This window comes from Amblyomma maculatum, chromosome 1, assembly GCF_055883805.1.
Source record: "Amblyomma maculatum isolate TAMU_Amacu chromosome 1, ASM5588380v1, whole genome shotgun sequence".
Taxonomy (NCBI): domain Eukaryota; kingdom Metazoa; phylum Arthropoda; class Arachnida; order Ixodida; family Ixodidae; genus Amblyomma; species Amblyomma maculatum.
Window position 1 is genome coordinate 69,122,062 of NC_139344.1, and position 144,179 is coordinate 69,266,240.

The following is a 144,179-nucleotide window of genomic DNA, read 5'->3' on the forward strand; positions in this document are numbered from 1 at the left end:
ATGGCGATGGCGATGGCGATATGGTCGTACCCTTTTGAACGGGCGATCACCCAGTGGGATCTGACCAGAAAAAAAAAAGACACACACACACACACCAAAAAAAAGGAAAAAGGAGAGTACAGATGTTAGTTCACTCTACGTCTTTACGCCGCTCTGGCTGCACTGCTCCTCGTGTCCACCAGAACTCCAGGCGTCTCTTCGTACATTCCACGACTGCACCAAGTGATAACACTCCGCTCCCCTCTTCATGTGACGCCGCGGCCCCGTCGGTGCTTCCCTCTGCCGTGTCAGCCGTGTTGCCTGCGAAGCCAAGGGCGACCGGCAGCGACGCCGTGCGAGGGGCGGGAGAAATCGCAACACATCCAAGTATCACGTGCTCCACAGTTTCCTCCTCCGCTCCGCAGAGGGCGCAGTCGGATACGCACTTGCTAGTGAACCTAGATCGCCACTGCCGCGTCTCGCCATGAATAATGCCAGTGTTGCCTGGATTTTTGCTGGACAGTCGCCCTGAATCCCTAGCAATCCCTAGGTCGGATTGTCCCTAGTTGGGGGCACGGCGTGCCGACGGGCTACCGCTCATCGCCCGCCACCCACCCTGCTTGGGGATGCCGCCGGTGCCGCGGCGGCGGTTTGGTGCCGTGGCTTTTGTTGTAGTAAACGAGACTGTGCCTGTTCCACGGACGGGTGCGATCGAACTGACTGGTGCGCGCGCCGTGAACAACCCTGGCACATCTGCTGCGGCTTCGGTACAGAAAGGTTAGTGCCCGTTCTGTGAAAAGATTTGTTTAGAGTTGGACAAAGCATGCCAATGAAGGTGCCGCCATGTTCAAATTTTAGCTGCCCCTTTTGCGTGCAATGTTCGTGGTTATATGCTGTCCGCTTACCGTTCTTATTTGTCACATACTGCAGGGATTTGTGCCAAGGTATGCACTTACAGCACGCGCCAATTTAGCACGGTTGAAGGCGAGCACTGCACTGTCTTATGATGCTGCTGACTGGCGCTTGATGCTTTGTCTTTTATCAACCAGATACTCACGGCACTCGTCAGTGATTAGCTGCTTAGGGCGACGAAGCTCATTTTATGCTTTTTTCGTTCTTGGCCCCGATTCTCCATACGCTGTTCGTTTTGATCACATCCGGGTGAAGTACTTGCCTATGATATCGCTCGAGCATCACTACGAGCACCCTCATTTCCCCTTAATTGATCTGCTTGTAGCTTGAAACTAGTGATACATATTGAGCACCAAAAGCTCGAAACTAGCACTGAACCTTTTACAGCCAAAAGCGGCAGCTATATGGATGATATTCTGCGTACCCTTGATGAAATTTTACCTAGTTTGCGTCGGGTACGACAAAAGGATAAGCTCTGTTGAGACAACAGAAATGATAACGTAAATACCGTTTAGACAACTCCATTGTAGCACGGAGACCACGTAGCGGTGCTTCGAAGTAATGAACTCGCTACTGAACTCCCCTTATGTGTGTGTGATTTTTCTTTCCTGTATGTACCTTTAGTTTCTTACACTCCTTACTAGAGCCCTGCACGGGTTGGATTTTCCAGCCCCTTCCCTGGCCCACGTTTGAAGACCATCCCGGGCCCATGGTACCAAGCCGATCGGCAATGATTACATGGCCGTGGACCCGGCCTGCGCTTCCACGACAGGGCCCGTGCCAAACCTGCAAAGTAAGTCTGAGCAGACGCCTTAAAAATGTATTGCTTAACTAGCACATAACAATAAATCAAGATGAGAGACAAACCTTGCAAAATATTCTTGGTAGAGAAGGGCACAGTTAAAGCACCGACAGAAGCAAAGGCTTGGTGAAGAATATTTTGAGAAGACATTTTATGTAAAGCTATCTAGCACAATGTACATTTAAAAGGTATGGATTACGGGCATTTTAACTATGACCCCTTATAAGCAATTGGCTCTTGGTGCAAGTTCTTTGCTTAATCACCTACAAAAAGACTGCCCCTGGCAACTTTGCCCCAGGAACATGAGTGGGCTAGGGCAGAAAAAACCAAAATTTACATATTCATTGAAGAAATCACAGCCACATTGCCACATCTCTGTGGAGACGAAAAGCGGTAGTGTCTGTTCATTGTGCATGTATATGTTATTGGATATGTAAAGATTCCTAAAGCAATAAGCTCTTATCCTACAGCATTTATTGTAGCGTAGAGACATTTTTTGGAGGGGGGGGGGGAGGGGGGGGGGGGCAAAGCAGACAGTCAGAATTTTTATAAACAGATGGCTGCCTGCCGAGCAGTCAGTTGAAGGTCCTTGTCCATGGGCTGTTATGAGGCTTCAAATGTCCAGCCGTTAGCAGTAACACAAAGGTTAGAAGCTACCCTCTTGATCACTGATTGCTGAGAAATCCTAAGCTGATGGCGTTGAGTACTTCAGTAGGCACGTGCTTATGCAAACGGGCTGTGTCATGCATGACAGGTTACAGCACTTCATAACACCTCCATTGTAGTACAGTTCGCTATCGAGTTTTGAGCCTTTCCTTTTTAACTTTTTTCACTTGTGTCATTGAATGTAGCCCGGCATGTTCGTACTAAATTACTTGGACAAAGTACCGAGTGGCACTGATTAAACTCTGTTTACAAATGAGCTTTCTCTCATTCTCTGTCAACATATGTACTAGTAGTGGTTCATTCATAAACCACTGGAATGATTTTAGTGCTCGAATTCCATCTCCAAAAGAAGCCATACACAGCTTTACCCAGCCTGGCCTGGTTCCGCCACTGCAAGCTGCAAGCCCAGGCCTGTATGTCAAGCCCGAGCCAGGTCCAGACCAATAAAAATGGCAATTTTCCAGCCCGGCCCAGGTTTTCGGGCTGCCCGAATTCATGCTCTGCTCCATACACTGTTGAAATTATTTGCCGAGAATAAGTTCTCAGCAGGCAGTACTTTGGTAATCTTTGTTAGGGAGAAATTACATGCCATAATTTTTTTGCCCTAGAAACTTGGGCGATATCTGGCTTACACGACTACCTCAAAAATATCACCCAGATGTGTCCCTTGCCTGCAGTCGCTTGCTGTACAAACAGCATTGCAATTTATTTGCTGACACTATGGCGCATGTAGTGCGAAACAAAAGCAGGTCATTATTTGCTAAGTGATGATTGTGAAAGCATGAAAAATTTTAGTCACTGCTTTTTTCATGGGAAAATGTCGCATGGCCTTGTATAGCCAATTAGGGCCAATTGATGAGAACTTTTTGCTCAAGATTTCTGCCAGCAGAGTAGGCACTGCTGTCATTTCTAATAGCTATTTCGTTCATTCATTTGCAGCGGCAGCAACATGTTCTGTTGTCTGTGTTTTGTGCACCCATATTCTGTTCGTTGCTTTAAAACATTTCTGGGTAAGTGCAGTCGAGACCGCGAGCATAGTGTTGGGCGAATTCACCAGGCGGCATGACAAAAGGAGGCAGTGTGGTGTAGAGGAATCCACTTGTGCCAGACAGACTGCAACCATGCCAGACAGGTTGCCAAGACATCGAACGAGAAGCCAGACTAGCCTATTGCCAAGAAGCTTACCAAATGCGGAATCAAGCCAAGACTGAAGCGGCAGCTACAAATGCGGCACCGGCCGATGGCTAATGCTCTTGACTTGGTTCAAAGAGAGCTGAACCTCTACAATTTTTAATATTTCATAACAAAGGCTTCAAGGATTTGCCTCAAGTGATTCCAGGTAGCCCTGCATGCACAAACCTTTTTCACGGATACACCTGCAAGAAACAAATAGTGGCGCGTAATTGCTCCAAGCGATGTTCTCTTTGTTTTCCTTTTTAACTTGATACCACAAAAAGCACCCTGTGTGGCAGCACCTGCTGACTTGGTCATGTCATGTGGCCTTGTGATGTCACGCAACCTGACGGACAGTCATTGCAGTGCTGCGTCACCTTCCTGCCACTTGCCAGATACATGCCCTAATTTTTCATGCATGCCAGATTTTCTGCAGTATGGGACCCATCACAATATTTTTTGTTGCTAGAATCTAATAGTGCAGTGTTTCGTGACTTTTTTGTCGCTTGTCCTGCAGCAAGACACATTTATTGCTGAGATATTTCGATTTGAAGTTGAAGAGGTCTGCTTTCCTTCCAAGGGATTTAGACTTGCGAAAATGACGCAAACGATGGTGTAAACATAGACTCCGTGATTCTTGATGCATAGCGAGCAGTGCAATCTAGCAGCAGCTGAAATTAAAGCTACAGTTCGCCAAAGCCGTCTATTTGTTTGCACCAGGCATAGATCCTGAGCTTGACTGCAAAGTTCTCGCAGTGAATCTTGACCTTGGCACCCACAGAGCATGCGGTGCTTTTTAGAGTTGCGGTCACTTGACTAACAGGATAGAATGTACGAGCGCTGACGTGGCGGCAAAGTTTGTAGCTAGCGAAGCTATGGATGCGGCCACTGACATTGCCGAGCTACCATCACGAGTGACGAGTAAAGACTGCTACAGATGGTCTTTTTTGAATAGCAGCAAGGGGTGAACAATGCATTGTGGCAGAAAGTTAAAATAAAAAAGGGGTACACAGGGCCTGTTTTGTTCAATTTATTTCGTTTCCTTCACTATTGTATTTCTTAATATGAACCAACTGAGCTCCCTTTCGTTCAATGCTTCCTTGGGTGTCTACACCTTATGTGGTGTACTCTAGCGTCGCTGCCCTGCAGATGGCAAACTGATGTGCCAGTAAGGTCTGTGCATGCACGCTGGGACAGCAGACAATAGAGAAATAGAGATATTTTGGCAAAATCCTATGCTTATCATAGATATGAGACATCGGTGACACTATTAACAGCCAGCAAAAGCATTCAGCACACTTGGGATGCAATTGTTTAGGGGTGAGTGAAAAATATGTAAAAAATGCAAGTGCACTACACAAGTAATGTAATGCGAGAGGTCTCAGCTGTTCGTGTGGCGCAATGGCTAAGACATTCAGTTAAAGCTCCAAAGGACTTAGGATTAAATCCCTTTCGAGGTGTTTTTTATAAGCATCCATACCATTTTAAATCTTACTTTTTCCAGCCTTTCTTTTCTTTCCCAGCTCCACTCGGGTCTGTGGGGGTTTATTCTGCCCAGTAAGTTATAACTTAATCCTGTGTGCATTTCATACCAGATTTTTCAATAGAGAAGCGCTTACTGAGGCATGAACTTCATCAGAGGAAAACTCTGCTGCTCCGCACTTGTAAACCAAAGCATGTATATCAAAAATGAAACCATGTGGTGATGCCAAATGCATAGCTGTGACTTCAAAGAACCAAAACATACCAAAACGAAACTGACTGCCTGTGGCACTGCCAAGCGCAAATTTATTTTTGGCTTCCAATATTTAGCCTGTCTTTTTGCCATTTTTGGAACAAAAGTTAACAATTCAAACATGCAACCATAATACATGTTAGGCAGCCTCCGGGATCCCTTGCATGTCATTGTGCATGCATTTGCGATTTCTGTATTTCTGCAATGCCTGCATTTCTGTTCTCTTTTTTCTACCTTATAAGAGTTTTGTTTTCAGTGAAAGTGGTGTTTTTGTGATTAGGAGCCAGTATACCATCGCTGCAAGCCTACTTTTTCTTTCAGTGTTCCTTTAGCACTACTTGCAGGTCTACTGCAGGTCTTTCATATTGCACTCTGAACAACTTTTTACCCATGCTTTTCATTAAGGTTTTCGAAGCATGATGGGTTGCAGCGAATAGATTTGATTGCACCTGAAAACTTCAAACACAAATTGAGAGCCTGTAATTTCTTTTTTTTTTTTTTTGCTCACTGCGTGTTCTTTGTGAATGATGAATTTGACCACTTACTTCACGAGGGAAGGCTCGAGGTTGTTGAAGCTACTTCGATTGCCCGTCACTAGGCACAGTTATAGCAGTCTCGTAGCTCACTGGTGCATGAGGTATTTGACGTTACTACTCCTTATCGCCATAGACACCAGCAGGCTCAGCATATGTATCTAGGCATGCGGCTTCTTGTTGGTTGACCCCTTATCATTTATACTGCGCAGTTTGTTGAATAATGGAAGCGTACAAGTTGACGCAGGAAATGAAACGCCATGCAGTCCTCGTCGCACTGGCCGCGCGCCATAGCGACTTGGAAATTGCCAACTTTCTGAATGTAGCGAGGTCTTTTGTTAACAAGGGGCGAACAGAACTGATGTGCTGTGACGGTGACGTGGCATCTGTGGCGAAAAGGAAAAAACACAATCAGCGGTCAGACGTCGTCAGAACACCTGATTTTCTTCAGAGGCTGCAAGTCATCGTGAGTGACAACCCAGAGAAGTCAATGCGGGCCATTGCAAAGGAGCTCGATGTCGCAGAGTCAGCTGTCAGGCTTGCTGTGCACGAGGACGTGCGGTACCATTTCTGTGTCATGAGGAGGGCGCAATTCTTTTGTGGTAAAGCTCGGGAGAATTGTCTGCTCTGGTCCAAGCGCTTGCTAGGCAAGCTGAAGAGCCTGGAATGCTCTTTTTTTTTTTCTTTCAGATGAAAAGAACTTCGATCAAGACCAAAAAGCTAATTGCCATAATGAAAGATGGCTTTACGGAAGCGCTAATGAGGTGCCGACAGCATTGCACACAAAATTTGTGTGTGATGGTGTCAGCAGCCGTCAGCAACAAGGGCGATGTCATGCTGCCACACTGTTTTGCAGAAGGACTCCGCATTAATACTGCCGAGTACGCAGAGGTGCTTGCCACCGTTGTGAAGCTCTGGACCGATACTGTTTCGAAAGAAAGGAAAACCTTGTGTCTTTTAGCAACATACGGCTCTCGCCCACACCGCCCGCGTCACCCACGAGTGGCTGGCCAACAACTTCCAATAACCACATCACTCCCAACTTGTGGCCTCCTAGTTGTCCAGATTTGAATCCACTCAGCGTCGTTGAGAGAGAAGCCGACAAAAGACCACATAATACAAAAAACTCTCCGCCTTGACTGGTGGGGTAAACCTTCTTTTCCTTCCTCATTTCTTTTTTCTGGACTTTTGACCAATGCACAGCAGTTGGTATAGTTTTTGTTCTTTTTCTACTCCTTTATTTATTGGCCTAATGAAGAACTCTGTGATCCCTCGCTACAAAGGGGAGTGGCCGCATCAGCATCATGCAGACAAGGAGAATTTTGATGTGTGTTTTAACTCATCCTCACGATAGACAAGGCAGTGGTTACGGCGCTCGACTACTGTTCCCAAGAATGCGGGATCGTAACCGGGCTTCGGCGGCCGCTTTTCGATGGAGACGAAAGCAAGGCCGCCTGTGTTCTATGCGATGCGAAAGAACCCCAGGTGGTCAAAATTTCCGGAGTCCTCCACTACGGCATCTATCATAGCCTGAGTCGGTTTGGGATGTTAAATCCCGCAAACCAAACCAAACCACTGTAGACAAGATTTATGTGCAGTTCACGATCCCGGGCGTGGCGCAGTTGGTTAAAGCTTAGGCTGGCGATGCGAGGGATGCAGGATTTTTATTTTTCCGATGACATTAGTTTCGGTTTCAGGTGATGTAATTTGATTGAAAGCTATATTGTGACCGAACGAACGCCGACAGTATGAGCCATTAAAGCGCAGCTGCCTCACTTTTCGAGAATTCTGCGACATTCAGGAATTTGACTCTCCATAAGCTGTCGGTAATGCTTTGTGTTTGTGTGCTATCTTTAAAACTGATGAAGTAATCAACGATTACAATTCGAGCTTCTCCTCACAGCACTGAAGGACTGCGTAGAAGCTCTATGATGACATCAAGGACGGTAATATTTTTTTCTTTTCGGTACCTTCGCCCACATCATGCGGTCCTTTTTTTGATGCCATCAAACAATGTTTCTGGGCCTTCAATTTTGGTAGCCTTGTTTTTACTTCTTTCAACCAAGCCATTCTACACGGGAAACATACCGGTGCCGTCAATGATGTCATTATGTTCCCCCCACACGTCGCTGTGTGGTGAGGAGAAGCTCGATAGCTGAAGCGGTTTAAATCGCTATTTGCGCCATTGTTTGAAACGCTAGCGCGAAGATATCTTGCATGTTTAACCTGGAAGCTGTAATCATTTGATTCCTTGAAACTCATCAAAATCTACAACCAGTGCAGTTTCCCTTTAAAGGCTTTCGCCTTAATACAGCGCTCGATGTCATGCTGATGCCACATGTAACGGAAAAGGACAGCCTCAGTGTCACTGCCTACCTTCAGCGTGCAGAAGTAGCCCGACGACTCGCCCAGCTGCGCATAAAAAGCCAGCAAGGCACCAATGCCTAACGTAACCTACAATGACAATGAAGATTACAAGCCAGCAGACCGACTCTAGGTTTGGATGCTGAATCACCATCGTGGATTTAATGAAAGCCATAAATTTTATGCTGCTGTTTCCGCAAATCAAGTTCACTCATCTAGATGAAATGGGCTATGGAATTGTCCCCAAATGCTGCTGACAGCACCCCAGGGATGATACATGTCCAGAAATTGTATGTTGTGTGCCTATAGCCCTATTATAACTGATAGACACTGTTTATATTTTGCTTGATGTTTATTTTTGCCTACCTTTCTATTCAATGTAGAGCATTGGGCCATTGCTTCTTTGAGAGGGAAGTCATACTGCAAAGCTTTTTTTTTTTTTTTTTTATTCACGCTTTACGCTACCTGGACGCAGCTTTTACTCTTTTTGTTGTACAATGATGATGCACAGAGATTTACCTCGAATAATTGCCACAACACATCACTGCTTCTGCATTGTTCTTGATCATTGTACTTGGCAGGTTTACCTCTGTTTCCTTGCTGCCTTTAAACTGAGCACTGGGCATTCTGTTGTTCGATGACCAGTGCCTTTGTCGTGATTGGCACCTTGTTGCAACGAAATAAAAGTGAATCCAGTGTGCAGATAATGCTGTCAAACAGAGTACTGAGTTCTTTTTGGCTGATAGTAAATGATGGAATAAGAACACAAGGTTGCAAAGAGCATATGTAGGCTCTTGTAGCTTGTTAATCGGTGTGATGAACCACTAGTTTAAGAAACACTATCACCAACCAAATTATTTATTAGAACCCAACATTTCGCGACCAACTCGGTCCCTTCCTCAGGGACGACTAAAGTTCGAGGCCCGCAGTAGCAGGCAGCGGCCTATGCTTGGCCGATCTGAAGAAGAATGGCTATACACGCGCCTTTATTCCAATGTGCTTCCCGTCGTCGAGCTAGCAGGACAAGAGGGTCGGTCAGCACGGAAACGACGAAGCGCCCTCGCATTGTCCTCCCATACGTGGCGGGCACCAGTGATGCGCTTGCACGCATCCTGCGGAAACACGTCTGTGTGTCGCACAAACCTACCTCAACAGTCTGCCGTTTTCTGCCGCTACCAAAAGACCGTATTCCCAAAGAAAAATAACCAGGCGTTATTTATAAAATCTCGTGCTCCGAGTGCTCTGCCTCGTATATCGGCGAAACAAAAAATCTGTCGGCGCATATTGCAGCACAAAAATGACGCTCGGCAATGGACCCCTTGCAAAAATCGTTAAGTAGGCTTTCCCACGCTGCTTCTTTCCCCAAACATGGCGTCACTGGCTGCCAGAAAAACGGCGATATAAGACCTGAAATCGCGTATTGCTTCTACACAGATGCATTTAGTGGTAATAGGGCAGTTATGCGAATATGTTCTGATGCATAAATCATATGAATTATGGCCATAATACAATGTTTCAATACATTGCAGTTCTGCCATTAGTGGGGAATGCAGCATAGAGGTGAAGCCGACTTAACATTTATGAAAGGGGTCTATTGAACTCGAAAAGCAACCCCCCTCGCCGAGCACTGCGAATGTGCCGACCACAAAATCACCTTTGACGAGGTGAACATACTTGATGTGGAGACGAATTCTTTCAAAAGACGTCACGTCTTTTTTCGGTTCATCCGGCTGACAGCTGCAGCAGTGAACAGGAATCCGGGGACGCTACCCTGGCTCTGCTACACAATTGGACTTCGCCACGTGTGCCTGCTACTGCGGGCCTCAAACTTCAGTCGCCCCTGAGGAAGGGACCAAGTTGGTCCCGAAATGTCGGGTTCTAATAAAAAATTTGGTTGGTGATGGTGTTTCTTAAACTTTTGTTTCAAGTACCCAACCAGGCGGAGTTACACCGAAGATGTTCAAGTCAATGAACCAATAGGAAAAGCTTTAGGCCTTTCCAGTGACAGGCTTTGTAAAGAACCAATGAGTGCGGAGGACAAGTCTATTTGCCATGTTTGAGCCTAGTCAGAGCCTCTATGAAGGCACACAAAGGACAACAAAGGAAAAGTTATCTAGCTCATTTTGGATATGTTGACATTCATCCAGCAGTAGTTATGGCTGACTGCATGGCAGTGTAGCCTAGCCTCTGAAATCTGCTTCCAAAAATTGATGTCAACATACGCAGTTTACTTGTGCAATCCGCTGGTGTTGGCAATACCTGTACTTTTTTTTTTGTATTTTGTATTTTCCAGTCTACAAGAGTTCTGTTTCTAGCTGTCTTTTTTTGAGACTCACTTTTGACAACTTGGAAAATCTTTCTTTTTGCAGAGTTCAAAACCTGGAAGGACCATATGGAAATCTGTGAAGTGGCTCATTTTGTTAGTGGCAGGAATGGCTCATCTGCATACCATGCAGGTTTTTGCAAATGCACATCTGTTTGTTAGCCGACTCTGAAAAATATGAGGGCTAAGGAACCTGTTCCACGTCATGTTCAAAATAGGCTGTGCTTATATGCCTAAGCTGCTTCTGACATTGCTTCTGACATTGCCATGGTGCTTTTGATTTTGTATACAAATGCTGTCTGAATAAAAGGTGCCTACATATTTTGTATGTTTAATGAACTCAAGCATGTGATGGCTCACATGCATGACATTGTTAATGATGGTCCCCAAGATACACAGCATTTAATTGATGCAATATATGGAGTTAGCTGCACGTTAACCCTGTAACTGCCAAATTAACTCCCGAAAAACATACTAACATCGCCAGGTTTAGTTGTAATGTTTTTCATACCATTCTAATTCTAAAAAGTTTCCTTCATTAGTAAAGCATGCTGTCACTTCGCCATCTTTGTTTTGTTTTTACCAGTGTATGCACATCGCAAACGGGGTCAGAGTAACTGTCAGGTACAAATTCTAGATTGTCAGCGAAGCTGCTGTCTGAACTACTTTACGAAAGAGCTCTTTTTTTTTTTTTTTTTAGGCATCACCGCCACCGGCACTTTTTGTGTGTGGCACTATCATAAAATGACTTTTGTCATGCCAAAAATATGTGCTAGACTGAAATGTGCATTTTTTTTCCATGGATAACTATGGCTCTGTAGAGTTGAAAATGCAATCAATGTATTTACCAGATCTATTCCTTTTTCATTGGCAGTGCAAGCAATGTAAGAGCAGGTTGGACAAGTGCCACTTGTCACTGGCAATACTGGCACAATTGCCAATGACAAATGAAGCTCTGAGATAAAGGACTAAGCCAGCATATGGTTTTGTGGATGCGGAAAGTTATGTGTAGTTAGTCAAGTTTGTACACAGTCGTCTGAAAGATTCTCAACATTTTTACAATGATTATTGCAGACCTGCAATGAGACACTAGAATATTCACTTTTACATAGAAAAGTGATGCTGCTTCAATAGAGGCAATATGCGAAGATGCCCGTATGATATGCAGCAGTATTAGTAGTGCACAATAAAGGTTCCCAAGAGGCTAAAATTGTGGCCCTCCTACAGCCTGGAAATAAAACCCCATATACTTTGCTGATATGCACAGAAATACTGCCTGTTGATAACTAGACATACGCTGCACCTACCTCCACCATCTGTGCTTGCCTTGGATTGCAATGCCTTATGTAACGTGCACAAAGGGATTGTACTTTATTTTGCAATTAATTTCGCATGTATATTTTGGTGAACTGTCTGCAGCCACAGGGCCTGCTTTTGAGCTGCATAGATTGTTTTCTCCTCATGGAAGTTTACAGTTGACAAGTGTTCTGTTCGGTTTATGGGGTTTAATGTCTATTGGCTATGAGGGATGCTGTAGTGGACAGCTCTAGAAAATTCTGACCACCTGGGTTTTTTATGTGCACTGACATCGCAAAGTACAAAGCCGCCTTGCATTTCGCCTCCATCAGCTGCCACCGCAGCTGAGAGTAAACCTGTATCCTTGGGATCAGCAATCAAGCTCTCTTATCACTGAGCCACCGCAGCAGGGTACAAGTGAACATGGCTGAAAACAGATCCATGGCATGAAAAGTTTTCCCAGCTGGTGTACCTGTAGGCATAGGTTCAGGTGCAGAAACATTTTCTGCAAGATTTTGCCTTGCAAACAAGCAACATTTGTGCACAACCTGCGCTGTGTGCAAGGAGGCTGCAGTGACAAAGCTAAGGTAAAGCTTGGCCACAAAGCTGCACATGCAGAAAATGAAATGATGCATTTTGAAAAGCCCAATGCTCAGCTTCATTCAAAGATGTGTACAAAGCCAAAATTTCTTTCGCCAAACATGAAATCCATGTTTCCTGTACAGCTGTTGTGCATAAGATGCCCATCTGAAAACCGATAATCAAAAGTTTCGCACCTTGCTTAACTGTGAGGAATCCATTTTTATTGCATGCTTCAAGCTTACTCAAGCTGTTGGGCTGTTCCTAATTTGTTAGCATTGTGCAAATTTGCCAGCTGGCTAATGCACTCTAGCCCGCAACCAAGCTTGAACAAAACTAGCCAGGGTTCTTCAATAAATTTGCATTTCGGAAACACCCTGGAGCCTGAAAGTTGCAAGGAATGGCGATTGCTAAATGGCTTTTTTCAGCTGCACAGTGCCTTCAATAAGCTCAAGCTTATGACACTATTTGGCAGTAAAGTCTTCTACTGGCCTGATTGGTGCACTATCCAGAAAAAGCATTGGCACTCGTGCTGAGCAGGTCTAGAATAGGAGATGTTAAATGGTTCACAGGGCAGAGCACAAGCTGCTTTATTCTAGGTGTAGGAAATTACCAACATTACAAAATAGAGAGAGGGTACGTACACAGGACAGGAAAGGAAATGGCTGACTAAATATTCTCAGCCTGTGGAGTCATCTGTCTGACTGTTGGGTCAAATGCTATGCAACCACTACATAATTCCATTCTTAAAAGCTTGGGCTCGCCTCATGACAATGGCATTAATATTTTTCTATTTTGCTGCATTAAATAGCCGTATTGCTGACACAAGCTGCAAGTCTGCGAAGTGTTCACTAGACAAACTGCTTTCAAGCAATGTAAACCGTGAACGCCACTACTACTACCGTTCCACTAGCACAAGCAGCAAGCATCGGTGCCGGAGAGCTTCTAGCAAAGAACACTCAGAAGCATAAAAGTCGCACAAAAAAGTGCCTCGGTAGTAGTTAAACCGCTTGCGTTTTTCATTCCATAAGGTAAATGAACATGCGGTGCCGTTTCGAATGTCATCAACAGAGCGAGGGGTGCAGACAAGAGTAGTAGCCAAAGGAGAAATCTTCCCTACCGTGGTGGCATTCTATGCCATCAAGAGCAGTTCCCTCTAATACCGCGCGATGGGCCCTACGTAGCCGCAGTGCTCATCAATGTGCTGGGCGAGGAAAAAAGGTTAATAAATTATATTAAAAGCGATGGAATTCGGGCAAAAACAGCGGTAAGCAGATCAGAATAGAGTTTGGACAGCCAGAGAAAAGCCTACATTTTTTGTCCTGATTCAACCTCCTTAGTCCCGGCGTCACCCATTTCTTGGCACTTAGGTGCACACTTCTGAACCTAAGCACAAAGATATAACTTTCATAAAGCACAAAACAACCGGCGCAACAAAACGCAACATCTCGTATAGCGGGAACAATCGCGCCGTCGCGAGGTCGTGCGGCGGCCCTTTGACGTCTTATGTCCTTACCTGCAAGAAAAAGCAGCACCTTGGATGCGGGACGTGTTATTTATTAGCGAGGACCGTGAAACTTTGTTATGGGTAAACATTCAGGACAAGATATCTTCAAAAAAGACGGTCACTTATGCGTCTCAGCGCAAAACATGGAGGCAGCCATCTTGAATGTTTTGGTCTTTTTCTCTTTTTGGTGTACATACACAACAGATGGCGCGAGACGCTACAAAAACGATAATGATGATAATGGCCGCGAATTTTGAAATTTTAATTTGCGCAGAAGGATGGCGTTTTTCGCTTAAATTAGGCGCAAATTCGACGAGTTTATAGGCAGACGCCAGGCATGAAAGGGAGATTCAGTTTGGCTACGAAAAAAAATTTACGCCTTACATAGCATAAAAACAAATCCCACTAATAGTCATTTTCGATTTCAATTACACTCGGAGACAACTTATGGCAGTGTGGCCAAGGCTAGGCAGAAAAGGCAAGATAGGCCAATGTTCCCTAGCCTTGGAAAAGGAGCCAACTCACCCCTAGTGACCTTACACTTTCTCTTCAATTTATCCCTTTCACCCGTCCCCTCGCCTTCCACAAGGCAAGAGTACCATGGCCTGTCCTCTTTCCTTTCCTGTCTGGCCTTGGCCACAGTGAGAGAGAAAAAAAAAAGGGGGGGGGGGGGGGGGGGGGTATCCCTTAGTATATACATAAAATATACTGACAATGAAACATGAACTGATCGGGCAGCGCCTAGCTTGTCTGTGCGACCCTCCATAGCAGTTGCAGATCCTGTATGGCCCGAGAACTTGTGTTCCGTCCAAAAAGCAAGGAAAGGCACAAGCTTTCTAAACTGGTTTATTTTATTTCATACATACTGCTAGCCTCCTTTTGGAGGCTGTTGCAGGTTTGGGGCATAATATAGAAACAGCAAATGACAGGAATACTGGCAATCCACACTTGTCTAATTTTTATATAATTCTATATGGCAGTGTGGAACAAGAAATGGAAAAGAAGGATATGGTACAATACAATCACACTGAAGACACATGTTTCACTATATTTGTACAGAGGTCAGGCTACACATATATAGGGTACTCAAGGAACAATTGCCAGCCGTGAACTGAACCCATCTAGTGATGAGCAATTAACCACTTCATCGGCTAAACCATTCCATTCGCGGACCGCCAGGGGAAAGAAGGAGAACATGAACATATCACAGTGTGCTCGATACTCGACTAAATGCTTGGAATGACGCATTCTTTCGTTTCTCTGTGGTGACAGTTTAATAAATTTGGAAGCTGTATGCAATCAAGAACATCCACACCGTGCGTGCTGCATAGCAAACAGCCTTCGGATACTTGCCGTTGAATCAAACTATAATTGGAGTCTCTATAAAAGTCCTGACCATGAACTACAGTACTTTATGTTGCTTTTCACCTCATCTTGGTTTGCAACTTCAGGTTTAGGTTCATTGCACAGGCAAGTTCTGAGTGTAACTATAGGCAGGGGTGTTGAAAGAGGAGGAAAGGCAGGGAGGTTAACCGAAGAAGAAACCGATTTGCTACTCTGCACTGGGGGAAGGGGGTAAGTGGATATAAAAGTGATGTGTAAAAGAAAGTTACAGAAATATGAAGTCAGTACTGTCACATCACAGCCATATCACGTCGCATCGCAGCCAAATCACAGTCTACCGATCAGGCCCGTGGTTTTCATGAAGCAGAGCAGTGCCTGGGAGGTCTTTACCGCAGACGATCGCCGCAGCCAATGGCATATAATCTTGATTTCTGTCAGCGGGTGTCCATATAGACACTCTAGTGCAGGGCAGAGAAACTGTTTTTCCGCATTGTATGTGGTCCACTCGCAAAGAATGTGGCCTATAGTCTCGTCAGACCCACAGGTTGCACATGCAGGGCTATTAGCCATATCTATCACAAACGAATGAGAATTTGTGAATGCTACACCAACCCACAGGCAGCACAGCAAAGTTGCTTCACGTCGGGGTAGGCCGTGTAGAATCCGGAGCTCCAGGTCAGGAGCAGGGGTGCCGAGAGGACTGTTCTGCTTATGATATAATGACAGCACCACATTTAAGCTGCAGTGAATATGTTTTGTTAAGAATGTTGCAATAAGCGGGCACCGCACGGTTGCTGATTTATCTATACATAGGAGAGTGTCCCCCTTATATGATACAGGGAAAGAAATAACCACATAGCGATCAAAAGGATGGAGGAAGGAGAGACTGATGACAGCATGCTTTCTTGCCACTGAAAAACTGTGGAATAATAGAAATCAGGCTAGTGCCAAGAGACGGTTGGTTGGTAACTGGTTTATGGGGTTTAATGCCCCAAGCATCTCGAGTCGTATGACATCAAGAGAAGTGGTTATGGAAAAACCAAGCACATATAACAGTAGGACAAAAAAAAAAGACATAACAGAACTTGCCCAGACATAACAGGTGCCTTACAACATATTTACAAATTTGCTTCCATGTGAATGCAGGAACTTGTTATAGCCTTTTCAAGATCATGGAATCAAGCATGTTGCATGCAAGGGCAAAAGTGGCTGTAAGCGTGGGAAGGTAACACAAGCCGCTGACAAGGTCTCCTTGAAACAGTTCACAAGAATAGGGAATGTAAGGCACAATGAGCAGGTACAGGTCTGGACAGTATCAAGGAAGTGACAGTGGCTGCGCACGATTACGTCGCATGAATGTGAAATGTGTAGCCTCTCAAATGACGTCAATGTATCCATATGCATTTGCATTTTAGCGTGCTGTTGCTGTTTGTTTTGTTTTCTTTTTTTTTAGCGAAGTGGGGGCTTGACTATGGCAGGCCTGAACTGTTTGAGATCAAGTTAAATATTTATCTAAAGCATTCCCGAGGCCTAAAACTCCATTTGTGTTGTATCTGTGGAAATACGATTTCCCATCACCATTCTGTTGTTCTGCATACTGATGTCCATTTAAAGCAAGAATAACATCAGGAGAATGTGGCTGCTAATATTTAATTTCGCAACAGATGCTTAAGCTAGGGCAGCGCAAAATGCTGAAGCCAGTCTAGTGCTCAATAATACTGGGTGAGGTTAGAGCATTGAAGGATACTGGTTTATATCTACGGCACTCACACGCCATGCACGACTATCCTACGAGGGTGTGAAGGAGTAAGCAGTCGGAGGTTGTAAGCCCAAGCCATGGATGACAACAAGGACAAGTGAGCGGATGTCTATACCATGAGGTAATGCTAATTTAAGCATCTAGATCGTCATCATCATCCTCAGCCTGACTACACCCACTGTAGGGCGAAAACCTATCCCATATTCCTCCAATTAACCAGGTCCTGTGCGAGCTGCATCCACTTGACCCCTGTAAACTTCTTAATCTCATCCACCCACCTAATTTTCTGCCGCCCCCTGCTACGCTTTCCTCCCCTTGGAATCCAGTTTGTTGCCCTAAGTGACCATCACTTATCCTTTCCTCGCGCTACATGTCCTGCCCATGACCATATCTTCTTCTTGATTTCCATTAGAATGTCAGTGACTTGAGTTATTTCTCTGACCCACTCTGCACGCTTCCTATCTCTTAACGTTATCCCTACCATTTTTCTTTCCATAGCCCTCTGCGTTGTCAACTTTAGTAGAACCCTCTTTGTTAGCTTCCACGTTTCAGTCCCATAGGTAAGTACAGGTAAGATGTAACTGTTGTATGCTTTCCTCTTGAGCGATACCGATAAACTGCTAGTCATAATCTGGGAGTACTTGCCAAATGTGCTCCATCCCAGTCTTATTCTCCTTGTTATTTCCCTTCCATGGTCCGGATCTGCTGTTACTACCTGTTCTAGATAGATATATTCGCCTACTACTTCCAGTGCTTCGCTACCTAATGTAAACTGTTTTTCCTTCCCTAGGCTACTAAACATTACCTTAGTCTTCTGCATATTGATTTTCAAGCCTACTTTTTTACTTTTTCTGTCCAGGTCATCATTCTTTGCAATTCATCCCCTGAGTTACTTAGCAAGGCAATGTCATCAGCAAATCGCAGATTACTGAGGTATTCTCCATCTACTCTTATCCCTAACTGCTCCCATTCTAAATGTCTTCTTTCTTAGATTCTAGCATCTAGATGTCACTGGATAAATTGTTCATGGTGTTTTGTGCACCTATTTCTGCTTACAGCTTTTTCTTTGCCTGTAATGTAAATTATTTGTGTTTATGTGATGAATCCCCCCCTATGTAATGCCCGCAAAGGCCCTTAGGGTATTTGAAATAAATAAATAAATAAATAAAAATATATGGGTGTGTAATGCTAACAGTAAGCGCTGGAGTAGCTCGGTGCAGTAAGCAGCCAACAAGTGTGGCAGTTACGAGACGTAGTGTTGGGTTGAGTGCTGGGGTATTATAGCGTATAAGTGTGTATTGCAACCCAGATTCAATTTCAGTTTGGTGGAATGACTATATTCATTGGGTATAGGGTGTGGCATGTCCAGACGATACCAACGACAATGGCAACAATGTGGCCTCACAGATTGACACTCATATGTTTTAATTGTTGCTATAAATGTTTTTCAGTCACTTAACAAATTGCTATCCATAGCAGAAACGATACTCATGCACTGAAAAATAAAATGAAAATACTGAATATAATGCACATATATATACCTTGGTACATGTACTGTACATGTAGGGAGCCAAGGATGCAAAAGTTGTCCAAAATAAACGAGCGGCTGCGTCTCCAAGACTGCTGAAAGTAAAAACAAAAAATGGCATAGACACATGTAAACATTGAAATGAAGTGAGTGCTCTACCAAGCAGCATTGCATATGAGATATCAGCCCAAGTTTATAGTCTACTAACACGTATACAGTAACAAGGCTGCTGCAAGTGACCTGAAGGAAGTTAAGCAAGCTACCTTCCTGGCCGCATTTTGGCAGCTCGCTGCATTCGTTACTCTGGGCCTCAAGCGAACTACTGTATATTGTCTCATAGTGTATATATATTGTGATATATTTTTATATTTTATATACAATATATTTTTTATTTTTACCTACCCTGTCCTTTCTCCCTATCGTTCACCTCTTTGATTTCATCTACCCCTTCCTCGCTATCCCTTTAATTCCACCGCCCTTGTTCAGGTGCTCCAGATATCAGATACCGGGGCTGGCAAACATCTTTTCTTTCCTTTTGTATATGTAATAAAATAACCACTAAAACAATTCAAATGCTGCTAATGCTAATCATCTTAAATTAGAATCAGATAAGCAGCAAGCTGACACAGTATAGTGCCTACGTTGTCGTGTTGCGCTGTCGCAAGCTCCTGATAGAAAAAAAAAAATGTATTTGCGCAAAGCTTTGTTGGAAACAATTTCATTCCTTCCAAAGTCATTTTTGCTATACTGCTTATATATCGATACATGTTCTGATAAAACACACGAGTTTTGCACCGTCTTCAGATTGCTTTCCGAAGCTAGAAGGTGGCATCCATGCCACAGAGATATAAGTAATTGACAAATTGCACGCTAATTTCGATCTGTCATATCTGCAAGCTCAAAAACAATTAAGTACCAGGTTGCTGTTTACCTTAATTCACTACTGAATGACACCTCTCGCATTGATTTCGCGGACAAAAATGGACACGACACCCACCTACCGCTGCACTCAGCGCACTATGTCAAAAAACAACAGCAATGGCAATGGCTTACGTGAGAAGCGACGGCCGATGTCAGATCGTTGACGCAGACATCGCAAATTTGCTCGGTACCCATGAATCGAACGTCCGACTTTTGCTGTTGAATGGTTTAATGTTAAGGGTGCGTTGCACTACCTCCGCTGCAGCAAAACCAAAGACGGCGTCGTCCAGAGCTCGTCAATCCAAAAGCTCTGGACGCCGTCGGCGACAACGAGGAAAGAGCCGAAAAGCCCGCCAGCCCGCCACGAATCTGGGGACAAATTCAGACTCAACTAGGCACATAATAGTCAGCATTTAGGTACTTTGTAAAAACATGGCGTTCAATGCGTTTGGGGAAATCTAGGGACAAAGTTTTAGCCGAAAAAACCCTATTCATGGCGGGTTTTAGTCTCGCCCCACCTCATACCATACCATAGCCTCCTTTATATACCAACTTCGATTTGGCTACATATGGCTACCATGTTGTTGCTAGATCTCGGATCCGTCCGGCAAGGTCAATGTACAACTGGTCGCGCAACTTGGAAGAAAGCGCGTGCAGCTGCCTACTGCCAGCGGCATCAACTCGATGATGAGGGCTCCTGCGAACTGTGAGGCAAATTACTAGCGCACAGAAAATAAGATCTGCCAGAACTCCAAAGAACTAGAAAGTAAACTTAATATTCTCGCTCAGGAATGAATGCAGTTTTTGTTTCTTGCGTAAGAAAAAAACGTGTCACATTTTTAATAATATTTTAACTTGTTTCTAACGGCCTCTCTCGGCCACTTATTATCCGCTGCGTAGTTGCCCAAAGCTCAGAAATGGCTCAGACCAAAGCTTTTTTTATGCGCGGGATGGGTGCGTCATCGGCCCCGGTTCAACGTTCATCGTTGCGCGCTGCGTACAGAGTGGGTTATCTGTAACAAACAGTCAGTATTTTATTATGCTAGTTGTGGTAGAGCTTTACAGCAAGGCTAAGACTGTCTGTGCTCGATGAGAAACTGATTGCCGCTGCATGTGCGCATTTCCGGACGATGGGACAATGCTGCGTCACAGCTCGGCGGCTCAGCTCTGCCTCCCAGGCACGTCGCAAAAGTGGTGGCTTGTTTTACGGATACACGTCTGCATGAGCGGCGTATCGCTGCATGTTTTAATTGAGCGGTGAAGGTGAGATTTTATTGCCCCCAAGACGCGTGTCGCATTGCTCAAAACCTTCCGTTCCGCTCCCTTTGCTGCGTGTTTTGCTTGTTGCGTCCTATTACCGCACCAACGTTCGCTGAACGTGCTTTAGCTGTTATTACAGTGATGTTCCTATTGTCAATGGGATCTTTCTCATGAACATGTTAAATGCTTAAGTTGTAAATTTGTAACCTCACATTGACTCCTCTCAGTGGCAAATGAAGCGCGAGTAAAATAATGGAATCATGAACAGGGCGAGATTTATTGGAGCAAAGCTATATCGTAGATATTTTGACTTCTCAGACGCATTAGCTTCTAAATACTAGTAATCCCAATTTGAATTGCTTACCTAAGCTCTTACAGGTTGGCGTTCTAGCGCTAGCGTTAGTTATTCCGTTCGTTTGTTTTTTTTTTTTTTGTTCTTTGACACTGATATGTACTTTGTTTGTTAGCAAGATTTTTTGCCCTTTTATAATCGCACCGCGTCTCGTTAGGAGACCTACGCTGAGGATATTTTGTTATCACGAGGATTTCATGAAGAACGTGAATGAGCGGTGGTCGCTTTCCCACACTTAAAGATTTCATTGTCGTGAAGCGTCTATGTAAGTAATCGTGAATTAATAAAGCCTGGCTTTCTATGCAGCACAGCTTCACTCATTTATGCCCTTAGTGAAATGCCTCAAGCCATGTGATTCTATCCATGTGCTTGCCGAATTCACTTGAAGGCCCTTGTTCACAAATGTGCCCGAAGAAATAAGCCCCAGAATGCGTTTACATGACGCGCGACGAAAGACTAGGCTAACGACGACGGAGGCAGAACGATGCTATGATAAGGTGGTTAAAGATGCCGTAACATTTCAGTTAACGTAAAACTTGACTGTAGAAATCCATGTCAAGTCAAGTTGGCTGAACAGTTACGGTGTCCATTTTTCTGCCTTATCCGAGCATCGTTCTGCCTCCGTCGTTGTTGGCATGTTTTTCGTTCAAAAGTAAAAAGACGATCAAATTCCCCGCCAAAAGCACGTCCCTGTGACGTCACAAGCAACGTCACGTGATTGTTGTGCCTCACAGTTCGCAGGGGGCGCTGGGAGACTAAAGCCTCGCTCAGAGTCGACACGCAGGCTTCTATGGGAGTTACGCTACCATTTGTTCTTCTACCATGCGTCCGGCTTTCCCGACGGATCCCAACTCAAAATGCGTTGGGTCCGTCGGAAGAACCCTACCGATCGGGTCCGTCCGCCGTACCTCTGAAAAATATTTCCCGGATCCGTCCGTCGTATCCCGAAGAAAAACGCACCGGGTCCGTCGGACGTACCTTTAAGACGATCGATCGGGCCCGTCCGACGTACCTTTAGCCACAGCCTATTTAATATTGCGTTTATCTCACTTGCATGGCGGTTACATGAAATTTCTGATGTTAAATTCTTAATATACGCTGATGACATCACGGTGTGGAGGACACACAACGACCTACTCAATCATCGGCCCTGCAATCAGCTTTAGATATTACGTGCACATATGCATCTTCCATTGGCCTTGAACTTTCCGCCAGTAAAACTACGTTCATATCAGTCGCCAACCGCTGGGGCCGCCGTAAACTATCGGCAACTCCTATTCGTCTACGTCTATCCGGAACCCCACTTCAGGAAAGTCCAACAGTAAAAATATTGGGCTTAACAATTCATGAGTCAGGAACTGGAACTATATGGCTGTCTGGCGCTAAAAAACAGGCGTTACAGACACTGGGTTTAATTAGACGCATTGCTCCGAAAATGGGCGGCGCTCGCTCAGATGTTGCGAGACAGTTGGTGAGGGCAGTTGTGCAACCGCGCCTTGTTTATCAAGCCCAATTTCAGCATATTTGACAAGGCACAATGTCATCGACTTGAGGCTATAAATCGAGAGGCAATGAGGGTCATCACCTGCCTCCCTCGCATTACACCAGTCGTGGCGCTCCATGAAAACGCACAACTAAACAATAGATGAACTGGTGCAGCAACGACGTGATGCACGCAAGCTTAAGGCCACACTCTCTCACGCAACGTGCGCTCTGAAGGCTTCTTCGAAACATTCAATAATGGCTGTGGCTAAAGGTACGTCGGACGGACCCGATCAATGGTCTTAAAGGTACGTCCGACGGACCCGGTGCGTTTTTCTTCGGGATCCGTCCGACGGATCCGGGAAATATTTTTCAGAGGTACGGCGGACGGACTCGATCGGTAGGGTTCTTCCGACGGACCCAACGCATTTTTCTCCGATATGGGCCTTGGGATCCGTCGGGAAAGCCGGACGGATCCGAGACATGTCCGAGATCCCCAGATGTGGTTGTAGCAACAACATGGTAGCCATATGTAGCCAAATCGAAGTTGGTATGAGGTGTACGTGCGAGGTGCAAGAAGTGTGTACTACATACTGCATGCGTGAAATGTGAAATTACAAAGAATAGTACAGTGGCAAGAATAGTGCCTAGAATGGGTGATATACTACGTGATGGCATGATGATAGGTTTACGTGAGTTGGACCGCGGCATGTTGACGGCCAGCCCGCGGCCCGCACGCCCGCTCATTTGGTCCTCGTTATTATGTGGATTAACGTCTACGACGGTCGTTATGTAATTATGTAGTTTTGATTCTTCAAAGTTTCCTCACTTCCATCTGTGATGAGATGCGTCACGTAACGCATCGCTTTCTGCTCGCATTGAGGTTTGGTGCTGCAAGTTCTACGTAGTACAAGCGGCGCTGAAAAAGCTGGGCACCGCCGGCGTGTCTCTAGCCCAAGCATCGCGTCATTCGTGTTTGTTGTACAACTGGAGGTGTGGTTTGTGCTTACCGTGAGATGCTGCGATTACGGATTACGTCCTACTAGAGTGCTGTGTGAGACTACGAAGAGTGCTGTGATGAGTGCGCCGATGTCCGGACGGACATCAGTGTGTCCGTTTATGATCGGCGATGTTGCACGTGCATGTCAGTGTTTATTAGGTGCAGTGGTAATTTATTTACACGCGCTGTGCAACAATCAGACGAGAATAAGTCATCGACAATTTGTTAGCCTGTACTACAGAGCTCAAAACTCGGAAAATGGGAATGCACATGATGCAGTTTTTGCATGTTGGAGTGGACCGAAAAATAAGTGCCCAGCCCACACCGCCGGGATGCGCATTACTACAGGTGAAATGGTTCAGGTTTCTGTAAAATAGCTGCCTGGCACAGCACCTTTCTAAATGTTCAGACTTTGTACTATTGTTGAAGGCCACTTTATCATTAATAAAGGAACGAATATGCTTTATGTGTTAATGACTAGTGCTTTTTCAACATATTATGTTCATTTTTTTTTCGTTTTTCCTTAGTTTCCTTTGTTTTTCATGCTAGACAAAACACAAATAGTACACTTTTAAACTTGTCAGTCCAAAGCAGAACATGAATATCTGCCATGCATGTGACAGCTTTAATGCTAGAAAGGTTGACATGTATAGCATGTACGTACACACTGCGACATCTTAGTGGCACGTTAGGCTACTTGCCCCAAGGTCGTGATGTTTACTACCAGTGATGCCGGTCGCACTTTGGTCCAGGTGAAATGCAAATGCTTCTGTTTTCTGCAAGATGTCAATGCAAAGTACAAAGCCCGGGCAGTCAAATTAGTCTGGAGCTCTCCACTACGGTATTCTTCATAGCTACATATGTCAATTTAGGATGTGAAACCCTACATGCCACAGGTAGGCTGCATTGTTTTTTAGATTTTGTAACCTCTCATCTATGTTTTGCAACATTTGGCTAATTTTAGTTCCCAAACAGTTGCTAAAGATGAAACCGAAGCAGTTCTTGGCATGGTTTGCTGCTTAGATTAATTTGCTAATTGCAGTTCTTTGAAACTTGCATCAATGCTGGACAGTTCAAATAGCAAGCAGTTGAATTACAGAAATGATGTGGATCATGCATTCAGTTCTGACAAGTGGAAAGTAACGGTCCCCTCCTTGCATGCATAGGTGCCTTTAGACAAATACATACTCGGGTGTGTGATTGTGACTCATATCAAGGGTCAACAGAAGGCCATGTGGAGCCAGTGTGATATTCTTCATGAAGGCTAAAGTAAAATTGTACAACAGCTGCTGTACCATGCAGAAAAAAATTGATCATTTAGTGTATGATTAACTGACCATGAATAGCATCTTACTCAGAGTGTTATGTGATATATATCTGGTTTAGCATCCCAAAATAACTACGGCTATGAGGAACACAATAGTTGAGGGCTCCGGTATAATTTCGACCATCTGGGGTTCTTTTACATGCACTGACACCGCACGGTGCATGACTGCCTATTGTTTCGCCTCTATTGAAATGCCCCTGCTGTGGCTGGAACCAAATCTGCATCTTTGGGTTCAGCAGCCAAGCACTCTAACTACTGAGCCAGCACAACGGAGCCAAGTATCAAAATGCATGCCATTACATTTCTTTCTAGCCTGTGGTTTTCTTCACAGAACTAATGTATACAAGGAAAAGTAAACAGCAAGAAAACACTAGTTTTATTGCACATTATATTCACATTTCAGCGAACATTCTCTAGGAAAAAATTTCTCATAATGTTTTCATGGAAACCATGAACAAAACAAAACAATGCACTTACTCCACTCGAATTATTAATGGGCAAGGTTGCATCTATGCTACTACACTGCACTTATCACAAAACCACAAGCCCCATCTGCTTTGGCCAATCACATGATGAAACTAACGGAGACAGATGTCGCACACCACAGACTGGTCGTCTCGCAACATATCTCTGCATATGTTGCATTTCAATTTCATGCCTTTCCACTTAGTTTCAACTGTTGCCAGCATTACTAGTCACCCATCTTTTCTGAAATTCCTTTTTACACTGTTGGGATCAGCATCCTTGTTAACGATGGTCTCTGGCATTTTGGATGCTATCATTTTCACATCTTCCTCATCTGGAAGAACGAAGGAAATGACAAGCTTTGAGCAGACAAAAAATTAGGGAGACTCCTAATCTCCACCTGTAAGGGTATGGTGTGCCAGCGTTAATGGTTCTTGTCTGCAGATCCCACTGTGGATTCTCGTTAATTTACATGCCCTTTGCTATAAACATTATTACTAATTCCTTAATTCATGTCTCTGTTATCTCAGATATACTCATTAGCATACGGTCGTAGGCTGCCCTGTTAGGTGATAGACAACCTGGCATAGACCTCTGTAAGCCTCAACCTTTCTTAATTGGAGCTGAAACGTTGAAGCTGAAATATTTCAAATATAACTTTGTAAGCTTGGCTTAACAGCTCCTGCCATGTAGTGTGGCCTCGTGACAATTGGCTCGTGGCACTTTCGGCTTGTGCACAGGGGTCATCTGTTAAATACTGGTTAACATGCATGAAAAATACATTTTCACACAAACTGGTGGCAAATGGTCAAGTGGTGCACTTCAGATTCTGAAATGTATACCTATATTCATGCAAGGATCGCATCATCACATAACATGATCAAGAGTTCTATCAGTACCTGTAGTTACATAGCATTTCAATGCCCATTAAAGGACCACCTCAGACAATGGTTGTTGTTATCTCAAGACCTGTTCTAACAGCATACTGACGCCATTCCACTGAGCGATGGACATGTATATGCATACCCTAGATAGCTCATGATTGTGGATCTCATTTATTTCTATGACTTCGAAGAAGTTCCTGTCGTCAGAAACTTCATGACATCGGGACAGTAGTCTTGAAAGGTGATGAAAAGAAATAACCAGATTACCTTGACGCAATGCTAAATTACAGAGGGTGAATATGCTGCATGAAGATACCAAGAAGCTTGTACAAAGAAAAGTGAGCGTGAAATGGCAGGATTTTTGAAACATTGAAATAAACTACAAACTATACTTGTCAAACCTGTCATTAAGGAATGGAAATCATGCAGTAATCAAAAACACAACATGGAGGACATTTTAGGTCATTTTCACAAAACACATACCCAAACCTCACACACAGCTTCATACTTATGAAAGAGGACAAACCAATATGCAAGGAGTGTGGAGATGAACTAACAATAAGCCATATCTTACACGTGCGCCAGAGTCGAGAAAAGAGGAAACATTTTGTACAATTTGCAACAGATCCCTTTCCATCCCAGCATGATCCTAGGAGAGACGTGCAAATTTCCTGCATTTTTGGTTTCCTAAAATGTTCCTAAACAAGCTACATCCTAAAGAACATTTTAGTCATTACACACAAAATAAATACATTAAACCTTGTTCTTGGTGCATGGCAGCATTAGTCGCTTAGGCACCATAAAAATCAACACAATGCTGTAAGGTATACCTCGGTTAGCTATGTTATATGAGACAAGCTTTCGGCCTGGTGTGGTCCTTATTCACGTGACAGCGCTGTCATGAGGGTCTATGTCCCAGCGATCGGAAAGTGACCTATTCCAATAATTTTACAAACTGAAGGCGATTCTTACAGATTTCTAAAGACTGGAGTGCTCAAATGTTTTATCAATGTCCGCCTGCTTTGACAGCCTGGAGTGAAACTGTTGAAGAGAATACATTTTTGAACATTTAACGCGTTTCTGAAGGCGTTGCTTTCAATTACGGGGCCAACAAAAAGCAGGTGAATGTCAAACGCCGCCTAGATAGGCTTTCTAGCAAGACAGCGGTGTAGCGTGGAAAATCGCTCCGCCGATCCATCGCTGGCGCCGCTGACTTGAAAGGCGAACTGTTCAAACTTATATAGCTGCTGACCACACCTGAAACACTGAATTGCGCATGATCAAGGCAGAATTTCTCTAACACTGAGCACTGGTAGCTATCGATTTCGCGCCCAATATTGTGAAAATCTGTCCTCTCTTCGATCATTGATACGTCCACGGTTGAACATTTATGCGCCTCGGGGTAGGCCAGCCGTGGGAACATGGATGCGTGGTTGTAGCAAAGATCACTTGCATGGCACACTCTGCAAAATTCTAAGAGTCAGCTTCTTCAACGAAATGTGCAGCGCACATTTTCTACCGCGTACCTAAGTCCGGCGATGCATGCATATCGATCCCGATCGTTTCAAAGCTGCGCGGCCGTTCAGTCGGGTCACGCTAACCTCGAGCATGCGGGGGTTTAAACTACATGTACGCAAACTTCAACGACAAGAAAAAGATGCAGCCTAAGCACTTTAGTCTAGTCTTCCCCTATATACCAAAGAACATTGCTGTTCACAGGGAATTCGGATCATTCACGCTTCCGGCTTTCCGGTTGTGCACTCTTGCGGTTCGGTGCAGTAGGTCTTCGCCTCGACGAGTCGATGTGCAGGCCTCTAGTAGATTTAGCATGTCTTCTGCCACGGCTCTGAGGTAGAATTTAAACGAAGAATTTAGCTAAAAACATCCTGTTTCCTCGGTCTGCATGTGAGGAACGAGCATAATGCCATTTCACATACATACTTTGGACTGCCGAATGTTCAGCTGCACGGCGAGGTGTGTGTGTGTTGTGCCGGCGCTAGATCTTCGGAGGTCGATGCAGGACCTTAGACAGCGTAAATGCTAGGAATAGCTCGCTCGCATTACGGGCAGATCGAGGTGATAGTTTAGTGCGAAGCGAAAGCTGCTCGTGAATGTGCGTATCTCGATGCCAGCTGGTGGAGCTGGTGCAGTACGTAGCATATCGCCTGCAGCTATGTGCTTGACAGCGATGTTTGCCGTACACAACCCTAAGTGAAGACCGTGATCTATGTTAGAACGGATGCACTTTTCGTAGCACCTCATCGAGAGTCGCGGCTAGCTGATATCATAGAGGATGAGATCCATTCACGCGTAGCAAGCGGAATGTGGCTATGGTGGCTAGCCACCCTTCTAGCCACCATAATGTGGCCGCGTTCGACGTGCATATAGCCATGAGCCTGTATATCGACGTCCGCCGTATCTTTACGAGAATCGAATGGATACGTCGGACGTACCTTTAGACACTTCGTTCAATAATACCACCGCCACTGCCAGTTCTTCCTCCTTGGCGTTTTGTACAGCTGAGCGATAACAAGCCAACTGATTTACGCCGACCAAGAACACAGGAAACGGCGTCGTCACTTCGCGACCGAATTATGGAACAAGACGCCCGCTTGCCACATATGGTTCCATTATAATTTACGTCGACGCAAGCATCAAAGCCTGTGAAGTGATAACAGCAGTTTACTGTCCTAGCAAATCTTCATTGAACAAGACGTCAACATTTCAATTACCGGAACCTCCATCTTCTTTTTATGCGGAACTGCTTGCAGTGCAAGAGGCGCTTCGCTCTGTGACCGCCATTCCCATGCTTCCCACGGCCCATATTATCATACGTACAGATGCTCTCCAGGTGACAAAGCTATTAGACGAGTTAGTAGTAGCCCGGAAATCTGCCAGAACATTCTAGCGGCTCGCATACCAAATCCAATTCGTATTGAATGGACCCCGCGTGACCTTTTAAGTGCTCAAAGCCAAGTAGATTCTGCGACCCGCCTTTCAAACTCAACATCGACATCGCCAAACCTCATAAAATTGGACAATGCCACCCTGCTTTTAACAAGAAAGGAGCACCTCCGGCGCCGTACACGTGCTCTTATACCTCCGTGTACGGTAAGCCTCCCCCGCGGTCTAACCCGTGCAGAGGAGGTGGCGCTTCGGAGGATTAGAGTTGGGGTTGCCCTAACACCAGCAGTGATCCGAAAGTGGCCACAATTTCGGTATTTATATCCACACCCTGGGTGCCCCATCTGCAAGTCTAGAAACATAGAAGCTGACATCCATCACCGACTGTGGGATTGTCCAGCGTTGAAGCCAACGCGGATCCTCTCCCCCCATAATCCGCAGTCATATGCTGTTTGGACACTGGGACCGCATCATCGTTCACTCCTCGATTTCATTGCATCAGCCAACCTTTTTTCATTTATTTGACCACACCCTTCATCCATCATAACATTCCTTTTATGCCCTGAGGCAATAAACTTCGCAAAAAAAGAAAAAAAAAATGTCGAAAGACGAGAAAAGATGAGTTTAACGATCGGTACGCGCGGGTAGCAAGCAGTCGCTAGCGACTGCAACTCCAAAATGCTAATTTAAACAACCATGCCAAAAATTAGGAAATAATATAATTAAGCAGCTGCGATTGCAGCCATAAGGACAACTATATTAACATCTATTACAAATCGCGCGCAAAATTTTATGACTCTATGGCCAACTATCCACCTTGCAACGTTGCAACTACCCGATCGGCCACATCAGCCGCATCAACATCGAGTCCTATATAAAAATGGCGAAGGCGCAGTTGTTTCGTGTTGGGTAGCGGACAGCAGGCGGACATCGCCTCTGTAGATCCGCTTGCACCATGGATGATAATCACACTGACTACGCTAGCGTAGTGAGCGTAGTTGAAGCCATGGACAGCGACCATACGGGTTATGTATGCTTAACGCCTCCTGCGATGGAAATTGGGGCTAAATATTCTTCTCTTGAAGAACTGAGTGCGGCATTGAGATTGTACGAGGAGACGCACTTTACGCAGTTTTGGAGAAGCTCTTCACGCACAATCCTCGGTAGGTCGAGCACATTTCAAAATTGGATTGGATCACCCTCTCACTACAGTAGTATTGGTGATGGCATAGCATGTTGCCATGCTCCTCTTCAGTATACCTCAGCCGCGTCCAGTATTATATCAAAAGCTTACTGTGGTTCGCAAATCGGTGCAACTCAGTCACAGCGTATTGCTTATTTACGATTGAGTGAATGCGATAATGTCATAAGGTGTTTGTGCATCAGTGCGGAAATAAAAGTTTTCACGTGCGCCAAGACATGCCGACTATCGGATTATCGTGTGTTAGAGCGTCGTATGGTTACAGATTGTCGTGTTTGCTTCCTAAACAAGCTAAGACAGCTGGTATTTGGAGCATTCAAATATTTCGCCGAGTTTTCGCCAATGTAAGAACATTTATAACGTCGGGATCCTTTCGTCTATTGCGGGTGGCAGGTTATGGACAGCCTGTAAAGCAACTGGTCTTCTCCAATTTCGGCCCGTTAATGCCGAGGTGAAAATAGAACAGAATAACAGTGCATTTAGAAGGGCGGCAGCAACGTTATGAGCGAAGTGGCAATAGTTTTCCGAAGTAATGAATGTTTGGTGTGCTGTTAGGCTCGCTTACAATCCTCTCACTGCAAAAAAGCGGGCACAAAAATGATGGCTTAAGTATGGCTTGAACCTATTAAAGCGAGCGAAGGCTCTGTTAAACATGGTTTGGCAAGGTTGTACACGGTTTGAATTAATTGGACGCTCAAGCTTCGCCTTAAGAGTAGACGCAATAGCGCTTTAATACCGCCTTTTCATTCCGCAATTTTTTGTTTTTTGTTTAAACTGGTTCTGGGTTAAAGGCACAGTGTCTACTTCACTTTTCGGTGGATACTTAGACCTAATTTCATTCGGACCCAGCGAGGTGAAATCCGTAGTTCCACCCCGATTAGTACAGCTTACGCTCTAGAAGATCATTGGTGAAATTTAGAAGCTGCCCCACTGAAAAAGGTTTAGTGTTTGCATGCTTAACTGTCTCAAGGTGAACATTTCCACCCAAAACGTTGATGCAGGTGTGCGCACATCGATTGAAGTTGTTGCAGCATTTTCGCTGCTGTTTAGTATGGTGGTCTGAAAGAGTAATGTGCATGCTGTGCTCTCTAAAACATGTTTTCTGAAATGCAGTTTGTATGTTGGAAAAAAAATCGTTATTGGTCAAATTATCAGTTTTCTTCATGCTTTTACTGGTCAGGGCACTCCACTTTCATTAGTGAGTATTGTAGATTATCATTTTGATCACACTGGTGCAGGAAGCAAAGCTGATGCCTCATTGAAAATGTAGTGTTGTAACTAAGGATTCACTTTTCGGTTCCTATATTTTGCAAATTTGCCATACTTTTTGGTACGAAAGTGACACTACGCTAGTCATCGAGCCATTTCACGTGGCACAGCGTGGGCGAAGCTGCGCATGCACGAGGAGCTGCGCGACGTCCGAGGCAGAAGCTGGTGTATCGGAGCTGCTGTCACGGCTGCACTTCGTTGCGCCGGTGCCGGAGAAGTGACATCATAACCACAGGTGGCGCCAGCTGCGCATCACTCTCTCTGTTGGTTGTGCGGAGAAGAGGAGTGTGAGGTGTATATATAGCTAGGAGCGCGCGACCAGAATCGACCAAATATGGAGGAGAGCCCGGCCGCTGCTCAGTGCGTAGCCTAAGCTATCCTAAGCGTAGCCATGCAGCTGGTACTTTCGCAACTCAATTAGGTTTAATCAGAGCTAAACCACTGCCATTTGTTTGCGGTTTATTTCAGGATGCAGGTTTTTCTATTCTTTTAGGGAGTATTATTATTTACAGATGAATTACTCATCTTTCTCAATGATTTAATACAGTAGTCTTGTTTAAGCAAAGTCACTAAAGCCTGTGTTGACCTTTTTCTCAGCATGAATTGTTTACTTGTCAGTGATTAGTGTGTAGATGTTAGCACTTGGAGCTGAGGTTATAGAAGGAATTTTAATCATTAAAATGTAACGGAACTAAATGGGAATGTCAGAGATAAAGCACAGTTGAAAGTTTGCATTTAAGGACTGTCGCTTAATCGTTGCGGCACCCAGAACATGATACTTTTATCATGCCCAATTTTGTATTACTGTCTTCCATGCAGTTGACTAACTGCTGTGAGCTGGCTATGATAGTGAACAAACAGTGCTTAGCTAGCTGGCAGAGAGGAAGTGGTACTTCTTGGTCTGCAGTCATGTAAGCTTGTTTGTTTGCAGCAATACCTTAAATCGTGCAAGTGCACTCCTTATTCAAAAATATCATTGCATTACGCCCCTGGCTTCCCCAATCAGTTAATTTTTAACTTTGACTGCAACATATACACGGCAGCCAGGTAGCTATACCTTACTTGCTAAGAATAGTGACTTTTTTCAGTTAAAGCTGAATTTGGCTTAATTTTATTGCTTTTTATCATTTTAGGCTGAAAAGTCAGATTTCTAGGTATAACGTATCTATTTCATTGGAAAAAAGGTCTTGCTTATTCCTGCATGAAATGCTAATAGTCGCTATAAATTCTAGTTGATGGGTTGACCTTTATTTCATTGTCCGGTCCCTAGTAGAGTTGCCAGGCACAGAAACACATGCTTTTTCTACAGTGGCAAGGTACTGCAGTTTGTGTTTTATTGCATACTTCCAGACAGCTTTTTGTGGCTCTGCAGCTAAGGCTATGCAGAAAGGGGAATGAGATGCGGCATTACTCTCGTGCCAATGGGCATGGCCTACCTCTGCACTAACTACTCCCGCACTGCCTCTCCGACTTCCCCCTTTCACCTCACTGCACCCCTAATGGAACAACCCATCCCCCTTGGCACAAGGACAAAGGTCGGTCCCTTTCCAGCATAGCCATCACTACAGAGCCGCAAAAAGTTATCCAGGAGTATAGAAACCCCGCACTGCCTGTCCCTTATTTCACCCTTCCGCACTTATTACAACAACCCATTTTAGACATCACTAGAAGAAATGCCAATTGCTTTCCCTTTCCGGCCTAGCCTTTGCTGTAGTGCCATAGAAAGTTGTCCACAAGCATAGTTTGTTTCCACTGCACACAGTTTGCATTTAATTTTCACATGACTTTGGGTCGTCGTTACTAGTATTTTGTTATCAGCATCAGGAGAGGTCTGAAGATGAAAACTGTCTAGTGACATCTCTGTGAAGCTTCCACTTACCAACTGTGGCAGGTGGTGTTCAGGTGGTTTTTCCTCACCACTGACCAAAACTACCTCTTTCTGCTTCTAGGTGCGAAAAGGCGGCAGTGTTTGAACTGAAAATGGCTCTACAAAAATGAACTAAAGAAGTAGTTACGAGTAGAAATATAGTGTGGATAGAGCAGAACTGGAATAGATCAATGAGTGAAAGAATAAGGCTGTCTCATTGCCTCCATATCAGTCCAGTTTATTGCTGTTAAGTTTTTATTTTGTCCTAGTTTTACCTACATGCTTGAGACTGAAACTTAGTAAATAATGTGTGCACCCTTTTTAATGGGCTTAGCTGTTTTATAGGCACATAGATAGTGTTTTAGTATGATTTTGTTTCTTTTCTCATGCAATAACTGGGGGCAGTAGTGACTTTCAGACCAATAATGTTTCACAGCTCGTTTGTAAGCTGTGCAGCATCATGAGAATACATGATTGTCAGGTCTGTACCATGCGGAATACAAAGCTATACAGTTAGAAGTTCAAAGCTGAATGCACAGAGTGGTGATAAGCAAGGCACTTCTCTGAGGCATGGCTCTTGGCATCTGAATCTTGGAACTGGTCATTTTTTACTTCTACGCACTGTGGTGGCTCAGCGGTTAGGCTGCTAAGCTACTGAGCCGGAGAACCTGGGTTCAATCCTGGTCATCGCAGCCACATTTTGATGGAGATAGGTGATAAAAAGCTATTTAATTTGGGTACCATTTGAACAATTCTGCTGAAATTAAATGCTGTACGCAGCACACTTTTCATTCTTGTACTTAGTAGTTATGCTGACAAAGGCAAAACCTGTTGATACATGTTGCTGCATTGCAGTGTGCGTTATCTCAATGATTCTTAACGGCCCTTTAATTAACAAAAATATATTGGAAAGTCCTTGAATTGTATGTTTGGCTATGCTTAGCAGATTTGGCCGAATGTCTAAAGACAGTGGTAGTCACATTTTTTTTAGGCTCTTCCATCATGATACCATCGGTGCCAAAATGCTGTTTCAGATCTGTGTTCATAATATTGTTTTTGCAAAATGCACGACCAGGAAATATTGTTGCATGTACGAAAACTTGGCAGTGGAAAGCTTTGGGTTCAGGTGCTTAAATTAACTGACTGCTGTGTGCAGTCAGTCCTTGAGTTCGCTAATCAGTTCATTCTCTATGGAGCTGCTGGCTAAAAAAAAAAAAATTAAAAAACAACTGTCCAGTGTTAAAATCCTGTTGATGGGAGTCCACATTTAAATCTAAATATTTTTTGGGGAAAATATAGGGGGATTGTTTTTGCGTCCTAAACATCCTTAGACATTCAGAAATATTTTGCTTAGTTTTAAAGTTAAAGTCAGCTATAGGGCCCCGACACTCTTACTCTGAAAGCAAAACTAAGCTGTTTTGTCTCTAATGTTAGTGATTTACCATAAACATAGTAGCTGGTTGGTTTGGTTTTATAGAGTTTAAGTGACTCATGCTATGAGAAATGCTGGTGGGGAGCGCTCCATTAATTTCGGCCACCTGGGGTTCTTTACTGTGTACTGACATCACACAGTACACGGGTGCCTTGCTTCTTATCTCCATCGAAAAGCAGCCACTGTGGCTAGGATTGAACCCACATATGTCACTTACTATCATTACACTTGGTTAGGTACAAAAATTAGGTAATAACAGTCGGAAGAGGAATATGCCAAACTTAAGGGCAGTATGCGACTAAGTGGGAAAGAAACCTAACTGATGCCGTGATTGATCACCATTTACAGAACTGCTACTGCATAGCCATACTACCTATAACGGGAGACCTTTGAATAATAAATGAAGCCGCACCACTTGGTTGCTTTCACTGTACCTCTACGCATAATATCCAAAGCGTAGCTCGTGACATTTGGTTCAATTGATTCAAACAGCTCTTGTGGATTAGAGGTCTTTTGCCCATGGTCACGACAGCTATGTATACAAGAGAGGCCTTCCAAAATGAGATGAATCGTAATGTCAAAGCTGTATTCAGTGATCTTTTCCCAGATGAACTCTTGGTTGGCTGAGTGTGTATACTGAAAAATGTGACAGGCAGATAAGTTCTTCAATTGGCCTAATAGCCGGCTGGCTACCAAATTTCATAAGGCAGGCACTGGTATCAAACCACAATATTAACGCTTTAACTGCGACTCTGAGATATCTCGGGAGACCATACACGCACAACCCTTGCCACTCCTGAGTATACTCATGTTGCCGTTATAACTCACTCCCTGCCACTCCCAATACTATCGTATAACAATATTGATAGGGACATGCCACGCCGTCTTAGGGCAAGCCACATAAACGCATTGATCTTGCAGGGTAAATTTGAAACAACATATGTGTAGTATGTTTCTCCACCAGCATCATCACCATCATAACCGCATCACTTTCTTATCATCAGCATTGCTTCCAGGGTGAGACAGTGTGCCACATGCATTCACGTTCTGACAGTAAAAGAAAATTAGAAATTGCCAGTGGAGTCTTACTCAAATAAAAATGTCACTGATGAAGCAGCTGGGCTAAAAAGCTTGTCGAACAAAGATAGCGAGGAAGTGACCCTGCCGCCTATAAAAATGGGCAGCAAGCGGAAACCTGTCGAGCATAATAGAAATATTTAACAAATATGCCCTGCAGAGCATCGTAGTACGTTATTAGTTTAAAATTTCCACGGAACTAGCATGTAAAAAAATCTCGGCTAACATGAAAAATTACCTGGCAGGGAGTGTGCAGCAGTCCCAAAAATCTTGGCAGTGAAAGGGTTAATTAAGAGGGCTTGGTATATGTCAAGTAATTATGTAAATTTCACTAGTTAAAAAGTTGAGAGGAGGAGCAGTAATGTGAGCAATAGGAGAACCCAGGTGTGTCCTAAGGGTGGCCCAGCCATAAATATATTGCATTTTATGATCCAATGTAATGATTTTTATATTTTTGACATGGTTTAAAAATGCCCCCCCTCCCCCCTTCCTTTTTTTTCTATATTTTCTCAGCACTGTTGAATTGAAATTTTCGATGTTTATTCCCCAAATAAAAGGCCATGCAATGAACTAGGATAAACAAAATTGATGCATAAGTTTTGACATTACAGCTCATTGTTTTAATAGGTGCAGTTAGTCCATGTAAATCTTTCGCATTGTTCAGGTATGCAGAGATTACCTCAGTATTAATTACATTTATCCTAGTTATAGTGCATTAAATTCATGGGCATGCATGCAGCTACATAAATGCCAGAGCATTTTTCTATATTTTCATTTCAGGGGTTACAAATAATAGTTGATGTGACAGCAAATTTACCACATTTTTTTAATATAGATAACTTCCAGAAAATAAACTAACAGTTTGCACTTTAATTATTGCAATTAGCTAAATAAATTATGCTATATTAAATCAGATTTATATTTGTTATTGCTGATTTAAAGACTTGTTTTTTATGGGCTTCCCACCTCAAGCGTTTTTAGTCAACTTCATTTCTTTTGAAAGAAATTTGACTGCCAAGGAGAAGCACGCTGTTCTACTGTAGAGTCCTTGAACAGCCTCGCCTTCCAAAGAGCATGGAAGCAACCGCCCCTTGGTGGAGCTTCAAACCGTTGACCATGCAGTAGTGGAAAAACTTCAGCAGCTCTTTCTTGATGTCCACCTTCAGCAGTTTTGGGTTGAGACTGAAATTTAGTACAAGCAACAAACGTATTGTGGTATTGAACAAGGCCAAGAAGAAGTACCATGAAAGTGACTATTTATTGGGGGTTTTACTAGTATGCTTTTTGAGACAACCTTTTTACTTTTTGTTTTTAATAAAAATGAGTAATCTTGTTGAAGGTGTTACTTTTTTCTCCTGGGTATTCAACTGAATGTCACTTTAATACCTTAAGATGGCAATGTTTGGTAGGGCCTTAAAAGTCTTTGAAAACCCTCAAATAGTTTTCCTGTAGAAGTGCTGCGAACCCTGTGTCTCGTCAGCTTCCACTTATGCATCCGGGGGGGGATGAATTACTATTGCAATATTGAGAAAGACAGAAACCACTGCTTGCCTTTACAGATTCAGTCTGTGTATCTGCTTTTTTTTAGTTGAGGTACTGTGTTGAGACATTAAAAATGAAACTCTAAGTCTGGTCACAGTGAAGTCATAAGTATAATGTATATGAGCAACAGTTTGTTAGGTTTGCTTACAACACTATGATTTTGCATAAACTCAGTGTGGCCGTTACTCCCTTTTGTGTAACCCTTCAAGCTGCTTCTTTTGCCTTGAACTCATTGTGCAGGTGCCCGGAAGAAAGGCTTGAAGAGGCCTATTAGAGATGAACTTGTATACTCTGAGATAATATTCAGCTGTGCAAATGGGGGCCGAAAGTATACATCCAAGTCCACAGGAGCACGACCCAACCAAAGGTAAGCCAGAGGTGTCCCTTCTATGTCAGCATTCATAGCTAAATCAGAAAATGAAATATATGCATGTCTTTTATGAGCACATAGAATGAGAAAATGCGCACATTCATATCTTTTCTGAGAGAAAGTACAGATTTTCACTTTTTCAAAGGTTTTTTAGTGTGTTTGACAGCCTAGTATTAGATCCAAGTTTTGAGGCAGAGGCTTGGGCAGATTGGTACATCTTAGAATTAGAAATAACAGTGAAACATACAGGACATCTACCTTACTTGTCTTTATGTTTCACTTATTTCTAGGTCTAGTATTAGCTGTTCTTATTTTGCTTTGTTTGGCTAGTTGTATACAGCCTTAGAACTTATCAGTACTAGACATTGATGATTTCTTTAGAGTTCCTATGTCAGCACACAGCTGCAGTTTACACGTGCTGTTAGCAGGAAAATCGCAGAATAACCAACAGGATAAAGTGCGAGGTTCCAAGGCATTGAAGAAGCCTGAAAAATTTCTTTGGTGATCACAACACTATGGATACTGTGGAGTGCCTTTTAAAAGATGTCACACAAAATTGAGAGATTTGAGGACCAGGGAGAGGTGGAGTGGAAGCATAAATTGAATAACAACACAGTGAGCGTCTTGAGATAAAAGAAACGACAGCACAGATGGCTGCACAGCTTTTCTTTTTGAATACAGTAAAAGCTTGTTAATTTGGCCTTCAGAAAAAATGTTCTAATTATCTGAAAGTTAAAATTATCGAATTGCCCTGAAAAACTGTTGAACAAGTGGCAATTTTATCTAATAAATGCCTGGAATATGGTTGTGTATACATTCGAGATAAAAGCTGTGCGACAATGACGATTTTTCACAGATTTGTCAAGGGCTTTGTTTTGAGCACACTGTCAGGAGTGTCGAAGAATCCGCCTTTTTCACAAGATATGGCATCCTGTGGGGAGTGGTTGAAAACTCTGCTGCTACTGGTTGTAAACGTCCTCGTGAGACGCAGCCGCCTGCGAAATAACCATGTGTGCACTTGACAGCTACCGCCATCTGTCCCATACACCTTTCACAAATATGAACTGCACATGGCCCCTGAGATCAGCTCCGACTGCACCGATTGCGGAGGCTAAGAACCGCGCATGTGCAACTGGCACTGGTGGCTTGTTTTCATCCAAGGAAGGGGCGCACATGTGCAGAGCGGCCTTGTGAAAAAGGTTGATTGCTCTCAAATCACAAGTACCACTGCGGCCCTTTCCACAGGGTGAAGCAGTAGCAGTGGGGCTATGTTACAAATTTCCCCTTTGAGTTGTAGGGGGGGGGGGCTTCTCTGCACGGACTCTGAGTAACCTGTGCAGTGAAGCATCCTCAAAATGCAACTCTTGAGTGTACTCGAATAGCAGTGGAAGCGCATGGATGCAAGAGAGTAAGATATGAGTAGATGTTAGAATGGCGCAATGCCATCCCAAAATAAAGCTACAAGGCCAGTGACGCGTGCCGCAGCATCTGAAGTGGTGTGACTGGTCACATCACAGTCACAGAAAGTTGTCGCCGAGTGTAGCAAACTTGAACCCTAAGAGGTGGACGGCGGTGGGTGGTCAATTGAGAGGTGGGAGGCGAAGCCACTGCCACTGCTGCCGACCATGGGGAGAACCCTGTTGACTGCCTTATGGATTATACTAATACTACAATTATTACTGCAGCTATACAGTTGTGTTGTGGTGGCATCGGTAGCAAAACTGTAAGAAATCGGAGAGGCCTTCTTTTCTGCTTCACTTGTGAATGCTGCAAGCAGGATAGCAGGTTAGGCATATCTGCTCATTTTGGGCATGAAAATTTGCAGTGCAGGATTAAAATTGGGCTGTAAAATGACAACTGCTGGAAGGTGCGTAGGGCTGTGTAATGGAAGGGGGAGGAGAAGTGGAGTTGGAGAAATGGGCCTACCTCTCTGTATGCATAATTTGTTTGCAAATGTGCCATGTATTTGTTCTTGTGACATAGTTTTAATGCTCACTGAGCATGCTGCAGGACGTTCAAGATTGGCTGCACAGCAAGGATAAAGGTGGTGGCTTCTGCAGATGGCAACTTCTTAGAAGTGAAGCTCTTGGATGATGTGCATAACCATCCCATTAGTGAGGCAAGTACTGTTTGTGTTCGAGAGAATCGTGCCTTAAAGGGGCTGTAAAAGGAGATGTTAATTTTCCTTTAGCTAGACTTGGAGACTACTGCATCTTTTAAAGGTATACCGTAAAACCCGCATATAATACGGACCTGCATAAGATATGAGGTGTAATTTTGGGATAGCAAAAATGGAAGAAAAAGTTTTCGTTTGCGTATTATGCGAGTAAGGAAAGATCAGCAAAAATATTTATTTGCACTACATTTCGCGGTTGCCCTGCGAATTGTATGCGCTCCGCGCTTTCGTGGCCAACGCAACCCTACACCATACTTCGAATAGCGCCACGAACCTTCATGTACCGGTGCTGGTCTGCACCCCTTTTCACACTGACACACTTGATCATAGAAACCGCATGATCCTCCTGCTGTTCTAAAACCAATAGGCCGCTTCCAGCTCTTACGCGGGACAGCAGTGCACGAGCTGCGAGCTGTCATGAGCCACGCTCGCAGCTATCCATACCTAGCACCTCACGCAGGTGCGCGACATGTACGTTCTGGAAGTGTTCTCAGATTCAGAATTTTCACAATCATCATCGTCCAGTACGTGTATTGTCGGCTGAGATTTCGTTGCTAGAGGCATCTTTCTGTATAAAATCTTTTTCAGCACCCCTGAATGCGTTCAATATCGTGCATTTCTCGAAAGTGCGACTGACGCGCTCCTTGGGAATAATGGTCAAGCATCTGGGATTCGGCTGTAGAGCGTGGCCAGCAATGGCTGGAGATGCCCGTGAGAGACCCATGCAATGTACTGAGCGATCCATTCGCTATCCCTACATCATGCGAGGTGGGATCGTCCTCCTTCCAGTTGTGCATGTGTCGCAGGCAACGTGGTTACGAAGATGGCAAGGTCAGCGTGGTGAAACCGAAACCATCGAAACTGTCGCTCGACGTCACCGCTAGATAGCACCGTCTCTCGGTGGAAGCTAGTGTTCCTGTATATGCTAATACAGGAACACTAATGGAATCTTGATTCTCATAGTGCTGATGCTCGTGGCGTGAGTTGAGGGTTGAAATTTGTTCAAATCCGCATATAATATGAGGCGGCAATTTGATATGATAAAATATGAAAAGAAAATGTATTATACGCGGGGCTTTACGGTACTGCACAGATTGTGACTTTGTGTGAAATCGCTGAAATTTTGCATTTTTTGGAGGTGCGATTTCCTGAAGCTGCAGCATTTATTTACGTGTTTTTGCTTGGATGCCTTTGTTTTCTGGTTTTTGTACACACGCTTCAGACGCCGCCCAGAGGCATGCATGGCATCGCACGTTTCGCAATGGCCCGCCATATCATGGTCGCAGCGCTTTAGTTGTCACGTTTGTGGGCTCAGAGCCACTGGTATGAAAAGATGCTAGAAAATTAGTTAAAACATAAAAGTGGCAGTGCGATTTTTAGTTATTCAGATATTGAGGCGATCAGAGACTATATATATATCATACAACTGTGATGCCGCTGCCTGATCAGGCAAGGAACACTAAAACTTCGGCCAGGCATACACACCCAGCAAAGTAATAGCTCTGCATATTATAATGTGCGTTCCTATGCACAGGACAAGTTTTTCTGAAACTTACAAATTTTTCTTTCACAAGGAGCCACAGTCATTCATCCCTTCATCCGCCGTAAAGCAGCGCTGCATCTAGATGGAAGGGGCTGGAGTTAAATTAGGGATTTTTACAGGATGTAAGCAGTGCAAGCAGTGCCAGAAGCGTAGTGACTGCTAGAAGTCGAAAAGTAATAGCAAACAATATGCAGCAATTTTGTTTCTGGAGCTTTGTTAATACACTGTGTTACAAGTACTACGAATCGGACTTGTAGCACTTCCCCGGTGGCTTGGGCAGTGTTAGAAAATTGCCATCGTTGCTATATAATTGGCACCGTCGATGTTGGATTTTTAGGACCTGTAAGCCCTAAGTGAAAAACCTGACCAATTGGTTTCCAAATTTGTGCATGCTGGCGTGAGAACAACTGCTTTAAGTGGCGCATTTACTTTTCTGTTGGTTCAAGTATAGCATATACGTTGCCTGCAGGCAGTTTGGTTAAATACTGCAAATTCGGAATAAGGAACATGAGTGTGTTTCTGATTTAGTTTTGCTACGTGTCACACTTAAAGATGATCTTGTCCGAGGTTGTTCAGATACAAATGCTCAAAATAATGAGAATGCTCTCGAAGTATCGCTGCAGAAGTAAAATGCAGGTATTACAAATGTTTTCATGTATTTATCCTTTGTTTTACATACCGTGATTACATGTATTGAACATATGCTACGGGAATGCGCTTTCTTTCTTTAAACATACTTTGTACTCTTTAAATTTTCATGCGTTTCAGGTCCCATCTTTGTGAATGCATGACTGTCATGCTTCTTGCATTTCCTAGGGTATAAGTATGCGGGGGAGAGCACGGGGTTCGAGCCGCTGTCAGTCACATGTTGAAGATTAGCAACACAGCGAGGTTTGCATCGCAGTTGCTGTGGCCAAAATAAATTAAACTTGGGAGCAGTGTTTTCTAAAGCTGCGATACACAGATTATTATTCTTAGGTGTTTGGCACCCTTTGGCACCTTTTGGAAATGTACGACATATGTCCCTTTTCCGAACCACACTTAGGTTATAACCTTGAGCAAAACAGTTCTTTTGAACCCCCCCTCCCCTTTGGTGGTCCTGCAGATGCGTGGGTCGGATTCAAGTTCAAAAGGCTTTGTGCACAAGCGACTACAGAAAGCCACAGCATTCCAAGCTGGTCCCCTACTTAGCGTGCAGACAGCTACAGCAGGCGCCCATGGTAGCAGGCAAACAGGCAAGCAGTCAGGCTGAGCACGGACGCAGGGAAACAGGTGACGTCACAGCGTCTGAGAAGCAGTAGATTGAGGCACCACCACCAGGTGTACCATTTAAAAAAAAAAATGACGAAAAAGTTTGCTTGTTGCCGACTTTGTGCAAGAAGCGTTGCGATTTTTGTAGGCTTAAAAACTCCGGCTTTTATTAAAGTACGAAAGTAGGTCACCTAAAATTTTATACAGTATCCTTTAAGGTTTAAGGGGGTCTCTTGGAACAACCAGTAAAGCAATGAAGCACCTAATTCACTCCAGGTAGAGAGGGGAAAGCGTCAGCACGCAAGGCACATGGAGATACATCTCTTGAATGCCTGGTGCCCTCGCTAAGCAGAATTCTCATTGCGTTCGAGGCCTGCAAAGCAAGTTTATTGCTTATGGTTTGCCAGCGTCCCGTCCCACCCCCCCTTGTGAATCCCCTACTTGACGACTGCGTGCCAATGGCTATGCCACCTACCTTGTGGGCTGGAGATGGGCAGCAAGGTATGTACGTTGACCGAGCCTCTAACTCGAGTTTGTTGGTCAGCCTTGGTGCACCGCAGGCATTTATGGCCTTTCACTCCAGAGCGAGATAATGAGAAGCAGCACATGAGTTACATATGAGCGGGAAGTAGCGCACGCATCGAGGCACTTTCCACATGAGACGAGAAGAGGGCCACTACGTGAGAATGGGAGGCTGTGAGCATAAGACACATGTGTGCCTCTTTCTAACACCTAAGAGGGGAGGAAAGCAGGCCGGGCATGGGTAGTAGCAAGTGAAAGAAGGAGCTCTGTTTACACCTATTTACGTTATGGCTAGCCTTAGAACGCAGTGGTCAAAAAGCCACAAGGAATCTCCTTTCTCGGGAGCTGAGAGCAACACACTACCCGAACACGGCAGAATGTTCTGTGGCTGTGAAATGGGTACGGATTACCATGCTGACTATAAGATTGTTATTACTGTTACTGCAGCTGTACCTCCTTGTCATGGTGCCTTTAGTAGAGAAACTGTAAGAAATGAGGGAGGCCTTATTTTTGTGCTTTATTTGTGAGTGATGCAAACGGGAAAGAGGTAGCGAACGGGAGAGACTTCCCATGGGGTGCTTTTCTGCGCTAATAGCAAATGAAGTGGCAGCGCTGCTATGATGTTTCCGAGTTCTGCAAACGAAATTTGCATAAAATAATGAAATATCTTTTTTTGATTGTTCAGCCAATACTTTGACAGTGTTTTGGGCACAAAAATGCAACCCCTGAAATGCCATCGTAATCTAGTGGTATCTAGTGGTACTGCGGTCACATTCTCTTGAAATTAAGCTGGAACAGGTGACTTTCAACACTTGTCCTAATGCCCTGTTCGATCTGTATCCCCTATGACCAGCACACTGAGTGCTCATTAAAGCCCTAAGGTTTGTGCTACATGCATTGAAAGACCACAGAGTCGCCTGCGGCCACTATTTTTGCTCTTCATGCCAAAGTCATTGCTCAGAAGCATTGTTAGTTTATTGCTGTGATGAATAATTTCATTTAATGGCATACTTACGCCATCATTGTCCTCCATCCAAAAAGCCACGACATTGCATTTTTTGTGGTGGGTCACAGATTATTTTTGGAGACTTATGCACTACTTGTTAAACAGGGCGACGGATGAAACTCACACACGACACAATGCAATACAATATAACCAACTGCCCGTGTGGTAGCAGTGTTCACAGATTATAATGGTATCATATTTGGGCAGTTTGACTTCTTATATAACGGCCTTTTACAGCCCCCAATATATATATATATATATATATATATATATATATATATATATATATATATATATATACACTGGTAGAACATCCGTCTTGCATGCAAAAGGACCGTGGTTCGATTCCCGGTGCCGCGTAATTCTCCACAGGATCAAAAAAAAAAACTCCGCGTGTCAATGTAATTGCATAAACAGTAGAGTTCAGAATCTCACTACAGAATAGATGTTCAGCTCTAACCGAGGATGACAATATTAGTTTGGAAGCAGTGACCAGTAATTTCAGAGATATTATTACTGAGTGCGCTGTAAAAGTAGGCGGTAGGGTTGTTAGAGAGGATACCGGTAAGCTGTCTAAGGAGACGAAGGATTTGATTAAGAAATGCCAAAGTATGAAAGCTTCCAACCCAACAGACCATATAGAACTGGCAGAGATATCAAGGCTAATCAATAAGCGTAAAGTAGCTGAAATAAGGAATGTGAAGAGGAAGAAGTATGTGGGGAACATTTCAGTCAGGGGCATCGTTATCGCTGCGCATGTTGGACCTGACTGTGTTTGCTGTCGCTGTATTTGCCCTTGATCTTCCCAGTCAGAGTACCATCAAATAAACCCCCATCTTACATTTGGTGGAGTGTCGCTGGCTAAAAACATCGATCCTGAAGCTCTGCAGCCGCACTTTTGTGACACTCACGATGCCTGAGGACGTTAGACATGAAGCTGTACAGGCGAGCCCAGCTGTCATCTGTGCCGGCTCCCTTCGCCAGCGGGACCGACGACCATGATGTGGAAGATTGGCTCAGCTCCTACAAACGGGTGAGCCTTTACAACAAGTGGGACGCAAAGCTTAACAACGTCATATTTTATCTTTCCGGCGTGGCTAACCTGTGGTACCGGAACCACAAGGGGAATATTCGAAGTTGGGCCACCTTCAAAACGACGTTCGCAGAAGTGTTTGGCCGTCCGGAAGTCAGAAAACTCCGTGCTGAACAGCGCTTGCATGCGCGGTCGCAGCAAATGGGCGAAAGCTTTACGGGCTGCATACAAGATATCTTTGACTTATGCAAGCGGGTGAACCCCAAATTTGAAATGATCAAAAACATATTGAAAGGCATAGATGACGCTTATCATATGTTGATAGCCTGTGACTTGCGCACCGTTGCCGAAGTCTTCATGCTCTGCCAGAGCTTCGAGGAGCTACGCAAGCAAAGGGCGCTGACTCGTCAGTACCCAAGGCAACTGAAATCGCTTGCTGGACTGATGCCTGCTACCGACAACTCCTCCCTGCTGCAGCAGATAAAAGATTTCGTTTGTGAAGAGGTGGCACGTGAGCTTTCACTTCTCCCTAGCTCACAAGAACAGCCACCGTATTTGACCCCTGCTATCCGTCAAACCATATAAGAGCAGGTTGCTGAGGTAGTCCCGTCCTCCCATCCGCCACTACCTATCACCGCTCCGCTAACTTATGCCGACGTCCCGCGACTTGTTACCGCTCCCGTGACATACGCCGACATCGCCCAAAGACCTGTCGCCGTTCCATCAGCTTATGCCAAAATCGCCGCAAGACCTCAACCGCCTACTTACCCTGCGATGTCAGTGCCTGTACAAGCGCCGGCACCATCATTTCGTCGACCAACTCCATGAGTAAGCAACCCATGGCGCGCAAATGATAACCATCCGATTTGCTACTTTTGCTGACTGCCTGGCCATATTGCCTGCTATTGCCGTCGCTGTTGCTCAGTGCCAGCACCACCTGGCCAAGCTTCCAGGTGCTGGTCTCCGTCATGTGAATACTCCGCATGTGATGAGCAAGCAAGTCGTCCTTTTTTTTCCAAACGCTCCGTCCTCTCGAACCGCCGTTTCCCTTCACCACGACACTCTCCATCTCTCCAAGACGACGTCGCCAGAATAATCAAGAGGAAAACTAGGTGCCGCAGTTCCTGAGGCAAGAACTGCGCCTCCTCCGAACTTTCAAAGACCTCGTCGTTCACCTGCTAACCTTATAAAAGTTTTAGTCTAGGGCATTTCTGCCATGACTCTTATCGATACCGGTGCCACAATTTCAGTAATGGACGCTAATCTTTGTCGCTTAGAAAACTCTTTAAAGAAAGTGAAGACGCCAGTTTCAGGACTCTCTCTGCGCACGGCCACTGCTGAAACACATTATGCTGTTAGCAGCATGTACCGCTTGAGACATGATCCAGGACTCATTGTATACTATCAAGTTTGTCGTGCTGCCCTCTTGCTCACATGTGCTCATTTTAGGATGGGATTTTCTGTTTCGTCACGCTGCTATCATCGATTGTGCTCGCGCTGAAGTGGGGTTCTCGACTTTGCCCGATGCCTTGCCAGACGCTGCTTCGTCGAATTCCTGTGCTAAAGCCCTCGTCGCCGAAGATATCGACCTTCCTCCCTACTCTTATGTGCTTTTTCGTGTCGCTTGTGACTCTATTAGCGATGACACTGTTCTCTTCACACCAGCCCATACTTTCCTGCACTGCAAGTGCCCTCCATTGTCCTACGCTGTGCTCGCTATTTCTGCTGGCCTTTCCATGTTATGGGTCTCTTAACCCATTTAACTCCCTTACTGCTTTGCGCCATAGTGAATGCCTCGGCAGTATCCAGCCAATTGCATCTCTTCTGATCTCTAAGGAACCTGACGACGCACCGCAATCTGCTATGACTGGGCTCAGCCCCCCTTCACCTGCGCCCGCTCCCCCTCTACAGATTTGTTCCTTCGTTCCATCAACGCTGATCTTCCTCCAGCGCAGCGCACACAGCTTTTGAACCTACTACATCACTTTCGTTCCTCCTTCGACTCTCATCAAAGTTTTGGGTCAAACTTCTACAGTCACTCATTGCATCGACACTGGCACTCACGCACCACTACGACAGCGTCTCTATCGTGTGTCTACAACCAAACGCCAGGCTATTGATGAGCAAGTCGACCTAATGTTCCAGAATGGCGTGACTCAGCCCTCAAACTGCCCTTGGGCATCACCTGTTGTCCTCGTAAAAAAGGAAGATGGCTCTATCCGCTTCTGTGTCGAATATCGCCGCCTTAATAAGATTACGTGCAAGGACGTTTACCCTCTCCCGCGCATCGACGACGGTCTCGATTGTTTGTAAGGCACCGAGCTCTTTTCTTCCCTAAATTTATGTTCCGGGTACTGGTAGGTTCCTCTGGAAGCGGCTGATCGCCCCACAACAGCCTTTTTAACTCCCGATGGCTTGTACGAATTTACAGTTATGCCGTTTGGCCTTTGTAATTCTCCTGCTACATTTGGGCAGATGATGGACACCATTTTGGCGGTCTAAAGTGGAAGACATGCCTATGCTACCTCGACGACATTGTCGTCTTTTCTCCCGACTTTGACACACACCTCTACCGTCTGAAGCATGTTTTGACCTGCCTCTCTGATGCCGGACTGCAGCTGAATTTGAAAAAATGTTGTTTTGCCGCCCACCAGCTCACCACTCTCGGCCACATTGTCTCCAAAGAAGGTGTATCTCCAGACCCTGCCAAACTTCGTGCCGTAGCAGCCTTTGCCAAACTGACTTCCATCAAAGATCTACGTAGCTTCCTCGGGCTGGGCTCTTACTTTCGTCTCTTTATTAAAAATTTTGCATCCATCGCTGCTCCTTTGACAGAACTTCTGTCCGGCAGTTCCGACCTTTCGCTGTGGTCGCCAACATGCGAAGATGCCTTCAATGCTTTACGCCGCATCCTCACGGCACTGCCTGTCCTGCGTCACTTCGACCCCACAGCGCCTACCGCGAGGTCCACACAGATGCAAACGGTGTTGGTCTCGGCTCTGTGCTCGCCCAGCGCGAATCAGGCTATAATGAATACATGGTCGCCTATGCTAGCCGTACACTCACGATGGCTGAATCCAATTACTCTGTTACTGAAAAAGAGTGCTTAGCGATTATTTGGGCTCTTACTAAATTGTGCCCTTACCTCTATGGCCGCCCTTTTGAGGTAGTGACGGACCACCATGCGCTTTGCTGGCTTTCCTCACTGAAAGACCCGTCCGGCAGACTGGCAAGATGGGCTCTTCGCCTTTCGGAATATTATGTCCACATTGTTTACTGCTCCGGCTGCAAGCATCACGACGTCGATTCCATTTCCCGCTGCCCCCTTACAGCTGAGGTCACGAGCCTTTCCTCTTCTGATGATCCCCCGCCATCGCTTTACATCAATGACATGCCATCAGCGCAGCGGAAAGATACTTGGATAACTTCTCTCCTTGATTTTATCTCCAATCCTATGGCTGCTTCTCCATCGCGTGCTCTCCACCGCCATGCTTCCCACTTCGCCATTCGTGATAACCTCCTCTGCCGTGCCGCAACTACTGGGCAGATAGCCACAAGTGGTTGCTCGTTATTCCCTGGCAGCTACATTCGCAAATCTGTGAATATTTTCACTCTGACCCACAATCCGGTCACACGGGCGTCTTCAAGACATGCACTCGTCTCCGGCTGCGTTACTGCTGGTGGGGCATGTACACCTTCGTACTCAAGTACGTTTGCTCATGCCTCACCTGTCAACGTCGCAAGCCATCTCCTCAACGTTCTGCTGGAGAGTCGCTGCCGTTACCCTGCCCACCACGCCCTTTCGACCGCGTCGGCATTGATTTGTACGGGCCCTTTCCCTACACTGCAGCCGGCAACCGCTGGATTATCGTAGCCGTTGATCATCTGACGAGGTATGCAGAGACCGCGGCCCTTCCATCTGCTACAGCGTCAGAAGTAGCTTCCTTAATTTTGTAGCGATTTGTTCTTCTCCACGGCGCGCCTCGAGAGCTGCTCAGCGACAGAGGACGTGTTTTCCTGAGTGACGTTGTGAAAGCCTTGCTCACCAAGTGCAACATTATTCATAGAACCACCTCCGCCTATCATCCCCAGACTAATGGCCTCACTGAGCGTTTCAATCGTACCCTTGGCGACATGCTCTCTATGTACGTCGCTTCCAACCACTCAATTTGGGACCTCGTCCTTCCGTATGTCACTTACGCTTACAATACTGCAACACAGTATACTACTGGCTTCTCTCCTTTTTTCTCCTCTACGGCCGTCACCCTTCTACTACAATCGACACCATACTCCCGTATCAGCCTGACATATCCGAGTATACTCCTGCATCCCAAGCCGCCCAGCATGCGGAAGACTGTCGAAAAATTGCCTGCTCATTCACGGCTAGCACCCAGTACCACCATAAATCCAACACTCGACACCGGACTTCTCGTTTGGCGCTCTTGTGTGGCTGTAGATACCTTCCAATGCTCCTGGACTGTCTTCGAAATTTCTTGCTAAATACCATTGCCCATACTGTGTTCTGGAGTGCACTTCTCCGGTTAATTATGTGATGGAACCTCTTACGCTGTCTCATGATCTATGCCGGCACGTACGCGAGATTGTTCACGTCCAGCGCCTCAAACCCTATTACGACCTTGCCGTCTTGCTCACGCAGTAAGTTGCCAGGATGGCTCTTCTTCGTCCCGCGGGTAATTGTGAAGAGGAAAAAGTATGTGGAGAACATTTGAGTCAGTGGCAGTGTTATCGCTGCGCTTGTTAGACTTGACTGCGTTCGCTGTCGCTGTATTTGCCGCTGATCTTCCCAGTTCGAGTACCATGAAATAAACCCCCATCTTACAGGAAGTATAGCATGGAGAAAATTTAGCATGCTGTGAAGAACGGGGGAAGCCTTAAAGCGGTGAAGAAAGAATTGCGCATAGGCAAAAATCAGGTTTATGTGCTAAGGAACAAGGTGGACAATGTCATCACTCATCATTGTCAACGTCATACAGGATAGTAAAAGTAGCTGAGGTGTTCTATACTGATCTGTACAGTAGCCAAAGTAGTCTGGACAATAATGAGATTGGCAGTAGGGAAAAGCAGTCAGACGTTCCGCTAGTAACGAAGGAAGAGGTTAAGAAAGCTTTAGAAACTATGAAAAGGGGGAAATCAGCTGGAGTAGATCAGGCAACTGCAGATTTGTTGGACGGGGCGGGGATATCATGCTAGGAAAACTGGCCACACTGTATACATAGTGCCTGGTGTCATCGACGGTACCGGAACCATGGAAGAATGCAAACATTATCCTCATTCATAAGAAAGGGGATTTTGAGGACTTTAAAAATTACAGACCAATCAGTTTACTATCTGTTACGTATAAGGTATTTACTAAGGTAGTCGCTAATACAATCGCGACAACCTTACACTGCTATCAAGCAAAGGATCAAGCAGGTTTTCGGAAACAGTACTCTACTATTGATCATATCCATACCATGAACCAGGTAATAGAAAAATGCTCGGAATATAGCCAGCCCTTAATAGCATTCATTGATTATGAAAAAGCATTTGACTCAGTTGAAACTTCGGCGGTGATGCAGGCATTGCGAAATCAGGGGGTAGACGAGCCGTATGTGAAAGTGCTGGGAGATATATATAGTGGCTGCACAGCAACCATAGCGCTGCATAAAGAAAGTAACAAAATTCCCATAAAGAAAGGTGTTAGGCAAGCAGACACAATCTCCCCAGTACTATTCACAGCTTGCTTAGAGGAAGTATTTAGAGAGACTTGGAATGGGAGCAGTTAGGGATAAGGGTAGATGGAGAATACCTCACTAATCTGTGATTTCTGATGATATTGTCTTGTTAAGCAACTCGGAGGATGACTGCAAATAATGATTGATGACCTAGACAGGAAAAGCAGAAAGGTAGGCTTGAAAATCAATATGCAGAAGACTAAGGCAATATTCAAAAGCCTCGGGAAGGAACAGCAGTTTACATTAATTAGCGAAATACTGGAAGTAGTAGGCGAATATGTCTACTTAGGACAAGTAGTAACCGCAGATCCGGACCATGATAAGGAAATAATAAGAAGAATAAAATTGGGATGGAGCACATTTGGCAAGCACTTGCAGATTACGACTAGCAGCTTACCGGTATCGCTCAAAAGGAAAGTATACAACAGTTGCATCTTACCTGTACTCACCTATGGGGCTGAAACGTGGAGGCTAATCAAGAGGGTTCTGCTTAAGTTGAGGACAACCCAGAGGGCTATAGAACTAAAAATGGTAGGGGTAACATTAAGAGATAGGAAGCGTGCAGAGTGGATCAGAGAAATAACTCAAGTTACCGACATGCTAATGGAAATTAGACGAAGAAATGGGCATGGGCAGGACATGTAGTGCGAAGAGAGGATAACCGATGGTCGCTTAGGGTAACAAACTGGATTCCAAGGGAAGGAAAGCGTAGCAGGCGGTGGCTGAAAGTTAGGTGGGCGGATAAGGTTAAGAAGTTCGCAGGGGTCAAGTGGATGCAGCTAGCACAGAACCGGGTTAATTGGAGAAATATGGGAGAGGCCTTCGCCCTGCAGTGGGTATAGTCAGGCTGATGATGATGATGATAGAATCAGGACAAACTTAGACTGCAATCAAGCAAGAGATCAAGTAGGTTTTTGGAAAAGGTGCTCTACTGTTGATCATATCCATACCATCATAATTTTATTGTTTAACGCTCTTTATTTCTCCTTCCTTGTGACCAGCGTACTTGTTAGCTTCCTAGTTCTTTTCCTCTCTTGTGAGTCAACGCTTTTTAGGTCTAGGTATTTAAATACTTTAGCTGCCCACCTGTTACTGTCAAACTTTCTCAGGCGTTCCTGATATAATATTTTACTCTGAGCTTACTGTGCTTCAAAAGATGCCCAGCCCGTATATCCCTGTACCGCCTCATTTGTGGTTTTACCGTGGACACCCAGTGCCAATCGTCCGACGGCTCTCTGATTTAGTTCAAATGTCAACTGTATCTCTGTTTTTAGACTCAAAACCGCATTTCTGAAACTAAGCCCGGGCACCATAATTCCTTTCCAAATACCCCTCAGCACCTTATACCTATTGTATCCCTACAATGCCCTATGCTTCATTATCCCGGCATCTCTTCACCCTTTTGCCCTAAGTGATTGCTCATGCTTTTTATTCTATATCAATCCTTCGTTTACCTAGACCCCGAGATATTTATATTCTGCCACTCTGGGTATTTCATGGCCTTGTATTTTAGGACCCTGATCAGTTGAGCTGTTGAAAATCATCAGACCCGACTCTTCGTCTCCGCAATACTAACTAGAGTTTGCAAGTCTTCCTGGCTATCTGCTAACAGCACAATATCGTCTGCATACATTAAACCGGGGAAGCACTGCTCTACGACCTTTCCGCCTAATCTATATGACAGGTTAAAACCTAGATTACTTTCTTGTATCCTCCGTTCCAGGTTTATCATATAAAGCATGAACAGCAGCGGTGATAGAGGACAGCCTTGTCTTAATCCTTTGCATACTTTGACATCTTCCGTACTTCTTATCCCTTCCCACGTAATTTCTACTTTGTTATCCCGGTATATTTCCTGTAGGAACTCTATTATCTCATAACCGATACCTTCTTTTAATATGTTCCACAGGAGTTCCCTGCTTACATTGTCGTACGCCCCGTTTATGTCCAGGAAGGCCAAATACAAAGGTCTATTTTCCACTCTAGATATTTCGATGCATTGGGTAAGCACGAACAGGCTATCATCTAAGCGCCTACCATTTCTAAAGCCGTTCTGAAGTTCTCCGAGTATCTTGTTACTTTCTACCTATGCTTGCACCGTTAATTTCACCGCCTGCATGGCCAACCTGTACATAACACATGTTATGGTAATCGGCCTGTAGGATTTTATGTGCATCCTTTCTCCTTTCCCTTTATAAATCAAGTTCATTTTACTCTGCTGCCAGCTGTCCGGAATTTGCTTATTCGTTATGACTGTTTCCAGAGCTTTTAACGTTTCCTTACTTTTTGGACCAAGTTCATTGATCAGCTTGATCGGAATTCCACCTATTCCTGTAGATGTGTTTTTAGGAATATTGCTTTCTGCCTTTTTCCAGTTTAGATTGGTCAGTTATAAACTGCTTTGAATCCGGCTATCTTATGTTGCTCCCTGATTTGTGGAGATTACCCTATCGTCACTCTTAAATGACTCGGCTATAACGAATGTAATGCAGTTCACAGCGTTGTCTCCCTATAAACAATTTCCCTCATCATGTTGAATCCGTTCCTGCTTTCTTTGATTCTTTTTACCTAACCAGCCTATATGGTTCTAGAATTTTCTTGGTCCGCCTTTAATGGCATCGGGGATTTCAGCCATCGAGCGATCAGTGGACTGCTTTATTTTACTTTGGACGAGGGCCTGTACATCCAGTTTCTTTTGTCGACGATTCCCATTTTTGGTCTGTTTCCTCCTGAGATACCTGTGCTTTTTTTTGCCTCTCGGTGTTGCCTTGAAGCTGCCCGTCGTTCTTCAATGGTTTCCCTGATTTCCTTATTCCACCAGCTTCGTGGCTTCCTCTTTCCATTCCAGCGGTTTGCTACTTTAACCTCCTTAATTTTTGTCCTTATGAGTAGTTCTACCTGATAATAATCCAAATCTTACGTGGGGCGTTTCTCTATTGCTTCTTCTATGCTTGCTGCTATTTGAGCATCATGTAATTTTGTGTTTACTTTTTGTCTAAGTTCCATTTCTGTTTTCATCAAGGGCCCCATCTGCATTCTAATACATTTATGATCGCTTCCTAGACTACACTCCCCTTCTTCGTCTATTTCTATCTTGGCGAGCTTGCTATAAATTCCCTGCGACGTTAGGCAGTAGTCAATGGTCGCCTGCCTGTTCCGGAATTTCCATGTGATTTGTCCCTCACGTATTGTTTCTCTGTTTACAATAACTAGGCTGTGTAGCTTACAGAAATCTAGCATTAGCTTGCCGTTACAATCCGTGTATCCATCCAGATCGTCGATGTGGCCGTTCATGTCCCCCAGTAGAATAATATTGGCCCCGTCTCCAAACTGGCTTATACATCTTCACTGAGACATTTAACGAGATTCTTTTCTTCCCATGCAAAGCGACGGCCACACCACTGGTGGCGGAGTTGAAAGTAAATCCGGGAGCGGAGCCGGCAGCGTCGTCAGCTAGCCGTGTGTTTCTATGCAGCCCTTTTGTCATGACTTCGTTTTCCGGCGACGCTTGGATCGTTGCATAAACAGCATCCGCTGCAAATGCACTGTGACACAAACTATGGGGCATCTCCATCAGTTTTTTTCTTGGGTAAATGTTTGAAAGCTATAAAAAATGTGCTGGATATTCTATTTACTCGTCCCATCTCGGCAAGTAATACGACCTAGAGCATACTGTTCGAATTCACTTCGCGTTAACAAATTTCTTGTCACTCCTGACTCATATTTCAATATGGAAGTATTTCAAATAATATTGGCGCATCATTGTAAATTTTTTGAAGGTCGCTATTATTCGTGTTTAAATACAGGAAAAATAATATATGTTGGTTGCTGAAAAAACCTTTAATAGTACATTTACTTAGTGCAGTGCTGCATATTTTTTATGGCACTTAATTTTTGAAGCCGTTAACAGGTCCTGAGTGCAAAGTAAAGACGGATATGATGAGCATCAGGTACGAAATTTAATGAATTAAGCTCCAGGCATATGGTACATGCATTTAATGGCCTATAAGCGGTGCTTGTTAAGAGCATCTCTGAATAGTTTGTACTTTTACCCAAGCACATAAGCTTTACGAAGCGAAGATTGTAAGCGGTCGCTTTGTTGTGTTTCACCCATTTTCACCTGTGTATGCTATAAAACGTGTCATCGCCACGATCCAATACATCGTTACGGCTCCATTTTACCCATTTTATTTGTCCCCTCGAACAACTAAAAGAAAGCATAAAAAATAAGGGGGAGCCTGTACCAGTTAAATCTCTACCGGGCTTGAAGCCAATAAAAATAAATAAAAGAATGTCTCATATATTGGATCGAGGCGTGTCACCAAAAGCACATATTAAAGAGCTTGCAAAGAGGGCAGATAAAGAAAGAAAAAAGCAGTGGTTATTTTGTTAAAGCAATTGATCAGTCGGTGCAGCACACCCACAGAAAAGAAGGGCTCAAAAATGCAGCTGGTCATTTAGAGCTTATTTGTAGGAGGCACATGGCGGGTGTACGCATTAGTTTCTCCCAGATGGCTGCAGCATCATCAATGGTTTTGACTCTACAAAAAGGCCAACCTTAACTTTATGCTTCAGGCTGCCATAAACACCTCCACGAACATCGCCATTCCTCGCAGCGACGTATGAGCAGCCGCAACTCGTATCCCGGAAATACTTTTGAAAATGACAGCTAGGTGGCTTTCAGTAGCGACCTTATAGGCGGTGCACGGCATGTTTTGTGGCTGTACAGCAATGATAGTTCTGCGTAAAGAAAGCAACAAAATTCCTGTTAAGAACGATGTTAGGCAAAGAGACATAATCTTCCCAGTACTATTCACAGCTTGCTTAGAGGAAGTATTCAGAGACTTGGAATGGGAGCAGTTAGGGATAAGGGTAGATGGAGAACACCTCAGTAATCTGCGATTTGCTGATGACATTGCCTATCTAAGTAACTCAGGAGATGAACTGCAAAGAATGATTGCTGACCTAGACAGGAAAAGTAGAAAGGTAGGCTTGAAAATTATTATGCATAAGATTAAGGTAATGTTCAATACCCTCGGGAAGGAACAGCAGTTTACATTAGGTAGTGAGGCACTGGAAGTAGTAGGCGAATATGTCTACTTAGGACAGGTAGTAAACGCAGATCCGGTCCATGAAAAGGAAATAACAAGAAGAATCAGATTGGGATGGAGCGCATTTGGCAAGCACTCACAGATTATGACTGGCAGCTTACCGATATCACTCAAGAGGAAAGTATACAACAGTTGCATCTTACCTGTACTCACTTACGGGGCTGCAATGTGGAGGCTAACGAAAAGGGTTGTACTTAATTTGAGGACAATGCAGAGGGCTATGGAACGAAAAATGTAGGGGTAAAGTTAAGAGATAGGAAGCGTGCACAGTGGGACAGAGAAATAACTCAAGTTACTGACATTCTAATGTAAATCAAGAAGAAGAAATGGGCATGGGCAGGACATGTAGTACGAAGAGAGCATAACAGATGGTCTCTTAAGGTAACAAACTGTATTTCAAGGGAAGGAAAGCGCAGCATGGGGGCGGCAGAAAGTTAGGTGGGTGGATGAGATTAAGAAGTCTGCAGGGGTCAAGTGGATGCAGCTAGCACAGGACCGGATTAATTGGAGGAATATGGGAGAGGCTTTTGCCCTGCAGTGGGTATAGTCCGGTTGATGATAATTATGATGACAGCTCCTAAGCCATAGCTAAATGGTAGGTGCTCATGTAAAGTCCACTTAGAATTGGCGGATTGACACTTCAGAGCATTCTTTGCAGTTGGGAGAGGAGTTTTTCGTAACCTTTTTAAGATTAGTAGAGAAATATGGCTGAGCAGAATGTTCATTTGGGCAAGTTGGTAGATGTTCGTAATTGTAAAACGGCGCGAACAACGGTACACAAAAACGAGAAAGACACAGAACGAGCGAGAAAGACACGGAACGAGCGCTCGTCCCGCTCGTCCCGTGTCTTTCTCGTTCTTGTGTACTGTTGTTCGCTCTGTATTACAATTTTAAATATGGCTGAGTTTAAGTGCAATCATTTCATAAAATTCCACCAGTCCTTAATAGGCTGTCAGAGAGTGGAAATGCCTTTAACCAGAAGGAAGAGGGAGAGAACAATGACGTGCAATCTTTTTCTTTCTTTCGTATAGTTTGTATCACACCAACGTTTTTTTATTGCACATCAGCTTACTATAAACCTGTTGCTTACCACTTCGTTGTGCTAGGTGAGCAGCACAACAGTGAGAACCTACAGATAGAAAGGGTATCATGCAAAATTCTGGATTTTTACAGGCCTGCTTCCGGCAGCTACCAAAGCAGCGGCGATTGGCGGCTGATGACTTGGTTGAAGCCAAGAAGCTACTGGCCTTTGAGTCGGATGAAGAGGCGATTCAGAACTTCATTGTCAGCACGGGAAAGGTGCTTTGTGTCTCTTTATTTCCTTTTTTTTATCAGCCCTGCTTGTAGGACAGCGCAACTTCTGTGCTCTAATAGTCATACAAGAACTTTTCATCGACTTGCTATGTGGTTTGAACCTTACAGTTGCGGATGGAGCTTTAGTCAAGTTTTCACTACAACGGGGGGGGGGGGGGGGGGGGGGGGAGAGAATTGTATCTCGTTTTCATCAGCATTCTGCACGAGATAATGCACAAAATTTGCTGTTGCAGTCAGGTAGTCTTCGGTTTGATGAAGTTTAAAAAATTTAAACCAAGCCATTTTTCCGTTTATTGGTTTTTTATTTATTTATTTATTTATTTATTTAACAATACTGTTAACCCTCAAGCGAGGGTCCTTACAGGGAGGGTATGAAAACTTCGTAGAAAATAGAATCATTCACAATCACTAAATACATCAGCAGAAGACAGTACATTCGTTCAAGCATCAAATAGCACTTTCAAGCAGATGGTCATCCAGAGATCGCTCAAATTCATGCAGATCATTCTGTTCTACAACACTCATTGGCAAGTCATTCCACATTTCAATTACATGGGGGAAGAAGGAATTTCTGAAAGCTTCACTATGGGCGTAGTACGGCTGAATTATCCGACTATGATTTGTTCGAGGTTTACCAGAGAGGCGACATCTTGGGGTAGGTTTTCTTGTCAAAAAGTATATAGCGGGTAATATAGATGAATTCTATAGCATTAATGAGAGGGTTGCAGGCATCGTAATTAGGCTTAATAAGCGGTATAAACTGAAGGTTGTACAGGCCTATGCACCTACATGTAGTTATGATGACCAGGCAGTTGAAAGCTTCTATGAAGATGTAGAATCGGCAATGCGAAAAGTAAAGACGCAGTATACTGTACTAATGGGCGACTTCAATGCCAAGGTAGGGAAAAAACAGGCAGGAGACAAGGCAGTAGGTGACTATGGCATTGGTTCTAGGAATAGCAGGGGGGAGTTACTAGTTGAGTTTGCAGAGCGCAATAACTTACGAATCATGAATACCTTCTTCAGCAAACGGAAGAACCGGAAATGGACATGGAAAAGTCCTAACGGAGAGACTAAAAATGAAATCGACTTCATAATGTGTTCAACCCCCGCCATGGTGCAGGATGTAGAGGTAATCGGGAAAGTTCGATGTAGTGACCATAGGATGGTGAGGTCCCGAATTAGCCTAAATCTGAAGAAGGAATGCAATAGATTAGTAAGAAAGAAACCCATCAACGAATTAGCGGTGAGGGGGAGGGCAGAAGAGTTCAGAATTTCGCTACAGAATAGGTTTTCAGCTCTAACTGAGGATGGCGACATTACCCTAGAGGCAATGAACAATAATTTCAGAGATATCATTACTGAGTGCGCAGTAGAAGTAGGCGGTAGGATAGTTAAAGAGGATACCGGTAAGCTGTCTAAGGAGACGAAAGATTTGATTAAGAAACGGCAGAGTATGAAAGCTTCCAATCCAACAGACCAGATCGAATTGGCCGAGATATCAAAGCTAATCAATAAGCGCAAGGTGGCCGATATAAGGAAGTATAACATGGAGAAAATTGAGCATGCTGTAAAGAACGGGGGAAGCCTTAAAGCGGTAAAGAAGAAATTGGGCATAGGCAAAAACCAGATGTATGCGATAAGGGACAAGGCGGGCAACGTCATCACTAATATGGACAAGATAGTCAAAGTAGCCGAGGAGTTCTATACAGATCTCTACAGTAGCCAAAGTAGTCAGGACCGTAGTGAGATTGGCGGTAGGGAAAAACAGTCAGACGTTCCACCAGTGACGAAGGACGAGGTCAAGAAAGCACTAGAAACTATGAAAAGGGGGAAATCAGCTGGAGAGGATCAGATAACTACAGATTTGCTGAAGGACGGGGGGGATATCGTGCTAGAAAAACTGGCCACCCTGTATACGCAGTGCCTGGTGTCATCGACGGTACCGGAAGCATGGAAGAATGCAAACATTATCCTCATTCACAAGAAAGGGGACTCTAAGGACCTTAAAAATTACAGACCAATCAGCTTACTGTCCGTTACGTATAAGATATTTACTAAGGTAATCGCCAATAGAATCAGGACAACCTTAGACTGCAATCAAGCAAAGGATCAAGCAGGGTTTCGGAAACGGTACTCTACTATCGATCATATCCATACCATCAATCAGGTGATAGAAAAATGCTCGGAATATAACCAGCCCTTATACATAGCATTCATTGATTACGAAAAAGCATTTGACTCAGTTGAAACCTCGGCGGTGATGCAGGCATTGCGAAATCAGGGGGTAGACGAGCCGTACGTGAAAGTGCTGGAAGATATATATAGTGGCTGCACAGCAACCATAGTTCTACATAAAGAAAGCAATAAAATTCCCATAAAGAAAGGTGTTAGGCAAGGAGACACAATCTCCCCAGTACTATTCACAGCTTGTTTAGAGGAAGTATTTAGAGACTTGGAATGGGAGCAGTTAGGGATAAGGGTAGATGGAGAATACCTCAGTAACCTGCGATTTGCTGATGACATTGCCTTGCTAAGCAACTCGGGGGATGAACTGCAAGTAATGATTGATGACCTAGACAGAAAAAGTAGAATGGTAGGCTTGAAAATCAATATGCAGAAGACTAAGGTAATGTTCAACAGCCTCGGGAAGGAACAGCAGTTTACATTAGGTAGCGAAATACTGGAAATAGTAGGCGAATATGTCTACTTAGGACAGGTAGTAACCGCAGATCCAGACCATGAAAAGGAAATATCAAGAAGAATAAGATTGGGATGGAGCGCATTTGGCAAGCACTCGCAGATTATGACTAGCAGCTTACCGGTATCGCTCAAGAGGAAAGTGTACAACAGTTGCATCTTGCCTGTACTCACCTATGGGGCTGAAACGTGGAGGCTAACCAAGAGAGTTCTACTTAAGTTGAGGACAACCCAGAGGGCTATGGAACGAAAAATGGTAGGGGTAACATTAAGAGATAGAAAGCGTGCAGAGTGGGTCAGAGAAATAACTCAAGTTAATGACATTCTAATGGAAATTAAGAAGAAGAAATGGACATGGGCAGGACATGTAGTGCGAAGAGAGGATAACCGATGGTCGCTGAGGGTAACAAACTGGATTCCAAGGGAAGGAAAGCGTAGCAGGGGGAGGCAGAAAGTTAGGTGGGCGGATGAGATTAAGAAGTTCGCAGGGGTCAAGTGGATGCAGCTAGCACAGAACCGGGTTAAGTGGAGAAATATGGGAGAGGCCTTCGCCCTGCAGTGGGTATAATCAGGCTGATGATGATGATGATGATGATGATTTGTTCTAGAACTCCGTTTGCCTGGCGCTTGTATATATGTTTCCTTTTGAATGTTTACCTGTCCTTGGAGCATCTGGAATAGTAGCTTTAGGCGATTTTTTTCTCTACGTATTTCTAATGAATCCAGGTTACAGGAAGAAAGCATATCTGTAACTGAGGCTGTCCTTCGATATCGGCAACAAATAAAGCGTACTGCGTACCTCTGAACTCTTTCTAATTGTTTCTTTAAATAATTCTGTTTAGGACTCCATACTACTGACGCATACTCAAGGATTGGTCTCACAAAAGTTTTATATGCAATTAGTCTTACATCTCGTGTAGCATTCTCCAATTTTTTTCTCAAAAAACATAACCTCTGGTGTGCTTTAGAGCACACCTCTTCTATATGTGTGCCCCAATTTAAATTTTGTGTTATTGTCATTCCTAGATACTTAAACTGAGTTACGTTTACCAAACACTTGTCACCAATGAAATATGGGAACGAAAGAACAGATTTCTTCGTTGTAATGTGCATGTACGTTGATTTGGAATAATTTATTTCCATGTTCCATTTTTTGCACCATTCGCTTAATGCCTGTAAAGAGTTGTTAATTCTAAGCTGGTCTTCCGTGTTTCTAACTGTGGAATAAATTAAACAGTCATCTGCGAATAGCTTCAGTCGTACATTCGGTTCCATGACAGCAGAGATATCATTAATATACACCAAAAATAACAACGGTCCCAGAACAGAGCCCTGTGGAACTCCTGAAAGAACTGGTAGTGAGGCGGACACATGACCATCCATTTTGACCACCTGGTTCCGATTTCCTAAGTACGCTTTAATCCATTTTACAATATTCATATTAATTCCAACTCTTTCCAGTTTAAAAACTAATTTATTGTGTGGCACCTTATCAAAAGCTTTGGCAAAATCTACAGCGATTATATCAATTTGCTGCTTCGCATCCATCGTCATTGCCAAATCGTGAATTGTCTCTACAAGTTGTGTAGTGGTGGAAAGGCCTGCTCGGAATCCGTGTTGGTGAGGGTAAAGTAAACAGCTTGTTTCTAGGTAATGAAAGATATGCTTCGCTATAATATGTTCCATAAGTTTACAAGAAATCGATGTAAGAGATATTGGGCGGTAGTTATTTACAAGAGTTCGGTTGCCTCCTTTAAACACCGGGATTACTAGTGCATTGCGCCAATCTTGTGGTACACAATGGGTGTGCAAGGATTTTTGAAAAATAAGTTTAAGGTATCGTGAGGCCCACTCGGCATATCTTCGGAGAAACTGGGTTGGTATGTTGTCTGGTCCATTGGCCTTTTTAACATCCAAATTGAGGAGCTGCTGAAATACGCCCTCCTGCGAAATTATGACGTCATTCATTCGGCTAGGCAACAAGCGTTCTGAACTAAGGTCTATGTCATCTTTGGTTGCGGTGAATACGGACTGGAAAAAATGATTAAACTGATCTACTATATGCTCCTTTTTTATCAGTACCTGATTTTCGTGTTTAATCTCCTGTATTCTCTCCTTCCTATCACTAAAGTATCGAATAACAAACCAGTAGTTTAGCTGTTATAAAGTAAAGATTGGCTACTGCTGCTTACTTCTTTGGCCAAGTGTCATTTTTACTATTGCATGCACTGAATGCCATTCAAGAGGCACTAATTCTGTGCACTGAATTTTATGTATCGCAAGGCATATTTCTTGGACATGGTTGACCTGTGGCTAGGCTTCTGGGAGGGCTAGTTTTGTGAAATTGGGACGAGGTGCATGAGCCCTGTCAGTGATTCTGACCTGTGCGTCCTCTACCTCTGTGCACATGATGATGCATTAGGAGGCTCTGCTGGATGCATTCAGTTTGGCAGGTCTACACAAAGCATCTGCTCTGTTAAGATCACCAACTTTTGTATTGCTTAGTGCAGAGATTCAGTATAACTGTGATATATGGATAATACAAATTATTGGCTGTATTAAACTCTTCTTAAATGTTTTTAACAAGTTTGGGAAATTCCAACTCTATCTGTTGAACTCAGTGTGCAGTGAAACAGATATAGAGTGCTGCAAAATTGTTCTATACATATTTGTCTTTGAAACCATGCAAGATGCTTCAGTGAAGTCTGTGCCGGTGAGTTGTATAGCCAGGTAGACAGAGTCTACCTTATAAGCATTGTAACTAAAATCCACAATCAATTTCTTTTTTTTTTTTTTTTTAATATGTGATATCAAAAATTTTAAGGCTTCAACTTGTAAGGTGAGGCATTTTCTTTAATGTTCCGTTTTGGCGATTTGGCTTGAGATATTGAATGTTGAAATTGAAGTTCAAAAATAAAAACTGCAACTGAAAGCTCATTGATGTGGCTTTCATGCTTTGTACATGTATAAAATGATGATTTTTGCATTTTTTGGGCACCAAATACACATGCTGTTTGTTAAGAAGTTAATAGGATTTTGGTGAGACTACCACCCAAAGTGACAAGACTTTAGGAATCTGCAATGCATCAAAGCCAACTGAGCAAGCTTTAAGATGCATATTTTTGACTTCTGATATTCCAAGGCACAATGCCGAATAGGAAAATTTTAAAAGCTGATTTGTCCTGCATGTTTGCAGTCTTCCATTTCACAATATAATATTGTGCCTTAAAGTCAAAAATAAATAATTCAGTTGGGAAATTTTATTGAATTATTCACCTAATCTTTGAGCTCTGTAATGTATATAATGTCTGCCTTGCCATACAATCCACCTAAAACAGACCTCACTACCATATCTTTCCCTAATTTTGGAGGACAAATTTGTATTAAGTAATATAAAACACCCTGTATATTGAACTTCCCAGCACCAAGCATTCACAGGCAGAAGGCTTTGTCACGGTACACATGTGACTGGTGGTCGAATGACGAGCATATGTATGAAGGTTTGCGCTTTATAGCGTTCATGTCTCACATTCCCCACGAGTGCTGCAGAAGATACAGTGGCATGGATGGTTATTAACCTGGCTGTCAGCATGTGTGCATACCTCTCGAACCTATCGACAGCATCCCGGCCCTCATTGTGACAGATCTGTGTTGTTCTGCTTCTTTTGTCTGTAAAATAAAGAAGAGGTGCAGTCTAATACAGTAGTTTATGTTCTTGCTGATTATGTAGGTTCAGAACTGTTGCATGTGAGGAATTGCAGCATCATACCGCTGTGTCAACATCGTTGTTGTCATTGTTGATGTTACTCTATTAGGGTGGTAGATGTAATAGCTCTTGGTGATCTACATTGTCAATAACACACAGTTTTGGTACCCATGCTTTTCCATATTTTACTGCCTGATGTTTTACTGGCTTTTTAAATTGTTCTAGGGATCTAAAACATTGAAAAATTTAAGGCTTGTGGCTGTTAGGCATTTGATAGTCTTGCATTCTATTGACTTTGCTTTGAGCTATTGAACAGCAAAAGTCATCCTGCGGACATGAATGCTGACGTCTGTTGACAGGTTTGCACTTTATAGGTGGGAAAGGCGGGAGCTTTACATTATATCTTTTAGAACTTATGATCGCAGTAGTTATTGCTTGCTTTGTGGGCTGTTGCAGTGACAACCAAACTGAACATTAATTCAAATTCATACTTATGTCAACTCATTTTACTGTTTAGTCATTTGCTTGGATATGTTCAATGTATACATTTCTTTCCTGTTGTCTTATGAAAGGCTTGTTCAGTGATGGCTATTGTACTTAAAAGAAAAAAAAAAATTAGAAGTGAGTTCATGTTGTCTCTTCAGTCAACTGTTGCCTCACTGTTGGGGACAAATATAAGCAATTTGTTTAGCTAACTTATTGCTTGTGCACGCTCAGCCTTCACTAAGGGGGCATTCAATAGTGGGCTTTTAACAGACATCATATTTGGCTAATTGTACCTATAATATTCTGGTACTCTTCCTTCGACTGCGATTAATAATCCTGCTTTGCATGCAGATGATACTACTGCGGGATCTTCGCAACATGGACTTGTCTAGCAGCTCCCAGCCAGCACAACTCACGCAGTGTAAAGAGGAAGCCAACCAGCAGCAAGGTAGTGGCTGTGCCCTGGATGCCTTAGTGCTTGAAGTCCAGGCTGCAGGTGGGGCCCTTGATGTTCTTGCCACCGAAGACAACGCCTTAGTGGGTGTGTTCTATCAGGACCAGTTCATGCAGGAAGCCTTCCGAAGCTACCCAGAGGTGTGTCATGCATATGAGCTATTTAATGGGATTTGGAATGTAAAAGTCTAAGTTTGTCTTTATGGGGTTATATACTTAAACTAAGGGTGGCCATACTCCCTACTGGGGAATGTGGTCATTTCATATCCAGTAGAAGAAATGATGCCAGCAAGGTGGCATGAGAGGTTGCTGTCAGATGCCTGTAGAGCTGTGCATTGAAGGCAAAGCACCAGGGAGATGATTAACAAAATTGATGATTGGCTGACAGTTCGTGTTCAATTACTGTTACACAGAGGCTGCTAGAAAATATGGCCTGTGTCTCTAATAAGCCGTAGCATGCTTATCTCTTAACTTTTGCATCTATATACTGCATACCCTGTAATAAGCCCACCAAATGCAATTAACGAAGAATCAGTACAGTGATTTTGGCATTTATATCTTGCGGACAGATTTGGTGTCATTTTCATCGTTCTGTTACATTCTTATAGCTTCAAACTAGAGCTGTAGGAATAGCAAAGTTATGTGTGCAAAGTGAATTCGAATATTAAAAGCTCAATGCAAATCGAATGAAATATTTTTTTAACACTGGCAAGTTGAATTACAGATGAAATCTGCCAATCTTAGCCACAAAAAGTAAATTTATTAGAGGTGTACAAATAACAAACCTTTGAGTAAAAACTGAATTGGAATAACGAAAATTGGTTGCAAGAATACTTTCAAATAATTTCCAAAATTACTACAGATGTGGAAAATAAAGAAAAATAAAGGGCTAAAAAAGGTAGAGATATTGCGATCTTTTGTTTGTTTTCACTCATCATCACTATAATTTAAGGAAAATAAAACCGCAGCAGGCACAGGACGGAGGGTGGAGAAAACACAGGGTGGTACTGGCAACTGAAAAATTTATTGAAAAAAACAAGGGCTTTTAAAGACAGATGGCACATGCGATCTTACAATCAGATAAAGTGAAATGAAACATGAAAACCAAACATGACCTTCGGCAAAACTTAAAAAAGACAACATTCAGCACGTGGAAGTTGATAAAAGGGTGATAACAAAATAGGATCTGTAAAAGAAGAAGTCATTACTAAAGAATCTGAACAATCGACAACAGCACATTAATGAAAAGACAAAAATCTCCACACTAGATGAGCATGAAACGAAACCAAAACAAAAGGTTCCAAAAAATTTAAAAGACCGACAGCCACTGGAGAAAGGGATGCATAAAAACAAAAAAGAGAAAAACAACCACACAAGAGGCCACATGACAAGGAAATTAGTTCTTTTTGGAGGAGAGCGACAGAAGGTGAGGTAACGCAATCATCTGGATGCGAACGCAGGATGGCAACCACTTCTACAATCTCTCTTTCAAGTTGTCCCTTCCTTCTTCCTATAATCTCAGTCTGGCTGAGCTGTGGGCAACAGCCCCGACAACTGCGGCAGTGAATCGCAAATTTGAACCCCCTGCCTCCCCCAAGGAACACGCATGTCCTCGTAAACTATCATTTAAGCACCTACCGGTTTTTCCAATATAAACACGCCCACAACTGAGGGGAATCTTATAAACAACCCCTTTCGCACATGCAAAACTCTTGTTTACTTCTAGGTGTTTTATGCCACACGTGCCTGATCTGGAAACACTCTTTCCCACCAATCGGTTTCACCCGATTGCAAGCCTCATGTTGGACCCCAACCACCTGAATGCTGTGAGGAACTGCAGAGGCACAAAAATGAAGTTGCAGTGTTTAACTGCCAGTTTAAATCAGCTAGAAATTCATAATGAGCAGGTTCGGGAATTACACTTTTATAATGTGAACTATGCACGGGTAGTCTAAATAGTGAAAGTTTGGTGCAAATAGAATCAATTAGCAAATACTATTTTAAAACTTAGAAATTCTGAATAATCATCGCTACTTTAAAATAGGATGATAAAGAACATGGCACAAGCATCTGCCGTCTAAGCCATGCATGAAACCACATGAAACATAGCATTGTGCTTAGGGGTCTTGCAACATAATTTCAGTGCATTCTTTTGCTTCTTTGTTGCAATTGTTGAGTTATGGCGATATTGCTACCACCAGTTGTTACATGCATATTTCGGTATTTAATATTTTAATTTCCTCGAGAGTCAAAATCACGGTATTGACGGTGTCGGCACATAGTGGTGGTTCTTTGCAACTGATATGATGTCAGCTGGTGAGCATTTGACGATTGAATAAATAGCAAATGCACTGCAAAGCATGTGACACAAAAAGCAAGAGGCACTGGTTACTGCTTTTCATCAGACTATCACCTATACACATGGACAGCAACCTGTGGCTATGTAGCCAAAGTTAAGCAGGAAAGAATTGAACAGCCTCGTCAGTCACTCCTTGCTATTGTAACAGAGAAAGGGGCGGTCACGTAGCGGGCTCACGGGAACACAATAGTTGGGAGTGCATGGTGACAAAGGAATTTCTTCTTCCCCTGCCTGCTCCTGGTCTCTTTGTTCCTCATTCTATTTCTGCAAAGTGACATGGAAGAGAGCTTGTCAACTTTAGCAAAAACATGTTACAGCGACCGGGAGGCCGTGAGAAGCTATCTACCACGACATTGTAGTGACATGCTCATGTAGGCTATTTTGATTGGTCCCGCACGTGTCGTCATTGGGCGAGTGGAATGGGAAAGCAAAGGACCAGGAAAATGGATTGAGGTCCATTTTTGGTTTGCTTGTATTTTTAAAATTCATGCCTTAACTCGCGGTCTAGGGGCACTGATTCCTGTAATTCTTTTTTATTTGTTATCTGCGTGACGTAAAGAATTCATCCAAAGTGTAGTGGACGAGCGTTGCAGTGCCCCTTTAATGGATGTATGCCTAACTCTGGCCTTTCAAACACCATGCAGGTTGTCTTCGTGGATGCTGTGTACAAGACGCAGGGAAAAGCTCCATTGCTAATCCTGGCTGTGGAAGACTCTAATGGGGAAACCGAGGTTGTGGGCTTTGCACTCTGTGCCGCCTCTGATGATGTCACCATCCGGCTGGTGCTAGAGCGCTTTGTGCTGCACGTGGGTCCCGATGCAGTCGACCGGACGCTAACTATCATGACCGACCGTGAAATGGTCAAGCGAGGGATCCTTCGTGACGTGTTTCCCAATGCAACCGAGTTCATCTGCATGTTCCAGGTCAGCCGTGGGAGCAAATTATTGTTTGCATGCAACCCTTGTGGTCTCTTGCTAGTGATGTTGCCCTTTAGTGAAGTGTCAGAAACGAGCATTAGATATGTATGTCCTTTGTAATACTTTGCTACAATGCGATGCTTGTCTAGAGTGGTGGTGCCACTTTAGTGGTCACAGCATTGTGTATAAAGGTGGCAATGTTAGCAGCTTTGCAGTGCATAATGCCAAGTAGAAAGCAAGAAAAAAGAAGTCACAATTAAATTGAAGTTAACTCCATGCTGATATTAAGAGTGGCTTTTCTCCAACACGAACCGCAAATGGCCTGTCCAGTTATAGCCACCTTGTCGAAGATACTTATCACAGCAGCCATCAGCCGTCACTGTAGCCTACCATCTGATGCAAACATTGTGATGCAAAAACGTGGAGCAGCAGACTTGACTGTACCATATTATCACGGACAACAGGGCTAGACGTGACTAAAACGACGTGACGAAGCTGAACCAGCAGGCAAAGTTTCGCGCACAGCACGCGAGCCAACTTCGGCGTCCTTTTCTTCCAGGCGCCACCTAAGAACATAGGGACACCAGGTGGCATTACTCCCCCTCCTAAAAAAAAACGAAAGCACAGACTAGGCGCGAGCGATGGGCGATGCAAGTCAGTACAGAAACCGAATATAAAACGGAGGCGGTGCCCTACACAACTAAACGAGTGCATAGTACACTGCACATTACCGCGTGAAATACGGTTTCATGCGGACAACGTGCACCACCTCGGAGTGTGATTGCCGACGCGAGGTCTACACAGTACCTGCTGGAAGGACTTCGTATGTCACTTCTGTGACACGGCGCAGAACCTTGTAAGGTCCAAAGTAACGCGACATCAGTTTTTCAGAAAAGCCGGGCCGGCGCACCGGTGTCCACACCCAAACTTGCTCTCCTGGTTGGTATGTGACGTGTCGATGACGGAGGTTGTAGCGACGCGTATCCTTTCCCTGCTGTTGCTGAATGTGAATGCGGGCAAGTTGACGTGCTTCCTCGGCACGCTGAGCAAACTGTTAAGCATCTGGGATGAGAGGATTATCCGTGCAGCACAGAACCATGGCATCTAACATCGTCTGAATGTCGCGTCCATAGAGCAGGCGAAATGGCGTAAAATGCGTCGTCTCTTGGACGGCAGTGTTGTTGCCATATGTGACGTACGGGAGAATCTCGTCCCAGGTCTTGTGCTGGGAGTCTATGTACATTGCAATCGTGCCGGCGATCGTTTTTTTGAGTCTCTCCGTGCGGTCATTCGTCTGTGGGTGATAGGCAGTGGTTTTGCGATGGCTCGTGTGACTCAGCTCAAACACGTCGTGCATAAGTTGTGCCGTAAACGTCGTGCCTCGATCGGTGATTACTTAGGACGGCGCGCCATGGCGCAACACGATTTGCTGCATAAAAAACTGGGCGATCTCAGATGACGTGCCACGCTTCACCGCCTTGGTTTCCATATACCATGTGAGATAGTCGGTCGTGACTATAATCCATTTGTTACCGACCTATGTCAGCAGAAATGGGCCCAGAAGGTCGATGCCGATTTGGTCAAACGGTGTTCGGGGAGGCGCAATAGGTTGGAGCAAACCCGCTGGCTTGAGAGGCGGCGCCTTTCGACGTTGGCACTCACGACAGCCTCTGACGTAGCGATGAACGGCGTCAGCAAGTTTAGGCCAATAATAGGCTTGACGAACTCAGGCGAGTGTGCGTGCAAAGCCCAAGTGGCCAGAGGTGGGCTCATCATGGCAAGCAAAAAGGATATATCGGCACGGAGGTCAGCTGGCACTACGAGGAGGTACGCTCGGCCAACAGTGCTGGAGTTCTGTTTGAATAGAACGCCATTCCAGACACAGAAAGCAGACAGGTTCCGAGCAAATTGCCGAGGGATATCAGCAACGCGACCCTGCAGGTGGTCAATGACAAGTCGAAGGTCCGGGTCAGCTCGCTGTCGGGTCATTATGTCTGAAGCACTCACCAGTCCAAGAAAACCGCTCTCATCGTCCGTGCTCTCATCGACTAAACCGACGGGTGCGCGCGACAGCGCGTCAGCATCTTCATGCTTCTGGCCAGATTTATACACAATGGTGTACTCAAATTCTTGGAGGCGAAGACTCCATCGTCTCAATATATAGAACTTTGCACCGAGGGTCTCCTGGGCGTCGACATATCGCTCGCTGGGCTGTTGTGTGCACCTGAAGTCAGCACGGTGGAATGGACAGCGGAACCGGTTTCATACAGCCCAGAGAGGAGGCATTTTGACATCCTCACTCGGCCGATGCGAAGGTCTATACTCAATTCAAGCGTGCCCTCAGTTGAAATGTACAGTTTTTTTTCTTGAGCACAGAAAAAGTGCGTTGCTGGTGTAGTTTCATTTTTTAACTCGATTCTAATATGCATGTTTTTTTTTTTTTTTTTTTTTTGTTTTTTTTTTTTTTTTTTTTTTTTTTTTCGGAAAAACAGTGTGCATCAGAATCTGGTGACTCTGGTTAGTCTTAAAGTGCGTGAATGGTCTGCTTTCAGTCTTGAAACCAGGTAAGCTGACAGTAGGTAGTGTGGCAGTACAGTTTTGCTTCAGTGTGTACATCGTGGTGACTTTAATCAGCAATTGTAGACTCTGCAAAGCCTGATCAGTTCAACAGCTGTTTTGCTTTGCTTAGATGTAGAGGTGTGTGAATATTCGAAATTCTGAATACGAATCGAATATGTTTGCTATTCAATTCGTATTTGAGAAACTGATATTCAGAATTTCCAAATATATTTGAAAGGTACCGAATACACTGAAAAGTTTAGAAATCACCGCAGTTTCCTTCGCACTGGGCGCTTCACCGCAATGCTTGAACGCGTGGGCTGTGCAGTGAAGCATCCTCAAAATGCGACGGGGCCATTTTGTGAAGAGGGTTCAGTACCGTAGTAGTCTGGGCGTGTTGGTTATTCATGATGGAAAAATACAGCGCAGAGAAGGACGAGGACAAAATGTGTCCTATGTGTCCTATGTGTCTTCATTTTGTCCTCGTCCTTCTCTGCGCTGTATTTTTCCATCTTCTATTGTGAAGAGGGCCTAACCTAAAAGTGTGCACAAAGCAAAGCACTCAACGAAAAACATCATACTTCAATTTCAGTGTTCATCAGATTATATTACTGAGATGCAAACAGTTTTCAGAAATTTTTTCAGGCCCATTCGATAATTCGAGCTTTCAGTTATTTCAGACTTTCTTGTTGTTTGTTCCTTGAAGGCCACATTAATGAGAATTTATTGCATTTAGCAGTGATATGACAGCTCCACCTAGTTTCATGCAGATCCTTCCTGTTCAAAAAACTGGCACCATATGTAATCCTGTATAATACCCCGCCAGGGTGGCGCAGTGGTTACGGTGCTTGACTACTGTTCCCAAGGACGTGGGATCGAATCTCAGCCTCGGCGGCAGCTTTTCGATGGAGACGAAAAGCAAGGCGCCTGTATGCTGTACAATGTCAGTGCACGTTAAAGAACCCCAGGTGGTTCAAATTTCCGGAGTCCTCCACTATGGTGTCTCTCATAGCCTAAGTAGCTTTGGGACGTTAAACCTCACAAACCAAATCAAACCAAACCAAACCAACTTGTACTAGATTTTTCAGTAGGGTATACACATCTGTGCAATTCTAGTTTATTTTTATTTGCAAATACCATCTGAATTATGAAATAAACAAATCAAATAGTGTTTGCTATTTTTTAATTTTCCAATTTTTTTATCACTGATAAGATATTTGATTCCATACTTGGAATCCATATTCCCCATATTCGTATTCGATCATAATAAAAATGTTTAGCATTTGTACACCCCTACATAAATGAAACATTTCAGATGGCAGGACATTTCTGGTACTAGCAGGCTAAGCATATTTATGTAAAGGTAAAGTTGAAGAAAATGGGAGAAATAGAGCACCTGCTGAGACATGCTGTGTTCAGTGTCCGTCTCAAGCAAGGTGCATGTGTAGCAATGTTGGGATTGTTCAACTAAAGACGTCGGATTTAAAGGGTGGTGATCTGGTTTTGGAATATGGCAGTGTACTATAAAACATAGTGCCTTCATTCATGTTCTCATGATGTACTTTACATGGCATAGTTATCTGTGTGTTATATTGTCATGCTTGCTTCAATATGTTGGCTTAATAAAGCAGCCTGATGTGCTAGCTGGACCAGCATGGACAAGTCGAGCTGAAAAAAAAAACAGGTTTTATTGTAATGAGTATGAGTTGAAAATCACCTGTTAGTGTGTTGGTTATGTTCTATAACCTTTATAACAGCCAAAAGGGCAAAACAACATCAAAGGAAAACATGAGCCATGAGGTTATCCTAACGTTTGGAAACCGTACAGAAAGTGAATGTGTGTAAAGACCTAGAGCAAAACTATGGGAAATTATTATATTTTGAACACAAGTGTCAGACTGACGATTGATGCCATGTTTTGGTGACCGTGAAGGGATCAGTAGCATGCACATATTGCTTCTCGTTGTTGCAGAGACTGATAGATGGGTCTTTTACACACTCTTTCCTGTTGTCATATATGGCTGATGTGTTAAAGATTTCACACGTGGTCTGTGCTTTTCTTCTTCTTGTAAAATAATGACGCTGTGGAACCTTTAATTGCATCGTCCCTCGCTACACTGCTTGCAGTGCAGTGAATTACGTCCTAAAGACGTCCTTGGTAAAATTATAAATGCACTTACCAGGAAGTTTTGCTGAAATTGTTCACTCTGCTGGAAGTCTTTACTGAAGCCTAGAAGAGGACATGTAATGTGATGGGGGGAACAGAAGGCCAATGGTTTGTTGTGATAGTGGTGTGGACTATAAGACCAGGAGAACGTAGCAAGGGATGGCAGAGATTCAGGTGGGCAAATTAGGAGATAGAATGGTCAAGATGGTGCAGGGTAGATTGATTGGACATCATTGAGAAAGGTCTTTCTTCTGCAGTGTACATATTTGGTCTGGTTATTACAGTGTTAATGGTGAACTAGAATTGTTTATGAATGAACATACCAACAAAACGCATGCTGCTGCAGATGCTACGAGCCTTCAGACGTCAAATGACTGCGGAGAAAATGGCCCTTAGCCGGGATGAGAAGACAAGTGTTTTGGAGACTCTGCAGGCCATGTGCCACGCTCGAGATGATCAGGCCTACCACGCACATTTCCAGCAACTGGAGCGGGCATGTTCAGCCAGTGTGCTGGCACACTTTGTGGCCCACTGGCATGAGATTCGTTCTCAGTGGGTGCAAGGCTTGCAGGAGGTGCCCACGCTAGGCAACCGTACCAACAACCGTCTCGAGTCGATCAACCAAAAGGTGGGTCTGACAGAGTGAGGTTTACCATTAAGCGGCACCCAATTTTAGTTGTTTCCTTTCTTTTAAATCATGGACAGGTGTGTTGTCAAAATGGAATCAATTTGATTTATGCGAAGGAAATGCAAAAGCATGGAATGAGGAGCACGCTAAAGACTTTTGTTACATCCAAGACTTCCACTGTTATCTGAGTGTGTCATTTTGTCGAGTTTTTGTCTCTCCCACCTCTCCCCTGCAAGAGAAAGGGGGGATTTCTCTCCTTCTATTTTGCCACCTGTTAACCGCTGAAGGTGATAGAGGCGTCTGACACAAGACAAAGAGTTCTAATGCGATAGCGTTAAAGGCTCCATTCTCCAGAAAGTCCGGCGTCGGTGTTGTGAGCAAGAAATCACGTGCAGGTCACTGATTGGTCGGCGGGTTGTGTAATGTCATGAGGCCACATGACGTGGCCGAGTTGACATGAGCTGCCAACTTGGCTAGCTCCTCTAAGATGAGAGGGTGAGACAAGAATTGAGCCCAACAGGACCCTCCCTGGGTTGAGAGTCGGATGCTACTCGTAGGCCACACAGGCACATTCATGAGACTTGGCTGAAGCAAGGATATATATCTATGTTGGGTGGCCCTTTACATAATGTGGTAGCTTACAACGGTAAGCTAATGAGTATGTGTGAGATAGTAGTGGCAGAAATTAACACTTTCCTGTCCACGACAAAAGGGGTGGTTTTTGGATGGTGTCGTAAATATGTTTTTTTTCTTTAACAAAACTTGCTTAGTACAGGAGTGTATGGTATCAAATTGTAAAGGAGGAATTCCTCTTCACAATGTTATTAGTGACAATCAACATATTTATTCAGTAAGTGATGAAAAAAAAACTATTAGCAAAAATTGTAGTTAAAAACAAACACACAAAACCACCAGTTTCTTGACACAAATAAAACATAAAAAAATTTCAAAAATACATTTGTTTACAACAATGCAACATTGCAGCAAATTCTAGCTTTCTGTGTACAGTATTCGCTGAGTTAGGAAAGAAAACAGTAGTCGAGGTTGACCCCTGGCTGTCCTCTAGCAGAAAACATGACTGTGCGCTGCCGGCAGCAAGTAATACTGCCCAAAAGATATTGTCACCCTGCAGATAACAGCTGAGACCTTCAGAACAGTGATCTCTTCCGATCAGCGCGCAGCAAAAGCAAACTTTTCGGGGGCGAAAGTGAAACTTATCCTGACGTGGCTGTTGATGTCCCTGGTCGTTTTGACGTAGTTTCGCTGTCAGTGCTAAAGTCTGAAGAGCTGAATCGTATTCTGAGTCATCACTGCTGCTGTTCGCATCCAAAAACGAGCTCTTCAGTGCGTCAACTTGTGCAGAAACGTGCGATTTCCGTGCAGCCATGATGTAAACAAGGAGCGCCGATCACCTGACTTTGGAGACCACCTGGACAGGTGCAGTACAGCGGAAAAAATAAAACTAAAAGCAAAACTGAAAGAAGGGTTCCTCTATTGCCCACTGGATGACGCTTCTTGTCAAGAAGCGCTTCGAAAGTGGGAAAATTCGAATGTGAAACCATCGTTACTGGGCGAAACATATCCGGGCATGGCTGTTGACGTTCCGGGTCAGTTTGACATAGTTTTGCTGTCAGTGCTAAACTCTGAAGATCTGAATTTGTCTTTGAGCCATCACTGCTGCTCTTCGCATCCAAAAACGAGCTCTCCGATCTGTCAGCTTCTACGGAACCGCACCGTTTCCGCGCAGCAGGAGCACGCGTCATCGACGCTGTGATGTAAACAAGGAGTGCCGATCACCTGACTCCGGAGACCATCTGGAGGGGTGTACCATAGCAGAAAAAATGAAACCAAAAGCAGAACTGAAAGAATTGTTGCCCTATTTCCCACTGGATGAGGTCACTTGTCAAGAAGCGCTTCGAAAGCGGGAAAATTCGAATCGTGAAACCATCGATAGCAGGCTGTCGATGGGAATAGGCATGGACAGGAAAATATTAAGGGATTGGTAATTGAGCCAGTGTGCATGTATACGACCGACGATCTGCAAAGGGAGCCATAGACGGCAGTCATTCACACTGCCATGTCATATTTTTTAAGGTGGAGCTTAAAAGGCCCTTCTGCCATCATGAGCCTAATGGTGATCATAACCAGAAAGAATGTGGAAACGATGCAGAAGGCAGAGAGTCTTTCATTTTAGCCAAACTTCTTTTGTTAGATCTGAATCTTTTGTTATATCAGTCTTTCATTTTGTCTGAGTTTTTCGTTTCTCCCACCTGATCTTGCTAGAGAAAAGGGGAGATCTCCCTTTTTTCTCTTTTGCTACTTGTCAACTGTGGCAGATGGCAGAGGTTTCAGACATGTGGTTGACATTTTTAATGCGATGGTGAAAAAAGTTCTAGGGGGCACAGTTAAACAATTCGGGCGAAGGCGTGGGAATGGATGGGCTTCCCTATACGGCAGGTATTTTTTGCTGTTTTCTTCCGCCTTCGCTTGTACAGAGTGGTATTGGTGACCACCGCTGTGTCCATGGCTCAGCGACACATTGCAGCGCGGAGATGTGAACTTCCCTTCTCAGACTGTGCACATTCGAGTCTAGTCCGTTGACCAATCAACGACTAGTCATTCTGTGGCCAATAACATGCAGTGTTTCAAAATGAGTTGGCCGATCACTGTGTCACATATACCCCTCTCCTACGCATGTCAAGTAAAACAAACACAATGCACGCACTCAACAGCGAATGGTTGCGCACGCAAACACACACATCTGCGATTTACACTCTCCCCCAGGTCTTCCCTCAGTTCACGCAAGAGGCGCCAAGCAGTCGCAAAGACAAACGGCATCGACGGTTACACTTCCGAAAACACACACATATAAACACACACATGCAAACCTCAGGCCCAAACATTCCGATCGCTGCCCTTGGTCGGTTGCGTACGGGTGGCGGATTCAAAGGGACGTCCAAGCGTCTTAGGCATGTCAACAGTGTTTCCCTCTGCAGCACATTCTCCCAGGCCCGTGTTTCGCCGCGTTTCGGGATTTATGGCCTCCGCGCCCTCTCCACTCGAACCGAGAGAGACAGCAGTTAGCGCCGAACCCACAACCACTGCGCTTACGCTGTGCTTTCTAACTGCACTGTTCTGCCTCCCTCGCGGCACTGTCGAAGTGTGACTTTTCCGAGAATCGGGACGGACACAACCGGCAGCGTCGCCCACTGCCATGTATTCTAGGCTCACTTCCGAAAAGCGGCCGCCTGCGTGACCGTCATAAATCAGCCAGCATCAAGCTGCCCCTTGGTCTTGGTCGCCCCTTCGGAATCTCCCCCGCAACAGTGTACCCGCGATGAACACTTCGTTTCTGGGCGAAGCCCGCAAACGTAACTGGCACTTTGAACCACTAAACTGCTATGAGGCGAAAGCCTCTATCGCATGTGGTATGAAGCCTTCCACTACCAGCTTCTCTTTCTCTCTCTTTTTTTCACTCCCACCTTCCTCCTTTTCTTTACAGCATGGTTAAGGTGTCCACAGAGCATTGTGACAGATACTGCACCTTTTCCTTCCTGTAAACCAACTTGAAACACCTCTGATGCCTGCTGTACTGCGTCTGCTTCTGCATGCTGCGTGATGCAGCGTTAGAGGAAACGCCAGATGAAAGGTGCCACACACAGACGCCTGGATCGGATGCCCGGCGGGTCAGCTTCGTATATGCGTGAATCGCCTGGTGACATCATGACCTGTCGTGACGTCATGATTGTATGTGGCGTCATCGGGATTTCAGTTCCGGTTATTAGACATGGCCGGAGATGACTTCCGGTGGATGTGACGTCACACCATTCCCGTGGCTATTCGACGTCCATGCTATTTCGATGCAGTTTTGACATCTTCGATGGTAATTAATTAACTAATTACTCTACTGTCATCAAACTTGGCCTCTAGGTTCATTTTTTCCTCTCCATTGTGATGTCCCGGTTATAGGGCTCTTTTCGGGGTGAAGAGCAGGAATTGCACACGAAATAGGGCCAGTAACAGATTTAATCAGAGCTGGATTCCCCTGCTCACCTGACGGTCTTGAGCGTCTGGACGCCACTGCGAGGATCCGGTGCTTGAGGTGGGAGATGATGGCCATAGCTGCAGGCAGCGCTGATGGTGACAGTGTACACGGTGAGCTCAATAGGCGCGCCGCCAGAACTAGCGAGCCGTCTTCGTATCTTCAGGCAGTCGTACCTCGGGAAACGAGGCTGGGTTGACCGGCTCTAGAGCGTCTCTCGTTCCTCTTGGTTCCTACTTAACGAAAGCATTACGGACGGACTGACATGATCGTGGTCGTGAGCATGAGCCATTAAGTGCTTTTGCCTTAATAAAGAAACTTGTGTCATCCATTATGTGGTGGCATTCTTGTGAAATATAGCAAAACTAGGCAAAATAATTCCATAGCTCTTTGCTCTGGACACTCCTAAGTCCACATAATGCAAAATAATTGGGAAAATTATCTTTGTTTTCTTAATGATGGTTTTTCTAATTACAGTGCAGGCCACTTACAACTTAACTGCTTATAGCGCGGGGCCGGTTATAATGCGGTTTATGCTGGTCATCTGTCTGCCTCATGTAAAGCCAACCGCGTATTATGCGGTCATATGAAGCGACATACCTGTTATAGTGCAGTTTTAAAACGCTCTCGGTTACAGCGCGGAACAGCTAATGCAGTTCCCTGCATGGCACCGGGCTTCCCTGCGTGGCACAGCACATTGCATCATGTGTTTATATAAGGTGCTACACAAGTGAACGCTCCGCGCGCGCCACTCCGTCAGTCTCCACTCATTGCTCCTGTCTTGCACAAGATTGCACAACAGCTACTCTTTTGCATCTGTCGTTCTTTCGGTTTTCTCCTTTCTATGCATCTGCGTTGCACTACGTCTTGCTCACCATGAGTCTTTTAATGCTTTTCTTCACTTGCACATCACAGTAATCACTCTTCATAAATATAGTGAGGGGAAATGCTATTGTGATTGTCTTCGCTGAAGTGTGGTCGCGCAATGGCAGCACAGTATTTCTTGCGAGGCGGCCAACCTGAAATGTCAATGTGCCGCTGGAACAGACGCTTGGTTAGCTTTCTGTGTCTTGCGCTAAATGGTTTGTGTGAGGCGGTATTTTCGCAATGACAAGCGGTCCCACTGAAGCAGAACAGAGGTATGATGTCGTGGCTGCCACAACAGCGCACTAAACACTAAATCGGGATTCCTCTGTCAGCCTCACCACAAAGCTTGTTTTACAACCAAAAGGTCTCGTTCCAAGATGCCTCGCATTCTTTGTGGGAACGAGAAAGCTAAGTGATGCTTTAGCATACTGCGTGCAGCATGACTGCGGAGGTTAGCACGACCTTCTTTGCTGAACTGGGCATGTGGTGATAAGCGCACATGCAGTTCTACGGCAGCAGTCGCGCGGTATGCTAAAACTAATCTAAGCATGCAGTGAATTCACTTTGTAGGTTGCTTTTCATTTACTGATTAATAAGGTGTTTTACGCTCCCCACCTGGCATGTATTTTGACATTTTCAAAAATGTCCTGGTTATAGTGTGGATTTTCGAGACCTATATTGTAAGTGTCCTACGCTGTATAGTCATCTTTGCCATGTAGGTTGTGTAGCATTCTTCTTACTTATTCTAGAATAATGAGATTTGGCAGAGATGGTCCCAGAAGTGATGTAAAACTAGTCTCGCTTTCTTCATTCAAATCAAGCAAGTGGTTCAAAAGTTAAGGTAGAGTCCGCGCTTTTAAGAGTCAATCTGGAAGTATAACAGTTCACTGAGTGCATAGTGCTTGAGTTTCAAAATGAAAACTGACTTGCTGAAATTAATCTACTGTATTACTATTGCTAACAAGCTTGAGCAGTTTAGCACATTTTTTGCATGTGTTAAAATGTAAGGTGCCAAAATGTTTTAGTAGTCACTACTTCTTAATTTTGCTGTAGCCAATAAAGATGATGAAAAGTGTATAGATAAGCTATCCCTGTGCTATTTCAAGGCACTTAATGCGCAAACTTTAATAAGGCCAGGCCTTTGTTAACGTAACCTGCTGTGCCGCTGTTGCCTCCATTACATGCTCCCATTTCTGACCAATTAGAGATTATAAGCTGACTTCCTACTTTGCTTCTCCTACTCACTCAGGTGGCACACATTGTTACCAAGCATGATGCACTGGATCAGCTCTTTTATGCTCTCAAATGCTTGGCAACTCGTTTACGTGTCGAGCGGGACCAGCGAGCCATGCAGACCATCCTGAAGATTGCTGCACCCCCCAACATGACAGAAAATGAACGCAAGTATGTGGCGATATGCTTTTGGGGCTTTTTGCTCATGATCTACCCATGTTGCAAAAGGCTATTTTCTTGTTTGTTCAATAAATGCAGTCTAATTTGAAGTATAGGTTTATTTGAAGTAAAGCTGGGATCCTGTCAACTTCAAGTGTTGTGGACTTTTAAAAAAGGGTAAATTTGTTTTCCCTGCTCATCCGTAGCTGACAGTCTACACTGCTGACCCCATCTCATGATTGCAAATGCAAATGCACAAAGGCCGACCATGACAGGCCTTGCTCTTGAAAACTAAGCAACAACACTGGCTAGCAGTAAAATACACTAAGGAATCGAGAAAATCCAACACCAGCAGGGTTACAAGCCAGTGTTCACCCACTCTAGGGGAGAGGTGACGCTCTAAGGCAATATGGAACAAGCTCGTGGGATATTCTCCCATATTATCAGGTGTCCGAAATTACTCTGGAGCCTTCCATGATGGTAGCTCTTCCATCTTTCACTCTCTATTTGATCCCTTCCCGCAACCCGCAAAGCACGGTTAAGGTCTGCTCTGAGACAGTTACTGCTCCCTTTCCTTTACTCAAAACCATTTTCATTCTTCACTCTGGCCTACCATTCTCCACACGATGCGGCCATGATGCGGACAAGCCAACTTAGCTGGTGCCTGGCCTAGTGCCATTGTGGGTTATGTGGGTTAGCTAACCTAACTGGTGCTTAGTTTTTGCCGCCATTGGAATCATGGTGACCTTCTTCAAAACTGTGCTAAAACTTCAGAAATAGTCATCTTTTTTTTTGTATTAAAGGTTGTCTGGGTTACTGTTGGTTCAGTGACGAAATTTCGTTGCTCTTTTATGCATTTTTGAAGAAATTTCATATTGCAAATTTGGTTATTTAGAGCTATTTTATTACTTTTTGCCTGTTAGTTATAATGAGGTTCCATGGCATCAAACTTCATTGTGTGGGGGTTTGATTCTGTGACCATTGTGCTCTAATTTAATTTCACCAGAAGTAATTTTTAGAATGTATTAGGCTGATTGGCTGCAGCAAATACAGTCGAACCCGGATATATCGAACTCGAAGGGGATCGCGAAATAGTTCGATATATCGATAATTCGATATATAGAAATCGGCTTGAGACACCACTTGCGATCATGAAAAATAATACGGTATTTGTCGCGTAGTCAGCCCACTTGCATAGTGAACCCACTCCCCATTTTTGCCCCTGAGAATTTGAAAAAAAGAAATAATAATAAATAAATAAATAAAAAAATAAGCGTTCGGTGGCGCGTTCTTCCGTTCCGACCATCTCATCCACAGCTCATTTATTGGCAGCGCACCAAGATGCTGCGCAGCGATAACGTCAGGACGTGTTTATCTTTTAACTACTATACTTTTCAGAGTGCCCGCGTGATGGCTTGATTGCACAAGCCTGGTTCGATTTATCGTGCCGCGCTTGGGGTGGGGCAGGCGTAGTCCACTGCTACAAAATCATTGGCAAGCGTGATAGCTGCAAATGCCGTTTGGAGCGAACAATGCTGAAAGCCGGTGGCATGACCGTAGCCAACTGCATGCTTTCGTTGATTCATAGATACAAGAATGAACAACTCTCGCAAAAAAAAAATAAATAAATAAATAAATAAAAAAAACTGCCGCTTCTTAATGTCCGCAGCCGCCATAGCATACGTTCCGCACGACAGCAATAGACGACTCTCACAAAAAAAATATATATATATATATTATATATCTGCTGTTTTTTAGCGTCCGCTGTAGCTTATGCGCGTTTCAGCACGACGACACGAGACGCTCATCGCATGCCAGCCGCCGCGTGCAGAGCGTTCACAATACACACTGGAGAAGCGTCTGCCACGGGCTGAGCTAGGTTGTCCGCGCATGCGTAGTGCATGCTGCTGCGAACCAAGACTGGGAAAAAGAGAGGAAGGGGAGAGATAAAGCTCAGCAGAAGAGTAGGCAAACCCTTGCGCTTCGCTCTATCGTGCTTTTCCCCTCTGCCGAACACCACGGCTGCATTGGTTCCCCCTCGTTCCTTCACCCACATGACTTGCAAACGTCATGTGCTAGCGCGGCAGCAATCACCGCAGATGTGCGCGCCTTTGGGGGAAGGGCGCGGCGCTACCCTAGACCAGCCGTCGCCGAGCTGTGCCCTCATTCCTTCCGCACGTGGCTTGAAAACGTCACGCGGCCGAGGTGATGCGATGGTCTTTGAGGGAGGCGCACTGTCCAATGCGTGGTGCGGAGTTCGATATATCGAATGACCGGTGAAATTGAGTTCGATATATGTTGCAGCTTTCCTATACTTTTACATGGGATTTTCAAGGGGATATTCCGCAAGTTCGATATAACCAAAATTCGAAATATCCGGGTTCGATATATCCGGGTTCGACTGTATAAAGCTATTCCGCCTTCAGTAACTGGTCTTCAACCTGTTTTGATAGCCTGCTATAGGTTTTTATAGATTGAAAAGCATGTAGGCCTGTTTCTGTCCTCCCATTCTGCTTCTCTGTCTGCCAAAATATTTTATACTAGCAGCTTAGTTTTAGGAATTTTAGACAGGGTTGTCCTTGGATGCAGGTATGTGGCCTTCCTTACACCGTACGCCTTCAAGTGGGTTTCGCAGCAGATGAAGGCAGCACTTTCTATGGAGGAGCCAGATGAGGCTTTTGTGAGCTCGTGCAGCTCATGCAACTGCTGGGATGCCATATCCTACATGCTGCCCTGCCGGCACATTTTTTTTGAAAGGCTGCGCTCTGGGCTGCCACTGTACTTTGAGGAAGGTGTGGCTCAGCGTTGGACGCGAGAGTACTACAAAAGTGCCTGCCGCCTTTTTGCATCAGAGTCCAAGACTCAGCAACAATTGGCTACAACTATTAGCGGAGAAGAAGAGGCAGAAGAACGTTCAGTGACCAAGACTTCACCATTCGAAAAGCGCAGGATCACAGAGACTGGAACACTTGTGCAACAGTTAGCGGCATGTCTGCTGAAGCTGCCAGCTGGGCCATATGAGCGTGCAGTGGCACTTGTCAGGGATCTCAAGACTGCCATGGAGGAAGGCAAGGAAGTCTGCCTCGTGCGCATAGAGTCTACCATGGAGGTACAGTGAGACTAACTCGACAGATTGTGCTCATTATCTTCAGTACTGGAAGTCTTCACATGTACAGTGTCACATGGGTGTGCAATGCATCACTGTGCCTCTTCTTGCACATGTTCAAATTACGCTGACTGCCATTGGTGAACTGGGTAGTTTCAGCATGTTAAGAGTGCTGCAACCCGTGACGTTAATCCTTGAGCCTGCTTCTAAGGGAATGCATGTGTGTGTATGTATGTGTGCCTGCTTGTTTGTCAGTGCACTGGTAGTGTACATAACAGTATCGCCAAAGCCTTGTGCTTTAATGCAGTGAAACTGCCTCTGACACTGCTTGTTTTATTGAATGAGACCCTGTTGAGCTTTTGCTGATTTCATTGGACAAACACCAGCGGTGTAGCTCATCTAAGTAGATGCTTTGGCAGTGAATGATTGTGAACACACTCCTAACATCATGCTGGTTCATCCATGGTGCACCCAAGGACAAGCGCAGCTTCATCAAAATACCAGCTGCTGGTGCCCTTCACATATGCCAGTCACTGCAAGTACCAACCATATGGTTCAGTATAGGTGCTTTAGGTAAAAGCACTGCACAATAAAATGCAATTTCGCCTAAAATCATAGTCTCGAGGATTCTGTGTTAGTCACTTTTTTATGTTATGTTTATGAAAAACTGCTGAATTGATAAAATTATGCAAACATGCTTAATGTGTTGTAAACAACTTCATGAGTACCTTATTTTCACATAAATTTTACAAACCATGGTTACCCTGAATTATTCCCCAAAATGTTCTCATAATTTGCAAAAAAAAAATTAATTAAAAAGCTTGTTGTATCTACCTTCGATATGTGAATAATTCCCCGAAATGTTCTCATAATTTGAAATATATATATATATATTAATTAAAGAGCTAGTTGTATCTCCCTCCAATATGTATTTGGTACTCATTGATGCCCCAGCCATTCAGTGTTACTTATGTATTTATTCTGCAATGCCTTTCCCTGCCTTTCAAAATATTCAATTCAATTCATGATGTACTTTGTAAGCCACACCGCATGTATGGCCACATCCGATTTGCTCCTAAGTGAAGCACTTCATTGCAGTATGTCCTGCTTCCATGCCTGTTGTGTAGGTGCAGCATACAAGTGCGAAACTCTCTATCATGGAAGAGCGCAGTATCAAAGGGCCTGCCTCGTCTACATCTTCAAATTTCCAGCTTGTAAAAGCTAAGTTGTGTGCACTAATCAACAGAATTCTCTTGAAAGCTAAGACCTCACAATCAAGTTTTGCGATGCCTTGACAGGCCTTCGCTGAAGTGGGAAGAGTTGGCACCAATTGAATTTTTTTTTCTGAAATCTGCTTCAAAAAGCATGTTGCACTATTTACTGAACTAAGCTACAAATATGGTGGTCATATTTTTCTGGTGTTCCTTGGGCTACACAGAGGGTGAGCTGTGAGGAAAAGCAAACTTCTTTATGACCTTGGACCATTGAGGAAAAGTGTGTAGCGCACACTGGTAAGTAAAGAGTTGCCACAAAAGTGGAAATAATGCTTTATGGGCTGTTTCAAAAGTAGGGATAGAAAAAAAGGGGCAAACAGATGCAACATGAAACAGCAGTGGTACAGTAGCCATTGTTGCGCGGAAGGCTGCTAGCGTCAACACGTGGGAGCCTTCCCACAGAACGTTGGAGATACTTTGTTCTTAACTTGTGGCATTTAAGTTAGATACCTTAAACATGGCCGGCGGAAGGTCACAAAGGAGGCAACAGAAATAGGATCCTGTAAGGCTCTTGCTCTTGATTAATTGAAAATGTAATAACGATGTTAGCCCACTCCTCATGTAATGCCTCTCGTGGGCTTTTGAGGTAATAATAAATAAAATAAATAAATAAATTTTGTTCTGAAAATTCCAAGCTCTGAGAAGTGACTTCACCGAAGCTACAGTCACAGTTCTGAACATATTCAAATGAATTGGATGGAAAATGCTGCCAGTTGAGTTTTAGTAGTTTCACAGCAATTAAGTAGTTGGAACTTTATACGATAATTAAGTTCTTGCTGTTTACAACTAAGGGACATATTGAGACATCTTCTGTGAAAGCATGGTTGTAACGAAAATGGTAAGTGATTAATTAGCCATGCTGCTTCCGGTTGAGGACCTTGTTACTTTAAAGATGGTGGCATTTTAAGAGCATAGAAAAACTAGGGACAGTTTGCATATCAGCATGTTGGAGCTAAAGCAAAACTGGAGAAAGTGATGCACTAGACAGGGGAAATTTTTTAAAAATCAAAATCCAATATGTCTGACCCGTTCTGCAACAATAGTAGGGTGGGTAGAACTTTTTGAGGTGTGCAAAGCAGCCGCCGAAAGCTGCCCCCAAAACGCGCCGATGCCGCGTGGGGTCGCTGAAGACAACGGCGCCATCAGAGCAGCGTTGTGCGCGTGGGCGTGGTAAGAACGCATCGCACGCGCTGCTTTTTGCCTTCTGAATTTGGTTGATTCTTTTGCTGTCGGCTCGGCGTCCGCAAGATTGTGTGGCTAGCTTCGCATTCCTTGCTGCGCGCTTTAAGAATACCACCAACAGCAAAACAAAAACATTTTTAAATAAATAATTATAATAAAATAACAAGACCCAACGCTGGTGCTTCGTCCCAAAGAAGTCCCAATAAAGGCAATGTGCCTGATAGCGTTGTTGAGTCGTTGCTATCTGTGAAGGAACTACTGAACGACACCGACGGTGGAGAGCAAGAAGAAAGCCGACCTCTCCAATCCGATGCAGCTGAAGTGCCTGTGAACTATGCGTCCTACTAAGCAGAACGAAGTGATGCCTGCCTTATAAGGCGAAACCCTTTAATGGCTCATGATGTCGTGGACAAAGTGTGTCCCGCTTTTGCAGCGTTCTGATTGGCCGAGGCGGGATGCGTCCCTGTCGTCTGCAATGCCACACTTGAACGCGCCCCAAGGAATGACACGCGACAGGAGCCATGGTGTACCGTCAAACTCACACTTGCCGTATAAAGTGATAGATACTGCTCCTTTTCTTTCCTGGAAACCAATTATACCTCTGTGTAGCACTGCAACTAATGCTGACAAGAGGCTAACGATGAGAGGCAAATTATGGGATAGGCTTTCGCCATTCTTCTCTTAAGAGACATCCAAGAGACCCTGTAATTTGTTTATTATATCGCCGGCTACGTGGCAAGGAAACGTGTGTTGTCCATTGCCTGTGAGGATTGCAAGGCTGCTTGCCTAATGAAGAAAGAAGGCATGCCCAGCTCCAATTTGCCGCATCGATGCTGTAGGAGCTTGGCAGGCTTTTGTATCCAACACACTCCCTATACAACCTTGTTATGACACTAGTAAACAAAGTAGTAGCTTTTTCAGTAGAACTTGTCTCCACGCTAAGTCGGTGACTAGCAAGTGGAAAATGATTGGCGAAACGACAAAAATAGGCTGCCCCCAGCACTCACACCTACACTGACGAATTCCGTAGTTAAATTTTACTGCTTAACCTGGGTTCACTTTTTTTTTTTTAAAGGGGTAAATCAAAAGGAAGATGAAAGGAAAGCAAAAAAGGTAAAGCCATGCGTGCTTTAGCGGGCTGCAGATTAAGGGAAAAGTGCAGTGTCTGCCAGACTTGTTTCTCTGGATACCTGAAGTCGTTTTGGGGTACCATCATGTCCACATATGCCAGCGACCGGATTTTTGCATAATAATAGCTTTAATAAATAAATGTTCTGCCAGAAACACGTCTTTCTCTGTTTTGCAGGGTAAGTGCACTCATCACAATTTTTTTTTGTGCTCCATGAGCTACATTTCATTGGAGCATTTCTTAGAAGAGGGAAGGCAAAAACGTTCGATTGCTGAGATTACAAAGCATGTAAAAGAATTCCATGGGGTGAGAAATTAATCCGGAGCCCTCCAGTACAATTTTGCCATTGCCTTTGCTAATTCACGATACAAGTGCACTGCACGACGCAAAGTATTCTTGCCATATAATAATCTAAAGAGCAAAAAAAAGTATGCAACACCGTATGTTAAAATTTTCCACGGCGTATTAGCGCAAATTTGCATGCTCTGTTTACATCACATGAGCTTCAAATTCAAGCTCTTAAGAGGCAGATTGTAATTAGCAGCTTGTAGACGTGTGGACTTTGAAAAAACCCTCTGCAGGAGGCAACTAAAGGTGGTGATACTAAACGAAAATGCCACATATTATTGAGGAAGCCGAGCTGGAAGCATGTAAATTAAAATCTGAAGGCATTGAGAACGAATCATCCTAGCAGCGCGGAGAATAATGTGCGTTCTAGAAAGGCGTCTGAAGGTCTGTGTCAGCTACTTTTCATGCTAGCACACAAACTGAACCTTATGAGAGTCCAGCTGCCGTTAAACCTCCGCCAATTTATGTTGAAAAAAAAACGAAATGGTTCTCACAACTGCATGTCGTCTGCTCTAGACAGAATGCCATTCTGATTGGTGAATATTTCTTAACTCAGACCTCATAATTGCATTATGTCGACAAACCTCCGTCAACGAGCCAATTCTCACCTTCAGCGGCATCCTAAAGCCAAATCGCGGTGCACAAATCATGCAATTATGCACAGTCCACGCACTTGCCCCCATGCATGAGCAGCGACTGCGGATCCACCCTAACAGTGCCCTTGGCATCAGCGCCCGTGGCAGCATTGGTGAGCAGCGGGGTCATTTCGGGTAAGGGAAACGTGCCACACTTTTCACATCTGGACAATTCTAGCCACCCTAACAATAGTGCCATGGCATTGGTTGGTTAGAGAAAGGGGTGGTGGGGCACAAGGGGACTGTAGGCAAAATAAATGGTGTGACAAGTAGCCGGACTGGAATGGAGAGTGAAGGTCAATGGAGATTGGAGAAGGAGAGTATGTGTTGTTGCCTACAGTTGCCATCATTTACACATGGGAACAGGTTGCTCTACTCAGAAATCTACACACGAGTTTAAAGGTGGTCACAGAAGTGTGTTTTCAAGAAACAACAGGTCAAGAAAAAGTTAGAAATCTCTGCTTATAACACTTCAGTTCTGGGCTGCGACAGTCAACGATGCGATTCTAAGTTTATGGTAAATATTTTCACACGGACACCTACCAGCATTGCAACAGACACTGAAAAGAGGCTGACAAAATCGGTACTCGCAGGAATTTACAAAATATTGTCTCTCATGACGCTGCATGTTTTCAGTACAGTGGCAATATCAGACAACAGATGATTGAAGCCTCTGAAGTCTGCATGCACATCATCATCATCATCAGCCTGATTATACCCACTGCAGGGCGAAGGCCTCTCCCATATTTCTCCACTTAACCCGGTTCTGTGCTAGCTGCATCCACTTGACCCCTGCGAACTTCTTAATCTCATCCGCCCACCTAACTTTCTGCCGCCACCTGCTACGCTTTCCTTCCCTTGGAATCCAGTTTGTTACCCTCAGCGACCATCGGTTATCCTCTCTTCGCACTACATGTCCTGCCCATGTCCATTTCTTCTTCTTAATTTCTACTAGAATGTCGGTAACTTGAGTTATTTCTCTGACCCACTCTGCACGCTTTCTATCTCTTAATGTTACCCCTACCATTTTTCGTTCCATAGCCTTCTGGGTTGTCCTCAACTTAAGTAGAACTCTCTTGGTTAGCCTCCAAGTTTCAGCCCCATAGGTGAGTACAGGCAAGATGCAACTGTTGTATACTTTCCTCTTGAGTGATACCGGTAAGCTGCTAGTCATAATCTGCGAGTGCTTGCCAAATGCGCTCCATCCCAATCGTATTCTTCTTGTTATTTCCTTTTCGTGGTCCGGATCTGCGGTTACTACCTGTCCTAAGTAGACATATTCGCCTACTACTTCCAGTATTTCGCTACCTAATGTAAACTGCTGTTCCTTCCTGAGGCTGTTGAACATTACCTTAGTCTTCTGCATATTGATTTTCAAGCCTACCTTTCTACTTTTCCTGTCTAGGTCATCAATCATTATTTGCAGTTCATCCCCCGAGTTGCTTAGCAAGGCAATGTCATCAGCAAATCGCAGATTACTGAGGTATTCTCCATCTACCCTTATCCCTAACTGCTCCCATTCCAAGTCTCTGAATACTTCCTCTAAACAAGCTGTGAATAGTAGTGGGGAGATTGTGTCTCCTTGCCTAACACCTTTCTTTATGGGAATTTTGTTACTTTCTTTATGCAGAACTATGGTTGCTGTGCAGCCGCTATATATATCTTCCAGCACTTTCACGTATGGCTCGTCTACCCCCTGATTTCGCAATGCCTGCATCACCGCCGAGGTTTCAACTGAGTCAAATGCTTTTTCGTAATCAATGAATGCTATGTATAAGGGCTGGTTATATTCCGAGCATTTTTCTATCACCTGATTGATGGTATGGATATGATCGATAGTAGAGTACCGTTTCCGAAACCCTGCTTGATCCTTTGCTTGATTGCAGTCTAAGGTTGTCCTGATTCTATTAGCGATTACCTTAGTAAACACCTTATACCTAACAGACAGTAAGCTGATTGGTCTGTAATTTTTAAGGTCCTTAGAGTCCCCTTTCTTGTGAATGAGGATAATGTTTGCATTCTTCCATGGTTCCGGTACCGTCGATGACACCAGGCACTGCGTATACAGGGTGGCCAGGTTTTCTAGCACGATATTCCCCCCCGTCCTTCAGCAAATCTGTAGTTATCTGATCCTCTCCAGCTGATTTCCCCCTTTTCATAGTTTCTAGTGCTTTCTTGACCTCGTCCTTCGTCACTGGTGGAACGTCTGACTGTTTTTCCCTACCGCCAATCTCATTACGGTCCTGACTACTTTGGCTACTGTAGAGATCTGTATAGAACTCCTCGGCTACTTTGACTATCTTTTCCATATTAGTGATGATGTTGCCCGCCTTGTCCTTTATCGCATACATCTGGTTTTTGCCTATGCCCAATTTCTTCTTTACCGCTTTAAGGCTTCCCCCGTTCTTTACAGCATGCTCAATTTTCTGCATGCACGGGGAGCTACAATGCTTGAGGTTTAGTGAACACTGTTAGTGCTCAAAATCTACCTAAACGTTGGAAATAGCTCGTGGCTTTTCACAAGGTGTAGTGCTGCAATGTCAGCATTTGCAGTTAAAGTAAATGCTCTTCAACAATAATTTTCCGTTCTGTGCTTCACCCAAGGATGCTGATGTGGTGCGAAAGCTATGAGATATCAGCAACACTTCCACTTCAGTGTAGTTAATTCTGATGAGGTAAAATGAGCATTACTGAAAATATGGGCAGTCTTACAATCTCTAGACTCACCGGTGTATCTGCTGTGATGCTGCACTGGAGCAGCCAGGAGAGAAGTGAGTTGTCAAGATTTGGGATTTGAAACCTTCACTGATAATTCATGCTATCATCGACACTTAAACAGTGCTATTTTAGCCATTTTAACACAACTGTTGTGCAGTTCCCATCTGAAAAATTTGTACTATGATAGCTGATGCTGCCTTGAGTAAGGTCATGTAATAAAACAAAAAGAAAAAGAAATTGTGCTCATGAGAGCCTGACACATGCTGAGACTTGTAAACTAAACCCTTGCAATTATTTATGCCTTTCAAGGGAAAATATGCTGTAGCCTTAGTGAGAAAGTTCTTTTGTGATCTCTTGAAATGGGACCAGCCTAGCATGGCATAACAGTTCATAGAAAGACTTAAAATATCATTCATGTTATGCCTCAGCCGCAATGCCTAAAAATGGTCATGAAAATATTGAATAACTAAAATAAAATGTATGTGAAAACGGTAGCCGCATTACATGACTGGGTGTACGCAGCTAAATTCTTTATGTCCTGTTATTTGTACTGTTTGTAGGTGCACCTACCCTCGAAAATCTATAAATAATAAGTGAAGACTTCGTTTACAAGCCTAAACATCTCTCATTACCTTTTATTAATATATATATTTTTTTTCTTTTGTGCTGTTCTGTAAGCTGCTCAGAGAAGTGCCAGTGATCTCCTGACTGCAGATGTGCAGGAGTGGCTCACATACTGTCGGAAGTGAGTGGAGTGTGCATGTAGCTACCAAACGGTTGTGTCACAGGATTCCACAAGTTTCTTACAGGAACGCAACTATTGGGTACACTATTAGCAACAGTGCCACCCTGCTGCTCATATCAACTTTGGAATGTTCTATTCTTTTCTCTAGCCACAATTAGAGTGGACAAATTATTGTGGATTATGTACCAAAGCACATGTAGGCTGCGAGACCTTAGCAGACCACTCTGGACTGATTTTGACCACATGAAGTTTTTATGATGTCTGCTGATATCGCATAGCATGTGGGTGCTCTCACATCTTCATCTAATGAAATGTGGGCACCATGGCCTGGATTTGATTTTGTATCATTGGGCTCAAAGTGCTTGCACTGAAATAGAAGAGGCCAGCCCTGCTAGTTGCAAAGTTTGCTACTGCAGAAGATGTCAGGTGGTGTTTGAGAAGGAAAGTAAAAAAATTAATGATTGCTCACATGAGGTCAGTGTACATCTAAGACAGGAACCATGCAAGCACCTGCCAGTAAGGCTGGTTACATTGGTCAGAAGTATTTGCACCCAAACGTGCAAGAGTAATCAGGTGGCTCTTAGAATAAATAACAATTATCTGCGGGAAAAAAGTTGGGCATTTAGACTGAAGTCTAGGCAAAGCTTCAGAAGGCACATGGCTGTGGTCAGCTCGAAGCATGGAGCCAGTGGGAACAATTGGTTAAAAGCAATTGTAAAAATAAATTTGGAATAGACCTGTTGCAAAAACCTACAAGTCAGCTTTCCTGCATGGCAGCAATTCCTGCACAGTGGCAACATATACTTGCCTCGGAGCAATAGTTAAGGGCAGGGCAACACTGCCACCGCCTTGCTGGCAGATGTTCACGCGCCATTTTTGGACATACCTTTCTTTTCCCCACTGTGTCAGCACTCCCTTTTATTACCATGTCAAGACCTGTTCACAATAGCTTGTGCGAGCGGTAGAACAGATCCATGCATTGCACCTAACTATTGTCCATGTGTCAGGTTTTGGTCACAAGGCCCTGACTTGCCGATAATTGCAAAATACTTTATACAGCCGGCCCAGCTGACCCGGTGCCAGGATGCAAAACCTTATGAAGTTGATGGGCAGATGCATTACGGATCACAGATCACTTTACCTGAGCAAGTACAAATGGGCAGCACAAAAATAAGTTGTTTCACTTCTGACCTCTCATCTCATGATGACAAAAACTGTGACAACTTTTTTGTCTTTAAGCATCTGATAACAGGACTGGAGTACTTTTAAGGGCCATACTAAAATTCTAATTGATATTGTGATGACCTAAAATATAGCATTTCCAGATTGAATAGGCAGCTTTGAACTTAAGGGGCAACACCGGTGGTTTTCTATCATTTTGAGCTTTTGATTGTGTTACATTCCTCAAAATGTCCCGACGCCAACACAAAAAACATTTTTTCGAAATTCCAAGTAGAACTATTTATAAAAAGGAAAAATAGCAAATCGAAACCGAAGCTATCTTCATGGCCAGAAATGACATTCCATTTGACGAAACGGTGACGTCACACACAGTAAAGACATGCACGTGCATTGGATAATGGAAATAAAGTATGGAAATCATGGCGCACTGCACAAAATGTTGGGGATAGCCTAATACAAGCCACAAAAATTTTATAATCACGCAGGGAGTGGACAGCAACGTGGGTATAATGTTTGTGATGTCATAAATGCAGTGTTTCCTGCAGAAATCATCTCAACTGAAACCACAAAATCGCACATTTCAAAATCTAGTTGCACGCAAATAAATTACTGCATGGCGCCAAAATTGAGTAGAATGCATAAGGGCGGAGAGGAGAACCTACAGTAAAATTTTTACCTGAATATTCGAATGTCAAAAAACCTTTGGAGTTGCCTTTTAAAGAATAAAAATTTGTTTCTCGAAGCCCGCAGGGTTATTTTTGAATAATGAACAGTTTATTGATGTGCCTAGAATTGCTTGAGAAAAACAACAGTCTTAGTGCCTTGTGTAATAGTACTCAAATATTAAAAAGGTATGTGGAAAGCAAATATGACATGTAGCTATACTCCCAATCAGTGAGTGCAGCTGTGATACAGAGTGGCAAATTGCAGTATGTGTGTGGTACTCCCCATGTACAAGGTCAGTCACATTTAGCATGAACAGGGCTCCACGCAGATACACACATGTGGAGCACCATTGTGCCCAAGCTAGTAGGTAGCGAAGTCATTCCAAGTGGCAGACAACCCGAAGCACCAGCCCTGAGATTACTCTTCTTATATGCCACTCTGCATTGATCCCTGACCAGGTTAGCTGGAATGGTGCTTTGCAGATGCATAGCTATGCAGAACTCTGCTCACACTAAGTACTTCAAGCTAAGCATGATAGCAAGTTAATGTGCCTAATTTTTGCACAGAATATATCAGGTACAAACCACCTGAAAAGGTAGCTGATGCAGAACATGTTCTGTATGTGTGCTTAGTGTCTAGAATGCTGAATTAAATTGGGGAAGTATGTGCTGAAGTAAAGGTAGTGCAACAGATGAAAAGAAAACAGACCAAGGAGATAGTCTAGGTGCATGAGATAAAGAAGTGGCAAGATGCTTGTGCAGGATAATGAATATACACATTTGGACCAGACCGACCTCAGTGGTTAGTAGGTTCGATCAGGTACTGAACCAGTGTACCCAGGTTCGAGTTTGACTGTGGTGGCCATGCTTCAATGCAGATGAAACGTAAAGGCATCTATGTGCTGTGCAATGTCGGTGCACATTAAATATTCCCAGGTGGTCAAATTTATTCCATAGCCCTCCACAACAGCACCTCTTTCCTTCTTTCTGCTTTCAATCCCACCTTCTTCTCTTCTCTTATGGCACCTTCCAATTGTCCACCGTGATTTCCCTATGGACCAAACCATTTGGATCAGTGAGCCACATGTGTGAGTTTCCTTCACACTTAGATTTTAACTGTAGTGCAATTTTGTTTGTCTAGTAGTTCTTGTTTGTTCCATACAAATTTCACTTAGTTATGTGCTTGTGGTGTTTGGTTCCCTTCTTGTGGTCACCTGTTGCATTTCCCATATTTCAGGATATATTGCACTATAGCACTCTTGACAGGTGTCACGAAAGGAGCATACCGAATGCAGTGATCTGTCACACCTTTAACCATTGAGATGAGGTATCTAATGATTTTAACACATATATAAAAAATGAAATGGCAGCTGAGACGGACGAGATTATCACTGCAAAACTTTGTCTTTTAGCCCTTCTGTGGTACAAAGTTATGGCTGTGGTAGTAGTACCACATGCGCCCTTACTCCATGAGAGAGAAAAAATTGTAAGCCTTTTTGGGAACCTCTGAAACTTATACAGGAGAAATATAGGAGGAGAGGGGGCAACTTGACGCAATAATGCAATATCCCCGCGTTTTCTCCTCTGAGTGCCAACCACACTCGCACCTGACTAACAATGTAACACCAATTTCTGACAGACTTATCAGCAGTGGCCTTCTAGCACACACCCAACAAATTTGAATAACGTTCTCAAATACGGATACATACGCCTGAGGTAACAGCGCTCAAAGTTGAGGAAGTTCAGCATAACGCTGCCGCTGTAAAACTGCGGTCATGATGCCCATTTGATACAGTCTATAATGCCTCAACACGCGAATAGTCATGTAGTTTTCAAACCAGAATAGAGTGAAGAATTACCATCTATTGCAGCCAGCCTTTACGATCGTGTAGAGTTTGAGTTCAGATTCCGCAAGGGAAATGGGAAACTCGATGGTCGCATCACACTGCCTCTTTTGCGACTTTCCACGGCTGCTGGTGCTGCTAAAAAGCAGTATAAATTTCGATCGCAAAGGCATCCGTGCGCTGTGCGATGTAAGTGCACGTTAAAGATACCTAGGTGGTCGAAATTATTCCGGCGCCCTCCACTACGGCACCTCTTTTTCTCTTCGTTCACTTCCACCACCTTCTTCCCTTCTCTTAGTGCGCGGTTCAGGTGTCCCCCGTGCAGTATGCTAGATACTGCACCTTTCCTTTCCTGTAGACCAGTTTACATTTACACTTACTGGTGGATAAAATCAAGGAAAGAGTAAGTACAAACATGGCCTCCGTGCACGGGGGTGATCTCGGAGGCCATGGTAAGAAATATATTACTATTCATAACTAGGTCTAGGTGGTGTGGGTGGTGGTGCAAACTTTGTTGGCCATTAAAATGCAGGTGGGGGCAAAGCTCCCCTCATGGCCTATGGGAGGGGTCCGTGCAGCGGGTCCTCCCTTACAAGTGTGTGCCAGCCCCTGGGGCGGTATTACAGAATTGCATTCAGTTCACGTTCAGTTCGGAACGCTCCATAATTGGTTGAAAGCACTTCCGCTCAAAGCCTCAAAACTGAACGCTTTTGCGTCACGGCACGTGCCGTGACGCAAAAGCGTTCAGTTCTGAGGCTTTGAGCGGAAGTGCTTCCAACCAATCACAGAGCGTTCCGAAACTGAACGCCAACTGAACGCAGTTCTGTAATAGGTGGTGTCCAAGTTTTGGCGGACATTGCGTCACGGCGAGGATTTGTCATGTGAATTTTGACGTCCGGGTCATTTCTGTGGTTTGGTTTCTGCTGGCATTGCTTGCAGACATGCGGTTTCGACCATTATTCTCTTGATATGCGCTCAATTTGCTGGGAATATGGTGTTGTGCTCGACTTCCAATTACGACAACTCATTTATAACGCGATACAAGATGTTCCGAGTGCCGTTGAGTTGTGAACAGCGAAAACTAGTTGGCCGTTGTGATCCACTGGCTCGACAGCGAGCTACACACAGAACACGAGGACTTATTTCGAGTATTTTGTCAGTGGAAAGTGTTGGATAGTGCTGTAAAAGCTAGGAAAGTCCACGTCTTCAAAAGGTTCACAAATTGTGTTGTTTGGCCTCCGTCACTACAGCGTGATAAGTACTGAACAATTTTCTCCCCTGCCATTTCTGGTAAATGAAAGTTTCTAGAAGCACAGCGAGTACTACCAATCAGCTATCGATGGTTGGTCTCGTTGCCTGACTAGGCCAGCGTGTCACCATTAGCAGTTGCAAGATTTATACATTGTGTATACATTGTTGTTTAAGCAATTATTTGCTGATTTCACTCCAGATAACGAAAAATATGCTTTCATCAGCGAAGCAATCAGTATGAGCACGCAGAAATTGCGGAGAAATACAAGCAAGATTGATAATTAGTTTCCTGCTTGCGCTGTGGTGTTTATTCTTGTCTTGCATACAAAGAGAGACAGTTAAAGACTTTGCAGGGATAAAAATTAACAGCGTTTTTCTATACTCTGGGTCAGTCATGAAATCTTCACTTAAGGACAGCACTAGCATTGTCCAGCTATTTTTCATCTTTCATTGTATAAATGGCATGTAGAAGAGCTGAAAGCTGAGATACATGGCATAAAACCAAATTTTGCTTTTCAACAAATCAGTTTTATAATGGCCTATAGGTGCTGCTAAACGCGTGCATGCGAAAATTAAATGAATGTATCTACATAAGCTACTTGTGATGCAATGCAAGGTACTGCATACATAATGTTTGTGTTATTTTCATTCGCTGCGTGGCCTTGAGATGAAAAACAAGGCGCTGGTGGCCATTGGCTATCTCAAGAAGTGCAAAATTCTGCAAGGTAAGCAGAGGCTGGCCTAGCTAGCAGCTTTTATGTCTAAGGATAAGAAGTATATGAATCTTGCCAAGGCAAAATTTCTGTGCTCTGTGCTATGCACTTTCTTACAGCTTGCTATTACTCACCCACAGGTCTATTGAAGCTCATTACTATTCCTCACTCCAAGCCTTGCTTGGGTCATTATAATCACACGCTGCAAAAGTTCCGCTGGAGACGAAAGTAATATGAGGTGTAATTACAGTACAAGAACAGTTTCCCATTTCCAAGAACCTTTGCTCTTTCATGGCTGTATAATAAAGACTAGTCACTTGTACCTTTGGCTATTTACTTGTCCCCGACTGTTTCTCTTGGTGCCTGCAGCAAAGCTGTGCTAAGCGTTGATAACCTTGCTTTCAGTTGATATTTTCATTATGAAGAACCACACGGCAAGTTGACTTTATGCCTGGCTTTTCATACTTGACTCCTTTACCTTGAACATATTGCATATAGTGAAGAAGTTGTACATTCCCACATTTCAGTATATATGCATTAACAGCCTATGTGCCTTCTGGAAACATCTGAATGTATACACAATCTAGTTTTTCTGTCCAACCAGACCCCAAGCACGAAGTATTTACACAACACACAACACAGTACTCAACAGCAAAATAGTTACAGGTTCTTTCCAGCTTTGAATGGAAAAAATAATGGCTTCACATCCTGAAGTTTCTGGAGATTTCAAGAGACACTATTAAAACAAAGCTTTTGTTTTAGTAATTCCTTTTTTTGACCAACATAATGCAGCAATCAGTATTGGGGAATCAAGCATAAAAATTTCAAACATGGAGAGCTTCCACAGTTGTATGTGGTTTTAATTCTCGCATGCACTGCAGCCTCGGCAAGTGAATATATGTCTCTCTGACTGCCGGAATAGCTGCGTCACTACCCAACCCACGCCCTCAACAAGCATTGGTAGATGTTTTTGGCCATATAGTCTTGGCTACATATATGTCTGGATATGATGCATGCAAAATGAATATAGCAGTGCTAAAAATGCAATTCATACATCATGCAGTTTCATTTTCACAACTCAAGTAAAAATCCAATGCTTGATAGAGATTTTTATTATTTTCTTCGTGATCCTCCTAATCTTTTAATTAATTGACAGTATGATGTTAACCATGATACAGTTATTTGGCATTCTACCTCCTACAGTTTTCAGAAGAAAAAAAAGCACATATGTAAACAAAATCAGTTGAGCTGTCAAGAGTATATGCCTTAAAAGGGCGAAGATTGTGCACACTTCTAAGGTTTCGAAGCACTGGTAAATAAATCTAGATCTTCTAAAGGAATAGCAAAACAGCTGTTAGAATCGCATTTCACAATTTTAGCTGAGCAAAACGCGGTGTACCGGCCGTGCTTGCACACAGCTGCAGTACACCGCAAGACAAGAAACTCTAGCTGCTCTGACTCTCTCGGGCAGTGTAGCATAAACCGATAAAGCTTTGTAAAGGCTGCAAAAAAGTGCACAATGTCCTCCTGGTATTTGCATGCTTTCAGCTCTTAGCCGTCGCAGCTACAACCATACCTTGGTACAACTTGCGCGACAGTCCGCTCCATGGAGGAAGGAAAGAACTTCCTTCCTCCATGGTCCGCTCCTACGTTACAGTGCTCTAGAATCTCTAGAGCACTGTACCTACGTATAGCTAATCTGCCGGCCGGCAGTCTAATTATCCGGCTTCTGCTATAGAAATACCAAGGTCATCCGCCATGGTCAATGCAATGGTCAATGCAAGGTTTCCAAGGTATAGGTTTCCGCCATGCAAGGTATGGTCAATGCTGGTCAATGCAAGGTATATGTACTTGGTCAATGTAAAGGGTAAAGTCCCTAAATACCTCTTAAGCATGGAGGAAGGAAACAACTTTCATTCTCCTTTCTCCATGATCACCTGCTACTAGGTGGCGTACGCCGCCGCCCGATTCAAAGGATTCAGCCTTAACCACCCTTCCACCCGTTAGGACAAGATTGGGAGGTGTGAATCTTCGTCTGATTCAGCTTCACTGATTTCGCAGCGATTGTCCCGTACGTGCTGCATTTTAGGTAGTGATAGCAAAGTTCCGCTGTTCAGGCAAGACAAATATTGGGCATCTCAACATCACCGTGAGCAAACATGGTGCGGCGAGCGCTTCATTTCGTCTTCAAGGTGGGCGACCGCAAGGCGACGATTAAATTCTTCAAAGATGTCCTTGGAATGCGGGTGCTGCGGCACGAGGAATTCGAAGACGGCTGTCGCGCTGAGTGCAATGGCCCATACGACCTGAATTGGAGCAAGACAATGATCGGTTACGGTCCTGAAGTGAGCCATTTCGTCATGGAGCTCACCTACAACTACGGCATTGGGAGCTACGCAAAGGGAAACGACTTCGTTGCTGTGGTCATACGCTCTGACAGTGTACTTGAGAATGCGCGGCGCCACGCGTGGCCTGTGGAAAAATTCGAAGGACACGATGCCCTCATCGCTCCCGGAGGATATAGGTCAGTAGCACCTTGCAGTTAATGCTGTTATGGGATGGTGTGCAGAACGCTGTGTGATGAAGCGCGTAAATGGTGCATTCATACCGTGAGACAGTTCGAGCACAAGCATATGCGCTTTAGCGTATGCAGCTCGTAGCTGTGACTGCAAAATCCTAAAGTGCGCAGTACGCTGCGTCCGCCGTGTCTGCACCAGAGGAAGTATGCGCGCAGCGCGTCCTTCACGTCCGCAACAGCGGCCAAGAGGTGTTGCACGTCGGCACGTGTCAACAACAGCTATGCTTGTTGTAACATGCGCGTGCCGCGCTCTTATGCTTCATAAGTTCAGCAGCCCCGGTGACCGCAACGTGATGGAATTTAGCAGAAAAAGCCGTCGTAGTAGAGCGGTCTGGACTAATTTCAGCCACCCGGGGCTCTTTAACGTATGTACATACATTTAAGGCTGAATCGCATGCACGCGAAAACTCACGCGAACGCGAACGCGACGGCGGCACGCGTCGCGCGAAGCCTTCGCGCGAACAGAAATGCATGTGTCGCTTGGCTCGTCGCTCGGATCTGCCGAAATAGAAAATTTCGCTCGTTCGCCCGGAAGTAACCGTACGTCACTGCCGCTCATTTCGCATGCTTTCTTTATTTTGTCGTGTTGCATTGTGATTGTGCATTACCGCGTAAACATTTCGCTTTGTACGAACAATGGTGGATAGCCATGGATTCAAAGAACATCTAATCGCAACCGAAACAGTAGAAACAAGGGGTCACGTGACTATTCGTGCCGATTACAGTGCAAGTTCACACACATTCGATACGGTTTGCTGTAAATACATTTTACTTTGCCATGTTGTCGCAAAATAACGTCAATTCTTGCAATCGTTATGACTCTTGTTAGATTTGGCAATAGTTTTGCGGTGTACTAAGCCACTAAGCCAGCCAAATGCCAGCGTTGTCGTCGTTTCGCTCGGTTCGCGCTGTCGCGTGCATGCGTCTTCCCCAGTGGGCGACGGAGCGAACCATGATCGCTTACGCCGCGCCGCCTTGTCGCTTCGCTCACTTTTTCGCTCACATGCGTTTCCCGCTTTATATTGCACGGACACCTGTTGCGTTTCTCGGCTATCTATCGCATGCACGCGAAAACTCACTCGAACGCGACGGCGGTACGCGTCGCGCGAAGCCTTCGCATGTGTGAGCGAAAAAGTGAGCGAAGCGACAAGGTGGCGCGGCGAAAGCGATTGTTCGCTCCGTCGCCTACTGGGGAAGACGCATGCACGCGACAGCGCGAACCTGCGACAACGCTCTGTGTAGGTTGTGTGGCTGGCATTTGGCTGGCATAGTGGCTTAGTACACCGCAAAACTATTGCTAAATCCAACAACAGTCATAACGATTGCAAGAATTAGTTATTTTGAGACAACATGGCAAAGTAAAATGTATTTACAGCAAACCGTATCGAATGTGTGTGAACTTGCACTGTAATCGGCACGGATAGTCACGTGACTCCTGGTTGCTATTGTTTCGGTTGCGATTGCACGTTCTCTTATTCCTTGGCTATCCACCATTGTTCGTACAAAGCGAAATGTTTGCGCGGTAATGCACAATCACAATGCAACACAGCAAAATAAAGAAAGCATGCGAAATGAGCGGCAGTGACGTACGGTTAAGGCTGAAGGCTGAATCGCATGCACGCGAAAACTCACGCGAACGCGACGGCGGCACGCGTCGCGCGAAGCCTTCGCGTGTCGCTTGGCTCGTCGCTCGGATCTGCCGAAATAGAAAATTTCGCTCGTTCGCCCGGAAGTAACCGTACGTCACTGCCGCTCATTTCGCATGCTTTCTTTATTTTGCTGTGTTGCATTGTGATTGTGCATTACCGCGTAAACATTTCGCTTTGTACGAACAATGGTGAATAGCCAAGGATTCAAAGAACGTCTAATCGCAACCGAAACAACAAAAGAAACAAGGGGTCACGTGATTATTCGTGCCGATTACAGTGCAAGTTCACACACATTCGATACGGTTTGCTGTAAATACATTTTACTTTGTCATGTTGTCGCAAAATAACTAATTCTTGCAATCGTTATGACTGTAGTTGGATTTGGTGTACTAAGCCACTATGCCAGCCAAATGCCAGCCACACTAGGGTCCCTAGAAATAGGGACTCTAGCCACACAACCGACACAGAGCGTTGTCGCCGTTTCGCTCGGTTCGCGCTGTCCCGTGCATGCGTCTTCCCCAGTAGCCGACGGAGCGAACCATGATTGCTTACGCCACGCCGCCTTGTCGCTTCGCTCACTTTTTCGCTCACATGCGTTTCCCGCCCAGAATCGGACCCGCGTCCTCGGGCTCTCCATTCGGGCCGAGGCGCGACATTCGCGGTTCCCTCTCTGCTTAATGACATATTGCAGCGCGTTCCTATTGCTTTTGGGGTATGGCTCTGGCTTGACATCATTCCAACGTGTTTGCTTGGCAAGATTTATTTCCGCTGTGGTCCACTCGATGGCGAGCGAGATCGCACACGACATCGTACGGGACTCCATTGGCGGGCGTTGCAGCTGATCACATATATGTACCTACATACACACGCTAGCGGCTGTTTCCGTGCGGCTCCGATATGAAAGGTAAAACGGCAAATGATAAATACTGTTGCTGTCGACCGGTCCAAGCGACTGCGCCGCCAAGATAACGCCGGCGTTATACACAAAACCTAAAGCGCCGCTAAGACTGCCGATTTTGAGCGGGCAAACCGCGGCTGACGACGCAAAGGTTTCGTCGTGTGCCTACCTCGTCGGGTTGGTAACCACGGCGTCGTTTGTAGAGACTGAGTCCTCGTGAAATGTCTACGTAATGTGATATAAAGCCCTTTCCCCCAGGGTGCCGAAAGCTTTAAAAACCGTTTGAGCAAAGGAAAAACTATCTCATCTTGGGGGGACCCAAAGAGAGAGATGAACTTTCTATTCTGAGCAGGCGCCAGGTGGGCAGCCTCCTCAGGAGTCCAGTACCGAAGCAGTCTCCCTAGTCTGGTCGGCGAAACTACGCTGATCATCCAGGCTGGGACTTGACAGCTGAGTCCCACTGTTCTTCGGTTATGTTTCTGGTGGTTATGGTGCTATGTAGTCTGCATCACACTGTAGGGTATTTGGCACGTTGCAGAATGTGCATTTATGTATTAAGGCGAAAACCTTTAATGGCTCATGCTGTCGTGGACAAAATGTGTCCTGCTTTTGCGGCGGCTCTGATTGGCCGTGGCGGGATGACGTCATAGAGGTCTCGACCAATCACAGAGCACCACCACAGTATGCGCGAATGCGTGCCTTATATGGCCATATGCCAATCAGTGATCAATTGATAATTACTTTAAGTAATTATTAAATTATAACTACTGATGTAATTCGTTTATTACCTAATGAACAACTCATTAATTAAAGAATTTTCTGCTTCATAATTCAATAATGACTAATTAAATAATTCCTAATTAGTGCCAGTTGCGTAGCAGATGCGGCACTCAGGTCCAAAATGCAATGTTGCTCCAAACTGGCTGCCTTGATGTTCTTCCGTCGAATTTAGCAGGACACAGGAACAAGGTCACAGCACCAGGGGCAAAGATATAATGCATCTAGAAAGGTTAATGAACTATTGGCAACGGGCAGTGAAAAAAAAAAAAAGCTGAAGGATGAAGGTTGTTACCTTTCAGTGCCATCTATCTTTCCTAAAGGCACTACTGTCCAGTGTTCATCAGGAATTTATCAGCATAGGGGTGAGATCAGAAAGGATATGCACAAGATAGAGAACGGAAATGTTGTGCCCGTTAATCTGAACTCCAAATTAGTGCCGCTACTCTAGAGCATCTAAGTATTAGACTCAACATTTGAATCATTTCATTTATTAATACTGTCAGCCTATGCAGGCTATTACAGGAGTGGAAATAAACAAAATTCACAAAAAAGTACATTTCAACAACTGCAAAAGTCTGACACAAAAATACAAGCAAATACAGTGGAGATAAAACAGAACGTCAAATAATACAGCAAAAGAAACAAAGGCTAACTAAGAAACTAAGGCTAAGTCATAATAGGCTAACCAGACTGGGTGTTCTGTTATGAAGTGCACCAGCAAGCGTTCTGTTTGCTGCTAGTCTTTTCCATGTTGTTGCTAAGGTCAGCCTGCATTATATATCTTTACATGCTTTGGTCGTTTGTCTTGTCGGAGAGGAATGCGAAGTTGGAAAGGTATTGAATTTGCATAAAAAGGAATCAGATGGGAGATTTTATATTTCAAAAAAAAAAAAAAAAGCTGCAATTATCAAAGGAGTATGCCTTAGAAACATGCTCCAAAGGTGCTCCAAAATGCTCGAGCCTGCTTCCACGCCTGCTAAAGTCCCTCGTAATTTTTGTAGGTGGTGGGCGAGATCCGGTGCTTTTTATAGTGAGGTCGAATCCTGTAAGAAAAAAGCATGTAGAGGTTTAACGTGTGAAAACACTTGTTTGGCATAGTTTATCTTAGTAGATGTAGCCATCACCTTCCGGAGGCACGCTAGTGAGTAGGATTGAGAAGTATGTTGCCAGGAGTGAGTGACATCGATATAAAGTGCCTCTTTAGTCGCCTTATGAACGTGCCTGCGTGCCCTAGGGGCAGGGTGTCTAACTTTGGATACAAGTGACCTGGAAGGCTAGGTTCTGATCTCACCTCTCCATCATAGTGGCGAAAACAGAGATAAGGCAGCGCCTGCCATTGGACAACAATGGGGAGCCTGTTAGACCTCGTGAAGGAGTGCTTTCGCTGTAAGAAGAAAAGCAATGGATCGAAGTGAAAAGTTTGCCATTGAAATCAGTGGGTCATAAACAGAGTTGTTTTCTCTGCCCATTGCGCTCAACCATTGGAGCCCAATCAGCACTTCGAACAGACCGAATGGGAAGGCACAGTGTTACACTAGTTGGAATGAAAGAGAGAGGTACTGTAGTGGAGGACCACGGAACAATGTCCACCACCTAGAGTCTGTTAAAGAAAGATGTACCGTAGTGGAGGGGTGCGGAATAATTTCCACCAACTAGGGAATTTTACGTGCACCGACGTTACTGTGCCAGTTTCTTAACGCTAGACAGCCAGGCGTAGTTAAACCCAGGCTGAATTTTTTAAAAGGGAAATTTAAATTGTGAATGACAAGCTTATTGGTCTCGGACCATTATACGAGGTTCGCCGCTACGCCAGTTCTCTTTTTCAATAGGGTAGACAACCTGTGGAGACTAACGGAGGTTCTACTGTGCAAACCACGTGACTTTACAATTTCTTTTATTTGTTTAGTTAGTCATCCCGAACACGGGTGGCCGCTGCACTGTATGGCGCCGCTCATTTAGAATGCTGCTCCATTCGAGAGCCTTCTTAGGCAGTGAAATAATTGCAGACAATTCGTAGTAACATATTTAGATAAATATATAACCATGTACAACTCAAGACGAAATGATAAATCAGTTAAAAACATCACGCAAACCATTTTATTTTTCTATCCTTCGACGACGTCGCAGCGAGTCACATGGCACGTGCACAGCAGCCGTATGCGATGCGACACCAGCAGACGCAATTTGGTTGACCGAGACGAATGATAAGCCGACGCTGATGGTGGGAAGGCCGCCTTGGGCAGCAAATTAGCGCTCTCTTCTTGAGTTGTATCTGAACTTAGCACAAAGATGAATTCATAAGTCGATTTCCCATTTTGTCTTCCTTTTTTCCCTAGCGATGACTGTTTGTTTTATTTCCCTTGGCATGCTAGACTATGCCAGGAATGAAGCTCCGATGTTCAAATGTGAAGACTGGGTGGAGCAAGGGAAATTACCGGTAGGAGTATTAATTTACAAGCTCTATTCGGCGTGCTGTCGTTTCGGCCTGTAAAAATACGGTGTCGAAAAAAAAAAAAAAAAAGAATGCGTTTCATCGCGTTATCCATCATCACTAAGAGTGGCTAGAAAGTGGCACTGAAAGCTGAAAGTGCACTACTGAGCGAAACTGCATGGTCTGCAGGTTGCGCGGTGACGAGGGAGTGGGGACAAAAACCTTCCAAAGCAGGGAGAGGGTCGAGGTCAAGTGGACCGAAGGAGCTATTCGACTAGACCCTAAGGAATAAAAAAAAAACATAGAGGGAATGGCCGTAATTAATGTGCAACCGCTTAACTGCAGCATGAGGCCATCGATATCACATTACGTTGACCAGCGAGGAAACGTGCCAAGAAAAACAGCATTTGGTCACCACACGGAAGCGGCTTCGTAGGATCGCCGGCGGCGATTAAGTACATCTACAAACGGCAGCAGACTCTGCCCTTAAGAGATTACGTGCTCAGCTTGAAGCGTTTCTTATGGAAAGAGAAGAAGACTGCCTGCAAGGTATCTGAGACAGCTGCAGTTCTCTCAAAATTGAAGAAGTACAGAGCCTGCTGCCAGAATAAGCAAAGACTCGAGTGTTTTGAAATTTTAGGAGGAGAAGTTGCGGCGCCCAGAACTGTATATTCACTAGCTACAGTAGCGCGTGCGGTGCCAAGTCCGCGTCGAGAGAGCATTTTTGAACTAAACTACATCCTCTCTTGTCATCGAACCCGGATGACGCCAACAACCCTCGACAATGAGCTCTTCCTTCGGTCTTTTATGCCGGCAAATAAAAAAGCCGGCAGCATTCATTGAGCACCTATTTGCGCGCAGTCATGATGTCATGTCATGCTTATTGCAAATCATGCGAATAAACATGCCAGTCTAAGAGCCTCAATGTTCTAGAAGACGTTATATAGCCCGCCTATGCAGGCAACTATGACGTGCAACAAGGCGCTGATCGCATCGCGTCGCGGCCACAGGAGTAAGAGAATTAATCCGGTTCTCCGGCAAATTCAATAACGACTCCAGCTACAATACGTGCTGGAGGGGACTTTCGTCAGCGTCTTTCGGGCCACAAATGCAGAGGGGCCCGCGTGCTAGGCGATATATATATATAGTCACACATGGTATATACATAGTTCATCATATACATAGTTAATCTTGGGGTGTGTGCTTGGTTCGACATTGATCTGATTTCAAAGTCGTTTTCTGGTAGCCGGACGAAACATTGTTTTGTAGTAGTAGAGGTTTCGCTCTAGACTAAAATTCGTGTGAAATATTTTGTACCTGAAAAGCGCAGCGAGAAACATTGTTTTCTTTTACCTTCGTCGCGTGACAGCTTTATTTGGCTAGTGCCAATGAAAATAACCATTATTTTTCTCCCATCCTGCTCTAATTTTCGGTCACTCATTATAAACATTTTGTTGACGTCTGTACAACCGATTAGAAGCCCGTCACATCTGACGACAAAAAATAAGACGTGCTACTGTATGTATTTCTAGCGTTTATTAAGGCTAAAGGCTTTAATGCCTCATTGTTGTGCCGAGGGTGTCATTCTTTCGAGGGAGATAGTTAAATGAATAAACCTTGTCTCCACCGGAAATCGAACCTCCATCCTTTGGATCCCTAACCGAACGCTTTACCAACTGCGCCAAGTTCCGGATCGTGAAACGTTCATCATAATTCCCCTCGTCTACCGTTAGGATAGCGGGATTCCGCGAGTGACAGTTACTGCGCCTTTAATTTCCTGTACACGAATTATGGAACGCCGGTGAACTTTGATGCGTTCAATGGTTGTGTTCGACAAGGAGCGCTCCATGTACCGTCACGACTGGTCATGACGTCACCAGGCTATTCATGCATAGACGAAGCTGACCCCGCCGGGCGTCCGATCCAGGTGTCCGTGCGGCGTCTTTCATTTGGCGATTTCTCGAACGCCGCACCGCACAGCAAACAGAAGCAGACCGAGATGTCTAGGAGGCGTTAGTGCAGCAGGCATCAGCGGCATTTCAAATTGATTTACGGAATAAAAAAAGGCGCAGTATCGGTCACAATTCTCCGCGGACATATGTACCACGCCGTAAAGGAAGGAAGGTTGAAGTGAAAGAAGAGAGAGACAGAGGTGCCGTAGTGGAGGGCTGCGGTCGAGCGCGTTATGATGGCTTTCGCCTCATCGCACTTTAGTGGTCCAAAGTGCCCTCTAGAATTTTTATGTACTGAAACAGGAAAAACAACCCAGTATTAAGAAAGTGGAGCAAAAAATACGCCAGTTTTTTTTTTTTTTTTTTTTTTTTAATGAACCCGTTTGAACACTTTTGAACCGGTTCGAGCAGGGTCGAACCGGAACGAAATGTGTCTCCGGAGTCGAAACCGAACCCGAAAAAATTGCGGTTCGACACCCTGCCCGCCTGCATCGAATGTTGCCACGCATTTCCTTGGCGTTCGTCTCGTGAATGGAAAACTGCCGCAAAAATGCCATGCTTCGGCTTCTCGTCAGTGACCCGGGTCGTTAGAAACCCCTCATCGTTAAAGGTAGATAGGTAATTGATTTCACACTGCAGCGCCGCAGCAGCGAACTTCCCCTGGCCGCTGTCAGCATGAGCCAAAGGGCAACGCGGTGTACTTTGTATACATTTGTAAGGAACGCGTCCAAAACACGCCGAAAACGGGCACCATAGCGCCGGTAGCATCCTATGTAGTCGTCACCGTGCTGAAGCGAATGGGTCATTATGGGTGGCAACGTTTACTTTCGTTGATCTTGTTGGGAGGTTGCAACGTGTGTCCCCAAAGAATTGAATGGGTCCCTTTCAAGTGAGCAGTCATAAAGGGAAGGGAAGCTCCCCAATCGGCGCCCGGAACACTTGTCGCTGCATGTGGATGGATGGGTTGCTGTGTACGCGCGTATCATTCTCCAGGAGAAGGCTGCACCCTTCATTCTCTGAACAGCATGGACAGAGACATCGGGACTTTACTCTCCCACAGCTTAGCAACACAAGTGCCTACTGGTGTTGCTCGGGTCCCTCAAGATTTCTGTCGCCTCTTGCTTTCGAGTAGCGAATTTGCGTTCATGTTCTTTTTTACGAGGACCCGAAGTGGCGCGCAGTGACGACAGTCTATCAGTTAATCATAATTTCTCGATTTCGAAAGCACCAATAAAAACATGTTTTGAACCAGTCTCTTTGTCAACCGGGCAAGCGAAAAAAGAAAAAAATGAGAAACCCCACTGGCTTTGCGCGCGTCGCTACGCGACTCTCCGTCAGGAACCGAGGGCTGGCGTCGCGGAACAAACTCCAGCTTGGGTTCCCTATTGAAAGTGTTGATGTACAGTTGCACCAAAAGTAAAACGGAGCATGTGACCGAACTGGTTAAATCTAGGCTACCTCGATAGTTCCGCGTCTCTTGGCGCTGCTATCGAGGCACCCTAGTTAAAACCGCATTACAGCGCGCTTTATCAGCAGATGCATAGTCGCAAAAAATCTAAGAGGCACTTTGGACCACTAAACTGCCATGAGGCGAAAGCCGCTATTGCGTGGTGGTCCGAAGCCCTTCACTAACGCCACCTCCTTTTCTCTTCTTTCACTCCCACCATCTTTTCCTTGCGGCTCGGTTGAAGTGTCCGCGGAGAATTGTGACAGATACTGCTCCTTCTCTTTCCAGTAAAGCAATTTGAAAGATCGCTGATGCCTGCCGAACTGCGGCTGGTTCTGTATGCTCCGTGGTGCGGCGTTCGAGGAAGCGCCAGATGAAAGGCGCTGCGCGGACGCCTGGATGGAATGCCCGGCGGGGTCAGCTTCGCATATGCGTGAACATTCTGGTGACGTCATGCCCGGATGTGACGTCATTATGACGTCAGTTCCGGTTATTAGACTCGGTCGGGTATGGTGTCACATCCGGTCATAACGTCACCAGGGGATGCTAGTCGCAATCATTTCTGACATTGTCATCAGACTGTCACTGTCTTTATCGATTACTATCTACCACTAACTAGCGGTGGCGGTCTCCATGGCAACCGCGCTGGCATGACGCTAGATATGGTTCTCACCTGCCCGGCGTGGCTGTCAGGATGATTGACAGCCATGGTGGGACAGGACAGGATGCCGGATACCGCATGAGGCATACGAGAGAGCATTGGCACATTAGCTGACCCACCTTTGTTGTGATGCTCGCCTTATAGGGAATCCGTGCAAAGCGGCGCTGCTCGGCGCGGCAGGGCACTTTCTGCATCGTCCCGCCTAGGCCACCCCTTTCAATCTGCGTGACCGCTGCCATGGTTAAATTCTGACCGAATTTACCCAGTCAGTCTACGAGCGTTTATACACTACAGAGCAACGGGCTCGATGCCGAGCGCAGGGCGAACCATGGTGGTCCCGCAGATTAAAACTGCCTGGTGGTGTTCGTGACGCAGCATAAAGTACCGCGGCGCCGAATCTCCGCAGAAGGGCAATTTTGCTCTACTGCCGGCAAGGAAAGTAGTATCACAAACATCCCGATGTGTCATACTGATGTTCTAACGCACTCTCGCTATCTTTTGCACATTTGATGACAGAACGTGCTGCCATGCAGTTTTGCCCAGTTGTGCCATCGCTGGTGTGCCCGTTTATTTTCTGTGCATCTGTACTTTTGCGAACAAAAGTTAACAGACACGAGAAAATCAATTTCGGCGCATAGGTGCCACTTTCTTCGGCATTTTGCGAGTTCACGTAAAAAGCTTTCGAGTCCGACTTTCACCTCGGCAAGTCTGGTCTAATAATAGTGCTATAGAGTCCTGACAACGTGTCCTGGAAACTTGTCCCCAGTATTAACACACTGGTTCCGTTTTGTAGCATCGGTGACTCAAAACAAGAAAATTTTGTATTATGACGACGCGTGAGCGTTCCTTTTTAAGAGGCATGACGTATTAGTCGGTGCCACAGTCCTAAAACGCATATGAAAAAATGGAGGGGAGGGGGTTGTAAGCTCCGCCCTATAAGAGTATGATGCTACAGCTTTGCCGGATCCCTTCGTTCGCGTATACACGCGCTTTGCTACTTGCAGGACTGTTTTTGAGGCCTCTATATTCCTACACATACACCATACCATGCACAGTAATAAAAGACCATCTGATATAAATTCGGGATTCCGATCTCACCCTCCCGTTTCAGTGGCGAAGACCGAGCTGGCTGAGCATTCGGCTGTCATGTTTCTTGTGAGTCGTGACGTCACGTGCACAGTTTGACGACTAGTCAGTGCATGGTCATGTCGCTCAAAACGCCGGATTTTCTAGAGAGCAGGGCCTATAGCTTTATCGCGTTAAATATTGTATCAGTATGCACGTCCAGCCACATTGTCCGGTGAACGTCGCACTGATCACAGAACTAGTCTGTGGCGTAGATCCAGACAGATATCACTGTCCACAGGTATATTTTACCATGCCCGGTCAGCTAAAGTTCCAGCTTGCGCCGCTCAGCTCGCGCACCGGCGTGAGCTGGAACTTCTTGGCTGAACCGATCGTCGCGCGTGATGGGATGCTCTGTCTGGCAGGGCTTCAAGGTCGCCTTGCGACTTGGATGGTGGTGCTCACTGCATATTAATTGTGGGAGCATATTTCACAGCGTAGGACTAGAACATATTACCATAGGAAGAAGTGGTCCACGACTTCCTTTTCTCTCTGCAGATCCGGCACAGCGCAGCTATTGCACTTCGGCGGGCCTATCGAAACGGCGCCGCATGTCAGGGTGTGTGGGGTTTTTCGGTGCCCTTCAAAAACTACTCACGACGCCGTTGTATAGAAGCGTTCGGGGGTGGCGGGTGTGGTTTGCTTGAATATCCTGTAGAACTGTAGATGTACTTATGGCAAACTTTTTTTTTTTTCAATTGTGTGTGTCGATAGCCGAATCATTCCTCGAGTCCCTTTATAGTCAGGCAGGTCCCTTGATCCGTCCATCTAGCATTCTCCGACGAAGCTCGACCACACTTGGCATTTCCTGGTTATTGTGAATTTATTTACAAATTGCGCGCATTTGGTACTTATCATTCAGAGCGCGGCCTCTCCGCACGACACTCCAGTTCAGTCCCTTCTGTCGTCTCTGCTCGTCCCTGCGTCCACCGTGCTCCCTCCGACCCCTCTCTCCATTCGAGTGTCCTCCTCGCCAGGTGCACGGCTGTCATGGCGTAGTCCCAAGCTTCCAACTCCTCGGAGCCGGCAACGGTTGCAGGCACCACTCCCTACCGCGGACAGCGTCCAGCTCGCCCATAAAGTTTTCCTCCTCGCTGTCCTCCCGGCGCCGGTTCCCCGGTCCCCACCGCCGCTTCGCTGCCCTGGTTTCGGGAATGTGTTTAGTTCGTCAACGGTTGGCGGGATGCACGGCACACACAAACACAAAAGCCGACCGTTCGTTCTGCCGTTGTTTGGAGCAGAACACAGCGCGCACGACACTTGTAGTTTTTCAAATTGATGGAGGTGGTTTGAAGGATCAAGAACAAAAAATCTAAACGGGTTGGGACCTAGCGATGACGTCAGAACGTCCAATAAAGTCAGATGATGTCCCCGAAACCTGTTGTGAGCGCTTTGTTGGTCTCAATTGGCGACATTTAGCTACAGCCTGCGCAAATTTTGCGCAAGTTCTATTTGTTTCGTGTCGAACCAAAGTTGTTTATTTTTTCCGCGAATACGCACCTGATTGCGCCAGTGGTATGAGAATAAAATGTCAAGGCTGCTTTTGTTTTGGGTCGCTGTTGCGGTAGACAACGCGGATTTGTAATCCTGATCATGCCAGACGAAAAGAAACCTTGGCCCTATGGTCCACGTCGACAAGCATTCTGACCGACATTGGAACAAGCTAGGCCGTCAAGTTAGGCTCGAGGTTCCGGCCGATCTTTGGCCGTCGACATAAGGCCAAGGCGAACCTTGCACATTTTCCACTTAAAGGGGTAGGGACACCAAATTTTTGTGCGGTACTTTGCATTGTAAATAGTGCGTGGTGATTCTGTAAGCATAGAGCACGGTGTTCGAAGCCTAAAATCTCATTAGATAATTTGTTATCGTAATATTAGTATGCAGCAGTTTCGGTTTCGGTTCGTAGTTGCCAGGTTTTTACGTGGGTCAAAAACTCGTGACGTCAAAGAGTAGGCGCGTCGTCAGCTCTGTTTGCAGTGTGACTCCGCCATATGCTCTCATGGCACATCACACTGCGGAAAGTTGGCCAACTGCATCTAGTTTACTATAGTCAACTGCATCTGTAAACATGCTTGCGTCGTTTTGGCAATCCTGTCGCCGCGCCAGTACGAAATATTCGGAAACATGTCGCTGTCGCCAACCCGCTTTCCGACATTTGTTACTCGTAGCAGTGCCGATGTCTTGCCGCTCGCTCCGCTACAATATTGCCCGAATTCCTATACTACGCGAGTGGCTGAAAAAGCGGGAGATGCTTTGGCTATGATGCAGCGCGCGCAAATGCCCGTGATATATAGTTTGAATCGCACTGATCGAGGTGCCGTTTTGAGCGCCGTTTCATGTGTGCGAATCTGGTGATCGTTTAGAGAAAATTCACAAATCTTAGCGGATGAAAACAGTCATCGAGTATAGTTTTGGAAACAGTGAACTGAAATGGACTATTGCTTACATCGAAGGACGCGCGTAAAATCACCACGAAGCGCCGGTGTGACCCCGGTGCGCCGAGCAGTGCTGCGAGCGGCCCGGAAAAGTCGTCATCGCAACTTGTGGAGAGAAAATTAGGTCGATTAAGGATAGTCGCCATACACGCGTTTTATCTAGCTTATTTTGGTATGAGATAGGCTTTCAGTAGTAAAGCGGTGACGGAAGACAAACCATTATTACAGCGTTGAGTCGCTGACCCGTTCCGTGTGCCGTCCGGCGAAACCGACAAGGCCATATCGACGAGAGGCAGAGAGCAGCGCAGTTCGTCGCCGGGCGCGCACGCGGGAGGCGCCGAAGGCTCCGTACTTGTGCAGGCATGCGAATGTTGCACGAGTATATAGCAGGCAGTCCTGATAACACTTGTCTTTTCTGGTACAAAACCAAGGAATGCTGCACTACCTCGCTGCTGCGCCGCCGGCCACTCCGGTCTCGGCTACGGCGACCGAGAACAACGCCGTTCGCCGACCATTGCCGCGCCATCGGCTGCAGCCTTCAAAAATTTTTATGAATGAATATTCCCATTAAGCATAATTTTGGCCTCAGTGAGCTACCGTGCTCTCCGTGCTAGAACTGTTAGAACGCTTCGGGTGCAAAAAAACAGCCGAAACAAGCTAACCAGCAGCATCGTCTCTTACGTCAGAAAACTGTGCAGTGACGTCACAAATACTTGATTATGGTTTTTTTCAATGAGCTGACGTCACAGTCAGTGCGCCAGCGAAAGGTCCGAAATGCAAGAGCGGACGTTTCCACAAACTTTAAAAACGAATGAAACTATTTTCTACGCTTCCTTTGAGTCTAACACTTGACTGTGATGGTCTTCAAACACAAAGGAAGCGCGTGACAAGCTTTGCACAACCTTGTAATATGGTGTCTCTACCCCTTTAAGGAAACCGAAGCATTTCCTGAATATTTAACATTTGAAGCTATTCAGGCAAAATATTGCTTTGCTTGGATGGACAGTTCAAGGTCGGTCCCCAGTCGAAAAATACTACAGAACTTTTCCAAAAATACGACAAAATATCCTGTAGTTCTGTCGTAACCATAAGATTTTTCTCTAGTTCTGTAGTTTTTCTGTAGTATATTTCTGTTGTCTGTAGTTCTGTAGCACTTTTCTGTTGTAACTACAGAAATTTCTGATGTTACTACAGAATGTTCTGTTGTCACAACATGTTTCCCATCAAAAACCACATAGAAATTCTGTTGTAACATCAGAAAATTTTCTGTAGTTTTTTCCCCACTGGGTCTGGCCTTATGTCGGCAGCCGGAGGTCGGCCGGTGTAAGGTATGGTATTGTATTGGGGGTAATGCGTTTTGCTCGCTTATTCGCAGCTTACAGTTCAAAACCGCCGACTCCACCTGTGGTCGCGCGCGCACGCCGACTACGGCATGCCGTGCTCTTGGGAACGAAGGAACAACACGTGCTGACAAAAGCATTTATTGCTGTAGTAACAACGCCAGCTAGCATAATGAATAGGTCGTCCGACTCGCCAGTAAGGTTACAGGCGAATGTTCGCCCACACTTGGGCAGGGGTCATCTCAGAGGCCGGACAGAACGAACAGGCGGGAAAGGTTCCCGCGAGCCTTGCCTTGCCGGGAGCCTGCGAGGATGCGTCCACGCGCCGAGTACCCTACGCCGAAGGCCCTGACTTCTCCCGTGCTAAAGTGCGCGGTGACGAAGCCGAGGGTGGCGCTCGTACTGCCGCAATGCTGGCTCCATCTCTTGATAGTTAATGCTAACTGTCGATGCTGGCGCCAACCACCTCGTGATAGAGTAACTACAGCGAAGAAAAGCCGACTTCAAAGGGAACGATGGCAGATCGTTCCCCACATCCCCAACCTTCATCTGACCTATCGCGCCTAAAAGTAGATGCTATGCAGGTGTCTTCAAGAACTCGAGGCAGGACTTTGCAGTGGAGGTCGCACCGACGACGTCCATGCAGACTTCTGCGGTGCGCCGACGATGAAGGTCTCCGCAGGATGGCTCCCCGCGGGCTTCCTTGTCTGCAGGCCGATACGCAGCGGGGCACGGTCGAGAACGGCGACCGGAAGTCCGTACAAGCGCCGCCTATGTCTGAAAGACAGATGCAGACAGTGCCAGCTAGATATGATAGTAGGCTGTAGCACCAATGTTTTCTAGGAGTGGACCACATGTCCACAGGGCCCGCAAGACCGGCTGAAAACTGCAGGCCAAGATTTTGTAGTTAAGCGCAAAGCAGCACGCTTGCGTCTTCGCGCCAAGGAAACAGCAGAGGTGACTGCTGACTGACCTCGTCATGGCTGCCCCGGATGGATGCGCCGAACAGGACACAGACAGCTCCGCCGCAGCAGGCAGCAGCTAGACGATGTGCAGATGCCAGTAAGCCTGTTTGGCACCAGTGAACCAGCAACTGCCAGAACGGTCTCCGCATGTCGTTAACGTAACTCGGAAGGGTGCACTGGCATCCGCATGGGCCTCGTGGCTATATACAAAACTTGCTTACCAAACGTGTCGTGCGGCTGTAAAACGCAATGTTCAGCTAAACAAAGCCCGTTCAGTTCGTGCGAGGCTAGGAAAATAATTGGGGTGTGCTTTGGTTCAAAAACACCGTGATCCGGGCGGTCACCTCTTGACGGGAAGCAGACAGCTACGAACGCATTAGGGCTCACAACCGCCAATGACAACATCAAAACAAAGACCTGAAAAGAGGTAAGTGCACTCAGGAGACAGCTCGGTGGAATGTTACTATCCCCACTCACCATACGAAGCAGATTTGTGGTCGGCACCCACCATCCCGGACGGTGTAGTAACGTCCGGTGCCGAGCTGCAATACCAGCAAGCTTGACGTGGCACCCGTGACCTTGGGTCACTCGGTTCCTAGAGCCGCGACTCTGAGTCGCAAAAGAGGCAGAAGAGAAAATATATGCAGGAAAACTCGGACCACCCATGCGGCTTCCGTACTCACTCACTACAGGCAGGCGCTAGATTCTGCGGGCGCTAAACCTAACGTTCCCTCGATGTGGACCACGTGGTTTTCAAACTGAAGAAAGTTCCCCAGAAGCCACAAAAATGCGCTGGACATAACGGAGAATTCAAGCATGCTGCAGCGGAATCACCTCGCACTCAAGAAGGCATGTTGCAGGGCCCAGCATCTAAACCTAGCACTTGTCATGTCCGGACAAAGAACGTCCCTTGAACCGAACTGTCGTCAAATGTTCCAAGCGTGGGTCCCAAGTTGGGCTGCCAGATATGGGGTTGTAGTAGGGGATAAATGCGTTTTATCCGCTTATTGTCGGCGGTCAGTTCAAAACCGCCAACTCCACCTTGTGGTCGCGCGCTAGCGAGCGCACGCCGACCACAGCGGGCCGGGCTCTTGGGAACAAAGGAACACGTGCCGACAACAAACGCATTTATTGCTGCAATAACAACAATGCCAGCTAGCAATAAAACACGCTAATGAATAGGTCGTCCGACTCACCAGCGAGGCTACGGGCGAATGTTCACCCACGCTTGGGCAGGGGTATCTCCGAGGCCGGACGGGACGAGCAGGCTGGAGAGGTTCACGCGAGCTTCGCGTGCGCAGTGTCGAAGTCGTGGGTGACGCTCGTGCTGCTATATGGTGCCTCGATGCGCCCGCCCTTCTCCGCCGCTCCGCAGAGGGCGCACACATCAAGTTTTGGCGCTTGATAGCCTCAGCATGATACCCTCAGATGCGCCATTAAACACAACGATCAGTTTACAAGAGGCGTGCTCTCGAAAGTAAGCTCATTGTATGCTCTTCCATTCACATGGTATTGGCACTAGATGGTGTAGTGCTCACGCTCCCTTATGCCTTAGTTTGAATTACGCCAAGCCGTGATATTTGTTCCGCAAGCTGAACTACTGTGTACTAGCAGTGACATCTGTTTGTCACTTTTAGCGTAACAAACAAAATGACAAACAGAATAAAACCGCTGTGGTGGTGCAGTGGTTAAGGCACTCGACTACTTTACCTAAGGATGTGGGATCGAATCCAGGCCGCGGCGGCCGCTTTTCGATGAAGGCGAAAAGCTAGGCTGCGATGTCAGTGCACGTTAGGAACCCTAGGTGGTCGAAATTTCCGGAGCTCGCCACTACGGCGTGTCTCATAGCCTGAGTCGCTTTGCGACATTAAACCTTATAAGCCACGCAACTAGCGTAATTTATACTACAAAAAAGTAAAAAAATTAGTTGTGTAACAGGTTAACCATAGTTGAATTGCGATAGCAACGGCGGAAGCTTCTTTTGCCTGCTACATTATTCCCCTATAACACCCTATCAGTATGAGGTGCTACATCGGGGACTCTTCAAGCTCATCCTTTAAGAGTATGACGCGAGAGCGTTACCATTCTTCTTATTATTCTGCTCCTCCTCCTCGGCTGTTCAAGGTAAAGCCTCCGCCGGGACTACGCGACGGCTCGAAACCTGGCGCAGTATTGCTATCGCAATTACTTGAGAGAGAGAGAGCGCAGTCAAGCTGGAACTCGCTCGTACGTTGCTCACGCCGCCTAGTCCACGGTTCATGGGACTCGGAAGCCCGATGTCTAGGTGTGATGAGACACCTACCTTTCCAGCATGCGCAGGTCTATGGGTTTCAATTGGCTTGGTAGGATTTTAGGCCTCCCCAACCGAAATTTTGGGTATTCTCGGTAATCCGGGCGGTAATTTCGGCCAGCCAACGCAGGCCTGGTCGGCTGCCAAGTACGCTAGCTGTTTGATAGCTGGCAAAATACAGCCAGCAGTCGGCAAATTGTAGGAAATTAGTCGGCACCAAATGCTCGGCGGCCAATCATGACCCAAAGTACTGCCGTGGTTGGCTGCCCACGAGGTTGGCCAAGTACTTCCAGCCACGAGTGACGCGCAGCAGGCACACTGAAATTTATAGCATACAGTTGAGAAGCCTAATATATTGCACTGATCCCACCGCGGTAATGCAGTGACGCGACTGTTTTGCCGAAGGATGCGGGATGGAGGCGAAAAGGCACCCGTGTGCGTGCGGTGTCAGTGCACGTTGAAGAACTTTAGGTGGTTCAAAATTCTAGAGCCTTCCACTACTTCGTCTCTCATAGCCCGAGTCGGTGCAGGAGCGTTGAACCCCATAGACGAGACCATATATTGCACCGGTAGTGTACATAGTCCATTGAATCCTGCTGCTTTGCATGAACCTGGTGCATGTAGTATTAACGCAACATATGAATAGACATCGGAAAGGCGCCTTCTTTGTAATTAGCGCGCATGTTTTAGCGATCGAATTAATTTACATAATATTTGCACAAAGAAAGCGGAGTGGAGTTTTTAGATAAAAATTATTAGCAGCATAATCATGCCCTCTTCTATTTTCCATTTTTGTCGTCGCAAGGTTAAAAATTAGTAAACCTCTCGACTTGCGAAAGTCGCTGGGTCTATGAAAGCCTTTGAATGAAAGCGTTTTGTGGGGATATTAAGTCTCGCTTAAAGCTGCTGTTATGTGCGCGCGCAGCGTAGTAGTCTGTCTTCTTTTTCGCAGTGTTTAGTGCAGTGCTTCTTGTAAGATTGATATGTTGGAGCTGGTCGCCATGGGGATTTGATAATTGCACAGCCGAAAACATGACCTTGGTTCTATATTGGTCCAACGTCGGCAGACACCGTTCCGCCAGCCACTCCGGCGCGGCCGTTCAAGATTGTTATCTGAAAGCACGGGTTGTTGGCGTTCTTTTGCGTGACGCACCAAAATAAAGTTGCTCGTCGTGATGATGCGAATTTCCGCAATGAGGCGCTCGCACCACAAGCTCCCGCTGCATGGAACGCTCATTATTTTGCGTGGTGATTCCAGCCGAAACCACCGCAACCACCGCATGTAAAAGAACGAGTCTTGACCTCAGCAACGCGCAAAATTATGTGAAATTGTGGAAACGGACCAAAAATGCTGGCCGGGAAAATGAAAAAGAGAGCGGTTTAAAAGTCGTACGTATGTACAGTCTAATTACCTGTTGTTCGGAACGCACCACTGTATGAATTTAAATAACCGAGTCTATAGCTCTCGGAAATTATGCTAAAATTCCCACGTGGGTTTAAAGGGCCACCGTCCAGGGTGTGACCTTTTAGGCATATGAGCCCAATGCTTCGATCAGGTACCGTAGATAGTCTGTGCAAAATGCCACAGCGATAGGCGCGCCGCAAAGCAGCAAAAATACAAAGCAAAGCTCTCTGATCCTCTCCTTCGGGAAACTGCAGCTTCCCTGTTCTCTACGCTGGCCTGTCGAGCCGCGAGGCTAATGTCAGAATTGCAACGACATCCATTGGTCTGTCTCGTTGACTGGCGGGTAAAGGATGGGCGCCGCTCGCTGCGCGCTTTTCCCTCGCCACGTCTGGGTTGAATGCAGCGGCGCGCGCTCCCTCGCCCGTTTCAACTTATTGCGCGCAAAGTACCACGTCCCACCTTCCGCCAAACGTGCAGGAGGAAGGGGAATTTACGAATCACGACCGCCACAGGCAGCACCATTACTAAGGGACATTTTTTTTTTTTTGTCGCTCTTTTCGCAGGCGTTTCTAGAACACTTCTTGCACACGTACTTTATTTCGATGCATATACATGATGCTGGCGCACTTGAAACGATTCATTTTTGCTGGAGGAACGTTCCTTTGTAGACCTGCGCTCCGAATTCCGTATTTAGGAGCGCCGGAGAGTGATACTGGCTTCTCTCTGGTGGGCGCTTATCCACGGCTGCAGCAACCTACAAAGCATTTATTTAGTCAGCGTATAGCTAGTATGCACTTTTTGCCGTGCCCAAATGCACTAAATATTCAAGTCTGGTGGTTAAGGTACCAGTGTGGAGTTAGTCGAAGGGAATGCGCGAGTTGGTCCCTGAACATCGCCATCCCTTAATCAGCTGAGCTGATTAAGGGATGCGTTGAGACCCAAAAGGTCTCAACGCAGCGCGCCCAGACTGCGGCAAATGCCAATGGAGTGCCTGTCTATAGGCACCTCACCTAGTGATTGTATAAGGGTGTGACCTGTCAGGTAACTGCTGTACCTATTTGTGTGTGTGTATATATATAATTATAATATGTGTAAATTTTTTAACCACCACCATAGCTGCTCGAGTAGACGACGCGTCTCTCTTTGTTCGGAAATTGCGTGATTTGGCCAGTAAATGGCACGAAAGTTCCCGGCTGCCTCTCGATAGTCGTTTAAATAAATAAATAACAGTCATATTTGTATGTTGCAGAGTTTTACTGCTGGCAGAGGACGCGAAATCTCATCCTGCGTGCCACTGCCATGGTGTAGACAGAGTGAAGGTATCGTAACTCATAGAAGCCTGCGTGTCGACTCTGAGCGAGGCTTTAGTTTCTTGGCACCCCCTGCGGACTGTGCGGCAAAGCAAGCACGTGATGTTATGACGTCACAAAAGCTCGTGACGTCACATCGACGCACTGTTGGCGGGGAATTTGATTTTTCTTTTTTTTTTTTGACTAAAAACAAGGCCAACGACGACGGAGGCAGAGCGATGCTCGGATAAGGCGGAAAAATGGACGCCATAACTGTTCAGCCGGCTTTACTTGACATGGATTTCTACTGTCAAGTTTTACGTTAACTGAAATGTTACGGCATCCTCAACCTCCTTATCATAGCATCGTTCTGGCTCCATCGTCGTTAGCCTAGGCTTTCGTCGCGCGTCATGTAAACGCATTCTGGGGATATTTGTTCGGGCACGTTTTTGAAAATAAAAGGACCTTTAAGTGAATTCGGCAAGCACGTGGATAAGAATCACATGGCTTGAGGGATTTCACTGAGGGCATAAATGAGTGAAGCTGTGCTGCATCTAAAGCCAGGCTTTATTAACGCTTACATAGACTCGTCACGATAACGCGAACACTGAACTGTAGGAAAGCAACCACCGACCATTCGTCTGTCATGGTCTTCATGAAATCCTCGTGATAACAAAATGACTTGAGCCTAGGTCTCCAAACGAGACGCGGTGATATAAAATGGTAAAAAATTTTACGAACAAGCGAAGTACAGTGTAAAAAAAAACGGGAAAAAAAATGAACGGAATAACTGTAACGCTAACGTTAGAACACCCAGCTGCAAGAGCTTAGGTAAGAGATTCAAATGGGGAGTTGCCGTTCAGAAGTTAATGCGTCTGCATGAGAAATGAAAATTACTGCGATACAGCTTCGCTCCCTACAACTAAAATCTCGCCCTATTCACGATTCCATTCTTTTACTCGCGCTTCATTTGTTTCTGAGAGGAGTCAGTATGAGGCTGCAAATTTAAAACTTCAGCATTTAACATGTCCTAGGGGAGCTGAACGGAAGGCTTTGCGCAATTCGACACGCGTCCTGGGGGGCAATAAAATCACCGTTCAATTAAATAGAGAGATGCAGCGAGAAGCCGCTCTTGCAGACGTGTATTGTAAAACAAGGCGCCAATTTTACGACGTGCCTGGGAGGCCGAGCCGGACGGCGGATTGCCAAACCATATCCCGTAGGCGCACTGGAGCAGACGACGCTCTCTGCGAGCTAGACGGTGATTGTTGCTGAAAGGTCTCTTAACGCAACCTAAAGGTAAAATGCACTCACTGTACACGGCGATTGTTGCTAAAAGATGTGTCTGAACGCAACCTAAAAGTAGCATGCACTCACTGAAGGCAGGAATTACCTTGCTTAGTGTAACCATTTTAATACTGATTGTTGCTGAAATGTGTCAGTGAACGCAACCTAAAGGTACCATAAACTCACTGAAGGCAGGAAATAATTACGGTGAAGGGAACTGAAAAAAAAAAAAAAAATACAACACAGGAGACGAACAGATGTTTCAGTGGCATCAGTGCAGAGGTGGGTGGTGTTAATCCATTGCGCCGGAAAAACAACTGGAACAGCCACCTTTAAGTGTGTTATTATTCGTTTAGACAATATATCCACAAATTGTCGACAGGTGGCGTTGCTCAAAAGAATCACGCGCCAGAGCGTCGTTTGCTCGGGTGCTCCTAGGTTTGGTAATAAGCAGCCGGGCGCCGAGCTGTGACGCAGCATTGTCCCATCGTCCGAAAATGTGCACACGCAGCGGCAATCAGTTTCTCATCGAGCACGCAAAGTCTTCGCCTTGCTGTAAATCTCTACCACAACCAGGAGAACGAAACACTGGCTGTTCGACACACATAACCCACTTTGCACGCATCACACAACGTTGAACGTTGAACCGGGGCCGATGATGCATCCACCCGCGGGTGAAAAAGTTTGTCTGAGCCATATCTGAGCTTTGTGCTACTACGCGGCGGATGCTAAATCATAAAGTAACATATATATAAAGAGAGGACACTCCCATAGGGCCCCAGCAGCCCACAAATTTCAGCGCACAGCGGAGTCGGTGAAGCGTGGCAGCCTCAGAGCGGAGCGCTTCAAAATACCAAATCTCGGAGGCCGCAATGTTAATTTCGGTTTTATGCCTCTCGTAGCTTGATACACAGGCACTTGCGCGAAGTAGTTATCGACATTGTTTAAAAGTGCGGAGACAATACCTGAAGCAATACAAAATGATGTTGCTCGTGATCAACCCACTCTCGCGCCATTTTGTAGGGCACGACAGGTACGCAAATGGTGTTCGCACGGGCATATGGGGCTACGGATAAAGTAGAACCCTTTGAATCTGGAGGTTGCGGTGCATGCCACGTAGCCGTGACAATACTGTTTGCACTTAATCTTGTCTTACGTTTAGTAACCAAATAATCTGTATTCCTTTACTTCGACCTGTTTTTTTAATTAATATTTAATCGCATAGCCCTGAAGCTAAAACTTTTTTTGTAGGCGCAATGCCGTCTTGCGGAGTCGTGGAACCTTGAGCTGGGCCGCAAATGGGGTCGAGTGTCTTCTCTCTCTCTCTCTCTCTCTCTCTCTCTCTCTCTCTCTCTCTATATATATATATATATATATATATATATATATATATATATATATATATATATATATATATTGTAAAACAGGTATTCGGCTCTAATACGTTCAGCGCCTGATGATCTGAAGAGAACGACAACCATGTTCAACGCGCGTGACGGTCAGGAAAGAAAACGACAACGAATCTCTCTCTCCGGCGCTCGGGCGTGCGCTTACAGAAGTGCAACGACTGATCGCAGAACGTTCCATTGACTGTTGACGGCGTAGCGCCCTGTTGGACTCCTATTACAAGTGGTGGAGGTGCGGGGTAGGCAGCGAGTGCCAGAGTTCTAGAAAGCGCTGAAGGACTCCTATTACAATATATATATATATATATATATATATATATATATATATATATATATATATATATATATATATATATATATATAGTGTGTTACTCTAAATGGCCGATAGAGGTCGGTAAAAACAAGTTGAAAGATTATTATAAATATGACACGTTTTTTTTCTTACGCAATAAACGAAAACTGCATTCATTTCTGCGCGTGAATATTATATTTACTTTCTAGTTCTTTGGAATAATCTTTTTTTTTGTGTGCTTTAATATTTTGCCGCATCATCATCGATTTGATGCCGCTTACAATAGGCAGCTGCAAGCGTTTTCTTCCAAGTAGCGCGACCTTTTGCATTGACCTTGCCACTGCTCTAAAGGAAGACCAGTAGAATTGGCGGAAAACATGTAAAAAATGTGCTGCCACTAGTGGCGCGCACCAGTGGCCGCTATCTCACCGCAGCGCGGGCGCGCCGACGGAGCACTTTTTCTTCCACCGTGGCTTTGAACGCTACGGTCGGCATCATTTGATCTCTGCGTCCGTGACCGGGCATGGATAATATAGGAGGCTATGCTCTGACCGGCCTCAATACCAACCTAGGTCCAACCTTGTCGACCTAGCTTGGACCAGATTGTTTGCTTTACACGGTCTACCTTCGGTTTCCAACATAGGGCCAAGGCCGGAGGCCATCTTTAAAAACACTGTTCACCAAAACAAAGCTAAATGTCGCCCGAATCCCTTAAAATATCGAAACTGTTCAAGCAACGTTTTGCATTGCTTGCATGGCTACCTCTGCAAGGTTGGCGTCTGGCCTTGGTCATATGCCGGCAGCCGGAGGTCGGCCGGTCTAAGACCAATAACCAATCTCAACTATCGCCAAAGCTGCTGACCTAACTTTGGCCAAGGTCGGTTAGGGTGTCGTCGGCATTGGACCCACCCACGTGCTTTCCTGACGTCACGTTGTATGCAAACAGGCAGATGTCTATTGGTGGCTCCCTCCAAGTTGGAGCTCAGTGCTGCCGCTATCTTTGGCTTCTTATGGCTCGTTCACACTAGAGCACTCGCCGGCGCGAGCGAGCGAACTCCGCTGCCGCCGACACGCTCCTTCTCGTTCCGCTCCGCACGTTCACACTCCTGAGCCAACACATCGCTGCCGTCGCCTCTTCGACTGCGCGAGCTCCCGTTAATCCTAATCTGGCCACTTGACTGAAGCTGCGTTCGCCACCAAAAGCACAGAGTTATGCTGAGTGCCGAAAGGAAAACGCATTATTATCCTTCACTAAAGCATGGCACATCTGACCCACGTACTGTGGCAACAAGAGCTTCAACGTGCTATTTGCAGGCATAGTAAACAAGAGGGGCATTCTTGCCGCTCATACCAAGGACAGCGTAGATCTTAATCCAAACGTCATCCTTCAACACATTGTTTTTGTGCTCCTACCGCACACAATATAGCTTCACGGCGTCGATAAACATTTCGGCTGTGGCTGTCACTTATTGTGAGCCAGTGGTCAATTGAGAGTACGCTGTTGCTGTTGGGGATATTCATGCGTAGTTTTCTGTGCCTGGGTTGCTTTTGTACAGCAGAAATCGGGTGGCTGCTGACGTATTTACAGCTGGCCTCAAACGGTACGTAAAGCAGAATCGGTTTGCTGAGTTATCACAAACTGCATTGTTTAAATTTTAATCTTCCATCTCTGTTACAACCCCTGTTAGTGAATGCGAAGGTTCACAACCGGATGTGATTAATCGCTACATATTGAAATGCAAACCTCAAGCATCCCGATTGTCAGCTATAGTTCTAGCTAGCCTGCGCTGCTTTGAAAGTGTTGCGCACTTAAGGTGACAGGAGGGATGCTGCATGAAGGAATTTACAGCTTTTGCAGATACTCATCAGGTCTACGACTGGTACTGCCACAGTAAAAGTTGTCGTAAACGTGAAAAAAAAGTTAATTGTGCCCCGCCGCGGTGGCTAAGTGATTAAGACTGTCGTGACAAAGCCAGGGGCCCGTGCTCGATCCCGGCCGGTCACGTTTCGATGGGGCGAAACGTAAGGCGCCTTGGTACTGTGCGACGTCAGTGCTCCCAGGTGGTCGAAGTTATCCGGAGCCCTCTACTACGACGTGCCTTAAAGCCTAAGTCGCTTTGGGGCGTTAAACACCGTAAACCACAAACCAATCGCGCGAGTAAACGTTTCGTTGGTGTTACCAGAGTACTTATTCACTGCTTTGAACAATTCTGATGTAAGTTGTGATTTAAAGCGTGTTGATGGAATTTTAATTTTTTTTAGTCCCCTTGCAAAACGAGTGCTGGTAGGGTTTTTTTTTTCTGCATTAGAAAAGTAGGAAAAGAAACATTTTCTTGAGCACGTTTTAGAAAGCCGTATTATGTCATATTTTTGAAACACTAAACAATTCTTAATGGGAATTTCACATTTCGAAGAAAAAATAAGTAAAAACGGAGGATGCTTAGAATGCTAGAGAAACCAGCTGACTAGGTAGCCACTCATTTCAGTTTAAAAATATTGCGTCACTATGAAATCTCGTCACAATGATGTGTACACCTTGAGATATGCGTACGTAATCGAAACATCGTGTATCAGTTGGAGTAAAAACAGAATAGGCTTATCAATCTTTAGTTAGTATATGCTGTTAGCTCATCACTTACCAACTTTTCGGTTCATGGGGCACATGGCAGTAATTTCTTGAAAATAGGAAAAAGGCGATACGCTAAAGTTTCCATGTAGGAAGTTTCGAGGTGCTTATAGCAAAGTTTGCGCAGGTTCGTGATCAAGCGACGGGTCAAGCCCGAGGACATGAAGCGTCTGGACCCCGTGGAGGAGGTGATGCTGGCGTCTTCGGACCTGGCGCGCACCGTGTCTTACTGGCAGGGCCTGCTGGGCATGAAAATGCTGGAGCGCTCCGACAATGAGGCCGCCTTCACGTACGGTGACGCACAGTGCCGGCTGCGCTTTTGTCTCAGCGCGGCGCCCATCGACCGGGCGAAGGCGTACGGCCGGGTGGCGTTTGAGTGCGCCGCCGCCGAGCTGCCAGACATCGAGAAGCAGGCGCGGGCGGCCGGCCACAAGGTGTTAAAGCCGCTGACGCGCCTCGACACGCCGGGAAAGGCCACAGTCACCGTGGTCATACTGGCCGACCCAGATGGTCACGAGATCTGCTTCGTGGACGCAGAGTCGTTCCGGCTTCTGTCGGCCGTTGATCCTGAGGCCGACCACCTGCTCCAAAAGGCGATCGTCGAAGACAAGAGCGCCGAGTGGTACCGCGACATCCAGGGAAGCGACAAGCCGGCCGCCTGAGCAGCTCGCGTGGGCGGCCGGATGACCGCATCGAAAACAGCTGGCCCAAACTAGCCCTGTTGCAATGAGAAAGATCCATGCCGTTGCGTTGGCTCACTTCTGTGTATCTAAGTGCTCCTGGTGATTGAAACGTTTCTTTAATTCAAGGGGCAGTCTTTTGTGCCTTTCCAACCGCCATAGTTTGCCCCCGTTAAGCTCTATGTGCTATAAGGATTGAACATTTGGTAAATTTCACATCCGTGACGCGCATTACCATAGTTCATGCTAGCGTATGATGAGGCCTGCGCTGCCTCTAAACTATGTCGGCCATTAGCGCAAAATGAGTTGAAAGGTGACGGTTGCTACATTGGTGGTTCCGGCTCACGTTTTTTACCTGCCTCACTTTGGTGCTGTGTTGAGCGGATCCAGGAGCTCTGTTTATATAAGTTGAAAAGGTGCAGCAGCGTTTCATCCTGCACCTAACACGCACCGAGTTTTGCAAGCCTTCGCAAGCGTGTATTTCGCCATGTACCATATGCTCCTGCCTGTATTGTTACATTCGCCAGAATGTGGGACCAAGCTTTTTTTGCTGTATGAACGTGGACTCGGTGTGTCATCCCCGTTGTACGCTGTTTTGACAGCTACCAACTATAGGGTGCGTTTTTCCGAATGATAATAAATAGTTTGTACTTGTGCTTTCTATGTGCTTCGTTCTCGTGAAACTGCGTGATGCCTTCATTACTACACAGAGATTCCAACACGTTAAGCCCTGCTGTGGTGCAGTGGTTAGGGCTCTCGACCACTATACCCAAGAATGCGGGATCGAATCCCGGCTTCGGCGGACCCTTTTCGATGGAGGTGAAAACAATGGCACCCTTGTGCGGTGCTGTCTGTGTACGTTAAAGAACTCCAGGTGGTCGAAATTTCTGGAGTACTCCACTACAGCGTCTCTCATAGCCTGAGTCGCTTTGGGACGTTAAACCCCACAAACCAGACCACCCAACAAGTTAACGCAAAACATCCAACGTATTAACTGCGTTTTGCGTTGAAATTAGCATGACCTGCGGTGTACTCTCACTTTTGTGCTTGTAGCCTAAATTTAGCTCACCGGCCACTGCGTTTGAGGGTAATATTGATATTGAGCTCAGAAGCAGTGGGATGAAGATGAAGTGGAAGAACGGATGCACGCGGGCTTAGTATCTGATCGTTCGCTGACCGTTCCGCGACGTACCCCTACCCTGTCAATAAATTAGTTTTACCCATGTCGCTACTTGTAACATTTGGTGGAGGGGCTGAGTATCTGTCCTGGATCCACCAGCCATCTGAAAAAGCCAACGCCTGGCCGGGCTGCCGCCATCGTTGCCCACTAGGAATACCTCGAGAGGACACGACCAGCCTGCAGGGACGTCTGGATCGAGTCATCAATATCCTCGGTACTGGCCGCATCAACGCGAGCCGCGTATGTTTTCTGTAATGTGTGATGTTGAGTGACGCACATTACCAGCTAGTGTAACCGCTGGGACACCACCATGCAGCTGGCGAATGTAGTTTTCTTTCTTGCGGGCACTGCACTCTTGTTGGGTGAGTGAGTGAATAAACTTCATTGAATTAAGACAAAAACAAAGCTAACTTAAGTGGGCCCTTAGTCCAGAGCCGCAAAAATTATTTTAAAAAAAGAATTAAGCATCCGGAAAGACCCTGTTGATATGGCACACGAGGGCCCTCCAACATGCCACCGCGTCTGCCCCTTCAGGTGGAGCGAGCCACTACTGAAGTGAACTAGGTCGATAACTGGGTGGGAGAGAGTTTATGTACTGTTGGCGGGATTGGAGGCTGTGTGGGCAGTCCCACAGCACGTGCGTGGTGTCGGGGTATCCCGAGCAGTAAAAACATTTAGGGCGGGAGATGCATCCGTCTATATAATGGAGGATGTGAGAGGTGGGAAGACTGTGTCTGTGCTTGTCGGACAAGGCAGGAGTCTCGACGGGAAAGGAAGTTGGAAGGAGAAGGCAGGAGCTCCTGGAGGATCTTGTGGCGCCTAGCTCGTTCTTGGCGGGCTATGGTCGGGGGGTGATAGTGGGTGGGCCAGTGAGTGCGCGAGCCTCCCGGAAGAGCTGCTGCACGGGATAGTTGATCAGCCAACTCGTTGCCCGGCACTCCATTGTGGCCTGGAACTCAGTCTAGTGTATAGGTCATATCCTGGTAATGGGCTAAGTGAACTGAGAGTTGGTGGAGGATGTGAGGGGAAAGCGCGTGCTCAAGAAAGGCACGAAGCGCGTCTTGGTTTTCAGTAAGTATGGTGTGTTGGCAAGAGTGGTGTGGCAGAGCATGGCTGAGCTTAAGGCTTGAATCTAATGTATAGGTCATATCCTGGTAATGGGCTAAGTGAACTGAGAGTTGGTGGAGGATGTGAGGGGGAAGCGCGTGCTCAAGAAAGGCACGAAGCGCGTCTTGGCTGTCAGTAAGTATGGTGTGTTGGCTAAGAGAGGTGTGGCAGAGCATCGCTGAGCTTAAGGCTTGGATCTCAAGAGATAAGGAGGTGGGAACATGTGAGAAGTGGGTGACAATAGGCAATTGTCTTGGAGCTATAACAGTCACTGTGCCTTGCTGAGTCTCGGTATAGTATGAACTGTCTGTACAGGTAATATTGTGGTTTGAGAACCACGAAGATTCTCTTACCACTTAAGACAGTTTCATGGAGGAACTGAGAAAATGCTTTGGGGACTCCTTGTCGCGCAAAAAAAAGGCCAAAGAAACCCTCGCCCAACGAGCCCAGCGGCCAGGTGAGACGTGCATCATGTACACCGAAAAAATGCTAAAGCTTTGCAGCACTGTTAACCGTGCCATGACGGAAGACGATCAAGTTGGCCACTTTCTGAAAGGAATTGCTAAGGATGTTTACATTTTCCTCATTACGATAGAAAACCTCGCCACTTAATGTGACAATCTATCATTGCAGAACATTTGAAGCGTTAAAGATGCGTATCGCACCCCAGCTCGGTCGGCTTTCCAACGTCCCAACCGTTGCCAGTGTCAATAGTTCCGACCGTAATGACAAGCCGCGGCGGATTATCCAAGAAGAACTGGCCGCGAAATTCCACCATCCTGCCGCCTACACCATCTACCATGAATGTTCGCTCCAGCCGCCGCGTTTTGAATCACAACCCTCCTGGGTCGGACCGAGCTACAATCGCCCGCGGCGTAGCACCGGTAGCGATCCCACAGCTGACCCACTCCAGGGACTGTTTTCAAGCCGCTCTGTGGAAGACCAACTACCAGGGCCGCGAAGCTACGACCACCCTTCAAACCACTTCGCCGTTCCTGCATTTGACTTTCCCGGACAAAAAAACTCACCGTGCGGTTCCGCAGTGTGTTACCGTTGTGGTCGTCATGGGCACATTTCCTGGTACTGCCAGCGTCGGGAGCAACATGACCAACATACACGCTCGTACGCAAGACCCTCTGGTCACGACCGCTTCATAACCTACTCTGGTCCTTTCTCGTAGTGGAACGCGGCGGCGAAGATTTAGCTTATAGCCTGATATCTCCTTTGTGAAGCTTTGTGCTATTTAGTGAAATTTTTCGTTTCTGCCATGTACGACGCCGCTAGACACTGAGGGAGGGGGTGGAATTCATTGAACGCTAAGAAAATACAACACACTGTGCCCCAGCTTTTGAATAGGGGACCCAAGCATCGCAGTGTGGCACTGCAGGCGCCAGCGAACAGTGCCATTTCCGAGCGGCTCCTCATATCCTACCGAGCAGGCCACAAAGCAGCAGATCGTATCATCAACACACCGGCAGTCAAGAGGATATAAAAACTCTGAAAGCCCGTTGTTACAAAACTTCAGTGCGACACCAAACAGCACTGCCGCAACCTGCACGATTCCTCGCAAGTCTCCGTACGGATTCACTGGACATCACGCACCAGGGAGCGGGAACAGGACTTCTCACGAAGACGCTGGCGCGCAGCTAAAGGAAGGCCGCCGGCACAGCCTTGATGTGGGCCCATCCAACTCGAACCACCCTTACTGTTCTCCAATCTTTCTCATCATACCGGGCGGAGGGGTTTGTGGCGGGACCTTGTCCCCTACATTACAGCTCCGACTCCTTCCGACCTTTCTCGCCCTGCCCAAGTTCTCACTCACAAGGCGCGAGCAGGTGCAGGGTACACACCAAAAATCCTGAGCCGATGGCGCCGAACTAGGATCGGCTGCCCCAACTGCCCTGCTGACTCCGTAGACTTGCAGCACTTGATCTGGACCTCCTGGCACGGCGAGCCCACGTGCCCGCTACACATCTGCTCACCACATTCAGACATACGAAGACTGGAATAAAATCACCGTAAGGTGTTGCGTTATATATCTATAAATAAATAAATAAATAATGTACATAGTACCAAAAGTTCTGAGTATCTCGATTAAAACCTCAGCCAGCGTATCTTTTTTCAGATGCCCACCCTCCAGTACCGACGACAAGCGCAAGCTTAGTGCCCTGCTAGACCATGTCGGAGTCTGGCGCCCTCAACCTCACCTAACCCTTTCCACTGTATGCCCCAGGTCATCCCTATGATAAAGATTTATCAATGTGTAGGGGTTCGTTTATTCAGGCGGACCAGATTGAGCCAGCTGCTCAGGAAGAACTTGCAGCAGAGTCAGGCGTAGCGAACCACGAATGCAACGAGCAACTTATTCGTCATAAAAAAAAAGAACCTTCGTCCTCGGGCGCGCCAGCACACGATGCATGCCTGTGGCTATAACGACGAAGATTGGCACACTACAGTTCCCCCCCGGGGTAGAGAAGGAGCCATCCTGGCGACTTATGGGGCCGAAAACACAGACGGATTGTAGTATGCTTGAGTCTGTTCACATGGACTGTTCGCGGCCATGGCGGCTCAAGTCCGCAGAGGGTGTAATGGGCTCAACTACGTAGTTGACAGGAGATGTTTGTTGAAGGACCGTGATACCGAACAAGTAGCTTCATTGAAAGGCCGGGTGTTGTGGCAGGGACGCAGAGAAACACCAGAGTCAGGGAAATATGAAGTCTTGTCGGCGTCATGGTCGTGTTTTTGTTGCCACTGGTGTTCCGTTGCAAGCGATCGGGCGAGCTGATGACATTCTGCGTGCTGGGGGACGTTAGAGAGTGGCGTGGATTAGGTAACATCAGGACGATAGGGAAGAAGCGTGTCCATTGTGCAAGTTGGCCCGCGGCCGTAAAGAAGAAAAGGAGAGAATCCAGTGGTGTGTCGCAGTGTTATACGCATAGGTTACGAAGGAAAGAACCTGGTCCCAGTTTGAATGAGCGTCGTTCACGTACATGGCTAGCATGTCACTCAGAGTAAGGTTGAAGCGTTCTGTCAGGCCATTCGTCCGAGGGTGGTAAGAAGTAGCGGTGCGGTGAATGATGCGACCTCAAGAACGTCAAAGAAGAAAATGTGTCCGCGGTCGCTGAGTAGTTCTTTGGGGGTCCCGTGGCGAAGAATCAGGTTCTTGAGAAGAAACGAAGCGACGTCTCGTGCGGAGGTGGAGGGTAACGGTGATGTTTCAGTGTAGCGAGTAAGATGATCTACTGCCACGATGATCCAGCGGTTGCCAGCGGTAGTAGGAAGAGGGCCATAGAGATCTATGCTAATGCGGTCAAACGGGCGGGCAGGACAGGGTAACGGCTGCAACAAAGCAGGGCACTTGTTAGGAGTTTTTCGGCGTTGACAAGACTGGCAAGAGTGCACGAAATGCCATACAAAGCGGTGCATTCCACGCCAGTAAAATCGTAGACGGAGGCGCGTGTAGGTTTTCAATACGCCACCATGGGCACACTGCGGGCCAGCATGGAAAGCAGCGCAAATGTCGGCGCGGAGATGACGTGGGATGACTAAGCCATTTCCGTCCGTCGAGCAAATGATAGCGGCGATATAAGCAGGCCGACACGAATGGAGAAGTGGTGGGCTTGGTGGTCGGGTGCTCTGAATTAATTACCGGGAGTAGGACTTGAAGTTAAAAAGTGCACTTATCCACGGATCATTCCGCTGTTCAGTGGCCATGTCGACAGTGACAAGCGACGACAAATCGTAAGGGCAGATGTGGTCAGACGAAGAAGTGCTAGGCAATGGCGAGCGGGAAAGAGCGTCGACATCCGCACCCTTCAGGCCTGATCGATAAATGACATGAATGTCATACTCCTGGCGGCGGAGAGCCCAGCGAGCAAGGCGGCCGGATGGGTCTTTCATAGAAGCCAGCCAGCACAAAGCGTGGTGATCGGTCACTACACAAAATAGTCGGACGTACACATAGGGACGAAATTTTCCGATGGCCCAAATAATGGCCAAACATTCTGTTACAGAATAATTACACTCCGCTTCGTCAAGATTCGGCTTGCATATGCCATCACATACTCGCTGAAACCAGGTTTTCGCTGCGTGAGGACGGCACCAAGCCTAATACCGCCGGCGTCGGTGTGAATCTCCGTAGATGCAGTCGGATCAAAGTGGCGGAGAATGGGAGGCGAAACCAAAAGGCGGCGTAAAGTGTCGAATGCGTTATCGCAGGCTGGCGTCCAGGCGGAAAAGTCGGAGCTGCCGGCAAGCAGCTGGGTCAGAGGGGCAGTGTTAGAGGCGAAATTCGATATGAAACGTCGAAAGTAGGCAGAGGCCGATAAAGCTGCGGAGCTGCTTCAGGGAGGGCGGCTTCGGAAACTCGGCTACTGCACGAAGTTTGGTGGGGTCGGGGAGAATGCCGTCCTTAGAAACAACGTGGCCTAAAATTGTGTTTTCGGGCGGCAAAGTGGCACTTCTTCAAATTCAACTGAAGCCCTGCATCGGCGAGACACGTGAGGACAAGCTTCAGGTGGAGAAGGTAAGAAAAGTCGGTAGAAAAAATTAAGATGTCATCCAGGTAACAAAGACAGGTCTGCCACTTGAGTCCGCGGAGAACAGTGTTTATCAGGCGTTCTAAAGTAGCCGGAGCATTGCGAAGGCCAAATGGTATAGCACTGAACTCAAATAAGCCATCCGGTGTTATAAAGGCAGTTTTCGAGCGGTCAGCATCAACCATCGGCACCTGCCAGTAGCCAGAACGTAAATCCAAAGAGGAGAAATACTCGGCTCTCTGCAAACAGTCCAGGGCGTCGTCGATTCGTGGCAGAGGATAGACGTCTTGGCGCGTGATCTTGTTTATATAGCCTACGGTGATCGACGTAAAACCGGATGGAACCATCTTTAATAATGACCAAAACAACCGGAGAAGCCCATTGACTGTTAGATGGCTGTATGACACCCTGGCGAAGCATATCGCCCACGTTATCAGCAATGACTCAGCGCTCAGAGGCCGATACGCCATAAGGGCGCTGGCGTAAAGGTGCCTTTGTACCAGGGTCGATTGTGTGCGTAACGACAGACTTGCGACCCAGAGCAGTGTTAGGAAGGTCGAAGGAAGAAGTGAAGTTCTGTTGGAGGACATTGAGTTGGATCGCGTTGCTCGGGTGGAAGATCTGCGTTGATGGCCTGTTGAAAAATATCGTGTGATGTCGAAATGGTCGGTATATCTCAAGAGCTGAGAACATTAACGTCGAATGAAGTAGGCATATCAGGAAGAGTATTTACAAGAGTGGGATTCAGTTCTTCAATATGGTCAAGACACTCGCCGCGTAGCAGGACGGACGGGCAAGAAAATGAATTCGAGACCTACATTACACTAAGGCCATCTTCGAACTTGAGAACAGCAAACAGAAGCAGAAGACAGGGATGGCGTGAAGCGTCGGCGGAAGGTGTGAAAAAGACAGTCGACGTTGTAACGCTTTCACAGGAGAGCGGAACGAGGGCAGCAGAAAATGGAGGAATGTCTGTATCCCTGGTGACAAGGAGTTTTGCAGACCGGGCAGGGACGTCAGACACGGTATCACAAAGAGGGAAAATGACAACTTCCGCGCGGACGCAGTCAATAACGCACGATGAGCGGAAAGGATATCGTAGCCCAGAATGACGTCGTGTGAGCAAGTGAGACAGTCCAATAAACTCGATGGTGTATAAGACGTCTTCGATGAGAACACGGGCCGTGCACGCCGCTGAGGGATGAGTGCGCACCTCCACCAATTGTAGGAGTGTGTTTATTCAGGCGAACCAGATGGATCCAGCTGCTCAGGAAGAACTTGCAACAGAGCATCAGGCGTAGCGAACCACGAAGACAACGACCAACTTCTTCGTCCTCGGGCGTGCCAGCAGATGCATGCTAGTGGCTCTAACGACGAACACGACGAAGATTGGCAAACTGCAAATTAATGAATTGTGCTGTGAGGCCGATTTAGTTGGTGCGCGCTCCCGTGGTTTAGAGAATTGATATTTTGCGCCTATCTCGTCAGCTATTATTTTGAAGCAAAAGCTTCACTATGCCAGCTTTTCGAGCTTGAAGGTCAAAGGCAGATGCACCTTTCCTTCCTTATAAACCAATTTGAAATATACAAGAAAAACATGAAAACATGATCTTGACCTGGTTATGTCTAGGTGTTCACAGTTCTGTGGCACTAAATTTGACCTTCAAGTGAGCTCGACCTAATTAAGTGTGGGTGTCCGCGATTCCATGGCGTCCACGAGATGTATACTGCGCCTTCCTTTCGCCAAAATCTAGATTATCGAAGTACTCGTGTTCGGCCCCGACCGCCGGCGGCTGCGTTTCGGTTGGAGGCGACACGAAGAGGCGCCCTCCGCTGTGCGAGGCCAGTGTACGTTAAAGATCCCCTGGTGGTCGAATTACTCCACAGCACTCCACTAAGGCACCTCTTTCTACTTTCACTGCCATCTTCCTCCTACCCCATGCGACGCGGTTCAGGTGTCCACAGAACAAGTGTGACAAATACTGCGCATTTGCTTTCTTGTGAACCAATTATAAGAAAAATTGTGAAAAGACCGCGGATTGAAAAGGCGGTGTTACAGAGGCTATCGCTGCAACACTCACAGCTTTCGCTCTATGACTAGGTGGGGGTTTACCCTACCTAGTCATACCCCACCTAGTCAAAAATGGGGGTTCACAATTTAATTTTTCGTAACTCGAAGTAAAAATTAAAAGGCTGCCCTAAACGAATCTACGGCGCGAATGTAGTAAGTGGGTTTTTTATTCAAATAAAGAAAACGAAAGTAAAAAGATGTTTGCCAGCCCAAGTATCTGCTATCTAATCATCAGAAGCACCTGAACTGAAGTGGCGGAAGTAAAGCAATAGTAAGAGGGAGAGGAAATCAAAGAGGTGAGCAACAGGAAGAACAGGGTAGGTAAAAATAAAAATATGTATGCACAGTGTGTTACAGGGGAGCAGTAGGATGCTTGAGGCCCGCCCTATATTGCCTTAGTTCACTGGAGCACTCGGCACAGAGGGCGGACCTCCACAAGAGCGATTTCACTGACACTCGCGGCCCATGTGGGGCGATGGGCTGTTGTCGTCCGAGATAGCACACATGTGCTGGCTCGCGGACGCGCGCACTGCCCGGTGGTCACAGGAGCGCATCGACGCTGCCCAGAATTACACCCTGCGCTCTGCAAGCCGCCAACAACTCGCGACGTAGTTCGGCTAGCACGGCTTAGTGCATTAGAATATGCTCGAGGGTTTCTACCACGCCGCTGCCGACACACGCCTCACTGGTTGCGAGTCCGTGGCGCATTCCCCAGGCCACACACATCCAATGCGCGCTCGGAGGATAATTGCGCGCTGTAGCCGAGTCATCGATCGGCCGCTGATACTATCAATGCGCTCACCTCGTGCGATGCGTGGGTCGGGGTGATGCGTTCGGAAGTGATCGTCGATGGCCGTACGCACGTCCTCCAGGGCGAAGGGCTCGTCTCTGGGAGGAAGTTGATGTACTGCGGTCGCGAGCTCGTCGGCGCATTCGTTGCCCTCGATGCCGCAGTGACTAGGGATCCACTGTGGTCGTATGACGCAGCCGTGCTCCGCTAGGCGCTCAAGGCATGCACGAATCTGGCACAGAAGCAGGATTCCTCGGCCTGTCTATGTTGTTGTAACCGCTGCAAGTGCGGACCGCTGTCTGATGCGCCCTGGAGGCGATCAATGTGGCGTAGAGCCCGCCGCGTGGCCTGAACTTGTAGCGGCTACGCGCTTGCCTCGGCCACGGTAGCTGCGCATTGAGAGTTCTGAAGGAGGCCGAGGCAAATGCGGAGCGCCTTTCGGTGCTGAACTTCCGGCTTCCTCCAGCATGGTTTGCGTAGCGTGACAAGCGGTAGCGCGGAGGGTACTGACTCCACAGCCGCGGAGTTGCGCAGCCGCAGCGTGGCTTTCTGGAAGATGCCCTGGCCTCGAACAGCGAGCCTGTATACGGCGGTGGTGGTTCTCTTCATTAGCGGGCGGGCCTTGGTCGCCGCAGGTCGAAAGGAAAGGCGCTGGTCTATGTCCACCACCAGGTGCCGTACAGAACGTCGCCGCGGCAGGAGAGTCCAGTTCGCTGTGAGCGGCAGTGACAGCTTGCGCGAACTCAGAACGCAGGCCATTGCGACTGACTTGTCCGCGCTGAGCGACAGACCTAGGCCGCACAAACAGTCGCTCACCGCCATGAGAACTCCCTGCAGGCATGCCCTCACACACGTGGTATTGTCCGGTGGCTCCAGGTGCCACAGGGCAATATCATCCGCATATATTGAGGTGTACATATTGTGTCTCAGGATCTGCTGGCAGGCAGCCCGGCACCACCGAAATCGCCACATTAAACAAAAAGGGCAAGACAGAACCCTGCGGAACTCCTAGCTCCCCCGGACGAGGCGCTGAGAGTGCCTCCCAACGCGAACACGCATGGAGCGCTCCTACAAAAAGGCCCGGACATATCGCAGTAAGTACCAACAAGACCAAGCCCGGGCCAAAGCTTCCTATGAGCAGCACATCAAGCTACGCAATGCTACATCGAATCATACAGTCTCACCACCTACGGGCTCAGATAGCATTGCCCTACATGCGAAGCCGCAGTCACCTGCGTAATTATTAACTTCTCTACCTGCCACATCTACCAGGGGAAAGAACCAGCCTCCTCAGATGCCTCTTCAACCTGCCATCTACAACACCGACCGCATCGTTCCTGCGTCCTGCCACTGTTCAGTTGACGGCCCAACCTCAACCTCAAATCACGGGACAAAAAGCACCCACCCCGCACCAGTCCACCTCCACAGTGAACCAACAGGCGGCCCCTCAGGAGAGGTTGCCCCCTGGTCAAACCCCAGCTGACAGCAACTACGCAAGACACCTCCTCATGCTCAGGTATGCCAGGCACTCTCCCATCCGCCCTCCTCCGCTAAACTTTTGCAACAATTCACTGACCTAAAAAACCGTCTTCTCCGGTGTGAGCAACAACTGACGGAAAGCATCCAACGTGTTTCCACCCTCAAAACCCTTTTTTCTAATGTTCTCTCCATTGTCTCCCCCCTCGTCTCCCGAATCGAGGAGCTCCCCTACAGCGTCGCTTCCCTCGAAAAAAACCATCCACCTCAACACTTCCACCCCCATGCAAGCCACTCTTCAAACGTACACGCCCAACTCCGGCGGCCGAGGTAGGTCCTCTACCTCCACCCCCGCCGTCTTCATCGTTCTCTCCCACCTCCAACGCACTGTAATGGCTAACACAAGGGCACTCCAAATTATGCAATGGAACTGCCGCAGCCTCAGAACCAATAAAACACCTCTGTATCAATGGCTTCTCACTCTCTCTTCTCTACCGGTTTTCCTTCTACTTCAAGAAACATGCCACACTCATAACATCCCTTATTACCACGGACTGCACACCCCCAACGCTGTCAAAAACCCTCGTTTTCTCCTTCATTCGTAGAGACCTCAATTTCGAACACATCGAAATCCCGACCGTGCTACAACCCTATCTCATTGCTTTCGTATTTTATCCCTCACCAAAATAACGCCATATATGCTTCCTCAACCTCTACAACAGACCCACCGAATACAGCATTTTCAAACCCCTCTTCTCTTTCACTGCATCCCTAGCTCCCACCCACAAGCTGCTACTGGCAGGAGATTTCAATGCACCGCACGTCAGCTGGGCTATAGTCTAGAAAGAGCGCGAGGTCAGGGGTTGATGGTTTTTGTGTGCTTGTGCCTGTGCGTGTGGGTGCGTCAGAAGCTTTGAGTACGGTGAAGTGATTCTGCGTAATGTGTGTCAAGTATGCGGCCAGGTCGTAATAAAGTCGGGGCCAGGCCATAAGTAGTCGGGTATCTGACTACATTACTGTCTGGCCGCATACTTCACACACACATTATGCAGAATCACTTCACCGTACTCAAAGCTTCTGACGCACCCACACGCACAGGCACAAGCACACAAAAACCGTCAACTCCTGACCTCGCGCTCTTTCTAGGCTCCACACACATCACCTGGAAAAACACGGACGCCACAGCTCCTCAGCGATCACTATATCATACTGTTATCTCTCGATCTCTCTCTATGCCACCAGAAAAGTACCCGACACCTCACAAACTGGGAATCATTCCGCAAAATCTGCACTTCCACCTCATTCCAAGCTCCACCATATCCAGATTCGCTCCAATCTCTTCATTCGGCACGACAATCTGCAACTACGACAGAAAAGTCTTTTGCACCCACCGTAACTCCTGACCACACCTAATCCGCCTGTGGAAGCGGCACAAGTAACTCATTAGAAGAATCAGACAACAACAACACAACCTCCAACTCAAACAAACACTATACCGACTACACTCTGACATAACACACTACTTTTAGACCCTTGAAGCATCTAATTGGGGTAAAGTTTGTAACCGCATCAACGGCATCCTCCACCAAAAATTCACCTGGCATCTCCTCCGCTCCCTTCTCGGTCCCCAACCCCACCCTAATATCGATAAATTTTGTAGCGATTGCGGAGAACCGCTCATCCCTCCGAAAAACCGCGCGCCGCGGAGGAAAGGGGGGACAAAGTATTCCTTCTCCTCCGAGGATGAGTAACCCAAACTGGTTGCTCGATAGCGCTGCGTTTCCCTCTTCCCTCGCCGGGCGCAGGAGCGCACCGCCAGGTCGCTCATTGGCCGAAAAAGGAAAAAGGGCAAGATGCGCCGAGATCGGCGGGAACCGGCGACCGCCGAGAGACGACAGCGAGCCGCGACAACCGAAGGACGCAAGGTAAATACCTTCCCGCTCTCCTCCTTTGTTGTCGCCATCTTGCCCTTCAACTGACAGGCCCTATTTAAAAGGATAGGGTCGCCAGCTATCATCACCAGCGATTTTGGGAAGACCCAATAAATTTCTGGTCCCGGGCAAGGTCCTGTTCTGTGTTGTGTCGTACTTCGCATTACCACTTTGCGGCTGTGAGAACGGCTGCCCGTGGTGTGCGATCGCGGGAGCGCGGTGTTTGCGGCCTAGACCTCAGAAAAGACTCGACGGCCTAATAAGAACCCCCACTGTTTTTTATTCCTGCAAGGTCCCGCTCAACTAGAGCAGACTCTTTCGAACCTCTACATTCCTCCACCTCTTCTATCAGCCTATCCAGCTTACACAGGCGCCTCTCAAGCAGATCTCGAGAAACCCTTCTCTCTCAACGAGCTTGATTTTGCTCTCGCACAAAATTCTCGCTCCTCGACACCAGGGGAGGACCTCGTCACTTACACTCTTCTTCTAACCTTCCAGACCCCGACAAAGAAACTCTTCTTTCGTACATCAACGAACACTGGTCTGAGGGCACTTTTCCCGACGAGTGGAAATCCTCGACCATTGTCCTTATTCCGAAACCAGGTAAACCGTCTACTCTCCAAAACCTTCGTCCCATCTCTCTTACCTCATGTGTGGGAAAGACTATGGAACGGATGGTTCTGACCCGTTTTCAGGAGCATCTCGAAGCCATGGACTTCTTTTCTCACACCCTAATCGGGTTCCGTTCTCACGTCTCGACGCGAAACCTTTTCCTCCTCCTCGAACACACATTCCTCCAGCCCCCTTAGCTCAGGTACATGCCTTGGTCACAGTTGACGTTCGCAAGGCCTTCGACAACATAAGTCATGATCACGTGCTCGACTCCATTCAGCACACTAACTGCAGGCATAACACATATACTTATCTCCGTAACTTTTTGCAGAACAAGACGACCCAATTTCGACTACAAGATACTCTTACTAAACCAATCGGCCTGACACGTAGCGCTCCGCAAGGTGCTGTGCTCTCCCCGACTTAAACATCGGCACGATCGACCGCTCTAGCCAGAAAGCTCGCCTCCATCCCCAATCAGCATCATATATTTTACGCTGATGGCATCACGCTCTGGTGCACCCGCGGGTTCTCTGGAGATGTCGAGAACACGCTACAGCAAGGCCTACCTCATTTCCTCTTTTCTTTCTCACAGCGGACTTCAACCAGCACCGGAAAAATCCGAACTCCTTTTCCTCACGCATACACAATATCAACGCTCCATCCAGTCACTCATATCACTACATATCGATAACTAACCAATACCCCGAGTCAATTCATGCCGGGTTCTCTGTATGCACATTCACACGAAACAAAGCCCGCCCTCCGTTCAACAAGCCATTAACACATATCAGCAAGTTACTCACTTGGTTCGGCGGGTAGTTAAGCGTCATGCTGGACTAAGTGAGTCACGTGCCACGCAGCTAACACACGCCTTAGCCCTAAAAAATCCTCTACTACATACTTTACCTTAAACTTACACAGCAACATCTTGCCAAACTCAGTGCCGCACTCAACGCTCGATACAAAGCCGCACTGCATCTCCCAGTTCACACGTCCAGCCAACGCCTCTACGAAATAGGCCTTTTCCTGCCTCTTCCTGCGCTCATCGACCTCCATCGGGAGCTCCAGCTAGCCCGCTTGTCCGACACGCAACAGGGTTGATGGATTCTGCGGGAACCTGGAATACCCCCAATTGATCTTCCTCTCCACCATACCCGGTCATGCACTTCCTTCTAACCTCCGTATTGCACCCATCCCTTGGCACATGCAGCCGGGGCTCCATGACGGTCGTCGACAGGCACAAGCTACCCACCACAACCCTCCTTTCCCTACTCAAACGGTAGCGTACACAGATGCCTAACGCCTTTCAGACACTGGCACCGGCGCAGATGTCATCCATTCCGCGCATCTTCCGGACCCCATATGCCACACGTGTGGACCTTTTAGCAAACCACGCTTGAAATCACGCCCATCGTGCACGCCGCTCAGATATTCGTGCAAATGTGCTACACAGTACGGACTCACAAAACGTTCTTCGATCCATCCACAACCGCACTATAACCGTTGACTTACGAGACAGTCTCAAGGAGGCCCTCTTCGCCTTACGCTCAGCCACTGTGGATCCCTGGTCATTCAGGGATCTCCGGAAATAAGCTGTGTAATCAGATCGCCCGCGATTTCCATAACCGGGCTCCGGTGATCCCCTGGGTCAGCCCATCGACAAGTGACGAGGCACACGCTCTAAAACACACCCTGAAAGAGCACTATACGCAGCTAAAGGAAGATTTTGCCCGTCTTCCGGCGCTCCACCCAGCGCTCATTATCCCCCAAAACAGAGCCCTTCGTAAAATTCAATCAAATGCCCTATTACCCCGGCGCGCATCTCCCTTTATCACATGCGAGGTGACCCCTCGTGCCCTAACTGCCCTTCATCTATACGTGAATCTTGAACACTGCCTTTTACTCTGTCCTACCTCCATACAATCCTCGCACTATCACTACCCCCCCCCCCCCCCCCCCTGTATCCTGGCATGCTTGGCTGGAATCTTCGCCGAAACCAACGAGCCTTGGTACAACAGGCAGCCGACCTGTTGGACGCTTAATTTGTGTCCCGAGTAAAGTACATTACTACTACTACTATCGCAGTAAGCCCACCTACGTCAACCCTCTCAAGCGTCCCTAGAATTGGAGCACGGCATATGTTGTCAAACGTGCCCCGAAGCGTCCAACAGTATAGAAGCAGCGCAACATGCCTCACTGCCTTTGAGTGCTCGAGCGCGCTGACATCAGAGATGGAATCTGCCGTGCAACGCATTATGCGAAAGCCTGTCTGCCGCTCATCAAACAAATACGCCGCCGCGGCCCACTCATTTAGGCGCTGTAAAGCCATGTGTTCCAAGAGCTTACCGACCGTAGATGTTAGAGCCACTGGATGGTACCCAGCCAGTTGAGTTGGGGAGCGGGTCGTTCGATGTATTGCCGTTTTATACTTCTGTGAATAATATACAGGTCTGTGATTCTACACGCAAAGTTTTAGGGCATAGCGCGGCGCATATTACAAAAAAAAAACGCGACAGAAATCGGAATTCGAAAGCTCCTCCCACCGAGAGCTACCGCCATTTTGAAATGCTGATGTGACGTCACAAAGTATACACGGTGGAGCGTCGTCTGCAATGCAGGCTGCGATATCAAAGGACATGTCTTCTTTTTTTTTTTCTTGTCACAGTGCTTGTCCCTCATGTTACCGCACGAAAGCGAAATAGAGTAAGGCATGTTTTCTTCAGCATAAGGCACGCTGACACTCAGTGGGCTGCACGGTTAGGTTCCTTAGCTTATCGATGCACACCGGCGACGACGCTAGCACGGCCAACGGTCGCCTATCACCGTAGCATGAGGTTTTCGGCCTCGCGACGCCGACGGAACTGATCTGCGGACGGTCGTCCGATCTGTTTTGGTCGGATCAGAGGCCGAGCGAGAACTTGACATCCAATACTCGAGTGAACGGCTGCACTTGTCTGTAGCTTAACCGAGTTAGAAAAAGGAAAACAAGAAGCTACACTTTATATGTTCCTCCTTATCATCAGCAATGACCTTGGCCAGAAATGTTAGTCGGCTCGAACTGCCGGCTCGTTCAGCGACGAGTAGGCCTAGCATGCGTTCGGGTGTAAAGCTTCCGGAGCGCGTATTCACAAGCTTTAGCGGCCGCATGTGGTTCTTGAGTTTAGTTCTAGCAGTAGCGACCCCAAATCGAAGACTGCTTACATCACAAAGCGAGTGCACATTGAGCGGGAAGCGTCGATATATGTGACCTTGTCTAGCGAGCGCAGCATGTGTCGCAGGCAGGGGACGTAGCAACCACGGCGCTTCTTGCAGCGCAATTGTAGTTTTTGAACAATTAAAGGTGCAACTGATGCGAAAAGAAGGGATAGTTTTCGTATTGCTAGCTCAGCATGCATTTTATGCCGCGCGAACGAGCAGCACACACCCAGTCATTGCAAAAGCTTGTAAACAAACACACTGGGGGCAGTCGTAATCGGCGAATCGGCGCATTCCTGCGGAAGTTTAGGGTTCACACACTAAATACTAACTGGAGAAGCACTAGAAGAATGGAAGGTGAGGCTCGTGAGTCCGTCTCAATCGCGCGCGCGGCTGCGGTGGAGGCGAGACAGTGACGGTGGCGACAGGGAGGCTCTTGTTCGGTGCGGGCACGCAGTGAAGAGCAATCGAACCGCGTTGTGTTTCGCGATGACTGAAGCGGCGGCGGCGGCACATTCTTTCGTGCGCTGGCCGTGGCCAGACTGAACATAGTTTTGCAAAAATGCTTTACCAGCCGAAAATAATTAAGTCTGACTAACACGCGCATATCAAGTCACGAGGTAGTGATTCGTTCAAAAGTTTTGGCTGCTCCTCTAATGTCGCAAGGTATGCTCTAACGTCAAGGTATGCTTGTTCGAGATTTACTCTTAGTTTTTGGACCCAAAGAGCGACGGCAACAGCTCAAGAATCAGAAACATAATGCTATCCCCTCCCCACTTTCGCGGCGACATGTACACGGCTGCAGGAAACATTAGACAAGTGCCTATTTATATACGGGAGCGCTTGTTGCTAAAACAAGCTATCTCTAATAATGTAAGAATAATACGCTTTTGATTGCATGCCTAAATTATACAGCATGAGCCCGTTGATTTCGGCCTCCTCGGCAATCTCTACACGAAGGCGAAAAAAGTCTGAGGATCTCTAAGGACGCATATTATAGTGAAGGCTTTTCAAAGAAAAGAGAATATGTAAATAAAATATTTTTTCTGTAGAAAAAAAAAACTCAGTGACCACCATCCACGACGTGCATGCAGGAGTGCAGCCGGCACCGCCAGCAGTAGACGACAT

At 45.9% G+C, this 144,179-nt stretch overlaps 3 protein-coding genes across 10 annotated transcripts; all 3 read left to right on the top strand.

Annotated features, from left to right (window-relative positions):
• The first annotated feature begins 478 nt into the window (after positions 1-478).
• On the top strand, positions 479-10,875 carry LOC146202746 (uncharacterized). Of its 8 annotated transcripts, none has more exons than XM_084588294.1 (3): positions 479-756; positions 1,536-1,684; positions 6,491-7,742. In XM_084588294.1, the coding sequence occupies exons 1-3, from the start codon at positions 606-608 to the stop codon at positions 6,869-6,871; spliced, it is 681 nt and encodes a 226-aa protein (XP_084444420.1). In that variant the 5' UTR covers positions 479-605; the 3' UTR covers positions 6,872-7,742. The 8 variants fall into 8 exon arrangements, 5 of the variants coding, with proteins under 5 accessions (XP_084444420.1, XP_084444423.1, XP_084444422.1 ...); XM_084588297.1 differs by lacking the exon at positions 6,491-7,742 and adding an exon at positions 2,686-3,138; XM_084588296.1 differs by lacking the exon at positions 6,491-7,742 and adding an exon at positions 2,686-3,138 and having other exon boundaries at positions 1,562-1,684.
• Positions 10,876-29,955: 19,080 nt separating this feature from the next.
• Positions 29,956-83,543, top strand: LOC146202747 (uncharacterized). Its single transcript, XM_084588301.1, has 9 exons — positions 29,956-30,258; positions 37,724-37,850; positions 39,864-39,972; positions 57,404-57,529; positions 64,788-65,030; positions 67,893-68,171; positions 73,238-73,519; positions 79,678-79,832; positions 82,410-83,543. Exons 1-9 carry the CDS (start codon positions 30,051-30,053, stop codon positions 82,936-82,938), a joined length of 2,058 nt encoding a protein of 685 aa, XP_084444427.1. The 5' UTR covers positions 29,956-30,050; the 3' UTR covers positions 82,939-83,543.
• A 15,055-nt stretch (positions 83,544-98,598) lies between these two features.
• LOC146202748 (glyoxalase domain-containing protein 4) lies at positions 98,599-126,811 on the top strand. Its single transcript, XM_084588302.1, has 2 exons — positions 98,599-99,136; positions 125,596-126,811. The coding sequence occupies exons 1-2, from the start codon at positions 98,772-98,774 to the stop codon at positions 126,128-126,130; spliced, it is 900 nt and encodes a 299-aa protein (XP_084444428.1). The 5' UTR covers positions 98,599-98,771; the 3' UTR covers positions 126,131-126,811.
• Positions 126,812-144,179: the final 17,368 nt, after the last annotated feature.

What these genes read in the sequence shown, in the direction of transcription:
- LOC146202748 (XM_084588302.1), top strand. Translation starts at nt 98,772, where the DNA reads ATGGTGCGGCGAGCGCTTCATTTCGTCTTCAAGGTGGGCGACCGCAAG. An exon ending in ATCGCTCCCGGAGGATATAG is followed by an intron (nt 99,137 to 125,595) that starts GTCAGTAGCACC and finishes AAGTTTGCGCAG; the next exon opens with GTTCGTGATCAAGCGACGGG.
- LOC146202747 (XM_084588301.1), top strand. Translation starts at nt 30,051, where the DNA reads ATGGATGATAATCACACTGACTACGCTAGCGTAGTGAGCGTAGTTGAA. An exon ending in AGTTCATCTGCATGTTCCAG is followed by an intron (nt 68,172 to 73,237) that starts GTCAGCCGTGGG and finishes ATGCTGCTGCAG; the next exon opens with ATGCTACGAGCCTTCAGACG. An exon ending in TCGAGTCGATCAACCAAAAG is followed by an intron (nt 73,520 to 79,677) that starts GTGGGTCTGACA and finishes CTACTCACTCAG; the next exon opens with GTGGCACACATTGTTACCAA.
- LOC146202746 (XM_084588294.1), top strand. Translation starts at nt 606, where the DNA reads ATGCCGCCGGTGCCGCGGCGGCGGTTTGGTGCCGTGGCTTTTGTTGTA. An exon ending in TGCGGCTTCGGTACAGAAAG is followed by an intron (nt 757 to 1,535) that starts GTTAGTGCCCGT and finishes ACTCCTTACTAG; the next exon opens with AGCCCTGCACGGGTTGGATT. An exon ending in GCCCGTGCCAAACCTGCAAA is followed by an intron (nt 1,685 to 6,490) that starts GTAAGTCTGAGC and finishes TTTTTCTTTCAG; the next exon opens with ATGAAAAGAACTTCGATCAA.